At 38.6% G+C, this 144,179-nt stretch overlaps 1 pseudogene; it reads left to right on the top strand.

Annotated features, from left to right (window-relative positions):
- The first annotated feature begins 34,561 nt into the window (after positions 1-34,561).
- LOC122746936 lies at positions 34,562-135,989 on the top strand (annotated as a pseudogene).
- The last annotated feature ends 8,190 nt before the right edge of the window (positions 135,990-144,179 follow it).

Below are 144,179 nucleotides of genomic sequence, written 5' to 3'. Positions count from 1 at the left end.
ATACCTTCTTGCTCTAAATTAAATCTGAAGAGAGGGGGAAGTTGTAGCTAAGAGATTGCCTGGCTCACAGATTCTCCCTGGAGATACAAATATAGGAATTGGCAGAGTTTTTTCATGTGTCCAGAAGCCATAAGAAATATCTTATAATTAGAATGTGCAAAATGACCATTATAAAGGCAATTACAACTTATGTGCCAGAGTATGAAAAATTAGAGACATGCAAGAGAGACTCAAAAAGACATTCCAAATTAAATCAACATATGCTTTAATGATTGGTGATTTTAATACAAAGTAGGCAAAGGGATAGAAGCCAAAAATATTTTGGAAAACATGGTCCAGGAGTAAGAAATGAGATGGAGCAAAGGCTTGTAAACCATACAACAACTTAGCCACTATACTTCATGAATACTTTCTTCAGGAAGAGAGTCAAGAGGCACTATACATAGTGAGTACTGAATAACATGAAAAATGGACTTGACTACATCTTAAAAGATAAGAATCAATAGCTTCCTGAAGTGAGAGCTGTTTCTGAATCATCTACCTATCTACAATAAAACAACTGCCTTGTTAGAGCAGAGATAAAAATAATTATTGAATTAAAGGAAAAATAAAAGTCAAAAGATATGACATGCAACTCCAACTTGACCCATTTTATTCAAACTTTTGACAATGAAAAATAAGAAGTCAGAACAGACAGCAGCACAGACGATCACCTCTTGCTAAGAAAGTTTAACCAGTATAAATCAATTGCCACAAGAGGACACCAGAAAAACTTAAAAGTTGTCTCAGGCAGCAAACACTTGATCTCTTTCCCAAGTAGAGAGATGTGGCAATGAAGAGCAACACCAAACTGATTTGTTAAGTAAGAGCAGAGCATCGTAGAAGATGATGACTAATACCACCTCATAAAATAAAAAGAAATAACAGATGGAAAATGAGAAAAAGCTTATGGAAGATGAGAAGTATAGTTTACAGAAATCTTGAGACTGACTTAAGTCAAATCATTTGTTGTTGTTTATTTATTTTCAGTCATGTCCAACTTCTCATGACCCTATTTGGGGTTTTCTTGGCAAAGATACTGACATAACTTGCCATTTCCTTCTCCAGCTTATTTTACAGATAAGGAAATGGAGGTAAACAGGGTTAAGTGACTTGTCCAAGGTCATACAATAAGTGTCTGAGGCCAGATTTGAACTCACAAATATGAGTCCTTCTGACTCCAACCTCAGGAACTCTATCTATAGCATTATCTAGCTTCCCTAAGTCAAATCATACAGAGTGTATTTAAGAAAGAAAACCATGAACAGACAAAAAAATTGTGAACAATCAAAGATTTCAATAACAAACTATTTTCACGATAAGCAACAATGGAGTTACAACATATAAGCTCTAACATGACAGTCACCCAATGTGCTACCTGGAGTAGTGGGAATAGCATTAAGAGAAATAATGATGGGAGAAGTCAAGAGTGTGCTGGAATTAGCTCAAACTGGCTCATGAGAGCCAATTGTTAAATTTTCAGCGTGAGCATTCACACCTTGGAAACTGGCAAACAACATAAATCAGACCTTGATTCATTGTTTTGTTGATTTCTAGCCTTAAGTGATTCAGAAAGTGTTAATAATGCAGATTAAATTTTAAAGTGTGATGGGCTTCCCCTGGAGATCCAGTTGTTAGACATTTACCAGTACACCTTTGGAAGAGCAGCTGGACTAGACACAAGGGAAATCTTTGCTACAGATGACACAATTTTGAAGGTGTAGAGTGATTGATTCTCAAGACACCTGAAAGAGAGAAGACTTGTTGTTGTTGTTGTTGTTGTTATTAAAAAGACTAATGAGAAAATATCAATGACTACTAAATCATATATCTACTTTTTCATCCCCCCCTCCAAATCTTTATGACAATAAACCACACATGCAAACAATCCAGTCCAATAATTTATCAAGCATCTGAATGAAGATGTGAAAATGGGACAGACTTCTGCAAATAATGTTCTAGAGCAGACCACATCTTAACAGTTGTACAGTTTATTGAAAAGTATAAAAGAATGCAAGGTCCTATATCTACTGTTTATCATAAAAAATAATTTAATTCAATGGTGCCAAAAAAACCTTTCCTAAATGCTTTCTTCCAACAAGGTGGGAAAGAAATATACATGCATACACACATATAGATAGATAATTGAATATATGGAGGATAAATGATTGAATTGCCTTTTGGAAGTTTCTTAGATCTCACTATCACCCATAACTATGAATTTTCCATGAACCTGAATTCTGAAATTCCCCTCTCTCATCATAGTTTCCCATCCTTCCATTAGTTCCTTTGCCTCACTCCCCTTAAAGCTATTCATTGTCTCCACTATGATCTCCAGTCCATCTATCTCTGTCTGCTTTCCCTTGTCCATAAGCCTTGACCTTGTCTTACTTTCTTCTCATTGTTGATTTGACCTTATAATTAAGATGTTCTACTATATACTATCTCCACCTTTTGAATCTCTGCCCCTTTGTCTTATCACTACTAATACCTTGCCAAACTTTAATCCTGAATTACCCCACCTCCTATCTACTTAATACCTTTGCTTGTGAACACTGCTGAAGTAAGTCACACAACCATGTTGACTAGGATGTTTATTCTGGCAAAGACTCGAGGTATTATATCTCTTCCAATTATTTGAAAACCTGTGATATGGCAGAAGGATTAGATTTGTTCTGTTGGCCCCATAGGCAAAAACTAAAAGCCATGGGTAGAAATTGTAAGGAGGAAAATTTAGATTGACATAAAGGGAGAATACAAAGATGAGCACTACCCCAAAAGGAGCTGCCTCCAAAGGTAGTGGGTTCACTGCCATTGCAAACCTTCAAGCAAGAGTTGGATAGACACTTGTTATGTTGAAGTGGGATTTCACTATGGATTGGACTAGGTGGCTACTGAAGTCCCTTTTAGCTTAAAAATTCTGTGATTCTGCTTTTTTTTTCTCTTAGGGCAATGAGGGTTAAGTGACTTGCCCAGGGTCACACAGCTAATGTCAAGTGTCTGAGGCTGGATTTGAACTCAGATCCTCCTGAATCCAAGGCCAATGCTTTATCCACTGCACAACCTAGTTGCCCCCGATTCTGCTTTTAATAAACCCAACCTTACCCTGGAACAAACGATCTATCTTTAAAATAAAAATTCTTCACCCAATGTAATATGAGGAATAGTCATAAAATACCATAATCTCCAAATAATTAAAGTTGTGGGTTACCTAAAAGGCAACAAAGAGATACATAGGGCACCTGGGTAGGCTGCAAAATGTTACCAATGAATGAATTAATGAAACAGCATTTGTTAAGGTTTTACTGTGTGCAAAGCCCTGGAGATGCAAACAGAAGAGGAAAATAGTCCCTGTTCTCAAGGAACTCACATTCTAATAGAGGAAGTATATGAAGAATTGAGGAGGGCAGAAGGAAGAGTGGCTTGAGGCTATTATGAGAGAGAGAGAGAGAGAGAGAGAGAGAGAGAGAGAGAGAGAGAGAGAGAGAGAGAGAGAGAGAGAGAGCGCTGGAAAAGGAAATGAATGACGTAAGGAGACCAAGGGCTAACCAATGAAAAGCCACTTTTATCCATGCAATGTCAGGAGATCCAGAGGAAACCCCCAATATGTTGGATGGATCCCAAGTGGATAACTTAGACAAGACCACTACAAGAGGAGTTCCTCAGTTGCAATCTGTTTCACTTGCATTATCACAGATATCCTCAGAGTAAGTACATGTACACATAGTTAATCATCCTTAGGTCATAAAATGTTTCCATGGACTCCCTCATTTTATGGATGGGAAATTTGGTGACTAGTGAGACAATTTCACTAGGGTCATACTGTGAACCAGAATGTAGGCCTCCTGCTTCTTAGTTCAGGACTCTTTCCACAATAGCACATGGCCCTCATTTTCCCCAGTACAGCTACTTATTAGTGCTAGGAGACCATGAGAAGTTGAATAGTTTATTCCTCTGCCTTTAAGCCTTTTCTTTACTTGTTATGATCTACCTGCTGCCTCAGTTCCCTTGGGGCCTCTCTTTGACTATCTTTTATATCTTGACCTCATTCAAGCTAAACAGTGACGAGTCGAGGTACCTTGGTCATACCCCACCCCTATTTTCCCAAAACAATGATCTGAGGGCCTAGAAACCTCAATTAGTGACCTATACCTTGTGGCTACTCAGAGTTGTCATACTACTTATGTGACTTGAAGCTACAAATGGTTTTAAAAACCTAGAGCTGCAACCACATGGCCCAGGAAGTCAATTAGTGGCCTAATTTAACCCCAGAAAATAAAAAACTGACCTGCATTTAGATATAGTCAAAGGAGTTAGGCAAGTGTGGTGGGGGGAGGCGGGGGGGGGGGGAAAGGGGTTGCATAAATATGCCAGTCACCACACACTTGATCTATTGAGGCAGGTACTGACTGACAGAGCCCAAAGTTATATATTTCCTTTCTTCTGGACAATAATTCTAATTTTTATCACCAAGAAATTCAGATTGGGGCTCTGGATCACTGTTTTTAAGCCTATTTTTAAGACTCTCTTCTTGATTAACCAAAAAAAAATCTATGGATTCTATAAAAAAGGACAGAGTTAGGCAAGGTTTCCCAATTTTAAAAAGCTAAATTTCTAAACTTAACTACCTGAATAATCTATATCTTTCCTTTTACTTGTCTTAGATAATAGACAACTTATTAGATTAGACTGATTTGTCCCAAAATATGCATTTACTGCAGCCCTAGACCTATTTTTTGGTTTGTTTTCTGATCATTGACCCACATTTTAAACCATGTCAAAGAAAAGGAAACCAGAGGCCCACTTCTTCCCACATTTGGCCTGGAGTTTGGCTTCCACTTATTGTTACTTCTGTGATCCACTTACAAAAGGTCAATTTGCTGTTATCTGATCCCAGACTAGTTTTAGCTCCACAGAGGGCAGCCCCAAGGGACGTCCATGGGAGGAGGGAAGTAGCATGGAACCCTTTCCCCAGTCATGTTATATGCATGTAGCCATGTGCTGGCAAATGTTTCACTACGGGATTTCCAGTTAAAAAAAACAAATCTATATGCATTATATACTTTTAATTTAATTTGAATTATTCACATTTTCTCTGTTGCTTGCCTGATCAATCAACAAGACAATAAATCAAGCCCTGAATTACAGCATTTGCTGATTTCCAAGGTGAGTGCTCACAACTGAAAATTTAACAATCAACATAGCCAGTTCAAGGTGGTTCCTTTCTTCCCAGAAATCATCAATCTAGGGGCAACTAGGTGGCACAGCAGATAAAGCACCAGCTCTGGATTCAGGAGGACCTGAGTTCAAATCCAGCCTCAGATACTTGACACTTACTAGCTGTGTGACCTTGGGTAAGTCACTTAACCCTTGCTGCCCCACCAAAAAAAAAGTCATAGACCTTTCAGTAGGTAAGAAACTGAAGGGAAAAGTGACCAGCCACAAAATTGGGGAATAGAGCGTGATGAAAAGGTCTAAAGCGTAAATGATAAAGCCCTTCTGGGGAATGTACTGCACACAAGGATTTGTTTGGTAATTATGATGTGAGAGGTGCTGTGCCTCTAATTAGCTAGAGGTACAAAGGAAGGCAAAAATAGTCCCTGCTCTCAAGGAGATCACAGTCTTATGGTGGAGACTACATGCAGATGCCCATGTGTATACAAGACATATACAGTGTGAACTGGAGGTGGGCTCAGAGGGAAGGTGCTAGCCCTGGGGAGTGCCAAGAAGGGCCTCTTGGAACAAGTGAGGTTTGGACTGAGTATGGAAAGGAGTCCAGGGAAGCCAGAAGGAGTCAAGGAAGGAAGAGCATTCCAAACATAAACAACAGCCAGTGAAAAGGAGAATGTTACATCTGGGAGAAAAAGTCCTAGATTTGGAAACCAGAGACCTAGTTTTACAGCCTGTCTCTTGTAATTTATTTCCTGTGTGACCTTAGGCAAGTGGTTTGACTTCTCTGGGTCTCCCTGTCCTGATTGGTAACATGAGAACATTGGACAAGGTGTTCTCTAAGATGTCTTCCACCTAAATCCTATGATGGGAACCACTGAAATCTCCCTTAGGTGGGGAGGGTTTGCCCATATCTCTCACAAGATAATTGAGGAACAATTAAGAGGAAAAGACTCCACCTTCTTTTTCTAATACTCTTGCCAACTGAATTTTCATTTCTCCTATATTCCCTAGGCACACATCCTCCTCCTCCTCCTCATTATCTTCTCTCTCTCTCTCTCTCTCTCTCTCTCTCTCTCTCTCTCTCTCTCTCTCTCTCTATCTCTCTCTCTGTCTGGTTACCTGAACACTTGCTAAGTTTTCTAAGCATCTCACTTTTTAAAAATGCCAAATCTTTACCTAAAAACCCTAATGGTCGGGGGCAGCTAGATGGCGCAGTAGATGAAGCACCGGCCCTGGATTCAGGAGTACCTGAGTTCAAATCCAGCCTCATACACTTAACACTTACTAGCTGCATGACCCTGGGCAAGTCACTTAACCCCCATTGCCCCATGCAACCCCCCCAAAAAAAAAACAAAAACAAAACAAAACAAAACAAAAAACAACAAAAAAAAACCCTAACAGTCTATCCAGACAAGTTTGATTGAAGAGGAAGAAAGCATCCCCTCCAAGACTGAAGCCAAGAAGCTACAATTTCCTTTGAAAGCTAGGAGTCAATGTGCAAAGAGATTTTCATGTAGAACTATTTTACATAAGCAGCACTTGGAGCAGAGGAGGAGGGAAGTGAAGAGGTCAGTGAGTGATTACCCAGAGAATACGTCCAAGTGTTGGGAAAGTTACATTAATTCTAGTTTAGGCTTCTTGATTCTTCCCCATGTGTATTAAACACAGCAAGCCACAGAAACCCACGTTTAATCTTCGTACCTTCCTCAGAACGTGGTGGTTTGGGTTTTCCTGAGGCTGGCTTGGGGCCAGCAACATGCAGCCGGCATAAAAGGCTTGTGGGCAGGCTCTGAGAGCAGGCAGCTTGTGCTCCCAACAATGGGAGCACTGTTGGTGAAAGCTGGAGGCACTCTTGGAGTCAGCTGCAGAAGCCGCTTGGCAGCCAGTCATTGGCCCTGGCAGCAGGGTTGCTGGCAGGCCTTGCACGCCTCAGGTGATGATAAGGAGGAAACAGGGCAAGAGCACCCTGCTAATGAAGTGGAATTAAAATAGGGTATTCTTGGGCATTGTGCTGGGGGTTATGGCCAGTGCAGGAGGGGAAGGCCTGTGGCCAAAGTTCAAAAGCCCTTTAGAGGCTTACTTAGCTAAGTGGCAACAGCAAGACAGCCTAGGGAAACTAAGGAGCTGGTCCACTGTTTCTTCCACCTAGCACTTGGCTATATGAATCTTACTCCTGTTTTCTCCCCCTTTAAAGTAAAAGAATTACAGAATTGTACCATCTGTGGAGTTTCCTGTAAATGTTGGATTGCTCCATGACCAAGGTGACCCTGCCAATGGACCATATGCAATTATACTCCTCCACCTCCAACCCTTGACCTGGCCCTAGAGATCTCAGTGGACTTCCCCTGCATTAACCCCCACCCCTCACATCCCTCCTTAAGGCTTCATATGACAGCCATCATCTTTCTAGCTCAGGAGAAGTAGACAGGGCTTCTCTTTGGAGACAGTCACCACCCCCACCCCTCCCCTTATGTCTAAAAGGGCAGATGAATTCAATGCAGAGGTTCATGACACCAGGGAGGTCACTCTGGGAGATCCTGTCCATGGCCTTAGTCTTTGTATAGAATAGATTTGTAGATGCATTGTGTCCAGATCAGTCTCATTTAAAATGACTGACTGCTCCTTTGAGCAGGTGTAGAAGAAGTTTGTGAAGGCATTAAAAAATAAAACAGAAAATATTAAGATAAAGAGATTGGCATGCCAACTCAAGGTGGGGTATGGGGAATCACAAATATAGCAGCCAGAAGAACTCACAGAGCCCATTTGGTCTATAGTCCTCATTTTAGAGGAAGAAACTAAGACCCCAAGAGGATAAGTGATTTTCCCCACAATCAGATAAGTAGTCGATATCAGAGGCAGGATTTGAACCCAGGTCTTCTTACTCCAACACCAGAGCTCTCTCTACTTTATTAATTTGCCCCCAAGTCACTGGGGAATTGGGTATATGAAATAGGGCAAATTCTGGGCAATTCTGTTGGCACAGCAGGCAGAGTGCTGGATCAGGTCAGGAAGACATGAGTTCAAATCCAGCATCAGATACTTACTAGCTATATGACCCTGGGCAAGACACTTCACCCTGTTTGCATCAGTTTCCTCACCTGTAAAATGAACTGGAAAAGGAAACAGCAAACAGTATCTTTGCCAAGAAAATCCCAAATAGGGTCACAGAGGCAGACACGATTGAAAAATGACTGAACGGGGGCAGCTAGGCGGCGCAATGGATAAAGCACTGGCCTTGGATTCAGGAGGACCTGAATTCAAATCCGGCCTCAGACATTTGACACTTAAATAGCTATGTGACCCTGGGCAAGTCACTTAACCCTCATTGCCCTGCAAAACAAACAAACAAAAAGAAAGAAAAATGACTGAACAACAGGTCAAATAATAACTCAATATAAAGATTTGATAAAAGCAATATCTAGTAGAACCCGGGCTGGTAGGCTAAGTTAATTTTTCCCTAAAAAGCAATGAAACCCTCCTCAAGATTTAAGTGGTCAAAAAGAACAGGCCTTAAACTGTTAAAATAGCTTCCTGGTCACCTAAATACAAAAGTTCAGCATAGAAGGAGTCAGAAGTTTCTTAGACTCTACACAGACTCACACACACACACACACACACACACACACACACACAAAACATACACACCTGTAGATCAGAAAGAGGCTCAATTCCAGACTTTGGTGAGCTGTGCCCAACACAATCAATGCTGTATCCTTGCAGAATATCTTTTCCATGCTATTGTTTAATAATATTTCTTTTGTTAAATGTTACATTGTCGGGGGCGGCTAGGTGGCACAGTGGATAAAGCACCAGCCCTGAATTCAGGAGTACCTGAGTTCAAATCGGCCTCAGACACTTGACACTTACTAGCTGTGTGACCCTGGGCAAGTCACTTAACCCCCATTGCCCTAAAAACAAACAAACAAATAAATGTTACATTGTCTATCAGTATCTCATTTTGTTCTAATACCTGGCCTAAACCACCTGACCACCTTGAATCAAGCTGGGCCCAGAAGAAATTAAAGGATTTCCTATGAGTTAGAGATGTCCAAAAGTGAATTGAGCTGCCTCTGGAATTTTGTTATCGTTCAGTCATTTCAGTTGTGTCTGACTCTTCATGATCCCATTTTGGAGTTTTCTTGGCAAAGAACAGTTTGCTATTTCCTTCTCCAGCTCATTTTACAAATGAAAAAACGGAAGCAAACAAAGTGAATGGAGTGACTTGCCCAGGGTCACACAGCCAGTAAGTGTCTGAGATGAGATTTGAACTCAGTAACATGAGTTTTCCCGACTCTAGGTCTGGAGCTCTATGTACTACATCACCACCTAACTGCTCTCTATTATTGCCTCTGGATTATTAATTTCCTAGTTATTCAAAGTGCTTGAGGAGAAGCTGAATGACCAATTGTTAAAGATACTGTATAGAGTATTCATGTTTCAGGTAGGCTACTTAACCTCTCTGGTCCTCAATTTCCTCATCTTCAAGTTCTAGATCTATGTTCCTCTCTATAGCATTATGACCTATAACATCTGAAAGAGGTAGAGGCTGAACCAAATAAATGGCCTCTGAAGCATCTTCTAGCTTTGATATGCTATGAGTCAGTGATCCTCATAGCTAACTTTCTATATATCTAAGGAATATCAAAGGATCATAGATTTAGAACTGGAAGGAATCTTGGAAGCCTTTGAATCCAAACCTCTCATTTTATATTTGAGGAAATTGAAGCACAGGGAGGTTAAGTGACTTGACCAGAGTCACACCTCTAGTGTCTGAGGCAGGATTTTAATAGCTAACATTTATATAGTGTTTTAAGGTCTGTAAAGTGGTTTACAAATGGTATTTGATCTTCACAACAATTCTGAGACATAGGCACTACTATTATATACATTTTACAGATGAGAAGACTGAGGCAGACAGAGGTTAAGTAAATTGTCCAGAATCACACAGCTAATAAGTGTTTGAGGCCACATTTGACCTCAGGCTTTCTGAACTTCCAATCCAGCTTACTATCATGCCCTAGCAAGATGGCATAATGGAGCAAACACTGGATTTTGAGTCAGAGAACCTAGTTTCAAACCCTGACCTCTGTTGGGTCTGTTCAGGCTGCCATACCCTGACTCTGTTATTTACTGCCTGTGTATACCTAGAAATATTACTAAATCTCTCTGAGCCTCAATTTTTCTCAACTTCAAAATGAGGGATTTAGACTAGACCTCCGAGGTCCTTTTATACTCTAAATATATGGTCCTATCTATAGCATTTTAGGCTATACATCTAAAGATTTCTATATATTCAGTGTATTGAATTGATATATTATATATTGAAAGTTTTATTTTGATCCAAATTACTCCAATTACTACTGCCACTCAGCATATCCCTTGCCATTGTTGTTTAGTTGTTTTCAGAATTGTCTGACTGTTTGTGACCCCATTTGGGATTTCTTGGCAAAGATACTGGAGTGGTTTGCCATTTCCCTCTCCAGCTTATTTTACAGATGATAAAACTGAGGCAAAGACAATTAACTGACTTGTCTAGGGTCACACAGCTAGGAAGTGTCTGAACCTGCATTTGAACTCAGGAAGAAAGAGTCTTTTTGACTCCAGACCTAGTATTCTATCTACCACGTCACCTAGCTTCCCTATTGCTTATATAGGTAGAAACAAATTTTATTGAACCCAAAGGTCAGTATATACAAATATGACTGAATGTGGGCAGCAGTCATGCTTTTTTGTGGCAAAGGATGCAAAATATATAAACCAATTTGGTACCCACATGTGTGTGGCCACCTATGCTACCCAAGGAATCATGGGTACCAGGAAAGTTTCTCTTCAATCCTGCAATGATCCCTCCCTCACTAGCTTTATGATTACTGAAAATCAGCTTTTAGAAATCTATCCTATTATCAAAAGTATTTAGGAAGAGAAGTTGGAACACAAAGTTATAAAAAAAATTGATGTCAAAATTTGTTTTTACATGTATTTTGGAAAATACAATTCTAAACAGAAAAAAAATGTCAAAGAAAGAAAAAGTATTTCCCATTGGAATGCGACCTTTGCCTTTTCAATCAACAAGCATTTATTAAACACCCGCAAAGTGCCTGGCACTGAGCTAAACTCTGGGGTTACAAAGACCTAACAATCTTTGCCTTCAAAGAGCCCACACTCTATTTTGTGGGAATGACATGTACAAAAAAACTAAAAGTCAACTACGTACAAAATAATTCCTAGGAAGAGATCAGCACAACCTTTCTGGAGGAGGTAGCATTTGAGCTGAGTTTTGAAGGAAGCCAGGGATCCTGCAAGGCAGCAAGTAGCAAGGAAGGACAGCATCCTAGGCACGATGGGCCAAACCTGTGCAAAGGGAGAGAGATGGCAGATGGCATATCAAGGATAGATGCAAAGGAGCAAGTAAGCCAGTTTGGTGAAAATGCAGAGTATATCAAGGACAGGAATGTGAATAAGCCTAGAAAAGGTAGAATGAAATCAAATTGTGAAGGACTTTGAAAGCCAAACCTTGTTAGCCCTGGAGTTAGGAAAACCTGAGTTCAAATTTGACCTCAGGTACTTACTATTGGTGTGATATCGGGCAAGTCACAACCTCTGTCTTGTCTCAGCTTCCTTGTCTGTAAAATTGAGATGATGATATCATCTACCTTCCAGAGTTGCTGTAATCAACTCACATAATATTTGTAAAGTACTTTTCAAACATTAAAGCGCTATGTAAATGTTAGCTAATATTATTATTTATTTAAAGGCAAGAATCACTAAAGTTTCTTGAGCAGGAAAATGTTATGGTCAAATTTGTGCTTTAAGAATATCAATGTGGGGGGCAGCTAGATGGCGCAGTGGTTAAAGCACCAGCCCTGGATTCAGGAGTACCGGAGTTCAGGGCAGCTAGGTGGCGCAGGGGATAGAGCACCGGCCCTGGAGTCAGGAGTACCTGAGTTCAAATCCGGCCATAGACACTTAACACTTACTAGCTGTGTGACCCTGGGCAAGTCACTTAACCCCAATTGCCTCACTAAAAAAAAAAAAAAAAAGGAGTACCTGAGTTCAAATCCGGCCTCAGACACTTGACACTTACTAGCTGTGTGACCCTGGGCAAGTCACTTAACCCCCATTGCCTAAAAAAAAAAAGAAAAAAGAATATCAATATGGGGGCAGCTAGGTGGTGCAGTGGATAGAGCACCAGCCCTGGATTCAGGAAGACCTGAGTTCAAAGCCGGCCTCAGACGCTTAACACTTACTGACTGTGTGACCCTGGGCAAGTCACTTAACCCCTAATTGCCTCTCAAAAAAAACCCCAAAAAACAAAAAAACAAACAAGAATATCAATGTGGGGGAAGGGGAGAAGCAAAGATGGTAAAGTGAAGGTGAGGACTTGCCTATGCTATTCCAAATGCTCCTCCAAACAGCTTGAAAATAACTCCTGAAAATGAATTCTGAAACAGCAGAACCAATAAAAGGACAGTGAAATCATTTTCCAGTCCAAGATAACTTAGAAAATCAGCAGGAAAGGTTTGTCTCACTGGGGTGAGAGTGGAGCACAATCTAACATGGGCCATGCCAGTGTAGGCTGCAACTGGGAAGCCAGACATACGCATTGGGGGCAACTGAATCAGCAATGGCAATTTCCAGAGCTCTCAACCCACCGATGCTAAGGGAGTTGGATAATTGTTGGGAAGGAGATTACAGGGGACACTTTGCCTGCACTTGGGAGGAGGATTCTGTTGCATTGCCCCAATACTCAGTTCCTAGTAACAGTCCCAGGGTGAGAAGGAACACTAGCAAACTAGAGCACATGGCCACAGGGGAGTGCAGATCCTGGTCACAGTTTCAGTGTGGAAAAGATTGCCTGTGGTCACTCACAGATTACAGCACAGGCCCAGAGAGCAGTGACCTCACCTTTCCTTAGATCATATCACATTAGAAGAACTGAAAACTTTACAGACTACCAAAACTAGCTTTGAAAACAGCAGTATAGAAAACCTATATCTTGGGACAGTCAAGAAATAAGCTGGATAAATGAGCAAACAACAAAAAAAGAATCTGAACAAAGAAAGGAAAGATCAAAACACAAACTCCAAAGGAGATAACAAAATCAAAATGGTTACATGTGAAGCCCCATCTCCACCCTTCACTCCCCACCCTGGCCAATTTGAGTTGGTCTCAGGCCTAAAAAAATTCTCGCAAGACCTCAGAGAAAGGATTTTAAAGATCAAATAAGAGAAATATAGGAAAAATTAGAAAAAATGAGAGTGATTTAAGAAGAGTATATAAAAGAGTCAACAGCTTAGTAAAGGAGGCACAAAAATACTGAAGAAAATAAAACCTTATAAAGCAAATGGGTCAAATGGTTAAAGAGGCACAAAAAAGCCACTGAAGAGAACTCCTTAAAAAGCAGAAATAGCCAAATGGAAAAAGATGTACAAAAATTCACTGAAGAAAAGAACTTAAAAAGTAGAATTGGCCAAATAGAAAAGGAGGTACCAAAATTCACTGAAGAAAATAACTCCTTAAAAAGTAGAATTAGCTAAATGCAAAAGGAAATACAAAAGCTCACTGAAGAAAATAATCCCTTAAAAATTAGAATTGGGCAAGTGGAAGCTAATGACTCCATGAGACATCAAGGAACAATAAACAAAATCAAATGACTAAAAAATAGAAGGAAATGTGAAATATCTCATTGGGAAAACAACTGGCTTGGAAAACAAGTCCTCAAAAAATAACTTAAGAATTATTAGACTACCTGAAAGTCATGGTAAAAAAACAAACAAACCCCAAACCCTGGACAATATATTTCAAGAAATTATCAAAGAAAACTGCCCTGACATATTAGTGTCAGAGGGCAAAATAGAAATTGAAATAATCCATCATTCACCACCTGAAAGAGATCCCAAAATGAAAACTCCCAGGAACATCATAGCTAAATTCCAGAGCTCATGGATCAAGGAGAAAGTACTGCAAGCAGCCAAACAGAAACAATTCAAATATCATGGAGCTACAGTCAGGATTACACAGGATTTGGCAGTTTCCACTTTAAGAGCCAGAGGGCTTGAAATATAATATACCAAAAGGCAAGGGAGTTAGGATTTCAGCTAAGAATCACCTACCCAGCAAAATCGAATATAATCTTTTAGGGGGAAATATTGATATTTAATGAAATAGAGGACTTTCAAGCATTTCTAATCAAAAGACCAAAGCTGAATAAAAATTTTGATCTTTAAATACAGGACTCAAGGGAAATATAAAAAGGTAAAAAAGAAACAAGAAAGAGAAAACAATATACCTATGAAAAATTCTCTAAGTCACTATTGATTAGAGAAATGTAAATTAAAATTAAAATAACTCTGAAGTACCACCTCACACCTGTCAAATTGGCTAACATGACAGAAAAAGAAAATGATGAATGGTGGTGGTACATGGGAAAATTGGGACACTAAAGGATTTGGAACTATGCCTGAAGGGTTATCAAGCTGTGCATACCCTTTGACCCAGAAATATCACCACTAAGTCTGTATCCTAAAAAGATTTTTTTAAAAAAGGAATATGAACTATATGTACAAAAATATTTATAGCAGTTTGGGGGTTGGTTTTTTGGGGGGTCTTGGTGACAAAGAATTGGAAATTAGCAGAATACCCATCAATTGGGGAATGATTGAACAAGTTGTTGTATATTATTGTAATGGGATACTGTTGTGCTATAAGAAATGACAAGAAGAATGGGTTCAGAAAAACTTGGAAAGACTTACATGAATTGATGCAAAGTGAAGTGAACAGTACCGATAACATTGTACACACTAATAACAAAATTGTACATTGGTGACTACTATTCTCAGCAATACTATGATTCAAGACAATTTTGACAAAAAATGCTATCCATCTCCAGAAAAATAACTGATGGAATCCTAATGCAGATCGAATCATACTTTTTTAAACTTTATTTTTCTTGTTTTCTTTTTTTTGGGGGGGGGGTCTGTGTTTTCTTTCACATTACTAATATGAAAATGTTTTTCATGACTTCACATGTATAACATTAAATTGCTTGCTGTCTTGGAGGGATGGAGGGAGAGAATTTGGAACTAATTTTTAAAAAATGAATGTTAAATTGCTTTTACATATAATTGTACAAAGTATTTTTTTAAAAATTAAAAAGAATAAAGATTTGTCAAAGACAAAGGGAACATGTATCCAAAAATATGCATAGTAGGACTTTTTGTCATAGTTAAGAACTGGAACAAACTGGGCTCTTATCATTTGGAGAATGGCGAATAAAACTGAGCTATATGAATGTAATGTAATGTCATTTCCCTATAAGAAATGACAAGTGTGGATAATTTACAGAAACTTAAGAAGACTTATATGAACTGATAAAAAGTATAATGAGCAGAACGGAGAGAATACATGATGACTACTTTAATATAATGGAAAACAGCTTTGATGGACCAGAGGTGTACAGTGAGACATTTTTAGATGTAGTCAAAGTTTTGATTTGTTTTATTTGACCATATTTATTAGAAGGGGCAGCTTTTATTTGGTGGAAGGGTGAGTTAATGGGTAATAATATCAATATTTTTAAAAAGCATCAATAAAATTTTTTAAATACACAGGAAATAAAAAGTCATTGAGAAAGGGACACAAAGGAACGGGGCAATTTTGTCACAACCTTGTTAAATTTAATAAACAGCTAAATAAAAAACAAAGTATAGTTAACAGAAATTCAGTTTCATATACAATCCTCTATTCTGTTCTTTGTATAGTGAAATATTCGTGTTTGTTGATGATTGTTAAAGTTCACAATTTAAATGAACATTTAAAAAAAAGAGAAAACTTCTGGAGAAAGAACAATTTAATTAAGTAAAAGCCCATCAAAAGGCACATTAACAAACCAATAGGAATCTTTTCTATTATGTCCTATCTTATTGCACTTTGGCCACATGTTAGGAATTTCACCAGTGTCATATTCAGATTTAAGGTTTTATTTCCATGTAGTTCTCCAGGATAGGCAAATGAAGTACTTACCTGGCCTCTGTGGTATATATTTATTGTTCTTCTTCTGGGTATTCTCTTTTTGCTAGGTTCTCTTGCAAATGTTCTATCCTGCTTTCCCCTCTTTCATTTAGATTGATTCATCTTGATCTCCATTGCAGGTTGTTTATCATTGTTCAAACTCACTAATTATCATCCTATATCTTTCCTCCCATTTGTGACAAAACTCCTTGAGAACCCATCTACAACTGATGTCTCTACTTCTCTCCTCTTGCCCTCTTCTTAACTCTCTATAGTCTAGCTTCTGATCTTATGATTCAAACAAAATTACTCTCTTCAAAATTACTGTGGCAGCTAGGTGGTGGGGCAGCTAGGTGGCACAGTGGATAGAGCACCAGCCCTGGAGTCAGGGGGACCTGAGTTCAAATCCAGCCTCAGACACTTGACACTTAATAGCTGTGTGACCCTGGGCAAGTCACTTAACCCCTATTGCCTACTTTTCTAACCCTAACCTCTCTCTCAACCTTCAAACTTGCATTTCCAACTATCTTTCAGTCTTATCTATTGACCAGGATTTCCTGTAGACGACTCAAACTCAACATGTCCAAACTTTAACTCATTATCTTTTCCCCAAAACCCCCCCCTTTTTAAAATTTCCCTATTACTATTAAAGAGTATCAATATTCTCTCAGTGACCCATGCTCACAACTCAGGGGTCATCCTTTGCTTCTTGGTCTCTCATAAATCCCTATATCCAATCTGTTGCCAAGTTCTTTCAATTTTGCTTTTGTAACATCTCTCAACTTCTCTTCTTTGCCACCATCCTGTTGAAGGCCCTCATCACCTCTTGCCCAGACTATTGCAATAGTTTTCTGGTTTGTCTCCTTGATTCAAGTCTCTCCCTACCCCAGTCCATCTTCTGCTCAGCTATCAATTTGGTGTTCCTAAAAGTATAGATCTAACTTTGTCCTTGCCACTCTCATTCAATAAACTCCAGTGGTTTCTTATCACTTCCAAGATCAAATATTAAATAATCTGATTAATATTCAAAACCCTGCTCCATTCCTACCTTCCCAGTCTTCTTAGACCTTACTCCTCACTATAAATTATGTGATCTAATGATACCGACCTCCTAGCTATTTCTTAAAGAAAACACCCCTCCTAATTCTGGTCATTTTTACTGTTTCTCCCCATGCCTGGCATTTTCTCCCTCCATATTTCTACCTCCTGGCTTCTTCCAAGTCCCAGATAAAATCTCACCTGTCACAGGAAGCCTTTTCTAATTATTTTCCCCATTGATTTGTAACGATTGGAATGACACCACCTGCTGGAGACTTACTGTAGAAAAGCTCCGCCATGAGGTGAACATCTCTGAAGGCAAGACCATGTGTCTTTTCTTTGGCGTCAGGAAGTGACGTTTGCTGGTGGGAGGAAGAAGGGGGAGCCTGGTACTCTGTCTCGTGCTCTTTCCTGTGGACTCTGGTGGAAAGCGGAGCTAGAAATGCGCTCTCCCTTTAATAGGTAGATGAATGTAGGCCTTTCTCTCTCTCTTTACCAAATTCTTATTCTCCTTAATAAATGCTTAGAAGTCTAACTCTTGCTAAAGCTTATAATTTATTGGTGACCACTCATTAGATATTTTAGACAGACTAGCTACAATTTTAGCATTAACAGATTATCTCCAATTTATTCTATGTCTTGTACACAGTTTTAGTTTTGTTTTGTTTTTTAAATCTTGTTTCTCCCTTTAGACTGTGTGCTCCTTGAGAGTGGCACAAAGGTATGCTGGTAAATGTTTAACCAGCTTTCTGGAGAAAAAAAAAAGTACACATGACACTTTTATTATTATCATTTCTGCATTACTTTCTAGACAATAAAAAAGCCACAACAGATCACGCCCTGATAATGATCATTTGCTGGTTCTCAAGGTATAAATGCTTATACTGAAAGTTTAACAATTGACTCTCCATAGGTAGTATGAGCTAGTTCGGGCACATTCCTGGAACAAGGACTGTCTTTTGTTTTTCTTTGTATCCTCAGAGATAAGTACAGCATAAGGCACAGAGAAGGCCCTTAATAAATGTTTGTTGACTGAATATATGTGGCTATATATTAAGGGTCTGACCCGGACCTTTTCTCTTCTCTTTTCCCTCTATACTCTCAACTGGATCCCATCAAATCCTATGAATTAAATTATTGTTTCTATGAAGAAACCCCCCCCAAATACACATATGCAGCTTCAATATTTATCCTGATCTAGAATCCTGAATCTTAATCTGCCTGTCGAACATGTTCATATCAGTTTCCTATGGTCTTCTAAATTTCAGCTTGTTCAAAACAGAACTAGCTGGATAGAGGACCATCACTATTCTAGTCACCCAGGTTTATAACTTAGAAGTCATCCATGGTTCTGCAATCTCTCTCAACCTCATATACAATTGTTTGCCAAGATAAGGCAATTACAACCCCTCATCTCTTGCATTTGTCTCCCTTTCCCTTCTCATACCACAACCCCCTTATCCTAAAATCATCAACCATCTCCTTTCAATCAATCTTTCCCTTCTCTACTACCATGTTCCAACAGTTGTCAAAATTGGTATTTCTTTAGCACAGGCCTAGCTTGCTTCTTCTTGCTATTCAAGAAGCTCTAGGGCTTTCCATTTTCCTTAGCACAATACAACAAAGGGCATTTAAAGCCCTTTCCAAGCTAACTTCGGTCATCTTCCCAAGAATATAACATATTACTGCCCCGATCCCACTTTACACTATAGACAGACTGTCTTCCTCTTCCTTGTTTCCTAAACATAGTATAAGGGACGTTGGGAAAAGTGCTAGATTTGGAGTCAGTTCTGGGTTCAAATCTAGAGTCTGTCACTTATAATCTGTGTGACGTGGGGTACATTTAATCTCTCTGGGATTCAGTTTCCTCCAATACAATATGACGGAGTCACATTTAGATAACCCAAAGAGGTCCTTCTGCTCCAAGAAGATCCTATGATATGATTTCATCTCCCATCTCGGTGTCTTTGCACAAGCTGCTACTGCCAATAACAACAATAATATCATTTATATTGCATTTTAAGTTGTGCAAAGTGCCAAACATATATTATCTCATTTGATCCTCACAAAACCATATGATGTGTTATTATTATCCCCACTTCATGAATGAGGAAACCAAAGCTGCAAGAGGTTTAAAAGACTTATCCAGGAGAATAACATACACACTCAATTGGGTGGAGTAATCTATCTAACCCTGCGGGAAAATAGGAGGGGAAGGGGACAAAAAGAGAGGGGCAAAAGAAGCGAGGGCGGAGTGGGGGAGGGGATGGACAGAAGAAAATCCCTTTTGAAGAGGGATAGGGTGAAAGAAGATGGATGATAGAGTAAACATCATGGGGAAGGGAATAGGATGGAGGGAAACAATTAACAATAGTAATCATGGGGCAGCCAGGTGGCGAAGTGGATAGAGCACCGGCCCTGGATTCAGGAGGACCTGAGTTCAAATCCGGCCTCAGATACTTAACACTTAATTAGCTGTGTGACCCTGGGCAAGTCACTTAACCCCAATTGCCCCCAAAATAAAATAAAATAAAAAAACATTAAAAAAAATAGTAATCATGAAAAAGAGAAAAAGGGGGAAAATTGTACAAATATATTTATAGCAACTCTTGGTGGTGGCTAAGAATTGAGAATCAAGGGAATGTCCATCAATTAAGGAATGACTGAAGAAGCTGTGGTATATGATTATAGTGAAATAGTATTGTGCTATAGGAAGTGACAAACAGGATGATACCAGGAAAACCTAGAAAGACTTATATGGACTGATATGTAGTGAAGTGAGCAGAACTGGGAAGACATTGTGCATTGTGACAGCAGTATTGTTCAGTGAACAATTGTAAATTACTTAACTACTCTCAGCAATACAATGATCCAAGACAATCCCAAGGGACTAATGATGAAGCATACTATCCACCCCCATAGAAAGAACTGAAAAAAAGAGCCCTTATGGATTGTATATCAGATTGGTTGATGTCTTGTGGAGGGGAGAGGAAAGGGAGGGAGAGAGAAAAATTTGGAACTCTAAATCTTATGAAAATGAATGTTGAGGGACAGCTAGGTGGCACAATGGATAAAGCACCAGCTCTGGATTCAGGAGGACCTGAGTTCAAATTTGACCTCAGACACTTGACACTTACTAGCTGTGTGACCCTGGGCAAGTCACTTAACCCTCATTGTCCTGAAAAAAAAAAAAAAAGAAAATGAATGTTGAAAACTACCCTTACATGTAACTAGAAAAAATAAAATAAATGTTTGTTGCACTGGAAAAAAAAAAAAGACTTATCCAGGGTTACACGACCATTAAGTGCTGAAGCAGGATTTGAACTGGAATCTTCTCTGATTCCAAGTGAACCTTCTTACCCACTGAGAGATGTAGCTCCTTCCTTACCTTCTCCTCTTAGACACTAGCTCTCTTAAAATCTCAGCTTAAGTTTAATCTCCTTGAAATGACTTTTCTTGATCTTTCTAGAGATTTCAAAGGCAGTTCACCAATCCTGTTCTCTTTTCACCAGGAAAAATAGTGCTCCCCCTGAGAGCTGTTTTGCAAAGTTGTTAATTTTTTAAATGGGAAATATAGTTTATTCAAATTATGTTTAGGTCCATGATCTGGCCTGGAGATAGGTGCTAATTTCCACAGTAAACTCAAATCACCTGTGACTTAAAAGCCTATATTTGGGGCAGATAGGTGGCACAGTGGATAAAGCACCAGCCCTGGATTCAGAAGGACCTGAGTTCCAATCTGGCCTCAGACACTTGATACTTACTAGTTGTGTGACCCTGGGCAAGTCACTTAATCTTCATTGCCCCTCAAAATAGATAGATAGATAGATAGATAGATAGATAGATAGATAGATAGATAGATAGATAGATAGATAGATAGATGGATCGATGAATGAATAAATAAACAGATAGATAAATAGATGATAGATAGATAGATAGATAGATAGATAGATAGATAGATAGATAGATAGATAGATAGATAGATAGATAGATAGATAAGAAATTTGGGGGCAGCTAGGTGGCACCTCTGTCATGGGGGTTTGCCAAACCCTTTTCAGGGCTGCTTATCCACCTTTGGTGTCCACCTGGCATTCAATTCCACCTGTGCCTCCAAGAAGCTATAGCATGTGCAGTGGTCACACCCTGATATGGACTAAACAAGGTTGGGGGTAACCAATACGCCTCAAACTTGTTGGTGAGTTAGATGGATGTATACCTCAAACATGTGAAGACATCCCCCAGAAGAATGGGCAGATAAGAACAATTTGATCCAATGGTCATGAAGGCGGCTGAAGCAGGCGCAGTGAAGCACTTAGAGTTTGACCAGACATGTAAGATGCCAAGGTCATCTACTACATCCTGGTCCATCACCAATTGCCTTGACTTTTGTTCTGCCACTGGACTTTGATAGTTCTGGAAAAGAAAGTGAGACTGATATCTTTGTACAATTCCCCCTCACCCAAATCCCATTTAAACTCAAGGCAAGACATTGCCCTGTGATGTCATTTGTCCTTAAAATTTTAAGGATGAACAATGACTTACTCTTTCCGATGACCTCTTATCTACTCCGCATATCTTTTGTATACCTGCTTATTTAGAAGATGTTTCTCTTATTAGAATGCATGCTCCTTGAAGAAAGGAATTCTTTCTTGTCTTCATTTGTCTCCAGTATTTAGCACAGTGCCTGGTCACAAAGTAAGTCTTTAATCAATGTTTATCAACTGACTGACTGGGCAGATAGCTGAGTGGCTGGCTGGCCTGGACCTACCAAGCTGGGAATGTTATATCTATCGTCTAAAGACCAGCTCAGCGAAAGTAGAAGAAGGTCATTTCCAGAGACAACCTGATTCCATGGGAAATGAACTGGATTTGGAGTGAAAGGACCTGCATTTTATCCTTGCTCTATCATTATTATTTCATGACCTTGGGCAAGCCACAACCTCTCTAGGTCTCCATTTCCTCTTCTATAAGACAAAGATATTGGACTAGTTGAGTTCTACATTCTTTCTCTAGCTCTAAATCTGATTCTAAGAAAAGCTGGTTTCCAGGTGATGGAGTTGTTCTCCTTAAAAAAAAAAACAAAAAAACACCTCAGCAACTCATGAATCTTTCTATCAAGGCATGAAAGGATGAAATCTGTGTCAACAGAGGGTGTGCCAATATTGATGAAATCACCAGTCCTTAAAGTATCCAAGTAAGGATTCTCTCATGCATAGATTTCAAGCTCTTCTGTTAGTTAGGGAAAAAAAATCTGCTAAGATATATTTAAGTAGCTCTGGACTGGACCATCTGCCTTTCATTTAGGAGGAATAGAATTTCTGTTAGGAGGTAGCAAATTTGCCGGCATAAACAAAAAAACTGACCAGCAGCAAAGCCTTGAGATTATATAGGGGCCTGGTATGATTTGACCACTGATCTTTACAACAGGGTGAAAACCATCTGGGAGTTGGGTCTATCTTTGGCAATGACTGTCAGTTTCTTCCTTCTGTGGGAGTGGCAGGGCAAATCTTTCTTTAACAACAAAGCTTTCTCCACTTAACTTGGCCAGGAAAGAGAGAGCAATGTGTAGACAGCTGTTCAAAATCTCTTCAGAGCACTCTGGAATGATCTCACTTCTCTGCTGTAGTTTGGACCAATTTATGGTTGGTGATCTCTGCCAGCTTGGATTTCTTTACCTTTTCTATTGTCATTGTTGCAGCCTTTGTAAGCTGAGCCTCTGTTAAAGGGACTGATCCTTCTGTCAGTGGTGTAAATTAAAATGCATTTAGTTGCCTCTGGCCTCAAAGAAATACTAGTGACCCTACAGGAAACCAAGCCACAGTCCCAAGAGGTCAGAAAGCTAATTTAAATATAATCAATTAGGATTTTTCTTTATAAAGTTAGAAAGAATGGACATGACTTGATACCTACCTCCTGACAAAGAAATGATCAACTTAGAGTGCTGAATCCTCATTGGACAAGCATCCAATAAGAAAATTTGTTTTACTTGACTATGTATATTTGTTTAAAAGGGTTTGGTTTTTCTTTTTCTTTTTTTTTTTTCAGTGATGGGGAGGAATTATGAATAAGAGAACAGGGTCAGCTAAGTAGGACAATGGATAAAGCACTAGCCCTGGATTCAGGAGGGCCTGAGTTCAAATCTAGCTTCAGACACTTGACACTCACTAGCTGTGTGACCCTGGGCAAGTCACTTAATCCCCATTGCCCTGCAAAAAAATAATAAATAAGAAAACATTAATTTTTGTTAATTAAAAATAAAATTTAGATTTAAAAAGAAGGAAGGCTGATTTTTTAAAAAGAATGGAAATGTGTCAAATTTTTAAAAAAGAAAAAGAAATGGATTTGAACATTTGCCTAAACTTCAAAAATCTTTTAGTAACTAACCTTGGTAATAGATACCAGGGACCTGAATGCCTCACTAGTATACACTCAGTGTCATGAGATTAAGAAAATGACCCCTAGTAATGGGTGAACCCATTGTGGATGAGTTGTACAAGAATAGCACAAAATAAGTTGGCTTGAAATCTATACCATTAGGAGGCATACTGCTGGAGAGACAGCTTGGTATGAGTGGCATTTTATGTGTGGTTTTTGGTGGGGTAGCCTTTGAACCATCCTATTACCCTGTTCATAATGTGTTTTTGTTTAAAGTGATATTGTCCACCAAGATAGGAGGTCAGAAAAGAACTTTACTCTTAACAATATATTAGCACATTTGGAAACAATGACTCAAGATTGACCAAGGGTTTGCTGCTTCTCACAAATGTGCCCACTTCATAGGATCAGAAAGCCTATGAAGCAATCAATTCAGCTTTGGGTTGGGGGGCAGGGAGGTCTGGCAGGGCTCCCCCTGCCAGAAAAAGAATTTCTTTTGGCCTGAGGAAAGTGTGCAGTAGAGACCACAAGAGTGGTTGCATTCCTTTTGGTTTGCCTACCTTCCACCATTGCTTTCTACTCATTTCCACCCAACTCAAAGCAGCTTGGGCATCCTCCCTCCACCAAAGTTCCTTCTTGCAATGCAGGACACAGTTCTGCCTAGCTGGAAGGGGTAGAGGGAGTACCTACCAACACAAACCTGAAAATGGGGGTACTCTGAAATTAATTCCTAAGGTGAAAGGCACCTAATTTAAAACTGGAAATTTTGTAGCGTTTCCATAATTGGCTAGAAAAATCAACTCTAGTGAAGGAGCTTTTTTTGTTTAACAGTGCCTTATTTAGTGGAAAGACAATAATTCAAAACAATTTCATTAAAGCAATTATACTTAATAAATATGGGTGGTATTATAGATGACGCTTCATTCCATAGTAGAACCTGTGGCAATTAGCTGCAAAAAAAAATGAATGGATCAGAGGTGATTGCTGTGTTGGTATACAATGCATTTATTACAATGGTTAACAAACACTATATTAATCTTTCTCTAAGCATCCACCAACAGAGAAGTATTTCTTACCTCAAAGTCACTTCTATGAAACTACTCTAAGAAAACAAAATAAGATGCCAGAAGTTTGCATATCGTGCTATGTGATTTATAGCATGAATTAAACCCCATTTTGTGATTAAAAGTATAATTATATCCCCATCTCCATGGTACAATATTGAATTGCTTGGCTCATGGCTGATCTCTCAGAGCCCAATATCCGCTGCGTGGGCTTCACTGAGCCTGGGCTAGGTTTCCTGGCAGCTTTATTCACGGTTCACCTGCCTGACTACTCTGGACCTGAGAGTTTGCTTCTTCCCCTTTTGGGAAACAAACTGAAACAGTGACCAAAGGCCTGTAGCCCCCTGGTAGGAAACCACATTGCTAGAAAGAGCATGTCAAGAAAAGAAACTCTTAACTACGCTCTCCCTTGAAAAGGGGGGGGGGAATTAAATCAATTGATCTTTTCCAAATGGCAGACAAAACTGAATAATTTAAGTCTAATAGAGTAGTGAGAATCTAATCTAATTCATCTTTCTCCTCCCAACAAAAATTAAATATGATAATGGAATTTTACCAGCATCTGCAAAGGTTCTTACTAACTGTTTTAATGCTTTAGTCCAGGGGTCAGCAAACTATGGCCTGAGAGCCAAATCCTGCCCACTGCTTCTGTATGTCACCAAGCACCTACTATGGGTTCAGAGACCATGTTAATGAAGCACTGTGGGGGAATTAGTCCTGGTGTCAGCATTTTTTTTTGTTTTGTTTTGTTTTGTTTTTAATGAGGCAATTGGGGTTAAGTGACTTGCCCAGGGTCACACAGCTAGTAAGTGTGTGTTAAGTGTCTGAGGCCAGATTTGAACTCAGGTACTCCTGACTCCAGGGCCGGTGCTCTATCCACTGCACCACCTAGCTGCCCTGGTGTCAGCATTTTTTAAAAAGTTGATGGTGAGGCTTCTAAAAGAAAGCAATTACAAAACTTGTTTAAGTTTAAAACTATAGTTCAGGAGTAGGTCTGTCTGACCATAGTTCTGGAGTTGAAAGAAAATTTAGAGGTTATCTGGTCCATCCTTCTCATTTTACAGATGGGGAAACTGAGTTCCAGACAGGTGAATTGCTTTATTCAAGATTCCATGTGTTATGGGTATAGGGAACATTTGTACTCAGGTCTGGTGACTTCAAGTTCAGAGGTTTTCCTCTGTTACCAAGCTACCTCCTGAAGTTGGGTCAGAATAGCTCAGTTGAACTCCTTGGTGTGATGGTCTCAGAAACCAGATGTTATTCAAGTAGTTTTAGAACACCAGAGCACTTATAACTAGAAAGGGCATTAGATATAGACTTAGTTTACAAATAAGAAATTATAATTTGCTCAAGACTATGTAGGTAGTGGGGCAGATAGATGACAAAGTAGATAAAGCACCGACACTGGAATCATGAGGACCTGAGTTCAAATCGGGCCTCAGACAATTAATACTTACTAGCTGTGTGACCTTGGGCAAGTCACTTAACCCTCATTGTCCTGCAGGGTGGAAAAAAGACTATATAGGTAGTAAATTATGGCACTGGGATTAAAACTTTTTCTTTCTATTTGTCATCAGCTGCTCTGCTTGGTTTTGACTCCATCATCATCCTCATCCTCATGCTCATCATCCTTTTCACTTCCCTCCCCTCCCTGCTCCCCAGGATAAGTTATCATCAGTAAATTCATTATCATGGAGATTGTTTCAACTTTGGTTCTCACACCTCCTCAGTACCCTCAGTTGCAGTTGCTCATCTAACTTGCAGGCTAGAGATTGGAGTACAAAAAAATTCCTCCCATGGCCTCCCTTCGGAGAGGACCCCCAAATCCCAACCATCTATTCATTTGCTACCAGCTGCTCTGCTTGGTTTTTAGTCTATCATCACCATCCTCTCCACTTCCCTACTCTCCAGGATAAGTTCATCACCAGGAAACTCATTATAATGAAAATTGCTTCAACTTTGGTACTTACACACTATCAGTTGCTTCTGTCCTAATTTATAGACTAGAGATTGGAGCAAAAACAATCTTCTCCTTTAAGCTTCATTTCATAGAGGACCCCAAATCTCAACCATTTCTTCATTTTCCACCAGCTGCTCTGCTTAATTGAGAACCACCACCACCACCACTACCATCATCCTGTCCCCACCCCAGAATTACCTCTGGGCCACCCTCTTCTCAGCTTCCTTTGGTCTATAATTTTCCCCTATTTGATTGTGAACACCTTGAGGGCTAAGCAGGTCTTTTTGTTTCCCCAGCCCCAACCACACTGTGTGGCAGGTAGCAGGTACTTAATAAATATTGTATAGTATAAACACATATTGTATAAATCCAAAACCTAGTGTTCCTTTGACTTCACTGAACTGTCCCATTTGCCAGGCACTGATTTAGTATTACCAGTGTCTTCTCTTCTGTTTAGTGGAGTCTCCCATCTGTCAGATACACTGATTTCTCTAGGGGTCACAAGGCCCGAAATACAAAACTAAGGAAAGAGACTCCCTAGCTTTGTGCCCCTGGACAATTCACTTAAGTTTCCTGTTCCTCAATTTCCTAACACTTAAAATGTGATGGGTAGAAGGAGCCAAGATGGCGGAGGGAAGACATTAAATGCCCAGAGCTCCTGACACGATTACCCCCAAAAGAGCCATAAAACAACCCCTGGAGGAGCAAAACCCACAAAAAGAAGGGCTGAGATTATTTTCCAGCCAAAGACAGCTTAGAGGGGGCCATGCTGTGCTGTGATCAAAGTCCAACCTCATGATCACACCGACACAGTCCCCAGGCAGGCTGCACCAGAGAAACATACCCCCAAGCCTCCTAATCAGCTGCAGCACCAGCATCTTTTGGAACTAAGCTTATGGTTGGGTGAGAGGGCTGAACAGCTGGCCCATGGTGGGGGGAGGGGTGGAAAATGCAGGGGTGTCTGTGGGAATTTGGCTATCCGACCCCCCAGCAGGGAACCAGGAAGAAATCTTGAGCAGCAGGAGGCCCAGGTGGGGGAGGGGAGCAGGCTTGTAGGAGCTGAGAACCACAGCACACAAAGATTTGCTGCCTGGTTAATTAGCAAGTTGGCTTGAGGTTATCTTCTGACTAGAGAGCAGACCAGGTGAGAGGAAAACCTGCCCTTCTTCAAACCAAAACACCTGGAACCCTCTGAAGCTTGGGACAGTGCAGCTTGGAAGGAGGACCCCACTGTAAGAGGGAGTTAAAAGTCAAGTAAAAGATGGCAAGATGAGCAAGCAAAGAAAGTTGAGAATTATAGAAAGTTTCTTTAGTGACAAGGAAGATTGAGGGGCACCCTCACAAGAGGATAGCAACCTCAGGGCCCCTACATCCAAAGAGTCCAAGAAAAATACAAATTGGTCTCAGGCCATGGAAGTGCCCAAAAGGGACTTTGAAGAGAAAGTAGGAGAGATAGAAGGAAGATTTAGAGAGGTGGAGGAAAGAATGGAAAGAGAAATGAGAGCAATGCAGGAGAGTCATGAGAAAAACTCAACAGCTTGAAAAGCCAAATGGAAAAGGAGATACAAAAGCTCTCTGAAGAAAATAATTGCTTAAGAATTAGGATTGAACAAATGGAAGCTAGTAACTTTATGAGAAACCAAAACACACTAAAGCAAATCCAAATGATAAAAAATAGAGGGCAATATGAAATATCTCCTTGGAAAAACAGCTGACCTGGAAAATAGATCTAGGAGAGATAATGTGAAAATCATTGGACTACCTGAAAACCATTTCCAAGAAATTGTCAGGTAAAATTGCCCTGATATTCTAGAAGCAGAAAATAAAATAGAAATGAAAAGAACCTACCAATCACCTCCTGAAAGAAATCCCAAAAGAAAAACCTCCAGGAATATTATAGCCAAATTCCAGAGCTCTGAGGTCAAGGAGAAAATATTGCAAGCAGCTAGAAAAAAAGAATTCAAATATTGTGGAGCTAAAGTAAGTATAAAACAATATCTAGTAGCATCTACATTAAAGGACTGAAGGGCATGGAATATGATATTCCAGAGGGCAAAGGAACTGTGACTACAGCCAAAAATCACCTACCCAGCAAAACTGAGTATAATCTTTTGGGGAAAAATGGGACTTCAATGAAAAAGAGGACTTTCAGGCATTTGTGATGAAAAGACCTGAACTGAATAGAAAATTTGACTTTCAGATACAAGAACCTAGAGAAGCATAAAAAGGTAAACAGGAAAAATAAATCATGAGGGATAATAAAAGATTAAACTGTTTACATTCCTACATGGGAAGATAATACTTCAAACTCATAACAACTTTCTCAGTTAATACTGGGCAGCTGAAAGGAATACACTTAGACAGAGGACACAGGTCTAAACTGAATATGAAGGGATGATATCTCTAAAGCATTTATTTTTTGTCTATCCTTGTTTTTTGTGGGGCAGGCAGGGTGGGGTGGCTTATGTCTGGGGCTGGATTTGGGCTCGGCCTCCTGGGTCCAAGGCTGGTGCTTTGTCCACTGTGCCACCTAGCTAACCCATGTTCTGGAAGAAAGAGAAATGGAGAGGTAGACTGGGGAAAAGTAGCTCACATAAAAGAAACAAAAAAAAAACTTATGGAGGGGAAGGGAAGAGGGGGAAGGAGTGGGGGAGTGAGTGAACCTTATTATCATCAGAATTGGCTCATGGAAGGAATAGCATACATACTCAAGTGGGTATAGTAATCTATTGTGCCATGAGGGGAAGTAGGAGGGGAAGGAGATAAGGAAAGTCAGGGAAAGGGAAGGAAAGAAGGGCAGATTGGGGGAGGGAGCAGTAAAAAGCAAAAACATTTTTGAGGAAGGTGAAGATGTTCTGCATAAGTGCATATGTATCACTTACATTGAATTGCTTGATTTCATCAGGAGGGTTGAGGAGGGAGGGAGGAAGAAAAATTTAGAACACAGAATTAGCTCAAAGACTTTAATCTCATCAGAGTGGGCTCAAGGAGGGAATAACATATACACCCAATTGGGAAGAGTAATCTATTTAACCCTACAGGAAAGTAGGAGGGGAAGAGGATAAGGAGGGAAGGGTGAAAGAAGGGAGGGAAGAGCAGTGGAGGGGGTAGTCAGAAGCAAAACACTTTTGAGAAGGAATAGTTTAAAAGAAGATAGAAAATAGAGTAAATATCATGGGAAGGGAATATGATGGAGGGAAATCATTATGATGATTGACTATAATGGCAAAACATTTGGTACCTACTTTGCTGGGCTATTGTGAAGAAAATTCTTTGTCAAGTTTAAGGTACTATATAAAAGTTATGATGAACAGGATCAGAAAAACCTGGAAAGACCTACATGAACTGAAACAGAGTGAAATGTACTGTGTGCTAGAGCACCAGCCCTGGATTCAGGAGGACCTGGGTTCAAATCTGGCCTCAGACTCTTGACACTTACTAGCTGTGTGACCCTGGGCAAGTTACTTAACCCCAATTGTCTCAAAAGAAAAAAAAGAAAAGAAAAGAAATGTACTGTGTGCAAAATAAAAGCAATAGTGTAAGATGATCTGCTGGGAATCACGTGTTTATTTTCAGCAATGCAATGAACCAATATAACTCTGAAGGACTTATGAAAATTGCAATCCATCTGCAGAGAAAGAACTAATGGTATCTGAAAACAGATTGAAGCATATTTTTTACTTCCTTAATCTGAAGTTTTGTTTTTATCTGTTTTCTCTCACAACCTAGCTAATGTAGAGATGTTTTCCATGACTACTCATATATAACTTATATTGAATTGCTTGAGTTCTTGGGGGTTGGGGGTGGGAAGTGAGGGAGGAAGAGAAGTTAGAACACAAAGTTTTTAACAATTGATGTCAAAATGTGTTTTTATATGTAATTTGGAAAATAAAATTCTAACCAGAAAAAAAAATGTGATGCCCCTAGCATTTCATAAGTATCTCAGATAGTTGTGAGGAAAGTGTTTTGTAGATCTCAAAGCTCTATAGAAATGTGACTTACTAGCATTATAATTACTCTAGAAGGTGAGGGTTATTTAGACAGAGCCATCCCTAGGGACACAGGAAACTGGCTTAATCACATGTTTGCTTCCTCTGGGCTCTGACTCAGGGAGGTGGGAAATCAAGCAAAGAGTCACCTTCATCCTATCAAGTGGTGCTAAAATTGAATTAAGGTTCTTCTCAGAGAGGTAACCTAGCACAGCAGAAGGAGTACTCAACTTGGAGACAGAACACCTGGGTTCAAGTCACAAGCTCTCTCAGCCTCACTTTCCCCTTCCATCAAATGAAATAATACCTGTAGTAAATCCCTTGAAGGGGTGTTGTGAAATTCAAATAAAATACTATATGTAAATCATTTTTCTAATATTAAAGCACCACATAAATGCAACTGTCCAATATTAGATATGAGCATTCCTTGACACCATTTCCATCACCATTCTGAGAACAAAGCAGATGATAATAATTATTTTTATAATTTTAAAATAATAATGATTATTATTATCATTTATCTAGCCCCTTATACATATCAACTAATTGATCCTTACAACAATCCTATGAGGTAGGTATTATTGTTATCCCTACTTTATAGCTGAGAAAACTGAGGTTAAGGGATCACCCAGGTGATCAGGTAGTGTCTGAGGCAGTATTTGAACTCATGTCTTCTCTACTTCCAGTACAGAGCACACCACCTGGCTGCCCTAAGCAAAACTAGCCCCTTTCCCCCCTCATATTTCTTTATGATTTCAGTGACTTTCCCCAGAGAGGCTGCCTATGACCTAATTTTGCCTACATTCAAATGTTAGGAGGGTCATAACATTGACTGCCCACCTGGTAGGATTTGACCCAGGGCGCCTTTTCCCCAAACCTCTGAGGAATGGCCTTATAGCCAAGTAACACCAGACACAAATGCAAACAAATTCCTGGCCCTGGGTTTACACATTGGCCTCTTCCCTGCTCCTCTCTCTGGTGCCAGGTGAATCTCTCTTTGACCAAGGACTGCCAAGCAAGACCCTGGAATTATTCTCTCAGCCTAACCAAAGAGGGAAATGCTACCTGGCCTCATTGGCACTAGGTTTGGTGAAACAGAGTGAAGCCTCCCTTACAATGAGGAGGCCCCCACATCTGGATTATTAGCATCACAGACAAAGGGCAGTCTCTGGGGCTCTGTGGTCCAAAGGTCAGCAGGTCTCCCTAGGAGTGCTCCCTCTTCCCACTCCCTCTCTCATGGAGCATGAGCTAATAGCTTCCTTCTTAACCTCTGCATTTATCAGGCATTCAGCAAGTTGAAGGCATTACCACAATCCATCCCTCTGCTGATGATAATGATCGGTCTTGTCCAAAGTTCCCTGTCAAGTGGAAATCAACGAAAGAATTTCATTGGCAATCATGTATTTTATTTGCACTTTCCCATTTGGGAATCGGTCCCATTTGGTTTGGGGGGGTCTGAGATAGGGAAGCTAGATACATCAATCAGTCTCTCTTTTTCAAGAGTCTCCTTGAAATGTGAACTCTGAGGCCCCATTACCTAAAGATTCCATCTGTGGAGCCATTAGGACGATGGCTTGTCAGGGGTAGAGTCCTGTGATAAAGAGAGCCCCCTCTAAGCTCTCTGGATTGGCAACAGCCCTATGGCCCCTAGAAAGTTACAGTAAATAGTTTGAGAGCAGAGGAGTGAAGAGTAAAAGATTTCTTTTTAAAGAGAAAGGAATGGCTTTTTATTCCTCTTCTATAGCAATAACATGTAAGATAATAGAAACCCAGTTATTTTTATTTTTTTAAACCAGAATCTGGAGTTATGTGGTTTGTCCTGTTTTGTTGGTTTTTTTTTTTAAGTCACTGATTAATACTTGCTAGAAATATGCAGGTGGTTTGTATCTATTTCACTTAAAAAGGCAGAATAACAGGTTTTCCTCCCTTTCTTAATCAACACCCTTATTATCCTTAGCTTTTAAACTTGTATTTTCTTCTTTGTCATGCTTATAAAGACCCACTTTTCCTTTCCCAGGAGTTAAAGGCCATCCAGTGAGTAGTCTAAGCCTTTCATTTTACAGATGAAGAAACTGGGACCCATAGAGATGAATTGACTTGCCCAAGATCATATAGGGAGTATTTGGAAGAACTGGGTTTTAAACTCAGGTCCTAGGATTCCATAACTAGTGCTCATTGACTCACTCTGTATCTTCCTTCCCCATGGGATGACTGCTGGCACTGGAGATGAGGGACCTGGGTTTAAATTTCACCTCTGACACATTATCTGCGTCATGATCATGGATAAGTCGTTTAACCTTCCTGTGACTCAGTTTCCTCATCTATAAAATGAAAGGGGTTGGACTACATAGGCCACTAAGGTCCTTTCCTTCTTTAGATTTATGATCCTGTGGTCACTTTCTCTCCAGTTTGATGCCCAATGAATTCTTTGCAGCCTGACATTGTTCATGGCCCAAATCAGTACCACATATGTGTTAATCAAATACTTCTGAGTGATTTTGCTGATAAACATTTGATCTAAGATTCCAACACCCCTCCTCATCACTCTTTACATTTTTCAGCTTTCATTTCTATTTCTTATTTTGTTTGTTTGTTTGTTTGTTTTAGTGAGGCAATTGGGGTTAAGTGACTTGCCCAGGGTCACACAGCTAGTAAGTGTTAAGTGTCTGAGGCCAGATTTGAACTCAGGTACTCCTGACTCCAGGGCCGGTGCTCTATCCACTGCGCCACCTAGCTGCCCCATTTCTATTTCTTATTAACTTAACCTTTTTATCTAAGGGAAACTGAAAAAAAAAATGTTTTCTTCTGTTCAGAGTCTCACCTTTCTTGAATTTCTACATTGTTATTCTTTCATCTTCCAAATATAAAAGCATAACCTCATCTCCGACCTTTTTTCTTATTCTGTGACTCCCCTCCCACCCACCCCATGGGCACTAAGAGATACATAAAATGCAAGAATTAACAAAATATGCATATAATTCACATTTCAGGCCTCCTACCCAGGAAGCACTTGATAGATTCTTGTTGAATTGGATTGAGCAGTTTCAGTGTTCTCACAACTTTTCTCCCTTTCACTGTTTGGGGTGGGGGTGGGGGGTAGAGAGAGGTAGAGAATCAGAAGTACCATCTACTAACTGGATAATAATGGCCTACGACTCCCCATTAATAAACACCAAATTAACAGGTGGAACCACAAAATGATGGAGCTACAAAGGATGATGGAGGAGGTACAGTGGAAAGAACATTGGGTTTAGACTTGCAGGACCTTGGTTAAAATCCTGGTTGTGTTGTTGTTTGTCCTTGGCTCTCAAAGAGGACTACAGACATCAGAGAGGTGGTGTCATGACTTATAGTGAATTGGATTTAAGTGAGGCAAGGCTATGCAAAGTCACCAGCCGCACTCTCTCCTCCAGAGCCATCTGGGTCCAATGGCAAGATATACATCAGGACAACTGGAAGGGATGCAGTGGGAGACCTTGGCCTTTTAAGCTAAGGCCTTTCCCAGGTCTCAGTTTGCCTGGCTGTGTTACTGGATGACCTTGGGCAAGTGGCTCTTGGGCCTCAGAACTGCAGCTAATAAATGATGGTGTTTGACTAGATGACTTCTAAGGTCCCTCCCACTTCATACTGTTATGATCCTATGAGCCCAATTTCTCAGTTCCCAGGGCAAGAGAGAAGATCAGAAAAGAGTAAGGTCATACTGCTAGGAGATGGCAAACTAGAAACATGGACTCAAAGTCCAGTTAATTTTCTATCCTACCACAATGCCTCTCAGTTCCTTCCTTCCCCACCCCCCTTTTGAATCATCTTTTTTGAACCTGGCCCTAGTTTTGCCCAGCAAGTGTACTACATAAGTTTCAGCAGAAAGGAAAGGGTTAAGACCTGAAGGGACTCTGCCTTTAAGGGGAAACACAATGGAGGCCCTGGAGACTGGAGCTGTTTCCCTTGTGAATGATGCAGAACTCTCATTAAAGTCAAGTGTGCTTATTTTGGTCCAGTTTGGACACCCTCGCAGCCTGAGCACGCCTAAGGAGTGTATTTAAGGTCAAGTAAATGGCATACTTTAAATCTGAAGTAAACAGAGCAAAGAGTTTGATACTTTAAGCAACTCAAAATTGAGGGTTTGACATCCGTGGCTGGTCTTGATGCCTCTTTCTGTCTAATGGATGAAGCATTGCTCCTACTTTTTTTTTTTACTTGTAGTTCTGTTTGCAGTTCCTCTTACCCATCAAGGTCGTCATACTAAATGTGAGACATCCCAAAAGCCTACTAGCTGCCTGATGAGGAAAGTACAAGCTGTGAGTATTATCTAATGTATGAACCATGGCTGCCAAAAGGAAACTAAAAACCCACCGGAAACCGAATATAAACAAACAGCTTACAGAATGCCTGGAACACTCCCTAACTGGTGGTGCCCTGCCCAGAGGTACAAAGAATGAGTCCCAAAGGCAGGGGAAACTCTCTAGTGACGGCAAAAGCCCCGCTGTGCTAGTCTCAGAGTCTAACCACAGAATGCCCCAATTTAAAGAGCCCAGTAAATCTAAATACCTAGCATTAAAATAATTAATTGGATGAGTCAGACCACAATCTGTATAACTCATTCCAAGAAATTACCAGGAAATCTGAAAAATCTAAATTGGTTGTCTGCACTAATCAGATTCTTTGCCTCAAACAATATCCTGTGCATAGTAGGCATATAATATATAGTACATGAATGAATGAATGAACAAATGAATGAAATTTACTAGGTAGTTGCCTAAAGTTGCTTCACTATTTGTACACATAGATAAAATGCATAATAAAATGCCATAAGACAAGGACAGAGTTGGCATGAGGTAGGATCATTGTATCACTGGGTCATAGAATTACAGATGAAAAGAAACTTTGGTCCTCAACTCTAATCCCCTGTTTTTTTACAGGTGAGGAAGTGAAAGCCAAGAAATGGGAATTCTTGGCCAAGGTCACATAGGTAGTGTAAAAATTAATCCAACATCTTGGGTATCTTCTGGGGACTCACTATCCAGATAGGAGATAGAAAACACTCCTTAAGTCTTCCCCAGAAAGGAAAGGTTCTCCCCCAGCCAGAATCAGATCTAATGTCATGAGTTTCAAAGTCGAGATGTCAGTATTAGAAGTGAGAGAAAGAGTAGTATGTGCATGGATGTCAGACTCTTGAGTTGTTTTTCTTTGTTTTACCCTGAGATCTGCACTTCATTTTTACTACTCCATGACCTATTTCTAGCCGTTGTATTAGACACAACAAATATTTATTAAATATCTAATTTATTTCAGGCTATCCATACAAAGATGAAAATAAAATAACCTCTGCCCTTCAGGATTTTACATTTTCTCACTCTCATATACTAACCCATCATTTCTTTAAGGCCTACTTCAACACCCACTATTCTCCTGTGTAGCTTCCTACTAAATTCATCACACAATAGTTTTTCCATAATCCAGCTTTCTGTAGATTTCAGGATTTGAACTAAACAACCTATTGCTTGTTCATATGTTGCTGTGTATTTGTTAGCTGTTTCCTCATGTCTTCATAGTGTCTTCCAGTTGCATCATAAGAACCATACTGTCTGGGGCCCTGTCCCCTTCTTTAGTATCCCCAGATGTGCCAAGCACAGTACTGGAGACATCAATAAATATGATCGATTTGCTGTTTAGGAGAGTCTGGGATGTATGGTCCCTTATTACATCTACATGACACTTCTTCCACATTTTCACTCAGCATATGTACTTTGAGGTCAAGTTACCATATAGGGAGCTCCTGTTTATTATTCAATTTGCCCTGTTGTTTCTTGATGGGCTCAAAAGTTACTCTTCATTTAATCCATGTCATATAATCAGTTCCTAGACTGTGAGTAGTTGTACCTAAAGAATGCTACTGACAGAAAGGGGGGGGGGGGAAAGGCTGTAAAATGTTTCCTATTTAATTTATAGAAACTCATTTCCCCCTTGCCAAGGACATCTGAGACCTCAATATTGGGCATCATATGCATAAAAACTTGCTCTAAATCCCTCTTTCCAAGTGGTATGTACATTAGTACTGAGACCCCCAGGATTCCTATCATTCATCGTCTAATTAGCATTGAGAACTCCTCAATTATATGGCAAAATACAATTTGGGGAGCATTTGTATTGTAGGAGAAGCATAACCTAGTAATATTTTCTGCTTATGATGCCAATGACTCCATCCTAAGAAATATTTTGCAATAACAAAGCTCAATCTCCTTTAGTCACCCTATTTCAAAGAAAAAACATCATCTTCCACAATTAGCCTCAGATACTTTATTATGAGGAACAAAGACTATTAATTAATCTTACAGTGACCTACAATAGCTATATTTGCCAGTTATTCAATTCACTTTAAGTGGGTTTTTTACTGAAATAAATTAATTCATTCTTCTTGTCAACTCAACCCTTTTTACACTAGGCTGTATCAGAGCAGGTCCCTTGAATGCTAGAAGATATACTGTTATTGAGAAAGACAAGAGGAGCATAATCTTTGGAGGTTGGGTTTTTTAAAAGTTTTATTGATGCTTCTTTTTTTTTTACAACACAGCCCTTTTCCCAATATACCCCTTAAATTGAACCTTCCCTTATAACAAGGTAAAACAGCTAAGCAAAACCAATTGACACATTGTCTGACAGCATATATATAACATTCCACACACTTAGTTCCCCACCTCCCTAGGGAGAAGGAAGTTTGTTTCATTATCTATTCTTTTGGTCCAGGATTAGCTATTATAGCTAATGAAAGTTTGGTTACCTTTCAGAAATATAATTTTGTGTGTGTGTGCAGGGCAATGAGGATAAGGGACTTGCCCAGGGTCACACAACTAGTAGGTGTCAAGTGTCTGAGGCCAAATTTGAATTCAGGTCCTCCTGAATCCAGGGCTGGTGCTTTATCCACTGCACCACCTAGCTGCCCTCAGAAGATAGTATTTTCAAAGAATGAAAATGGAACTGCACATTTATAATAATTAGGTTGCTAGAGAAAAAAATAGGCACTTGCATATAATCTAGAGCTTGTAGTGATTTTTTGTGTAATACCAACATTAAGAGGATGGTATGGATGATGTATTTACGTATTTGGAATACAGGTTCTAAGTCATACTCCTAGAATGAGCAGAAAGGATTTCATTTCAAGAGAATTGTAAGTGATTGGAAACACTCTCGATTTTTAATGTTTTTATTTTCATTTCCGATCATCAAATTATCAAAGAATGCTCTGGATTATGAGCATGACTTGGAGAGAATATTGGACTCTGAATTAATAGGCCCTGAGTTCAAAATCTGATAATCACCACATGTGTGACCCTGGGCAAAGTCAACCTCACTGAGCCTTAGGCAAATCCTAGACCTTTTCTGCCAAGTTATAGACTCTGGAGCTTCTGGATTGGTGGAAGGAGTTCTTCCACTCTGACTTACCAATTCTTTGCTTACTTGCTTAGAATTTGAGATATATCTAGAAATGATTTACTTATTTTAGAATTGTCTTGGGGCAGCTAGGTGGCGCAGTGGATAGAGCACTGGCCCTGGAGTCAGGAGTACCTGAGTTCAAATCTGGCCTCAGACACTTAACACTTACTAGCTGTGTGACCCTGGGCAAGTCACTTAACCCCAATTGCCTCACTAAAAAAAAAAAAAAAAAAAAAAAAAAAGAATTGTCTTTGGTGGTATCCTAGAAAGTACACAGCCTAGCCTCCATTCAGAAGCATTCCCTAATCATGATTCTGTACATCAAAAACATTGTCAACTAGTTATAGATTTCAAATTGAAGAGAAAACAAAGAAAAAAATGGCGCCCCCCCCCCAAAAAAAAACACCCAACCATGACTCTGGAAGGAGATAGCTCACCGAAAACCAATCCTCTCCAAACCCACCTTGTGTGTCTCAAATTCACTGACGTATACTTAGATAACAAATACCCTCTTCTTTAAGAGAGAATTCTAAATTGGATTTATAGCTCACAATCCAAGTAAACATAAAAAGGCTGCCAAATCTGCTTTTAAAAATCCCAGCGATTTCATAAGTTTTCATTATATGCACCACTTACCACAACCATCACTACTTTCCTCCCAGCCCCCACACCGAGAAAAAGGAAGAAAAGGTCTACTCTGGGAAAGTATTATACAGGTAAAAAGAACTAGACTGTGAGAATATATCTTTCAAGGTGGCGGCTCAGAAAAAAAGAGTTATCACATCATAAGCAATACCTAGGATTAATTCAGCACATTGTGCAAAATTAAGAAAAAGAATCATGAGAGAAGTTAGAAACACAAAAAATACTTGAGGGGGAAATGTTAAAAAAAAAGATGAATTTGAAGATTACTTTGGTTGGGCTATAAACAAGAGAATAAAGGGATTTTGCTTATATGATGATGAGGATTGGGACATCAGAGTGTGTAAACTGGGGCTGTGAACACGAGGTTAGTATAGGAAGGAGGAAGAGACAACTCAAACAGATGGCCTCAATTTAAAAAGAGAGAGACAAATGATACATTTACAAGTTCTCTGAGTAGAAGAATAGCGATAGTATTACTTTTTAATAAATGTAGATGACATAGTAAATTATAAATGACACAATTTTGCTGAAAATTTAAACATCCTTCATGTAAGAAGACTTGAACATTAGAATGTTGGCGGTTGTTTCCTGATCTGATATTTGGGGTTTCAGAATTACACAGTTTTTCCAGCACCTTATTTCTGCAGAACAACTAAGGATCTTCCTGAGAGGTAAGGCAGCCCCTAAAAAATCTTAAGCATACTTTGAATGGCCTCTTTGTGTTAACAGTGAGAGGTAGCTTATATAGATCGCTCTTACTCTGGTTTCCAATTAGATCTCAGAACCCAACACTAAAGAAAATAGCTAAGCATCATCCCCCTGAAGAGAGGTGATAAAAGAATTTGACAGTTTACATTTACAAGGCAGCAGATAGATTACTGTCCTTGGAGTCAACAAAACCTTACTAGGTTGAAGTACAACCTGTGATACATACTGACTGTATGACACTGGACAAGTCTCAGTGCACCCCAGTCAACTAAGACCATAAATTGAAGAGCAGGCCTCAATCTTTTTCTTAATAGCAAAGTTGAACCCTTTCAAGTAGGGGCCTCCCTCCTTTTCGCAACTTCTTCACAATTCAATGGATATTTGAATGCTTACTATTTCTAATGCCAAATCAGTAATACAGAAATAAGTCCCTTTCCACCCTCTACAAAAAAAAAAGTTTTCTGGGTTCTAAAACGTAGCCTTAGGGTATCCTTTCAGAGGAGATAGGAGATTCTGCCTAAATAAGATCCTTAAGTGTTTCCACAATGCTCCTAATCATCAGTCACGCGGGGAGCAAAGCAACAGTAAGTGGCTGGAATGCCAAGCCTAGATATGAAATTATTTCTTTTCTTTTACTCTCTCCTCCCCTCTCCTCTCTCCTCTCCTCTCCCCCCTTTCCCCTCTCCTCTCTCCTCTCCCCTTTCCCGTCTCCCCTCTCCTTTCTCCTCTCTCCTTTCCCCTTCTCCTTTCCCCTTTTCTCTCTTTTCTCCTTTTCCTCTCTCCTCCCCCCTACTCCTTTCCCCTCTCTTCTCTCTCTTACATTCCCTTTAAATTAAGTCTCCCTGAGTACCAGATATCTGTGTCATGGGTCCCTATGGTAACACACTACATTGCTTCACATCCTGTTATATTCATGTATCTGCCAAATCCAAGTCTGATCATAGAATAGCATCATCATGGGAACCCCAAGTAATCCAAGGATTGCAAAAGTACCTTGGACTTCTTAGTCCCTGGGAGCAGGGTGCTAAAGATACTGAGTATTTGAGGAAGGAAACTTTCTGTGGGTTGGTGAGGGCGGGGATAGCAGAAACACAAGAAGCTAGCCTCTCATTGACTTTTGGAAGGTCAGGGCTATGCCTCACAGTAGCATACAGCAAACCAAGGGATCTGTATGGATTTCCAGTTTTCTTCTGCAGACCCTGTCACTGATCAAGGGACTATATATTGCTGCTTTACGCCTTAGAAGTAGGCTTACTTGAAAGACTGGAGAATTTTCTCTTACACTCATCCCTAGTTCCTGATTTAATCCTACTCTAAAACTGTACTTGGCTGCAGAGTTGCAGGGGAATGCATTTGACAACTTAGATTTCCATACAAAGTACATATTTGCAGTTGGAGGGAAATTTGGAGCATAGCTTTAAAGAAGGGCCAAGAGCAGCTAGGTGGTACAGCGGCTAAAGCACCAGCTCCGGATTCAGGAGGATCTGAGTTCAAATCCAGCCTCAGTCACTTGACACTTACTAGCTGTGTGAACCTGAGAAAGTCACTTAACTCTCATTGCCCTGCGAAGAAGGAGAAGGAGAAGGAGAGGGAGAGGGAGAGGGAGAGGGAGAGGGAGAGGGAGAGGGAGAGGGAGAGGGAGAGGGAGAGGGAGAGGGAGAGGGAGAGGGAGAAGAAGAAGGAGAAGGAAAAGAAGAAGAAGAAGAAGAAGAAGAAGAAGAAGAAGAAGAAGAAGAAGAAGAAGAGGAAGAAAGGAAAAGTATGTTATTGTGCATTGGGAGCCTGTAGTCCTGAGTGCTACTAACTTATGTGCTTTAAAAAAAAGGCAGTTAGAAGTTCGTAAGTACAATTTGAATTGTGGTTCCACCATTTATTACATGACCTTTAGGTTGTAAATTCATTGCATATAGTGTTATCTCATTCTTGATACTTATATCTGTGTACAAAGTATACATAGTAGGACTTAATAAATACTTTTTTTATTGACACCTTGGAAATGAAACTTTGGCTTTCTGGGCTTCAGTGTTCTCATCTATAAAATGAAGAGATTGGACTAGATGATTTCTATGTCCCAATTCTAAACCTATGATCCTATGATTTAATTTTCTTGGTCTCGGTTTCCTTCTCTGTAAAACTGGGAGAGGGAAGGAGTAAATAACTTCCTAATAATTCCTTCTAGAATTATGGTTCTGTATACTATATCTGCATTCCTGAATACCTATGCCTTCAGGCTTCTCTGGTAGTTAAGCCTAAGAAATGTTGCTTACATACTTCAATTTTCTCATTCTTGTGGTTGTTTGCAAACCAGCTGGACAGGCAGCCTTTCTCCATCATCCCCTTTATATCCCCTAGCTTCTCCTCCCCCATTGCAGATAGATTCCAGACATCTTCTAGGGCTATAAGAACCTAAGGTAGGTGAGATAACACAGCTGCTTTTCATGATTGGGACCAGGAGTTTTTCTCTGATTATGTCAAAGACTAAGAGTATTAGAAGGAACAACAACAAAAAAAAACCCCACAAAAAAACAACCAACAAACAAATTTTGAACTAATGAACACATACAAAGTAAAGTACCCGCCTACCATGTTTAATACATCTCAAATGAGTCACTGCCACAGCCACTGTGAGAAATTTGTGTAGGTGGGTTTTGTTTTGTTTTCCTCTCTATTTGCTGTGGTGTTGTCTCTATCTAATAATTGTCATTGTGTGTTAATAAGCTCAGGAAAGCAAACCTTCAAAAAATAGTGCAATGGTCTTTCTCTATTGGCTATGCAATGAACCAAAGTAGCCAGATACCAAAGGCAACTATTTGGGGACAAATGTATATTTAGCAGCATGGTATAATGGAACGAGCATTGTGGGAGTCAGGAGTCTTGGCACTAATATTTGTTGTGTGACACTGGGCACATCAATTAACCACTCTAAGCCTCAGTTTTTTGATCTCTAAAATGGAAATAACAACATTCACACTTCCTGCCCTAGAGGGGGTTGGTGTGAAAGTCTTATGGTATTAAATAATCATGAGTCATTATTATTATTAGATATGTACATAGATGATAGCTAGGTAGATGATAGATAGACATACAGATCAGGGTGGAGTTGTATATTTCTACATATATACTATATGTAGGTACACCTCTTTTACTCTCTAGAGAGTATGCATGAGAGAGAGGGGGGGGCGCACTTTCCCTTCCTGTGACTATGGAGGTGTGGGGTGAGGGGAAGGGGGTAGTGAAGAACAGTGAGAACTTGATCATAGAGTACTGAGAAAGCAGTATAAATAAGAAGATTGGAAAGGTAGGCAGTGAAGGGTTTTAAAAGCCAAAGGAGTTTGTATTTGATTCTTGAAGTAATTATGAGCTACTGAAATTGATTGAATATAGGGGAAGGGAGGTTGCATGGTCAGATCTGTATATGAGGAAGATCATTTTGGAAACTGAGTGGAGGATGAACTGGAGTGGGAGATGCTTATAGAATGTCATTTCAGTTCAGTTTTAAGTTCTAATACCTTAAATAACTTTAAGCTATTTTCATAGTTTTAAACTATATAGCTTTTAAAGTCTAAAAAGCTATTAAACATTAAAACTGCATTTAGACCTTTGGGAAACCCTGTATATAGTATATGTCATAAGTTGTGTATGTTGGGAAAAGTTTTCATTGTTCAGCTCTTACTGATTGTGGAACCTCTCTGGTTTTATTCTGATATGATATGAAGGGCAGATAGGTGGAGCAGTGGATAAAGCACTGGCCTTGAATTCAGGAGGACCTGAGTTCAAATCCAGCCTCAGACACTTGACCCAGGGCAAGTCACTTAGCCCCAGTTGCCTCACAATAATAATAATAATAATAAATTTTTAAAAGATATAACATGAATTCTATTCTCTCCCATGACAACGCAACAATCTTTTTTATACCATGTAATGCTATAGAAACATAAAATTTGAGGAAATTCTATAATAATATACAAAAAAGCATAGATAAAATATCAAAAAGCACTAACCTAGGCCTACTTTCCCATCTCTATAAAGTGTTCATAGAATAGGCAACACAGGTATTTAATGTCTTATTGGGGGGGGGGGGGGAGGGCAGTGAGAGTTAAGTGACTTGCCCAGGGTCACACAGCTAGTAAGTGTCAAGTGTCTGAGGCTGGCTTTGAACTCAGGTCCTCTTGAATCCAGGGTAGGTGTTTTATCCACTGTGCCACATAGCTGCCCCCAATGTCTTCTTGACAAAAGTAGGAAAATGGAGCAGGAAGGCTTTTACAGTTTTCAGGAACCAATCATATCTTTATACTCATACCGTCAACCTAAAGGTATGGAGAATATAAGATACCTCTGTGATTATTGCTTGTAAATATTTTTTAAAGAATTTGCATTTGGAAAAGTATTTGGTTTGTGAAGGAAAAATATTAATTTCAAAATTCTCTTTTAATGAAGTGTCTTCTATGTTTATGTTATAGGACTTCTTTAAAGACATGTAAACCAAGATAACTTTGATCCTTAGATCATTAATATTGAATGAACCATGAAATAGAGAGAATTATGCTTGCCAAAAGGATTAAACATTGTCATAGAGAATGTCCAGCCCAGAATTCAAATGAAAGAGTACTTATAAATCAAGGGTTCCATGGGTCCATGAACATTTCAAAAATATATTTTAATAACTTTATTTCAATTCAATTGGTTTTCTTTCTGAGCTTATGTATTTTATTTGTTTTTAAAATTATTTTGAAAAGGGGTTCATAGGCTACACCAGACTTCCAAAGGAGTCCATGACTAAAACAAAACAAACCAATACAAAACAAGACAAAAAACCCTCTGCTATAGATGGTTATATCCTCCATATTCTCCTGTTGACACCTGAAACTGAGCCAATTTCACATAGTTTTGGAACATTGCAAATCCTCTTAAGTGATGCCTATAGTTATCCCTTCCACATTGCAATTTTCCCCATCATGATCTTGATATATCACAGGTTGGCATAAAAAATTAAATAGGACTTTTTGGGGGGAGTTTTGCAGAAGCCAAAGATGACATGCAAAGGCCAGCAGACAAAACAGAGCCTATGACCAAATACTTAACCCAAATTTTGCAAAAAGGTACTATAAACACCCCATAAAAGAAAAAAATTATTCTGACTTCTCTAGTATGAAGGGAGGGCCAAAAACTTTTATGCAGGTTTTCCAGATTACAGGGGCACCTTATCAGTGTGTAAGGGATAATTCTATAATCATTCAGAAGAGATTGGTGTAACTATCCACATAGGAAAAACCAAGTGGATAAACACTGCCTATTGTGCAGATTATGATATGCAGTCAGATAGACAACTAATCGTTGGTCCATCGTCTTGGACAGACTCTGTAGAAGGATAATGAACTGAGTTCAGAATAGAATAGAACAGTGAAGATAATAGTTTCTATAATGACCTCCATGGCTCAAAGATCCCACAAAGGGGATTGAACTCTAAGATCATATAAACCAGATTTAGTGCCAGGGAAACCTGGTCCCATGAAGAGGAGTCAGGGTCTTGTATACTGTGGATCATTATCCTTCCCCACCCCACCCCAGAGCCTTGGGAAAAATCTTTTAAAGCTTAGATTAGGTTCATGTCTACAGTCTTCCTGAAAGGAATTAACAGCATCCCTTCTGGAAAAGTATTTGATATGCAAAATAAATAAGGTATAGGACAGCTATTTATTTCCTCCACTCCACCTCCCTCACCACCAAAAAAATATTTGAAACAGAAAAGACTCATTAGCTTATGTTGACAAACACTTAAAATATGAAACAGTAGTTCATTTTTTCCTATCGTATACTCTTAGGAGGTTGATAACTTATAATGTGAAACACTTTGTGTTGCTTGCAGAACAAGCAATTCACAAGTGAAAAAGCCTTCACTTCTGTTCATGAAGCTCAATCAAGGTCCATATATTCCTGTAAGTCTGTACATAGCTTGGGCTTACATTCCTGGAGTGGTCGTCTCTTTCAAAAAGTTTATGTTGGAGCAGCTAGGTGGCGCAGTGGATAGAGCACCGGCCCTGGAGTCAGGAGTACCTGAGTTCAAATCCAGCCTCAGACACTTAACACCTACTAGCTGTGTGACCCTGGGCAAGTCACTTAACCCCAATTGCCTCACTGAAAAAAAAAAAGTTTATGTGGATAAGGAAAAGAACCTATATATACAAAAACATTTAGAGCATCTCTTTTTTTTGTGGTGATGAAGAATTTGAAAATTGAGGAGATGCCCATCAATTGGTAAATTGCTGCACAAGTTGTAGTATATGATTGTGATGAAATACTATTGTGCTATAAGAAATGGCAAGCAGGATGCTTTCAGAAAAATCTGGAAAAACTTGTATGAACCGATGTGCAGAACCAGGAGAGCATTGTACACAGTAACAACAATATTGTATGATGATTAACTGTGAATGACTTATCTATATTCAGGAATACAATGATCTAAGACAATTCTGAAGAAATTCTAATGAAAAATGCTATCCATTTCTAGAAGAAGACTTGATGGAGTCTGAATGCAGATGGAAGCACACTTTTGTTAAACTTTATTTTTCTTGGTTATTTTTTTTTGTGGTCTATGTTTTCTTTCACAACATGACTAACATGGAAATATGTTTTGCATGACTTCATATGTATAATATATCAAATTGCTTGCCATCTCAGGGAGGGTACAGGGAAGGGAGAGAGAGAATTTGGAACTCAAATTTTTTTAAATGAATGTAAAAATCATTTTTACATGTAATTGGGAAAATATTTTTAAAAAGAAGTTGTTATAGACATTTAGTCCTACTGGACAACCAGAACCTGGATCTCAGTTCAGAATCTCCTGATCTTGAACTCACAAGGTTGTCCCCAAGAATAAAAATGCCCATCTTGGGATTGCTGTTTGTTCAACTATGCTCAGAGAAAGGAGCACGAGGCATAAGAGGCAGCCAAGGACTTGGTTTCCAAATTCAGGCAAGCACATGTCTTTGCTTCCCTGTGTTCATAGGCACCGCAGCTACTAGTAGGGAAGGAAGAGAGAACCCATCTTTCATTTCTAGTTAGAAGTCTGAGAGAGCTCAAAGATTCCCTATGCACTCAACATTGGAAGAGAGAATGTAAAAGAGCAGAATCACTCCTTTTGAATTGTAGTTCATTTTAAGTAGTGACCAGTCTTCTTTGGCACAGCTTCTCCATCACTGGGACCTAGGGACCAAAGAGCCTCTATTCAGGGATGCCTTTCAACAGGAGGCTTATGTGCCATTGGAAGTTGCCTGACCATGGAGCTGCTGGAAGGCACTAGTGTGCTTTTCACCTTTCACCTTTGTTACACATGCAAAATTATACACTGCTTTAAATGATCCTAAGCTTTTCCTTAAAGCAAAGGCCCATCTTTTTAACATTCAATATCCTTTGGGTGAAGAATATTTTTTCCATTAGCTCCTCTATTTGTTTTTGAACTACAGGTACATCATTTCACCCTCTGGAGAAGCTTTTCATCTGAAATCTCATACTTGTGAAGACTAATCCAGCCTTGACACTCATTACCTACTTTGTGCCCTTAGCTGCCCATCCCTTCTGATTGGAGACCTGGAAAGTAGAGTAGCAAACTCTGCTTAAACTCTCCTTTATAGAGGGCTCAGAACTTTCTAACCAACCATTTCATTTTCTACCAGCTATTCTGCTTGGTTTTGACTCCACAAACATCATGCCCCCCTCCTTTTCAGATTCCTTTTGTGTATTGACTTCTCCCATTAGAGTGTGTAAACTCCTTGAGATTGGGGATTACCTTTCTTTCTATCATTTGTATACCCAGAACTTAGCACAAATCCTGGCACATAATAGGGGCTTAATAAATGTTTGTTGGTTATTGAGGTAATGCCATGGAGCAATACTGTTCTCAAAGAATTAAAGTTACTAGTCACCTAATGAGTAAAAGATAAGGATATGATGAGTGTAAGTATGCTACACAATACAACACAGTATTGAACAGAAAAAAAACATGTAAAGTATATCACCAGAAATGTATGACCAGAAAAGGACATGGGCCAGTCATTATTGAGAGTAGTGGATATCCAGTGGATAGTGGCCATGGTTCATTGACATTCGCAGTATCAAAAAATCTAGAAAAGACCCCATAGAGATAGGTAAACTACCTGGGGATGAGTTATGGGATCCCACTAAGACCAATTACCAATGAGACACAGGCATCTGGAGAGTGAATTTCTGGAGATTAGAGACAAAGTGTGACTATTAATTTGGACTCTACATTCCGGTTAACTCTTCTGGGAATAAGGCTAGTGTCAGGAAAGCAAATGTTAGGACAGTTAGGTGGTGTGGTGGATAGAGCACTGGCCTTGGATTCAGGATTCAGAAAGATTCATCTTCCTGGGTTCAAATCTGGCCTCAGACACTTACTATCTGTGTGACTCTGAGCAAGTCACTTAACCCTGTTTGTCTCAGTTTCCTTGTTTATAAAATGAGCTGAAGAAGAAAATGGCAAACCACTTCAGTGTCTTTACCAAGAAAACCCAAACGAGGTCATGAAGAGTCAGGCACTACCGTAACAATTGAACAGCAAAGTCAATCTCAGTTACACTCAGTGGTACTAGTAGAGAGCTAGAGTCAGAAGAGGAACTAGGGGGTGAGAGTGGAGCAGTGTTGTGTTATGTTGGCAGTGCAGGGCTATGAATCATCCCTCTCTTTATCCAACCCCCAGCATTGCTCCAGCTCTGACTATGATATCCCTGGATACCAGAAGCTAGACTGTGACTGCATATGTTGTTAAGGTCCCCAAGAGCACCCTTAAGAAGTATAATATCATGCTTTCAACACAGCTGACAAAGTCAACTTCACCAGCTGGCTCCAAGCCAAGATGGAATGGGACCTGAACAACAAGAAACCCTATCTGGAAGAGGGATTGATGAAGGGGTCTCATGCTGGGAGGGAGTCTGATCAGAAGTTTTGAAATGAGTTGAGAAGGACTAAGTATGACATCATCCTCATAGCACTCAAGGCTAATCATGAACCCTGGCTATTCCAAATCATTGGCAAAACAGTCAGGAGGTTCAAGGCTTTACAAAAAGTAGTGTGACACAAAAGACTTCCTCATAGGTGGACACAGTGGATAGAGTACTGGATCTGGAGTGTGTGAGACAAGAATTCAAATCTAGCCTCAGACACTTACTAGCTGTATGACCCTGGTCAAGTCACTTAATCTGTTTGCCTTAGTTTCCTCTACTGTAAAATGGGGATCATAAAAGTATCTACCTCCCTTAGTTGTTGTGAGGATCAAATCAGATAAGATTTGCAAAGTGCTTAGCATGGTGCCTGGTATACAGTAGGCACTTAATAAATGTTTATTTCTTCCTTTCTGCTATTTTTTTTTAACTAGGGCCAGATGAGCCCTTTGAAGCCTACCCTGGACATAACTAGTACAATATAACTCTTTTGACCTGGCAGGAATATTCATATTAGAGGAGACAGAGGAAAAATGGAAAAGGAAGAACAGAGTACTGAACCACTTCAATATCATGTAATAATGGCAGCTGAAGGACCAGGATCAGAACCATACCCAGGATAAAGAGAAAGAGAAGGAAAAGCCAATGGGTTTAGATCCAAAACTTGGAGGATGGCTTAGAGATGAGTTCAGATGATAGTAGTGGGAAGGAAGAGGAGGTGGCTTCCAAGATCTAGAATAAAGCAGCCCCTCTGAGGTGTAGGTGGGGTAGAGGAAATAAGTTAAAGGAAGAACAAAGAAGAAGGAGGAAAGAAAGAAGAAAGCAAAGAAGGAATATGAGGGAATATGAGGGAATGACACCAAGAGCATTGGTAAAGAAGGCAGGAACAGCAAGAAGAATGAGGAGAAAAAGTCTTCAGAGAAGGAAAAAGGAGTAACAGAAGATGAGAGATGTGAAGGAAAGAAGACAGCATTGGTGAGTCAGAAACCTGTAGGAAGATTATTGACAGAGAAGCATCCTCAGACCTCTTGTTTCTATTTGTCCTTCATACTTGAAGAGGACCATGACATTAAAGTGATGTCAAGACTTTCAGTGACTTGGATTTAAATAAGGGAGGACTGTACAAGGTCACCAACCTTACTCTCTCCTCCAGAGAGATCTAAGTCCAGTGGCAAGATATACATCAGGATGACTGGAGATGGCTCCAAATGTTTAAGGCAATTGGGGTTAATTGACTTGCCCAGGGTCACACAGCTAGTAAGTGTCTGAGGTGAGATTTGAGCGCAGATTCTCTTGACTCCAGGGCCAGCACTCTATCCACTTAATAATGAGGAAGATCCCCTATCCAAGATGAAGCAGTCTCAGAAAACAGCTCCAGGGGAAAAAGCTACCCAGGTACACTCAGTGTGGACAAAGGCAACTCCTCCTCCTTGCTTCAGGCTGCTGCAAACTGGAGCAAAAGAAGTGTCAGACAGGAGCTAGAGATGGCAAACACCTTTTATTAGATACTGGTTCCCAGAGCATCTCAGAGAGATCTACTCTCCAGTCCAAGGCCAGCAAATCCATGCCTAGCCATGATAATAAACAAATGATGAGGATTCAGTGAGATGCTACCTGATCCAAAAAGCCATGATCACCATGGATCTGCTAAGAAGTTGCAGATGAAGAAGATAGAGCTGAGCAATTATCAGATAAGCACATCAGCCCTAAGCAAAATATAATCACTGACTAGATGTATTTCTCCCTCGAGAAGTGAGTGCCCCAAACCCTAGTGCCAAGTTGTCAGAGTCTTAGCTCCACCAAGGAAGAGAGAGGCACATAAATGAAGCTGGGACTGGAGACAGGAGTTCATCTACCATGTCCTATCCTAGTCCTACTCCCTTCCAACCTGATATTGAAGAAAAGCTGGGGGTTTTTTAACCAAGTAGTAAGCTTCTAACAGACTTTTGACTGAAAATTCCTCAATCCCTTATAGTTCCATTTGGTTTTCTAACAGTCATTGCTCAGATACACCCTTAGGGACCCAGACCTCCACTCTCTAGGCCTCTGATCACTTCTAACTATGAAACAGACGGGAAAAAATTTGTATTCAAGGAAGTGCCAAATTGCTAGCAATAGTGGGACCATCTGTGGTAATCAGTAAATTGGGAGTACAATGAACTCAACAAATACTCTGGAGAATTTGCCTACAACCTCCATACTCTTAATCCAATATATGCTTTTCAACTATGACATATGAACAAGCTCTTCCCCTTAAGGCCAGGGGAGGGTCCATAGTCAGTGTCATGCTATAGAAACTGTGGAATTACAACATATGTGGGGCAATTCTAAAAATACAGATGAGCTCAAAAAGTAAATGAGTATGAGTTCAGCCCTCAGTCTATATAGATCCCAGTGAGCAAACCATTACTGCACACTGACCACAGAAAGCTCCCCTTACATCTTATTTCTCCTTGTTTCTGATTCCTTCCTCCCCTAAATCCCAGCACAAGTTTCCCTGGTAATGAGCCTTAGACCTCCCTTATCCATAACTGTACCCAACTTGTTCCTGGTTTTACCTAGATGGAACTCCAAGTTAATGATCCACTTCTCAACTTGGCCTAACATAGCCACTTTGTTTTATGCTCCCAGCTGGAACACTGCCACCTCACTCCCATCACAAGAAACAATAGAAGCACTGATGGAGGCAAGTTCTGTGAACATCTTATGGCTGCCCAGATTCAAAGGGGAGTTTGTTATATCATTTTCAGGCTAGGGATAAGCATGCTTTCAACATGATAATCCCATTATTGCTATGGGCAAACCACCTAAGGAATCATGGCCAATTACAGTTTTGCAAAGGCAAAACACAAACAACAGAAGCTTAAAGGCAATAAAAACCACTATCATTTTATCTAATTCCCCCCCAACACCCATCCATAACATTTCTTCCTCCATCAGGTGTGAATGAATGAGTGGATAAAAAAGCATGTATTAAGAGCTTGCTACATACAAAGCAGCAGAGTTTCAAAATGAAAAACAAGACAGCCATGGCTCCCAGGGAATTGAAATTCTAAAAGAGGAGGACTACACATATAGAAGGTGTTAGTAACAAGCCAGAAGGGAAAGCCCTATGGAGCCTGCTTAAGGACACAGGGCAAGAAATGGACTCAGTGCATCTTAGGAGAAAGCCTCATCTTTCCCCTTTCCTTACCTCATCTGCACTTGAAGTGGGTCCTATGGAGCCTTTGGTAATCATAGCTCCCCCATACCACATATTTTTCCTTGCTAGGAGCTAAATAAATGTTCATAGATAAACAAAACATTCCCCAAACAAACAAAAAAAAAGTGGTCTTTAGTGTTTAGGAACAAAGCAGATGGCAATGCATTTTCTTTAATGTTATTCCTATGTTTTGCATGGCTGTACATGTACAACCTATATCAAATTGCTTGCCTTCTCAAGGGGAGGAGGGGAAGAAGGGAGAAAATTTGGAATTCAATTTTTTAAAAAATGTCTTAAAACTGTTATGTGTAATCGAGAAAAATAAACATCAAATATCTTAAAGACACTATAGGAATTCTGGGAAGATAACAGAATAAGACAGGAAATTGCCTGCCTGTCCTAAATCTCCCCCCACAAATAATTTTAAATAATGCCTTAAAGTGAACTTTAGAGTGGCAGTAATAATTAAAAATTGCAATAAAGTGTTTGTCCAGCCTAAGATAACTTGGGGGGACATTAGGAAAGACCTGACTTTCAGGAGTGGTGGTCAGGCCTGATTGAAGTCCAGATACCTCCAGGCAGCAGAATCAACAAACAACAAGCTCTTGGGGGCAGGTGTGTAGGCAGTATCCTCAACTACAGGGACAGTTTGGGAGGGTTGAGCTGCTGTATAGGGAAAGATTGCAGGGCTTTCTGCTAGCTGGTGCTATACTTGGGTCACAGCTATGCTGACCAGATAGTCATAGGCTATTTCTTTGGGTGAGGAGGAGCTAGCACACACCAGTGAGTGGGATAACAGTTGGATTGGAGCCTTTCTGACTGTAGCTATTTGCAGGAAAGCAGAGTCCCAGGTTTTTGTTCCAGGGAAGAAGGATGGGTTGAAGCCTGGATCTGCTGGAAGGACCACAGGGAGTAAGAATGCTTGTGATGACAGCATTGCTGGGATCCCTGGCTATGGGTCAGGGCCAGAGAGGAGTACCTGAGGTAAAGCCCCCAGATAGAGCTCAGAAAACAATAGCACAAAAATCCTGAAGCTTAAGAAATCTCCCAAACCTTGGTACTAAACCTGACTCCTAACATAAATAACCAAGAAATAGGCCACTGAAAAATGAGTAAGCAAAAGAGAAAGAACCCAACCATAGATAGCTACTATGGTGATAGAGAAAACCAGGGTTCAAACTCAGAAAAAGACAATGAAGACGAAACAGCTACTGCTAAGCCTTGAAAGAAGTATAAAATAGTCACAAGCCCCAAAAAAGTTCTTAGAAGAGATTAAAAAGGACTTTGAAAATAAAATGAGAAGTTGAGACAAAGGGAGAAAAATTAAAATAATGCAAGAAAACTTAGAAAATTATGAAAAGAAAGTCAACCAAATGGAAAAAGAGATCCAAAAACTTACAGAAGAAAATAACTCCTTAAAAGTTAGAATTGGACAAAAGGAAGCTAATGACTCTGTAAGACAACAAGAAGTCATAAAACAAAATTTAAAAAAAAATAGAAGAGGCCATGATGCATCTCATTAGAAAAACAACTGATATGGAAAAGAGATCAAGGAGAGATAATATAAGAATTGTTGGATTACCTGAAAGTTGTGATAAAAAAGTGTCTAGATGCTATATTTAAGAAATTATTAAGGAAAATTATCCTGAAGTTTTAGAAATAGGTGGTAAAATAGAAATAGAAAAAAATCCACAAATAACTACCTGAAAGAGAGCCCAAGATAAAAAGTCACAGGAACATTATAGCTAAGTTTTCAAGCTCTCACATCAAGGAGAAAATACTATATGCAACTAGAAAAAAACTACTTATTCTGATTGTGGAGCTACAATCAGAAAAACACAAGACTTAGCAGCTTCTACATTAAAGACTAAAAGACATTGAATATAATATTCTGAAGAGAAAAGGAACTGGGTACATAACCAAGAGTAACTTTCCCAGAAAAGCTGAGTATAATCCTGTGAGGAAAAAAATGGATATTTAATGAATCAAAGGATTTTCAGGTATTCTAGAGGAAAAGACCAAAAATGAATAGAAAAATATGACCTACAAGAATCAGGAAAAACATAAGAAGGTAAACTTGAAAGACCAATTATAAGGGATTTAATAAGGTCAAACTCTTTACTTGTTATGTGGGAAAATATTATCTGTAACTCTTACGAATGTTTGAAAGAGCATACATAGATAGAAGGCTTGAGGTTGAGTTGAATATGTTGGGATGATCAATTATATAAAATATAATTGGGTAGGGAGAGATAAAATAGAGCAATTATCTCATACAAATGAACCATTAATGGAAGAACTGTTACCATGGAGGGCAGGAGGTGGTGGGGGCTGGTGGTAGTAATAGGACCTCATTCTCATCAGAACTGGGTTAAAGAGGGAATAACATATACATCTAGAAGGGTATATAAGTCTCCTTACAGAGAAATAGGAGAGTAAGAGGATAGGATAAGGGAGGGACTCAGCCTGAAAGAAGGCAACATAATCTTTTAATTAATAAGGGTATACCCTTTACAAGGTTATTTTTTGTAGTAGATATTGGAAGACCAGGAGATTCTTCTTTAAGAGCTATGATGGGTGAAGGATTGTTGTTTCTTTTAGTTGATGTCTCCATTTTATTCTCATCTGTTCTTAAGTTGGGTGCAGATTAAGAAATAGGAGGTCAAGGGTAGAAGACAAAAGAGGGACTCTTAGAGGGGGTGCATATTAGAGAAGCATTGGTTAGAAGTTAATTAGATGCCTGAGGAGGGATAGGATAAAAAGAGAAAGAGAAGGATAAACAGTGAGGAAAAATAGGATGGAAGGAAATACACAGGCAGTAATTATAACTTTGAATGTGAATGGGATAAACTTACCCATAAAACAAAAGCAAACGACAGATCGAAAATCAGAACTTGACAATATGTTGCCTACAAGAAACACATATAAAAATGAGAGATACATATAGAATCAAAATAAAGAACTGGACTAGAATTCATCATGCTTCAGCTGATACAAAAAAAAAAGGAAGAGTAGAAATCATGATCTCAGACAAAGTTAAAGCTAAAATAGATTAAATCAAAAGAGATAAACAGGGAAACTTAAATCAAAAGAGATAAACAGGAAAACCACATTGTGTTAAAAGGTACCATATGTAATAAAGTAATATCAATACTAAATGTATATGCACCAAATACTATAGCATCCAAATTTTAAAAGGAAAAGCTAAATGAACTACATGTAGAAATAAATAGTAAAACTATAATAGTGAAAGACTTCAACCTTCCCCCTCAAAACTAGGTAAATCTAATGAAAAAATAAATAAATAAGAAAGAAGTCAATGAGATGAATAGAATCTTAAATAAGCTAGAGGGGGCAGGTAGGTGGTGCAGTGGATAAAGTACCAGCCCTGGATTCAGGAGGACCTAAGTTCAAATCCAGCTTCAAACACTTGACACTTACTAGCTGTGTGACCCTGGGAAAGTCACTTAACCCTCACTGCCCTGAAAAAAAAAATAAGCTAGATCAATATCTAGAGAGAGCTGAATGGTAATACAAATTAATATACTTTTTTCAGCAGTATATGGTATCTTTACAAAAATTGACTATATAGAAAGGGCGAAAACCCTTTATAATTAAATGCATGAAAACAAAAATGAGCTTGTAAGATAAGAATCCACCATATGGTAAAAAAAAATTGTTGGGAAAACTGGAATGCATTCTGGCAGAAATTGTGTATAGACCAATTACTTACACCATTTCACAAGATGAGGACAAAATGAATATATGACTTAAATATAAAAATAGATAGCATAAGTAAATTAGAAGAACATGAAACATATTATATTTGAGGTTTATGGATAGGAGAAAATTTATGAATAAACAAATGATAGAGAGCTTTATGAGATCTAAAATGTATAATTTGATTACATTAAACTTAAAAGGTTTTGTACAAATAAAAGCAATATAGCCAAGATTAGAAGAAAAGATGAAGGGGGTAGCTAGGTGGCACAGTGGATAAAGCACTGGCTCTGGAATCAGGAGGACTTGAGTTCAAATCCAGCCTCATACACTTGACACTTACTAGCTGTGTGATCTTAGGCAAGTGACTTAACCCTCATTTCTACCCCCCCCCCAAACAAAACAAAAACAAAAACAAAGAAGAAAAGATGAAAATGGGGGAGGGAAGAATTTTATCAACAGTTTGTCAGATAAAGGTCTCATATCTCAAATAACTTTGTCAAATAAGAATATGAGTCATTCCCCATTTCATCAAGGGTAAAAGAATATGAATAGGTAGTTGTTCAACGAAGAAATCAAAGCTATATATAGACATGAAAAATGTTCTAAATCATTGTTTATTAGAGAAAGGCAAATTAAAACAACTTTAAGATATCACATATCTATCAATTTGACTAAAATGATAGAAGGGGAAATTACAAATTTTGGTGGTCATATGGAAAAATTGGGACACAAATACATTATTGGTGGAACTGAGAACTGACCTATAACCATTTTGGAGACTAACATGGAATTATGACCAAAGAGTTATAAAACTAGAACTGTGAATTCCCTTTGACCCAAAAATACCCTTATTAGGTCTGTTTCCTAAGGTGATCAGGGAAAAACAAAAAGAATTTCTATGTTCCAAAATATTTATGGAAGTTCTTGTTGTGGTTGCAAGAACTGAAAATTGAAGTGATGCACTTCAATTGGGGAATGGCTAAAGTTGTGGTATATGATTGTGATGGAATACTACTGTGCTGTAAGAAATGATGAGCTTAATGATCTTAGAAAAACATGGAAAGAACTTGCAAGAAATAATGAGCAAAATGAGTAGAATCAAGAGAACATCGTATACTGTAACAGTACTACTGTTCAAAGAATAACTGTGAATGGCTAAGCTATTCTTAGTATTATAAATATTCAAATCAACTACAAATGGCCTATGAAGGAAGATACTATCCACCTCCAGAGAAAGAACTGTTCATTAGGAAAATGGGTAGTATGTTTTTGTATGTATGTGTGTAATTTAAGATTCTAAATGTGGATTCTAATCTGTTCCCCCAGTTTTGGGGGAAACTGACTAAAATCACTGATAAAACAAGTTTAGGTTTTTAAGGGTTTATTAGAAAATAGAAAGAAAAAGATTGAGAACAGAATTCCAACAGCCTGGCATTCCTATCTTTCCTCAAATTTCCTGTGAAGTCCTCTGCCGCCACCACCATCCAGTCAGGAACCCAAAAAGCCCCAGAGCTCTCCGCGCAGGCTCCCTTTCCTCCTTCCTGTCTCCTCCCAGACCATAGGAGGCTCCTCAAGTTGATTGGCTGGTAGCCTTGATAGATAGCACCCATGAGCAAACATCATTTCTTGACGCCAAGGAAAAGCCACAATGCCTCTGAGGCATTTTCCTCATGGTGGAGCTTTCCCACAGCAAGTTTCCAGTAGGTGGCATCATTCCAATCATTACATATGTATGCATGTGTGTATACATGTATAGACATATACAAACACACATGTGTGTGAAATGGTGACCTTCTCTAGTGTGGGGTGGGAGGGAGATATATAATATAACAAAATATAATAAATATAACGAGATATAACAAAATAACCTATATAACAGAATATAACAAATATAAATTGATTAACAAGAGAAACTATGGTCGATCAATTTATTGATTATTACCGTGTCTAATTAATATATAACAAAAAAACTAAATTTAAAAAATACTACAAAATATTATTCCTACTGATCAAAACCGTATCTCTCTTATGATGAACAACTCGACAATGCCAAGGACTTTATTGGCAAGAACTTACACACACACACACACACACACACACACACACACACATACATACTGTGTCTTAAGTAGTTGAAGCTGCTGAGGATGTAACACCTGCAGAGAAAGTCACGAGGTCATATCTCTATAGAAGTTGAACTTTGGATGACAGTTACAAGATCCAGGCTGGAAGGAGGCCGAAGGTGCTTGGGGCCCCCTTTCACCAGGGTTTTGGGGCTCGGTGTCCTGAGCTGTCTATCCAGATCTGAGGGTAAGTGCTGGTTGACATGGTAGTGGTAGTTTGACTTCCCTGGCAAACATTCTACCTCTTTCTCAGTGTGCCTCACTGCTTCAGCTATGCTGAATTGCCCACTCCATTAATCATGCTTCGTCAGCAGTTGTTGTTGTTGGTGGTGGTGGTGGTGAAGATAGTGGGGCCATTCTCCACAGGAGCTAGTACATTTAAATGATAGCTTTAGAGACCAGGCTATAAAGCAAGGCAAGTGGATTTGTGTTGGATTTTTTTTGGAAGGGGGAGGGGAGTTGTATAGTCATTTCTTGTACTCTTGAGTTCAGTGTCCTAGGCTCTCTCCATCCAAGGCTAATATGAGGTGGTGGTTCAGGTGCTAGTTGTGGTTTGCTTTGCCTGGTAAATGCTGCCTCCTTTCTCTTCATTATGGTAACCTACTGAATCAATTAAACTATCTTGCCTGCCCTGGGGGTGGTAAATAGTAGGCAGTGTCTATTGATATTCATTTTCCACAGGCATGGCTTCCCTAGATGATGGCTCTAAAGGCTGGGTTAGAAGCAGAGTTGGGAGTCTGGGAGATGAGGGAGAGTTGGGAGAGAGCTGCTATTCTTACAGCTCTTGGGTTTGCCTATGGCAGTTGGTCAGTGGCTGGTATTAATGTTGGTAAGGTTGACAGATCCATTCTCCATCCAATCAATCAATTATATCAATCAGTAAATAAGCATTTATAAGGGATTTAATATGTACCAGGTACTGCACTAATTGCTGGGGATATTTTTAAAAAAGAGTAAAAACAGTTCTTTACCTCAAGGAACCTACATTCTTAATGGGGATACAACATGTAAATTACCAGATACAAACACAATAGATATGCAACAGAAGGTAATCTGAAAATAGAAGCCACTGAGACAAAAAACCCAAGAGACAGAGTTTCTGGGTAACTAATAATCAGTTTATTAATTAAACTAGCTAATAATCAATAAATTGATCAGCAGTAGTTTCTCTTGGTAACCAAAGACCCCTAATAGAGAAACTGAGTACCTTAAATATTTTTTTTTAAGGGAATGCCCCTGACAGAAGAAATCAACCCTGATTGGTGAACAATTAATGAGTGGGGATTTAAATGAGGAGATGGGGTAAAAGTCTTCAGCTCCTCCTTCTGTGACATAGTTTGATCAAGACACTCAGCTGCCTCCAGCAATCTGAGCAGGGGAATCCATCTCCACCCAGACCACTCTGATTGGTTTTCACCTTGATGAGCTGGGTTACCTTAAACTCCAATGAGAAGGTACAAGGGCACAAATTCATTGCTTTGGGACTGAAATTCACCTGGATTAGATTCTGATTATACTCTAAACAGAAGATCAAGGAGCATGTTGGGAAATCTCATCTATCAGCCTTGTGTTTTAAAGACTGATTGGCAACCAGGGCTGGGCCCTAAATGAGGAAATAGAAAAAGAAAAACCTGGGTCCCAATTTAATAATCTGTTATTAATGTTATAGAAAATGATAATTCCTCTTAGTGCAAATAAATGAGAGCACAAGGAAAGGCCTCCTACAGAAGGTGGGAGTTAAATTGAGTCTTGAAATAAGTCTTGTAATCTAGGAGGGAGAGATAAAGAGGACAGAGCATTTCAAGTTTTCTCCATCAAAGCCTGAAAGAAGGCAACATAATCTTTTAATTAATAAGGATATACCCTTTACAAGGTTATTTTTTGTAGTAGATATTGGAAGACCAGGAGATTCTTCATTAAGAGCTATGATGGGTGAAGGATTGTTGTTTCTTTTAGTTGATGTCTCCATTTTATTCTCATCTGTTCTTAAGTTGGAATCTTGTGTTTCTTTGCCTAAGACAAAAGTATACAACTCAAGATTCATAAAAACAAAACAAACAAAATAAAACAAAACCCCCCAGTCTTTCAAAAGTTTTCTAAAGCCCTATAAACCAACTTCTCCTGATGGTAAATGTAGACCAATGGAATTTCACAATAGGGTCCCCCCTATTCTTCAGGGAATGTAGTCAAAAAGATATTCTATCATGAAACCTCACCTCAGAATGGAGCATATAAGAAAATCTCCTTTGCCCCTATCAAATATTAGTGGGAAGGGAATAAGCATTTATTAAGCACCTACTATGTGCCAGGCACTATGCTAAGGGTTTTACAAATATGAATTCATTTGATTCTGAGAACAACCCTGGGAGATAAGTGCTATTAATTACTATCCCCATTTTAGAGATGAGGAAACTGAGACAGACTTGTGCAGTCACTTAGCTGTCTGAGATCAGATTTGAACTCAAGTCTTCCTAACTTCAGACTCGGCCCTCTATCCACCTAGTTTATCTTTTTTATGTCTTTTCATCTCTATTGTCTAATGTAATAGTTTTCATCTTGGCAGGTATTTAATGAAAGCTTTAAAAGTTTAATTTTATCTAATTGAAGAAGGAGCAGATTACTCCAGTTGCAGGGGTGATTTTCTTTGGATTCTATGAGTCTTTCAAAGACTTATACTGAAAATGCAGAGCAGACTAAGTACCCATATATTGGATAACCTCAATAAAATATGGCAACCAGAGATATGTGTGGATGAGAACCAGCCATAGTGATGACTCACTGACCCATCTGTGGGGTGTTCAGGGAGTATTAGCACCTCTGGTATGAGGGCTGCTGAGCCCTTTTCAGGGCTGCTTTCCTACCTTTGATGTCCAACTATCACCCAACTCTTACCTGTGGCTCCAAGAAGCTGCAGCATGCCCAGCAGCCACACCCAGGTAATCATATTTGGTAGTCAGTGTCACCTTTCCAACATGACCATTTTCTTGATGATGGTTGGTGAAGATGAGTGGCATAAGATTCCAATTTATAAATTCTTTCAACAGTGAGACAAATAAAGACACTGTCAGATATGAGTGTCAGGCAATCTGTGTTTTGCAAATAACAGTTTAAAAAGATATGATTATTGTGGCAGAAATTTTGAGATACCACTAAGACCTTCTCAAGTCATTTAAAGAAATTTGTCATTGTGAACTCTGTATGTAGCAATCCTGCAATGTTATCTAAGGAATCCCCAAATTGAAAAGTTAAAACATATGGAACAGGTCTTTAATCTGTGTCTTTACACCATTGGTGATTCTGTCTCCTGGGGCAGCTAGGTGATGCAATGTATAGAGCACTGGTCCTGAAGTTGGGAGGACTTGAGTTCGAATTTCACCTTGGACATTTGTTAGCTGTGTGAAAAGTCATTTAACCCCAATTGCCTTAAACATCAGGGCCATCTCCAGTCATCCTGATGTATATCTTGCCACTGGACCCAGTTAGCTCTGGAGGAGGGAGTGAGGTTGCACATTTACTATGTGCAAAGCGCTGTGCTAAATACTAGGTCTACAGATAGAAAAGTAAGACAATCCTTGCCCTCGAGGATCTCACATTCTAATGGGGGAGGTTTCAGTTTCCAGTCATATGTAAAAATTCCATGGTCCTTAGTCACAATTATGAAGCAGACAGTAATGCTACTTCTTTTATATCATTTCTACTGACAAAATAAGTGTTCCGCTTTAAGAATGAAGGACAAGGGGTGGGTGGGTAGGTGGTGTAGTGGATAAAACACTGGCCCTAGATTCAGGAGGACCTGAGTTCAAACCCAGCCTAAGACACCTGACACTACCTGTGTGACCCTGGGCAAGTCACTTAACCTTCATTGCCCCGCCAAAAAAAAAAAAAAAAAAAAAGAATAAAGGACCAGCATAAGATTCTATCTCCTAAATTTAAATCTCTAAGCAAAAACTAGTGATACAAGTGTGATATGTTCTTTTGATAATCCCTTAAATCCATCAAATGTCTCAGCCTTAGGGAAAGCACAGAGACTGAAGAATCTTGTTATGGAAATAATTGGAGCCCAATTGGAGCCCACAGATAATCAGTAGCATAAAATGCTTCTGTTCAGGGTTCTCTATTTTGTTTGCTTTAAGACAGAAATTGTCTTCCTCTATAATAATACCAGGACATTGGATGGCTAACAGTATTTTTTTTACTTACCCAAAGCAGTAATTTTAAGTAAAGGGTCTGTTCAGATTGCAGGGTGGGGACTATAAGCTGATATGTACTAGTAGCATTTGAGAATGAAGTTACACCATCTACAGCTGTCCATCTAAACAGAATCCCCTCCCCCTTGCCAGAAAGTGGATTGTTCAGTTAAGAATGAAGTAGGCAAGGGACAAATAGGCCTTCTATATTGTAGCCTTTTCTTTCAGCAAAAATGTATGCTTGGTAAACTCCACGTACAGGATCCTTGTAGCAACCAACCATAGGAATTATTCAAAAGGAATAAAGAAAGAGGAAGAACAAAGAGAATTGAAAATGTTCTTATTGTACTTTCTTTTTCCTTCTCCCCAAATTCTCACATATACTGGAGCGTATGCTTTGGAAGTCTCTGCTCCAAACACACACTATGATGACCACCCTGCTCAGGCATCTGTTCTTACAGTTCATAAGAACTCTTAATTTCACAGACTAGGACAAGTGAGGAAGAAAGTTGCCATTAAATGAACAAATAAATAAATTATTAATCATTTACTATGTGCAAAGCACTGTGCTTTTTTTTTTTTGTGTACAGATAGAAAAGTAAGACAATTCTTGCTCTCAGGGAGCTCACATCCTAATGGGTGAGAAAATACATTTAAAAGGTTTCAGTTTCCAGTCATATGGAAAAATGCCATGGTCCTTAGTCACAATGATAAAGCAGACAGTAATACCTCTTCTTTTATATCATTTCTTTCTTTCTTTTTTTTTTTTTTTTGCAGGGCAATGGGGGTTAAGTGACTTGCCCAGGGTCACACGGCTAGTGTCTGAGGCCGGATTTGAACTCAGGTCCTCCTGAATCCAGGGCTGGTGCTTTATCCACTGCGCCACCTAGCCGCCCCCTATTTCATTTCTACTGACAAAATGATATCAGATTCTGATGTTGAATCATTTGATAGTGCCAAGGACTTTGATGTTAAGAACTTTCTTTTCTGAGTCTTTAATAAATAAGGCTGGAGTACCTGCAGGACCATTTAAAGCTGTATCTCCAAAGGGGCTGCTTCCCAGGATAGTGGCTAAGGACACTCAGCTGGAACTAGAAACAGTTGGGTTCAGGGTCCTGAGCTATCTTCATTAAGACCTGAGGGGAGATGGTGGTCAGGGCTGTGATGTTAATTTGATATGCCTTGCACATGCTGCCATCTCTCTCCCTCAGAGTGCCTTGCTGCTTCAGCTAGGTTGGTGTGCCTTGCCTGTGTGTGGCAGTTGGTGAGGATGACTGGACCCTTCTCAACAGTTGCTTCCCTAAATGATGTCTGTGGTGGCTGTGTTAGAAGGACTGGTGGTTTGAGAAGTGTTACCACTCCCAAGGCTCCTATTTCTATCTGACTATTGGCAGCAGTTGTCCATCCAATGTTGCTGATTGTGATGAGGAAGGTAGACTCCCTCTCCACAATGATTTCTCCCCTAAATGATGGCTTCAGGTGCTGGGCTGGTTATCTGGTGCAGTGCCAGTTATCTGGAAGGAGCTGTCACTTCCAGGGCAACTGTACCTATATAGCTGTCCCACTGAAACTAGACAAAGGGAATAAAGGACCTCAGTTACTTCAATGAATCAGATTCCAAGTAATACATGGAACTAGAGGTCATCTATTCTAACCCTTACTTAAAATATGCATTTCCAACATGAATGTTCAAGGAATTATCTTTTCTACTCAGTAAGTATTCTGTGAAGTTGGTCCATGATGTCACTTCCATTTTACTGAAATAAAAAAAAATTGAGTAAATTATTCTGTGTGCTTTGATGGGCACTTGGAAGATGCCACTGAAGCTGGCAGCTGGGGGTGAGGGGGAGAACCAGAGACTGACTGGTTACATTGGCAAGAATTAGTACATATTTTTCAAGCTCTAGCCAGAGATGTTTGACATTCCTCCTTCCAGATTAGTGTAGGTGTGCCCCTTGAAAAGACCAAGGCCAAGAATATATTAGTATCTTTCATTCTCATCTATTCCTTGAACAATGTGACCCAACTGATAAATCTAACATATATGTATGGGCCTTGATTTGAGATAGACTTTGGTATCAGAAACAGCTGACTAGGTGGCATAGTGGGTAGAATGCCTTTAGACACTAATTACTTGTGTGACTGTGGGCAAACCCCTTAATTTCTCTCTCAGTCTCCTTGTCAGTAAAATGGGAATAAAACCTCAAAAGGTTGTTGTGAGAATGAAATGAGATAACACAAGTTAGGGGCAGCTAGGTGGCGCAGTGGATAGAGCACTGGCCCTGGATTCGGGAGTACCTCAGACACTTAACACTTACTAGCTGTGTGACCCTGGGCAAGTCACTTAACCCCAATTGCCTTACACACACAGAGAGAGAGAGAGAGAGAGAGAGAGAGAGAGAGAGAAGAGCTAACACAAATAAAGGGCTTTGAAAACATTAAAGCACAACATAAATGCTGACTACTATTATTATTACATCAAGGGTTGCAGGGTACCTATATGGTAAATGATATTGTTTATGTTGTCAGCAAACAAAAATTCAGTCCACCTGCCCTTTAGACTTTGAACATGGAAATCTCAACTATTTCATTCAAATATATAATTGAACCTCAGACAACAGGGAGCTTGTATATGCATGCTATACAAATAGTGACTGGCACCAGGGATAGTGGCAAATAAACATTGTATGGTATTAAAAATAGGTTTGAAAAGTATAATATGCAAAATCAAGGAAAATCATTTTTATTATTATTACCACTAGCAACAGTCAGTATCTGTTCTATTGACTTGAGGAATTTTTTTTTACTTTACTCCCATTCCATTTGATTAATCTGTGGGGAAGGTGCAGTAGCATGTTTCTGTAGACAAGAGTTACTTTCAGCTGTAATCTGGATACTTTTAGAGAGAATTGTGGGAAGCTGGAGAAGAGGAAGTAGGTTAGAAGTCTCAGTCATCTGTTTCACTTGTCTTTTTCCTTCTTATCTCTATTGTTTTTGGGGAGAAAAGATAGGGAAGATCTATAAAGCCAAATATATTGGTCAGTAATACTTTGGAAATATTCCAACGATAAGGTAAGTAAATTTTTCTTCTCTAAAAGGAACAAAAGGATTCACTTTGATTTATTCAGCAATAGAAATACTTTGGCTTCCTTTAGCTTCCACAATCCTATATTTTAATGGTTCTCATCCTACATATTTGTCAACTCCATAAATAACATTTTCTGAGGATCAGTCCTAGCTGCTCCTTTTCTCCCTGTATACATCACCTTCCTTGGCACATTAATCTTAAGCTATATACTGATTAGCTGTCTGCTAATTTTTTTTTTTTTAGTGAGGCAGTTGGGGTTAAGTGACTTGCCCAGGGTCACACAGCTAGTAAGTGTTAAGTGTCTGAGGCCAGATTTGAACTCAGGTACTCCTGACTCCAGGGCCGGTGTTCTATCCACTGCGCCACCTAGCTGCCCCTGTCTGCTAATTCTTTTCCAGGACGCACTCAGGACACCTTCTCCCTTGCCCAGCTCTTCATTATGAAGTCTGAGTCCAATCCTGGAATTTCCACATTGGAAGTACTCTGTGTCCCTGCAGCCTCTCTCTCTGATTGGATAGATCCTTCCAAAACCTCCATTTAAGGAGGATGCCCAGGATAGTCATGCCTGATTCATTTCCAGCCTGTACTCTGGGCTTCATCTACCACGCTCCCCATGTACCTTTGCCTCCTCCAATCTTCCCCCTTTTAGCTTTCTTTTAAGTATGATCTTCCTTTTATTAGAATGTAAGCTCCTTGAGGACAGAGGCTATTTTTCCACTTGTATTTGTTTTCCTAGTATTTGGTACATTGTCTGGCACATAGAAAATGCTTGAATGACCAGCCCTCACCTCTCTCCTAAGCTCCAGTTTCATATTTCCAAATGCTAACTAAAGATTTATAAATGGATGTCTTGTTATCGCCTAAAACTCAAACTGTCCAAAACTGAACTTGTCATTTTCCTCTAAAACCCACCCCCTCTCCCTAATTTCCCTATTTCTGTTGAGTTTCACTATTCTCCCAATCATGAGGCACCAAAAATATTCTATTATCATATTTTGTTATCATCTTCCTTTTCTTACTCCTCATATCTCATCAATTGTCAAGTATTGTTGATTTTACTTCCAATATAGCTCTTCCATCTGTCTCTCCCTCTTCATTCCTAAGACATGAACACTTTTTCAAGTTCTTATCAATTTTCACTCAGATTATTGTAATAGCCTTCTAACTGGTCATCCATTTTCCAGCTTCTTCCCTCTTCAATCCATCTTTCACATCATTTCACGTCATCAAAGGAATATTCCTACTGTAAGGGTTTCATGAGGCCCAAGATATTCAGTGCATTCCCTCTCTACAAGATACACTAGAGGCCTTAGCCTGGCATTCAAGTCCCTTGACAGTATGATTCCAAGCTACATCTTGCTTTTATCTCACATGATTCCACTTCAAGTATTCTGTACTCCAATAAAACTGGACTATTCGCCATACTCTGTTCCTGTCCTACCTGTTTCCATTTCCATGACTTTACTCACAGTGTCCTACATGCCTTGAATAGATTTCTAAACCATTTCCACCTGTTGAAATTCCCCACTTTTTTCAAAGTTTAGCTCAATTACCATCTTCCCAAAGAAATACAGAAAAATAGAATCTTAAAGTTGAAAAGACCCTCAAGGATCATCTATCCCAACCAGCACTCCCCCACCTAAAATTTTTTGTTGTACTTTGTCTAAAATTCTCTGGGGCATTTATATATATATTTCAGGGCAATGAGGGTTAAGTGACTTGCCCAGGGTCACACAGCTAGTGTCAAGTGTCTGAGGCTGGATCTGAACTCAGGTCCTCCTGAATCCAGGGCCAGTGCTTTATCCACTGTGCCACCTAGCTGCCCTTCATTTTATATAATTTGCCTTTTATTATGGTTACCTAAATATCCCCCATATACACATGCATTAGATTATAAAGCTTTTTGAAAACAAGGACTTTTTTCATTTTTGTATTCATAGTACATAGTACATAGGTTATAGTACAGAGCACTGCAATCAGTAGGCACTTAACAAATATTCATTAATTTTGGTTAACTCTTGAGTAGCTGTAGGGAAGCAAAGAACCTGTGGCAACTTTTCTCCCTTGCCAAGCAATGCCAAGTCATTGTCTATTATTTCTCTTACTATTGAGCTTTTGTGCTAAGGTTAGAAATGAATTACAGTTATTCATTTTGTTTGTTCCTTTGAGTAACTATTCACCTATGGGAATAAGAAACCTGTCCCAAAATATATTTATTGACTGGAATGGATGTTTGAAGTAGAAGGTGCCAACATATAAGACAATAAAGTGGATAACATGAAAATAGAATATCTAAAGATTAATTTTCTCCCTCATAGTTCTCAACCCAAGAAGAAATCTGTTACACCATTAAAATAGGTACTCTGTGGAAGCACTTGCTATTTGACAAGAATTTCTGGGAATACTAAAAAAGAGTCCAGTAGAAATTAGGTTTAGACAAACATCTTGCAACTTATGCCATAACATATGAATATTAAACATATGAATATTAAAGGTCACATCATTTTAAAAAATGGTAAGAGAAACAAGCCAGGGACCTATTGCAGTTATGACTAAAGGATGAATTTATTTTGATATTTTGCTTTATCATTTATTTATTTATTTCCAGCATTCTTTTCTTTTTAAATTTTGAGTTCCAAATTCCCTCCCTTTCTCCTAACACCTCCCACACCTACTGAGAAGGCAAGCGATATGATATCAATTATACATGTAAAATTGTGCAAAACATATTTCCATATTAGCTATATTTCAAAAAAAGCAAGAAAAATAAAGAAAGTGAGAAAATTATCCTTCAATTTGCACTCAGATTTAATCAGTTTTCTCTCTGGAGGTAAAAAACATTTTTTTCATTATGAGTCCTTTGGAAATGTCTTGGATCATTGTATTGATCAAAGTAGCCTAGTCTTTCACAGTTGATCATTACAAGATTGCTGTCTCCTGGTTCTTCACACTTCACTATGCATCAATTTATAGAGTTTTGCCGCATTTTTCTGAAACCACCCCCCTCATTATTTCATATAACTCTATTATAGTCATATGCCACAACATATTCAGCCATTCCTTAATTAATCCCCTCAATTTCCAATTGTTTGCCACCATTAAAAAAAGCTGCTATAAATATTTTTGTACACATAGGTCCTTTTCCTTTTTTCTTTGATTTCTTTGGGATATATACCTAGTACAGCAAGGGTATTACTGGGCCAAAGTTATGCACGGTTTTATAGCCATTTGGATATAGTTCCAAATTGTTCTCCAGAATGGTTCAACCAGTTCACTACTCTACCAGCAATTCATTAATGTACCTCTTTTCCCCTCATCCCCTCCAGCATTTGTCATTTCTGATACATATGAGGTAGTACTTCATAATTATTTTAATTTGCATTTCTCTAATCAATATTGATTTAGAGCATTTTCTTAATGTGACTATAAATAGCTTTGATGCATTCTTCTCAAAACTGCCTGTTTATATCTTTTGACCATTTATCAATTGGGGAATGGCTCTTACTTTTTATAAATTTTACTCAGTTCTATATTCAGCATATATTTGAGAAATGAGGTCTTTGTTAGAAAAACTAACTCTAAGATTTGTTTTATATTACTTCATCATCTAGAGTACCTTTTATCTCTTTTAATTAGGTCTATTTTTGCTTTTGCTTTGTCTGAGATCATGATTGTTAACCTTGGCTTTTTTACTTCAGCTGAAGCATATTAGATTCTGCTTGACCCTTTTATTTTTAACTCTGTGTATGTCTTTCTGTTTCAAGTGTGTCTCTTGTGAACAACATATTGATAGATTCTGGTTTCTAATCCATTCTGCTATCTGCTTCCATTTTATGGGTGGTCATACCATTCACATTCACAGTTATGATTACTAACTCTCTATTTCCCTAAAGAATGAAATCTTAAAAGAAGGGATAAAAAGATAAATATATAATTTCATTTGTATGAAATTAAAAGCTTTAATATGAGCAAAATTAAGGTAACTACGGGTAGAAGGGAAGTGGTTGACATGGAAAAAATCTTTATAGGTGGTATGGTGAATAAAGCGTTGGACCTGGAGGCAAGAAGACCTGAGTTCAAATTTGACCTCAGACACTTTCTGGCTGTGTGATTCTGGGCAAGTCACCTCTGTTTGCCTCAATTTTTTCATCTGTAAAATGAGATCATAATGGCACCTACCTCTTAGGGTGGTTGTGAGGGTCAAATGAGGTTATAATTTTGAAGTCTTCAGCATAGTTCCTGGCATATAGTAAGTGCTACTTAAATGTTAGCTATTATCATTATTATTGGCATTAAATAAATATCTTGGATAGAGATATAATATCTGGGATATGTAAGCAACTAACAGAATATTACCAGAAACCATTCCCTAATAGATAAATGGTCAAAAATTATTATAGAGAGCCACTCAAGGTTTTTAATCAGATGACTAATGTCATCAGACCTGTACCTTAGGGAGATTAATTTGAAGATTATGTGACAGCTAGTTTGTAGAGAGGAGAGACTGAAATGAGAGAGGCTATTAAAATAATCCAAACAAGAAGAAACGGAGCCTTAAACTTATATAGTGGCAATGGGAGTAGAGAAGAGGAGCTAGATATAGGAAATATTTTTAGGGAAAAAAACAGGACAGGACAACAGTGAATTAGGGGAGTTGGGGATAAGGAAAAGTAAAAGATATTTCTTAAGGGTTTGTACCTGTGTATAAAATGAAGGTATTGTACCAGATAATTTTTGAAGGTATTAGCTAGCTCTATAAGTGTATTAATTTATTATCTAAGCACTTAAGGTTTGGGGGGACTCTTTGTTCTTAAAGATTTTTCATAACAGGTGATAAATAGAAACACCCCAAAAAATCCAGGTGACATTTCCAAACCTTGAATTGAAACTTTTTTCTTGTTCCTTCTTATCAGTTAGAGAAATAGTAACAATACCAATAAAAACTCCCAAAATGGGTGGAATGAATAAACAAGGTGAAATATATGATTTTGTTTTGTTTTGGTTTTTTGGTTGTTTGTGTGTGTGTGTGGCAATGGGGGTTAAGTGACTTGCCCAGGGTCACACAGCTAGTAAGTGTTAAGTGTCTGAGGCTGGATTTGAACTCAGGTACTCCTGAATCCAGGGCCAGTGCTTTATCCACTACGCCACCTAGCTGCCCCCAAAATATGTGATTTTGATGAAAAGCTACAGTGTTTTAAGAAATGATGAGCGGGCTGATTTTAGGAAAACAAGGAAAAACGTGTAGGAAATAATGAAGAGTAAAATAAAGAGAACCAAGAGAACATTGTATACAGTAAGAGCAATTTTGTTCTAAGAAAAACTTTGAATAACTAAGTCATTTTGAGTATTATAATAAACACTCAAATCAACTTCAAAGGACATATGAAGATGTTATCCACCCCCAGAGAAAGAATTGATAAAAAGAAATATGTATAGTATACATATGCATTCACACATATTTGTGTCTAATGATAGCCTTCTCTAGAGTGGGGTGTGGAGGAAGGGAAAAATATTAAAAGTGCACATCAGAGAACAAAAGAAAACAGAAGGAAGCACAGAAAAGCAGGGTAGCTTTTAAAATGATGTTTATAATTTATTATATGGCTTTTCAAAAAAAAGTCAGTGTGAAATGGAAATTTGTGGTTTCATATTGGATCCTCTTTTATGTTGTTCTGTGTACATGGAAATGTTCTCTTTTTGTCTTTTTGTATTTAAGTTCAAAATTAATAACTATTTTAATTTATTTGTTTGTTTGTTTTATTTTGTGGGGCAATGAGGGTTAAGTGACTTGCCGAGAGTCACACAGCTAGTAAGTGCCAAGTGTCTGAGGCCACATTTGAATTCAGGTCCTCCTGAATCCAGGGCACCACCTCACTGTCCTCCCCATCTCTGAAAAACTATTTTTAAAAAATAAAAGTTGAGAAAGAAAGAAATAAAGGCAAAAAAAAGGATATGGCAGAGGATGAGATGGATAAATAGTATCATAGAAACAAGGAACATGAACTTAGACAGACTTTGGGAGATAGTGAAGGATAGAATGGCCTGGTGTGCTATGGGCCATGGGTTCATGAAGAGTCAGAAATGACTGAACAATTGAACAACAACAAAAGAAAGGGACCAGGTAAAAGGCCTTAAGTTCATGCCCTAGGGAAAGAGGTTGAAAGATCAAGGGATGTTTATCACAGAGAAAAGATGACTTAGGGAAGGAAAAGTGAATGTGAGCTATTTTGAAGTATCTGAAGTATTGTCACATAGAAAAGAAATTAGGCTTATTCAGCTTGGTTATAGAAGGACAACTGGGAGCAATGGATGGAATTTGCCAAGAGGCAAACAGTTGTTACATAAGGAAAAATACCATAACATTTAAAGCTATTGAAAAATGAAATAGATTGTCTCGGGAATAAGTGGTCATCCAGTCTTTTCCTGGAGACTTCCAGTGAAGGCAAAATCCACTTATTCCTGCCCCTAGATAGCATTTTTTATCTTGAGTCCTTTGAAATTGTCATGGATCTTCATATTGACCAGAATAGCCAAGTCTTTCAGAGTTGATTATTGTGCTGTAATAATTGATGAAGGAGATGGTTGCTTTCCCTTCTAAGGATGAAACTTGCCTACAAGTCAAACATAGAAGTCACTTGACCATGGCACCAATCAAAACATTCAACAGGGAAGATAGAAGTTCCCCCTTAACTGGGAGTTCTTATTACCATGAAATTCTAGGTCTATTCCCTATCTCTATCCCTATCCCTACACGGTTCCCCATACTTGCTACAAATGAGCTCTTCAATACTTGCCATTCTTGCAAGTAGCTCATCTGGAGAACTGAGAGCCCCACTTCCTCTGGGGACCTTCAGGTCAAAAGTTGTTATTCTCCTCATCTCTTTAGCACCTTGACAGCCACACTCAACTTCCTCTCCCTTCTCTTACTTCATCTTATCAACTTGTCATACTTACCTTCCAGGTGTATTGGTGATATGCCAAGACTAGTCATAGAACCTACATTCACCACAGCTTTGCCATTTATTATCTGCCATGACCTTGGAAAAAAATGTTTTGCTATGGAAAGATCATGTCATTTGAAAATCAGAAGACCCACAGTGTGACCATGGGAAAATCACTAAAAATCTCTGGACTTCAGTTTCCTCATCTTTAAAATCAAATAATGCTATTTATGCTGAGAAACACCCTGACCTAGTTGAGAGTTGGCAGGCTTTGGAGTCAGAAAAACCTGAGCTTACTCCATCTCTGATATGTAAACTAAGTGACCATAAGCAATTCACTTAGACTTTCAGTATACTGGGCAATTCTCTTAGACTACGTTATAGACTTAGTTTACAGACTAAGTTAGACTTATTGATCTGCTTTGGCGAAGAGGTTTTTTTTTTCTTTTTTTCTTTCCTTTTTAATTTATGGAACAAAACAAGCATTTCCATAACATAGTACAATAAAAAACGATTGTACATGAAACTGCAAACCTACCATGAACAACTTGCTATTCCTTTCAAATATACAACAAAATTATCATGTAAATTTATTTTTTTTCTTCCCTCCCTCACACCCTAAAGATGTCTACCATTAGACACAAACAGGTATGTTTACTTGTGTGTATACACACACATATATGTGCATATATAACTAATTATTCTATATAAACTTCTATTTATCAGTTCTTTCTTTGGATGCAGATAGTGTCTTTCTTCATATGCCCTTTATAGTTAATTTGAGTATTTATAATAGAAAAATAACTTATTCACTCAAAGTTTTTCTTAAAATAATATTGCTGTTACTGTATATAATGTTCTCTTGGATCTGCTCAGTTCACTCTTCATTTTTTCCTGCAAGTCTTTCCAAGTTTTTCTAAAAATATGGTGCTCATCATTTCTTATAGCATAGTAATATTCCATCACAATCATATACCACAACTTGTTCAGCCATTCCCCAATTGATGGGCATCCCTGCAATGTCCAGTTCTTTACCACCACAAAGAGAGATGCTATAAACATTCTAGAACATATAGGTGTGTTGTTTTTTTTGGTTTTTTGTTTTTTGTTTTGTTTTGTGGGGCAATGGGGGTTAAGTGACTTGCCCAAGGTCACACAGCTAGTAAGTGTTAAGTGTCTGAGGCCAGATTTGAACTCAGGTACTCCTGAATCCAGGGCTGGTGCTTTATCCGCTGCGCCACCTAGCTGCCCCCGTGTTGTTTTTTTTGAACCAGGAGTTCCATCCACTGATAAAGTAACAAATCTAGACCAATATGGGGAGAAGAGAAGGTACTCCCCTCACCTACAAACCTACCTCATAATGTTATTTTAAAGAAAGTACAAATTTTAAAATGTGAGGTAAATATGAATTTTTTTTAATCTCTATTCAAGTGGCATTACTTAAAATGTTTAAAACTGAACTTACCACACAGGTTCCACTTCCCAATTCAACTCATTGTGTCCATGGTGCCACCATTTTTCTGTTCTTCTATGTTTCCAAAAAAAAATTTTTTTTAATTTGACTCCAATCCCTATGGCCAACTATTTTTCTAAATCTTCCATAATGTCTCTCACATTTGGCCATTTTTCTACAATTGTACATTGATCAAAGTTTAGACCCACAAATATACCTAACCTATATTACTTCAAAAAGTATTTAGCTCCTGGCTAATTTTGTCCCATTTTGATCTATTCTGCACATGACTACCAAGAAAAGCCTTTATAAAGTATCATTTTAATCATGTCAGCTCAGGGTTGATGTATCCCTATTGCTTGTTGGATAACTTCTAAAGTATTATCTTTATTTTCTTGACCTAGGCCTCACACTGTGATCAAGCATCTTTCCAGTAACCCAAGAATACCCTGATCATTTCTGTTTACTTGCCTTCACTAATGCTGTGCCTTCCCAATTAAGATATTTTTCTCCTTCCTCTATACCAAGTCAAATTCCACACTTCCATCAATGCCCTACTCAAAACACCTACTCCATGAAGCCTTCCCATGATAACTACATTCCATAGTCATCTTTTTTTTATTTTGAATTTCTCAGCAGGTTTTACAACATGATCTCACACTACCTTCCTTATACTCCATATTTCCTTGTAATTACTGTCTCATTGCTCCTTGTATTCAGTTCTTGTGTTCCCTGCAAGATTATAAGCGCCTTAAAACTGAAGACTTCTTGGGGGCAGCTAGATGGCGCAGTGGATAGAGCACTGGCCCTGGAGTCAGGAGTACCTGAGTTCAAATCCAGCCTCAGACACTTAACACTTACTGGCTGTGTGACCCTGGGCAAGTCACTTAACCCCAATTGCCTCACCAAAAAAAAAAAAAAACCAACCCCAAAAAACTGAAGACTTTTTCTTCCCTAGTATTTAATGGAAAATGTGGGTTAGAGACCTCAGTTCTTATCCAAGTTCTACTACTAACCAGCCAGGAGAACCTGGATCAGTCACTTTGAGCTTCAATTTCTTCATTTATAAAATGGGGCAGGGAGGCCAATCAGGTAATTCTACTCAGCTGAATTCCCCTAATTCACCTGATCCAATTTCTGGACTTTCAGACTTTTGATTGATTAGGTTTGCAAGATGTCAGGAGCAGGTAACACAGATTTCAGACTGAGAGTGGCCATGTTTGCAGTTTATTAGGGTGTTAGCAGAAAGCCCTTTCAGATGTTGTGCTGCCACATTTGCATATGAAAAGGTCAGAAAAGTGGCTGAGCATTTGGCAGAGATTTAAAAAATGAACTTGCCCCTTGAGCATGGATTGCCTTTCCTCTACCCACTCAATTATGTGGGTGAACAAAACAGACTGAGAGTTTAAAAATGAAGAAAGTGACCCTGGTTGAGGCATGGGGGGCGGCGGGGGGGGGGGTAAGGGGGACAGAGAGGAGGGAGTAGTTATGGAATCAGCAGTCAACAAGAGAAACCAGAGTCTGGTACCTGAAACTGGAATCCTATTTGTCAGGTGGCAGGCCCCAGGACTGAGGCTCCTGCTTGCTGGTCCTAGGGTATGGGCTCTGGTTCTTTCCCAAAAGCCTAGCAGTATCAGAGGCTAGGATTTCACTTGAGTCAGAAGCTGGTGGAGATTAAAATCAAGTATCTGCTGGTCCTAGGGTAGGAGTTTCAGTTCCAATTCTTTCCAAAAGTGCATCATTATACACCAGGAATTCATCTAAGTTGGAGCCTCCCTGAGACCATGGCCAAATATCAGAGCTAGAGTGCCGTGACCAGCAAAGGCTCAAGGAGCATCAAGAAGACATCCGGGAGGCCTGGCAGCACAGGAGGTGTAAGTTGCCTTGTCCACATGTGTTCCCTAAATGTGTGCCTCTCTAGTTGTGAACTCTGTAAGTCTACTCATCCCATTGTTGATGTATGTATCTGTAGGACACTCTGTCCCAGGCTTCTGAAATGGATGTTTCATTGCTACTATTTTTCTTACCATTCCATTTTATTCTTTTTTAGTGAGGCAAGTGGGGTTAAGTGACTTGCCCAAAGTCACACAGCTAGTAAGTGACAAGTGTCTGAGGCCAGATTTGAACTCAGGCCCTCCTGACTCCAGGGCCAGTGCTCTATCCACTGGGCCAACTAGCTGCCCTCTTACAATTCCATTTCAACAAATGTCTTTGCTTTGAGTTAATTGTATTCTCTTCACCTGGCCCTTCTTCCATGCCACCAGTGCTGCTGTATCCTCCAAACCAAAACTCCTTCCCTGAGGCCAGGCTTTTCACCTAAGTGAGAGCCTTCTATCTCAAGCTCTCTTCAGACCAAATCCATACTTCTTACCATCTTCTACTGTGCACTCTCCTTCCCCATCCTTGTTCTGGGAATTGCAATCTAATCAGTACTTCCAGTGATTCGGGAAAGGGTGTAACATTTGACCACCCTACAGTTTTTGTAAGGCTCCCTATGATTTCTCACACCCAATCATCACCCTCTGGCCATCAGCCCTGTATGTGCATTAGTATGGTGACCAGAATGCTGTCTTTGGAATCAGATGCCCTCGGTTCAAATTTCAGCCCTGATACAACCTGTGTAACCTTGAACAATTCACTTAATATTTCTATTAATAATACCATAGCTTCCTTATGCATAAAATGAAAGAATAATGTCCTTTCAGGTCCTTCCAATTCTTGATCTGTGATCATATAAATCATATAAAAATTCCTTGAGGACAGGGATTTTCTTGATTTTATATTTATATTCCTAGCACTTAGAACAGCACTTGGCACATAGCAAACACTTAATAATGAATCAATGCTTTAATAAGATCAATAATAGATGCTTTTTTCATTCCTTAATTCATTCATTGGTTCATTCATTCCTCTGGGTGACTATTCAAGAGTAAACACATTGGTGGCAGAATGTGAGCTATAATAGGTTTATGAATACCCACCCATTTAATTTCTTGAACCTGGGTAATAAAACCATTGAAGAATGTAACCTGAAAATAGCGATATTGCCCCAAAGGATGAGACATTAACCATTGACCAACTGAGGGTTCTAGAAGCAGCCCAGCCTCAAAAAGTGTGAAGTCTAGGAGGCACCATGTACCCAACTTGTTTCGTTTTACCTTTCAAACATCTCAAACTAGAATTCCAGTAGACATTTTAATCTCAATATGTCAAATACAGAACTTACTCCCCCCCACAAAAAGCCTTCCCACATCCTACCTGCCCTATTACTATAGAGTACAACATCACCCTCCTAGTCTCTCAGGCTCACAACCTATGAGTGAGTCATCCTGATTCCTCCCTATCTCTCACTCTCACCCCTATCCAAGATGTTGCCAAGGTCACTTGATATCAACTTTGAAACATCTCTCAAATACACCCACTTCTCTCCTCTGATGCTTAGGACACCTCTCTAGTGCTTGCTCTTATCACCTCATGCTTTGATTGTTGCAATAGTCTACTGGTGGGTCTGCCTGCCTCAAGCCTCTCTCCACTCCAATCCATCCTTCATTCAGCCACTAAAATGATTTTCCTAAAGCATAAGTCTAATCATATCATCCTCCTACTCAATAACTGGTGGCTTCCTGTTGCCTTCAGGATCAAATACAAAATGCTCTATTTGACATTAAAAGCAATTGTAGTCCCTTCCTAACTTTCTAGGCTCCTTACACCTTATTCCCCAACATGAGCTCTTCAATCCAGTGACAGTGGCATCCTGGCTGCCCCATGAACAAGATACCTCATCTCTTGATTCTGGGAATTTTCTCTGACTGTCCCCCATACCTGGAAACTCTTCCTCCTCAACTGTGACTACTCACCTCCCTGACTTCCTTTAAGTTCCAATTAAAATCCTACCTTCTGCTAGGAAGCCTTCTCTAACCCCTCTTAATTCCAGTGCTTTTCCTCTTTTAATTACTTCCTATTTATCCTGCATATAGCTATATATTTGTATGTATTTGTTTGCATACTGTCTCTGGCATTAGAATATAGATTCCTTCAAAGCAGAAACTATCATTTGCCTCTTTTTGTATCATTACTGCTTAGTACAGTGCCTGGCATATAGTTTATTGATTGATTCTGATTAAATAAATGAGCATTTATTACATAGAAAGCAAAGATAATTTCTACTTCAAGGAGGTTAATAGAGAAGGGAACAAACATGGTCTAATAATTTCCAAAGAAGACCATTTTGGTTGGGAAAGTTATAGAGATGATGAGTGATTAGTTCTGACGGGAGCAAACCCTTCCAGTTTGGGGATTCTGTGGCATTCATTATTATATTACAAGTACCTAATGATGAACTTGCAGTGGGTGATAATGATGCAGAGAAGAGCATGTTTATGCACAACAAACATTTGCTCCAGAGGTTCAAGAGTATCAGAGCCAGAAAAGATGGGAAAGTGGAATATTATGGCACCATGGTCTCAAGGAAACAAATGAAGTCAAGCTCCCCCTCCTTTTCCCATAAAATATAAGCTCTTTGAAAGGAAGGTACTGTTTTGTTTTTGTCTTGTATCTTCAGCATATAGTAATAATTTCCACACGGTCATCTAACAAGTGCTTTTTTTTTTTAAGGGCAATGAGGGTTAAGTGACTTGCCCAGGGTCACATACCTAGTAAGTGTCAAGTGTCTGAGGCCGGATTTGAACTCAGGTCTTCCTGAATCCAGGGCTAGTGCTTTATCCACTGTGCCACCTAGCTACCCCTTAATATGTGCTTTTTGAATTAAAGTGAGTTGAATAGGCTACATGCCCTTTCTATCATATTACCAGGTAATTAGTTATATGACTAGCCTACTGAGTTCTCCAGGGGATCAAATTAGGTGGTATTTCCATTATTGACCCTTCCCTTTTGATTCAGATAAGGAAGTCTGGGTAGAAAAAATAATGGAAAACATATACAATTTCAATATAAGATAAGATGGGAAAAGTAGCTGCTACTTGGTTATTTAAAAAAAGAAAAAAAGGAAAGGAAAGGGCACTAATGAGCAGCAGAGGTACACATTGCATTTTGGCTCCTTTTCTTTTTTTCTTCAGGGAGGCACTAATAACAATTCAAAGATACCTTCTCATGGCTAACCCCTTCTTAAAGAGCCCCATTGGCTTCTTAATTGGATGGAATGTTTGGCTCCCTTGCCACAAAGTAACCATACTTCCTCCTGGGTAGAATCTGAATCAAGTCAAAGATACTTCCTGGAAATTTTGACAACTCATAATTTAGACTTCTATTACACTTCATTCATTGAGTCTGGGCAAATTAGCCATCACTCAGTTTAGACTGGGACTTCTTTTGGTGGGGATTAATGGACCTTTATGAAAGGTACCTTTACACTTTGGCTTCAGGTATTTTACCCCTTCTGCCAAAATCTTAACAGGTCTAGTGACTATTGTTAAAGAAAAATGGGGTGTATGGAGAGAGAGGCAAAGCAAGGCAAGGCTGAAGAGAGGAATAACTACTTTAAAAAGTGTCAGGAAAGCTTATACCATTTATGGAACTCTTTTGGGCTACAGCAGCCTTCCATCTAGAAGGTGCAAAAATCACACTTATTATATAATGTTTGGGATCTTTAGGGATTTAAGTGAAATAGAAATCTGGAGGCCATGATCAATATTCTTTGAGCCATTTTGGAGATTTTCTTTTTTGTCCAAGGAATTATGAAACCAATTGAGTAGCTTATTTCATTGATTGATTGATGATAGTAAACTTTCCTCATCATGTCACTGTGCTTTCCAGGTGATTATACCATGGTATTTATTACAGGTTTTTTTTTTTCCTGTAAACTCCTAAGGGTTTGGGGAGTTCATAAAAAGTATAAAAATAACACTATACTATATATAAGTAGGTTTTCTAAGATTTATTTGGTTCTGTTTTGAATCTCCTTTAAAGTTTTATTCCAATGCTACATCATAGTGCAAAAATGACCCTGAGTTCTCAAAGGCTTTGGCAGCTTAGCACAAGTTCTGGAAGATTTTAGAAAAGCTAGAAACACTTCTAATGTTGGCCAAATAATAGACTAAATATATCATCCAAAGATCAACTTAAGTGGAAAGACTTATTACAAGATGTTAGGGGGCAGCTAGGTGGTGCAGTGGATAGAGCACCAGCCCTGGAGTCAGGAGGACCTGAGCTCAAATCTGGCCTCAGACACTTAACACTTACTAGCTGTGTGACACTGGGCAAGTCACTTAACCCCAGTTGCCTCACCAAAAAAATAAATAAATAAATAAAAATGAATGTTAGTGCTGAGCATGCTCAGTTTGCCTAGAATGGAGCCCTATCCACCTCACATGGGTGAGGTAGCCTCCTTTGATTGGCTACCTTTGTCTTTTAAAATCATGAGTTCTAGAGATCACTCACTCTTTCTGCCATCTTTTAGGTTTAACTCTTTCTGCTACTCCTGTCTTCTGTGCCCAGTAGATGGAGGCTAAGAGCTGAGCCAGTGAGAGTAGAGGGACTTGCCTTCTCCTACTTACCTCTCATTACTGCAGCTCCAAGAAATGGGTCTGGTATTATTTCTTTATGTTCTGTGTTGTTTGTCCTCTTTTCATGTTCCAGATGTGATCCTTATGGGACCAGGAATTTGAGCTATAGTGACCAAGGGACCAGGATTTCAGGCTAGATGGTACAGCTAGTCCAGCATAAATGCCCTGAGAAGTCAGGATGCCCGGGACTCCTTGTATGGTAAGCAACATGATGAAGTCCCATGTATTATAGGTCTATTATTTCAAAGACATAAAGTTAGGATGCCATAAGAACTCAGTAAACACTTTTATAGGATTTAGAATTGGAAGATGCTTTCAAGATTATTTCTTGAAATAATAATTATGCAGTTAATCTAGCTAGCCTTATCCTCAGACAACAAATTCAGTCAGTTACCAAGGTCCTACCTGAAACCTTTTCAGCATGATAGGACCTGTCCAAGTCTGTGTTCTACTTACCATTGTCTTCAAGGGTCAAGGGTCACCTTTATCTCATAGTAAGATATCATAGGAATACTTTTGTGGAGAAAGAGACATTATTGTTGGAAGAGTTAGAAATGTACATGGCCAAATTGATACTGAAATAAACTAAATCTTGAATTATGAGTAAAGATAAATCATACCATATGTCATGTTAAAAGCCATCCCTAACATGAAGGGACAAATGGAAGTACAGACAAAAGCTATAACTAATATACTCCAACAATTACTAAATCATGGAATTCTTAGGGGGAAAAAAGATGTACAGTAGACCACAGCAGGATAGATTATTACCACTCTAATCATGGTTTTCCTTTTGATAAACATGAATTTACAGAATCTTAAAATTTTCCATAATCTTCCTTATTAAAGTAAAGCAAGTATGACATTATAATTTAAATTTATTCATTATTTTATTGATGCTTTTGAAAAACATAGATGTCATTTCCCAGCCTCATTTAATCATGCCTTCTAATGAAGAGATTGCCAGGAGACCTAGGTAGCAGAATTCAGTGCTACTGGGACCAATCTAGAGCAAGGACCATCAACTACTGAAAATCTAGTTGGTTGATAAGATGGACAAGAAGACATCCTTCTAGGGGCAGCTAGATGGCTTAGTGGATAAAGCACCAGCCCTGGATTCAGGAGGACCTGAGTTCAAATCTGGCCTCAGACACTTGTCACTTACTAGCTGTGTGGCCCTGGGCAAGTCACTTAACCCCAAATGCCTCACTAAAAAATTAAAAATAAAAATAAAAAAATAAAAGAAGACATCCTTCTCAGACCATGACTTCCTTGCTTTTCCTTTGTGTAGTCCCTGATTTTGAAAGGAGTCCCAGACATGTAACCTCTCCCTTAATACTTTTCACAACTTTCAGGAGTAAGTGGTTGGGGATTATTCCCCAGGTACTAAAATCTGAGAGAATAAGTAGGAGGAGTTTCAGAAGCTGATTGAAGGAGGGCCCTGTGGAAAAATTTCTTTCATTTTTTCTATGTTCAATAAGTGAAATACCCACAACATGTTGAGTAGCTGTGTCTTGGGAATGTGCTGAAAAAGAACCATAGATTTTCTTTTTTTAATATTTTGAACAATATTCCATAACTCCCTTTTTCCTACCCAATATCCAACATGGCCAGCATTGGTTTTAAACTACTCAGTATTACTGGTTGAAGTTATATGTTTCTGTATTGAGAGGAGCAACATATTCATTCACAGACTAAGCATATGGTGGAGGCCAATGGGCACACTACAGCTATTAGGGAGGCTTTAGCACAATCACATCAAAGAAAAATGGAGATGTCTACTGGGCTCTTGGTTTAAGGAGAGAGCCACCCAGTGGACACCTCAAACATTGACATAATAATTAATACAGTAACACATTGCTTTTCTGTATGCTTAAGGAAGGTACCAAATTAGCTAGTTTGGGCTGCTGCTATTACTACAATGCTGCAAGTGTCTCAAATCGTACACATAAAATGTCACTGGCAGCCCACGAGTGTCACAACAGTATACCACAGTCTCTTCTTACTAAGTGGCCAATAGTCTAGACTTTATTCTGACCAACAAAGAGGTTCCCAAAATATAAATTATGGGAATCTTTTATTGAACCTTCTATCTTAAATTTCATGTTAAAGATAGTTAGGAAGTTTGGGTCTAACAGTCAGCATAGATTTTAGGGGGATAGGTTTCAAAGTGTTAAGAGAAAGAACTGTAGTGATCTCATGTCCTAAAAAGTCTTTTGGAGAAGTTATCCTGGGTGGAATAGGAAATTACCAAGAATTAAATTTTAAAGAAACAAGCAGTTGTGATGAGAAGAAAAAAAAGGTTTGTCAATAGAGAAATGTGGATGCACAGGTAGTTCTTTGACCTAGATATTTTAAGCAAATATATGGAGAAGATTCCACAGAGTCCTACTCTGATGCCCCATCAGAGCATGAAACTTACTCTAATTTCTTAAATGTTATGTCAGTAAAACAAAAGCTCTTTAAAGTTCTACCACACTGGAAAGGCTTAACCTTTCATTCTATCAGGTCAAAAACAGGGACATAGGAAAACATATATTCCTAGTAGTTTCTAGGAGGAGGGCAAAGATCTTTCATTAAGGGTAGTTTGTTATTAATGTAATAAAGAATTAATAGAAAACAATGGAAGAGTAGGGCAGAGTGGGAGAACTGAGGGATAGGGGTAACGTGGGTGGATATAAGCATATATAAGTATAAAAGTAAATATGTAAGAATATAAGTAAATGTTTAACAACCAAGCTCTTCCCTTCCCCCCCAAAAAAATGTATGCACTCACGCTTCAAATTTAATCAGCATTATTACTTCAGTCTATCTTTATAATCCACAAAATAATATGTAGAACCCTGCTTCTTAGTTATACCAATTTCTAAGGTGTAAATATTCACACTTAAAGTTTAACAATCTGCTCTAGCAAGAGGTTTAGTATTGGCTCCATGGTATTAGAAAGAAGCAGACAAGGTCGGGGAAGGGAGCTTGAAAGAGAATGCAAGGGGGGCGGCTAGGTGGCGCAGTGGATAGAGCACCGGCCCTGGATTCAGGAGTTCCTGAGTTCAAATCCGGCCTTAGACACTTGAAACTTACTGGCTGTGTGACACTGGGCAAGTCACTTAACCTCCCATTGCCCCGCAAAAAAAAAAAAAAGAGAGAGAGAGAATGCAAGTGGATCAATAAGGCACACTAAGGTAATATTATCAATCCTTGATCAAGATGACGAAAGCAGAGAGGGCAATGGGAGAGGTACTGGGGATTTTTAAAAAGTGAAATGTGTGATTCACCCTCCAATCCTCAGTAAAAACAGTTCTACCCCAAGGCTTAGACTAATGTTGAGCCCTCCAGGGCTGGGAGCAGAACAAGAAAGCTCTAGAGAACTTTGGTCCACAACAAGTGGCTAAGAATCACACAGTTCTTTGTGTACCTATAAACATCAGTTTAACTGTTGTTATTCTAAATATGAAAGCCTTATTGGGTAACCAAGTGAACATCCCGTTAGAAGAACTGAGTCATGTTCATTTTGACAGTATCGCAGTAATGAAAGTGAAAGAGAAAGAGAAATTGCAGCTAATTAAAAGATTACGCACAATTCTCCTTGGACACAAAGAAAATGGCTGAGTTGCTTTTTCTCAGGCATCCAAAGGCAAAAAGAAAATCATTTTCTGGGACACTTGGTCATATTGCAATCAATCAATCAGCAAACATTCATTAAGCACTTAATAGGCACTGTTCTAGGCATTGGGGATATAAAAATAGGCGAAAGACAATCCTTACCCTCAAGGAGCTTACAATCTAATGGGGAGAAAACATGTAAACAAATATATGAAAAATGAACTATATAAAGGAAAAATAGGAAATAATTAACAGAGGGAAAGCACTGGAATTAAGAGGAGTTGGGGAAATGTTCCTGTAGAAGGTAGAATTTTAACTGAGACTTAAAGAAAGCCAGGGAGGTTAGTATTCAGAGCAGAAGAGGGGGAGCATTTCAAGCATGGGGGATAGCCAGAGAGAATTTCTAGAGCTGAGAGATCACAATGTTCATTATAAGTATTTACAAAAGATCACCATGAAATTAATTGTCATCATCTGTTTTAGAGGATTAGGAAGCAGAAAAATTCTATGAAGTCAGTACATTCTTCCAAATTAAATCAACATATACTTTAATACTCAGTAACTTCAATGAAAAGATTCAGAAATTCATAGAATCATACATCTAGAGCTGAAAGGGACCTCAGAGACTATCTACTCCAATATCCTCATTTTACAGATGAGACAACTGAATTTCATACAGTTCAAATTTAGGTTACATGGGTAGTAAGAATCAGAGGTAGGATTTGAACCCAAGTCCTCCAACTCCAGAGATATGACTGTTTCTACTGTCTCCAAAGGTAGCATGGCAAGATGCAATGACAAAAATAGCTACTGAATAAGAAATGGAAGAATCCAAAGGTTTATAGACTATGCAGAAACCATGTAACTATATATCATAAGCACTCCTAGAAGTCAGGAGGGCCAAATACTATCACAAAAGATAAAGCTAATTATATTCTAAAAGAGAAGAAATGACTGGCTACAGACATGAAACTAATTTTTGTGTCCATAATCTGTACGGTGAAAACACTGACTTGAGAAAGCCATGGTAAAAATCAATTGTAGTGCAATGGAAAGCAAGATGGATTAGGAGTCAGAGGTCTTGAGTACAAATCCTGACACTGCCACTTATAAGCTGTGACTTTGGGAAAGTCACTAAACTTCTCTGGCCATCAGTTCTTTCATATGTAAGATGAGTGGGTTGGACTTAATAGCTTCAAAGGTCTCTTCTGCCTCAAGATCCTATGGTCTCAGGTATATGGCAAACCCAACACTTAAACACACATCAGTTTTAATACACTTTGGCAGTTTACATTGTTAAAAATTGGAGATGGATAAAAGAACAGACGTCATCCTAGACCAACACCATTTCCTAAGTAAATTTAAGTGAAATAAATCAATTGCCATACCAAAAAAAAACAAAAACAAAAACAAAAAAACCTAGAACAATGTTTCAATTCCTGCCTCTGTCACTGAATCTTGACCAAATCACTTAAATTTCTGGGCTTGGTTTCCTTGTCTGTAAAAAGAAGGGGTGGAATATATAGCTTCTGAGGTCCCTTGCAGTTCTAGAAACTATTGTGCTATTTATCCTAAGATCTCCTTGCAAAGGATGTCCATTTTTTAATCTATAAACCTTTAATAAGTACAAATCTTTTGAAAGTTGAAATTTTGATTTGATCTTGTCCCTAAAAATCTAAATTAATTTTTTATAATGTGTTATAGCTATTTTTCTATACTGTATAATAAAACATATTGCATGCACAACAAAAATCTTTAAATGATATATATTCTAAATGAGTCTTCAAATAATTAGGAATGAGAAGAAAATATTAATATTTTACAACACAATTATAAGTGTGAAACAGAAAGAAACATAATACAACTAAAACTGTTAAATGAATATCTCTTCTTATTTTCTTTCCTCTACATAGCCAGTGCCTGTAAATTTGATCAACTTTGGCTAAGTCTTTTAACTATAATTTTTCCATATTAGTTGATGCCACCCATTATAATAATTAAATTGACAATAACTCCTTCATATAAGCTTCTACAGCTCTGAACTTCACCCACCTTATCAAGCTTAAAAAAATGCTTATGTATATATGATCAAAAACTTCTGTACACTGAGCTCTGGGCTATAATATCTATCAGTGGCTTCCCATTGCACAGTAAAGAAGAAAATAGTTCCAAAGAAGTCAAATATCACCATGATTAACCTGCCAATTAAGTAAATTATAGCTGATATAGGAAAATGCCACTGCCATAAAATGGACTGCACCAATTTAAAGATTGCAAAAGTAGGTACCCTATCCCCTGAATAAAGAAAACCCAAAATGTTACTTAGCTGAGTACTAGAGCAGCTGTCTCTGAGACCCACTAAAAAGCTGAAAAATATGGCAATCTCTGCTAGAATTGACACAAGCATCTATCAGTTATTTCAATAGGGTTAATTTGCAAAATTTTGCAAAGAAGGATGGTGGATGATTTTAAGCTGTATGGCCTTATAAAATATCAGAAACAGTAGAAGGAAAATCTAGTTTACAGAAAGTTTGGCTAGACATCCAACTAGCTAAATCAACCTGGGGGTATTTAAGAATGGAATTGGAAGGAGTTCAATGAACAGATAAAATGGAAAAAATCTGTAAAATTTCTATAACAAATTCTTCTCTCCATCAATAATAGCAGAGCCAACATATTTGGACTCTAACATCACAATTTCTAATGTACTGCATGAGGAAACAGAAATGGCCCCAAAGAAAGCAAAGATACAAAAAGCAAATGGACTGCTTTTTTTAATTGCAGAGGAAATCCATGTTGAAGGTAACACAATTTGGGGAGTATTGGGGGATTGGTTTTCAATATATACAAAAAAGGGAAGGATAGCAAATGCTTAGAAAAAAATCATAGCCTTGTTATTATTACTTGCTGCAGAAGGCTATTGAGGTAATATTAATAATTTTTGATCACTAGTGCCTACTTTCCAATCTCTTTAAGATATTTAATATAATCCTGATACCTAAAACTAGGAAGGGCAAAAACAGAGAAAGAAACACGTAGACCAATTTCCCTCATGAATATTGATGCAAAGATTTTTAAATCTAGCAAAGAGATTACAGCATTATATCACAAAGATCATATACAATGACAAGGTGGGATTTGTGAATGCAGGGCTGGCTCAGTATTAGGAAACTATCAGTATAATTGATCATATCAATAACAAAAGCAACAAAAATCATATGATTGTCTCAGATGCAGAAAAACCTTTTGACAAAATACAAAACTCATTAAAAACACTAGGAAGCATAGGCATAAATGTAGCTATCCTTAAAATGATATGTATTATCTATCTAAAACCATCATCAAGCATTGTCTATAATGGGGATAAGCTAAAACCCTTCCCAGTAAGATCAGGGGTGAAGCAAGAATGCCCATTATCAACACTATTACTTTGTAATAGAAACATTGGTTATAGCAATAAGGGAAGAAAAAGAAATCGAAGGAAATTGAATAGGCAATGAGGAAACAAAATCATCACTCTTTGCAGACAATGTGATAATATACTTAAAGAATCCTAGAGAATTAACTTAAAAATTGATTGAAATAATTAACAACTTCAGGAAAATTGCAGGATATAAAATAAACCCACATAAACCATGAGTATGTCTATATATTACCAACAAATTCCAACAGGGAGAGATAGAAAGAAGAGTTCCATTTAAAATAACTGCAGACAATATAAAATATTTGGGATTCTACCTGCCAAGAAAAAGTGAGGGACTATATGAACTCAATTATCTAAAACTTTTCACACAAATAAAGTTAGATTTAAACTATTGGAGAAATAGTCATTCATTGCTCATGGGTAGGCCAAGTCAATATAATAAAAATGACAATTCTACCTAAATTAATTTATTCTTTCAGTGCCATACCAAATTATTTATATTTATAGAGCTAGAAAAATAATAACAAAATTTGTGTAAACAAACAAGGTCAAAAATATCAAGGGAATTGATGAAAAAAATAATGTTAAGGAAGGTGGCTTAGTAGTACTAGATTCAAACTGTATTACAAAGTGGTAATCATCAAAACAAATCTAGTATTGGCTAAGAAATAGAGTGGTGGATAAGTAGAATAGATTAGGAATAGAGTAGGTACACAACACACGGTAGAAAAATGGCCATAATAATCTCATGTTTGACAAACCCAAGGAACTATGATTTTGGGACAGGAAACCAGTATTTCACAAAAATGGCTGGGAAAACAGGAAAGCTCTTTTGTCAGAAACTAGGCATAAACCAATACCTCACACTATATTCCTAGATAAAGTCAAAATGGGCACATGATTTAGACAGGTGATATCATAAGCAAATTAAGAGAGCATGGAATATTTTACCTCTCAGATATATAGATTAAAGGAAGAATTATGACCAAAAAATATAAAAAAATGCATAATTTTTATTACATTAAATTTAAAAAGGGTTTACACAAACAAAACCAATGCAGACAAGATTAGAAGGAAAACAGAAAAATGGGGGAGGGGAGAAATTTATAGCAAGTTTCTCTGATAAAGGCCTCATCTTTCAAATCTATAGAAAACTGAGTCAAATTTATAATACTACAAGTCATTCCCCAGTTGATAAATGGTCAAAGGCAAATGTTGGATGGAATGTGGGACAATTGGGACAGCTAGGTGCTACAGTGGATAGAGCACCAGCCCTGGAGTCAGGAGGACCTTATTTCAAGTTCAGTCCCAGATACTTGATACTAGCTGTGTTCCCCTGGACAAGTCACTTAACCCTGATTGCATTATTTTAAAAAAAAACACCCCATAGAGGTATGTGTTATTATTATTCCTATTTTGCATATGAAGAAACTGAGGCAAACAGAAGTTAAGTGATTTGTCCAGCATTTTACAGCTAGTGTTTAAGCTTAAATTTTAATTCAGGTCTCCTTATGGTCAGGACAGGAGCTCTATCCCCAGTAACACCTACCTGTCCCAATGCTTTTCATAAGCAAAGAAGACATTTCAAGTCACCTATAATGAATTCCTGCACAATCTGTTGTTCTTTGATCAACATTCTTGGTTTGTGTCACTCTTTTTTCATAAAGCTTTCTCTGCCCATAATGACCTTCCATCAGAACTTCATATAATAAATTAATAGGAATTAGGGTTGGAAATGACCTTAGAGATCATTTAATCTGGCCTCAACCTTTTGCAGATCAGGAAACTGAGGCCCACGGAGTTTATGCATTGTCCACTGATCCAAAAAGTTGAGACTTGAACCCAAGTCTTCTGACACCAAATCCAGTGCTCCCTCCACTATACTGATTTGTTTCATACCTTTACACATAGTACTTATTGTATGTATTATAGTTAGGATATCTATAATTATCAATGCTAAGTATCTGTGTTATCCCTACTAAACTATAAGCTGTATGAGGGCAAGGACAGTATTAATATAAACCAAGTATTTTAATAGCTCCTTATTTTATTTGTTATTAAATTCAATTTCTTTTCTGCCTCTATTTTAATTAACAAATCCCATTCATTTTTTTCTTTAAAAAGTGTAGTAATATGTATAAAGACCACATTGTAGATCGAGCTTGTTCAAAATGCCATTGGGAGCAAATATAAATGCATTCTAGATTCCAGGAAGATGGTCTTTCTGATTTAAGACCCAATACCCTTTCATCTCTCATTTCAGGGATACTATAATAAACTTCCTCCATCTAGCATGCTTTAGGCTGCCTATTAAGCTTATTGATGAAAATCCCTAAAGCTCTTTTTGCTTTGCTTGGTTTAGGTAACAAAGTTCAGTGCCAGGTTTCACGTGCTAATTGCTAGTTGATGTTCTCCTTGGGTATATAATAAAACATGAGGCAAATAGAATTTGTTCAGTTTGCTCAGGAGCCAGGGTCCTGGGTACTTGCATGTACCTCACTTAACTGGTAAATGGAGCCATTTAAGTGAGTGATGGTAGAATGTTTCTGAAATATTATGCCAAATAAAATATTTTGAATTACCAATACAGAGACCATAAAAGGGATTTTTCCCTGTGTGTGCTATTGCATAACCCGCCAGGTGTTCTGGGGTGGGGGTGGATGGGATAACTTTTAAAATATCAAGAACAAGCTAAGGTTGGGGCCCAAGCCTGAAGACAGGGTACTAAAGAACTAGGCAATAAGTTACTATAATAAAATGAAAGGCTCTAAGTATGTGAACCAGTGATTCATGAGAGGAACTCATGGTGGTTTTTTCATATTTGGTAGAAAATGCTTGTGGTAGGACTGAACACATTGTCCTTTAGGGGTCCCAGAGACCCCTAAAGTCAACACAAGAAGAGATAAACTTAAAGTGTAAAAGAAGTGCATTGTTAAAGCACAGATGTCCACATGAACACACACCTACATATACATATACATACATGTGAATTGGACCTGGAATTTCTATAATATAGGAAGTTCTAGGTGAAGAAATTATCTCCACCAATGTATGTTGGCAATCATTTCATAACGTAGAGTCTCAGAGAATTGTCTGAACATCAAAGGGTTAAGTGATGCTCACAAAACCAAAATGTGTCAGGTCTTTGTGAATGAGGCTAACCTTTTATCAACTCTAAATCAATGTGTATTTCTACCCATATAGTTCAAGACAAATATGGTATCAAACATAGCATCAGGACAATTTTTGAATTGACTACAGACAATAATATATGGAGAACTATCCTAGTGCTGGAAGGAACGCGAGAATATTTGTTTCAACACCAATTTATGAAGCACCTACTATATTAAAGGGGCTGTGCTAGATTGTCTTACCTAATTGAGTCTCCCAACCCCCAGTCAGATGCTCAATCTATTGCATTATGCTATCTCCTTTTTTAACTAAGACTCAAAGTCCTCCTGTGTCCTTTCAATTCAACAATTTCATTTACTTCAATTCAGTTCATTAAGTACGTATTATGTGCAATCCAATCTTAAACCCAAGCCCTCTTCCAAAATGCTGCAGAAGCTCCCAAGTAGAGTATTCAGGCACTCCTCTGGAGCTAAGATCAGGCTTAGGAAATCAATCAATCAAGTATTTATTAAAGGTCTACTATGTGCCAGGCACTGTGCTAGGCTTTGAGGAAACAAAGAAAACTTAAATAGTCCCTGCCCTCAGGGAGCTTACATGCTACTTAGGGAAGACAAGTTGAAATGGCTAGCTAGCTGTATAGATATGAGTGTATAACAACTGTATATGTGTGTATATAGATGGATATATATGAAATATGTGTGTGTTGTTCAATTGTTTTTTAAGTCTTGTCTGATTATTTGTGACCCCATTGGGGGTTTTCTTGACAGAGATACTACAGTAGTTTGGCATTTCCTTCTCCAGTTCATTTTACAAATGAGGGAAATGAGGCAAACAGGGTTAAATCACTTGACCATTATCAAATAGCTGATAAGTGTCTGAGGCCAAATTAGAACTCAAGTCTTCCTAAATTCCAGGCTCAGTACTTTATCCACTGAGCCACCTAAATAGATATATAGATCGATTATTATTATAGATTATTATAGATTAAGCTTTCATAAATAAATAAATAAATAAATGGATTAAAAAAGAAAGAAAGAAAGCTTGAGCTACAATGTGATCTTTATACACATTACTACACTTTTTAAAGAAAAAGATGAATGGAATTTGTTAAATAAAATAGAGGTAGTAAATAAATTAATTTTTATAACAAATTATTATAGATTATTATTATAGATCTATTTTAGATAGGTAGGTAGATATGTGTATATGTATGTACATGTATATATGTATTTAAAACACATATTTATGTGTATGTGTATACATATATATCCAACAACATATATAATAGACAACATTTACATAGTGCTTACTATATGCCAGAACTATGCTAACTACTTTATAATTCTCTCATTTGATCTCTACAACTTTGGGAGGTAGGTGCTATTATTATGCCCATTTTACAGATTAAGAAACTGAAGCAAATAGAGGTTAAGTGACTTGGCAAGGATCACCCAGATAGTAAGTGTCTGAGGCTATATTTGAACTCAGATCTTCCTCACTCCAGACCAGGCACTCTATTCACTATACCATCTAGTTACCTCTATTTCCACATATATAGTAAGGATTCTAGAGGGTGATGCCCTCACATGTAGCCTAGGTGGGGGTGATCACCTAGCTTATTACCAGCTGCCAACTCATTTTTCTTATTTCTTCTCATTCTATGCTATAAGGCAAGCAAGGAACATGTTTTGATACTTTCCTATTAATTGCTAAAATTACATAATCTCACTCATTTAATTAACCAATTGGCTCTGAGCCCTTGCCCCAGTTTATGTTTTCCCATAAGCTCACCCTTCTCTAAATCAAACCCTCTAATCTTGTAGGTTTAAGTATGCATCAAGGTTACTAATTACGTTATTAACAGTTGATTCTCTCCAATATATCCTGTATATAGCTTGTTTGTAGATAGTTGTTTGCATATTGTCTCCCCCATTAGTCTGTGAACTCTTTGAGAACAGAGACTGTCTTTTGCCTTTCTTTGTATCTCCAGGGCTCAACAATACCCAATACATGGTAGGAGCTTAATAAATGTTTGTTGACTGACTGTGTAATCACCAATAAAACAAAGAAATAAATATTTCTTTACACTGTATCAACTATAAGAAAGAGTGTAGCCAAGTTCACCTTTAAGTATCACTAGAACTGCTAATTTCTCAACTCTATAAACACAACCTCACTATTCAGTTCTCTTAGAATACTAAAGTCTTTTCTCAAGAATTCTCTTAATGTTTCTACCCATGATAAAGATTAAACCTGGGGCAGCTAGGTGGCACAGTGGATAAAGCACCAGCCCTGGATTCAGGAGGACCTGAGTTCAAATCCAGCCTCAGACACTTGACGCTTGTTAGCTGTGTGGCCCTGGGCAAGTCACTTAACCCTCATTGCCCTGCCCCCCCCCAAAAAAAGATTAAACCTAGCTCTCTCAGGAAATAAGTTAGTTTAATCTCTTTTCTCTGTCCCTCCAAAACAACAGTTAAATTCTCAGCCTCCTCACAGATTCCTCAAAGAAATATAGTTAAATGGTAAGTCAAAGACTAAATTGCTTCTTAAAGTTATAGTAACAGTATCTATAATCTAGGTGGTGGGGGAGGTTATTGATGCTGGTGTTATATGTAAAAAAAAAATAAATGCAAAGGTGACTTTGGCAGAGAGAAGGGATTGGGAGTGGGGGGGGATGGGGGGGAGGAGTGGGTCAGAAAGCCTTCATGTAGACGATAGGACTTGGATTGAGTTTTGAAGAAAATTAGGGATTCTAAGAATTAGAAGTGAGGAAGAAGTGTATTTCATGCATGCAGAACAGCCAGTGCCAAAGTATGGAGATGGGAGATGGAATTTTGAACATAAGGAGCACTAAAAAGGCATATGTGGCTAATGTTGGTAAAGAGGAATCCACTGTAGACTTTATGGCTTTGTCTGTCCTCTCTCCAGAACAGGCAATCTCTTCTCACTTTATCACTCTACCAAAGCACACAGAGAGAAGAACCAACCAACTAAATGCAAGAAGGGAGAAGGGAGAAAGAGGGAGTTAATCATATAATGTTACACATAAATTTATCTTTTTTCTTAACTAGCCTCCTAAATAAATTTAAGGAAAAGGATTGTTTTCATTTTTTTTTTAGGATTTCCAATACCTTACACACAATGTGTGCTTAAATGTTTTTTTAATTATATTATCATTATAGTCTTTTAGTTTTTTTTAATCTTTTTTTTTTTGGTGAGGCAATTGGGGTTAAGTGACTTGCCCAGGGTCACACAAGCTAGTAAGTGTCTGAGGCCGGATTTTAACTCAGGTACTCCTGAATCCAGGGCCGGTGCTTATCTACTGCGCCATCTAGCTGCCCCAATACTCTTTTGGTTTTAATAAAAATGAAACTCAAACGATTCTAGGGCAGTAGATCCTTTATTTCATACTAATGGAGATCCAGAAATAGTTATAGGATACGTAAAAATGAAAGTAAGAAGAGGGATCTTCCAGATGCTCTCCAGGCATCTCCAAATGTTCCAGTTTCATTATACTCTGGGCTATGACCCCTTATTGTGGGACGTGAAAGAGATGAGAAAGGGAAAGGAAGGTTGTTATAGCACTTGACTTCACATGACGTTGGCTGTTTAATTTCTCAATCAAATTTAATGAGCAACCACCATCAGCCAAGCCTGGTACTAAGCCCAGTTTATGGTGAATTGAAGACCATAGAGATTCAATGCTTCTAGTTTGGGCTTAGGCAAATCTTTATAGGTGGGGATTTACACACCCAAAAATAGTAGAATAATTGAGCCCTGGTGCTAATATATAAACCTAGGGAATCATGGGTGCACCTGCTACCCAAATTAATCACAGTAGTATGTAGGGACCTATCAAAGATATCCCCCTAAATCCCCCCCTCCCTAAACAGCCTTTAAAAAAAATAAATTGGGTGTTATAGAACTTTTGCCAAGTTTTGTTTAGAAACCAAAGGATTAAATTTATCTTTTTTTTCCTGAGAACTCAAAGCGATAGGAAAGAACACTACTCATAGATCCCATTTATGCCATCAAAAAAATCCAATTATTTAACGCTAAATTATTGTCATTTTCTAAATTACTCTCTTGACATCGTTCTTCTATATTGCATGATTCTTCATATGTGTGTTACCTGCTAGGTGGAAAACAAAATAACATGATACCAAAAGAAGAAACCAATACTAATGCATTGTTGGTGGAGCTGTGAACTGATTCAACAATTCTGGAAAGCAATTTGGAGCTATGCCCAAAGGGCTGTGGGACTATACATGCCCTTTGACCCAGTAATACCACTATTAGGTCTGTATTCCAGAGAGATCATGGAAGAGGGAAAAGGGCCCACATGTACAAAAATATTTATAGCATCTCTCTTTGTGGTGATAAAGAATTGGAAACTGAGCAAATGCCCATCAATTGGGTAATGGATAAACAAGTTGTAGTATATGAATGTAATGGAATACTATTGTGCTGTAAGAAACAATGAGCAGGTGGATTTCAGAGATACCTGGAAGGACTTGCGTGAACTGATGCTGAGCGAGATGAGCAGAACCAGGAGAACACTGTACATAGTAACAGCAACATTATGTCATGATCCACTGTGATAGACTTGGCTCTTCTCAGCAGTGCAATGATCCAAAACAATTTTAAAGAACTCATGATAGAAAATGTTCTCCACATCCAGAAACAAGCATGGTGGATTCTGAATGCAGATTGAACCATACTGTTTCTACTTTTTGCCTGTTTTTTTTTCTTTTTGAGGTTCTTCCCTTGTGTTCTGCTTCTTTCACAACATGACTAATGCAGAAATATGTTTAATATGATTGTACATATATAACCTATATCAGATTGCTTCCATCTTGGGGGAGGGGGGTGGGAAGGGGGGGAGAAAAATTTGGAACTAAAAATACTATGAAAACAAACTTAGACCTCACATCCCTGCCAAATTTTTACCTTTCACTATACCTTATGACCCCAATCCTGTTCTTTGCTTTCTTCATGACCACCATTCCCTCCATCCCTCAGTTCTTTCATAAGACTAGGGGTCATGACATAGACAAAGAAGCTGCAGAGGAGATTCAGAAAAAAATGGTTAGATAGGAGGAGATGCAAGGAGAGAAGTGTAATGAAAATCTAGAGAGGAGAGAGATCCCAGGAAGAGAAGGTGAGCAGCAGTGTCAAATGCTGCAGAGAGGGCCAAGAAGATTAGCATTGAGAAGGAGGGAGAGAATAAGCATTGATATAGGTACCTGTTATGTCCTAGGGAGTCTATGGAGTCTTCAGGGAAGACTAGGACCTCTGGGGTGAAGCCTTGCTGAGTCCTTTTCAGGGCTGCTCATCCACCTTTGGTGTCCACCTATTGCCCAACTCTCACTTATGGCTCCAAGAAGATATAGAATGCACATCAGCCATACCTGGGTAAAACCATGTCAGCAGATGGGGTAAACCAGGTTGAGGGTAATCAACAGGCCTCAAACTCATTGGTGAGTCAGAAAGATCTCTACCCCCTATAGCATGTAAGACTTCACTGTTGGACTGGACAGATGAGAACAATTTATTTCAATGGCCTTGGAGATGGCTATAGCAGATGCTATGGAGCACTTAGACATTGAAAACACCAAGGTCATCCATTGCATCCCACTGGACTTCAATGACTCTGGGAGAGAGTGTGAGGTTTCAGACTTTGCTCAGCTCTGCCTCACTGAAATCCAATTCATGCATAAATCAATACATCATCCTGTAATGTCATTGGTCCTCTTCAAAAACAAAGGATGAACAGCTACTATGTGCCAGGCACAGTGCTAAGCATTTTACAAATATTATCTCATTTGATAAAAAGAACATTTGATTAGTCAATTTAAAGATGATTGGTGACTTTGGGGAGAACAGTTGCAGTTGAATAATGAGGTCAAAGGTCAGATTGCAGAGGGATTAGAAAGGAGAAGAGAAGAATTGGACACAATTATAGTTGGCTTTCTCAAGGAGTTTATCCAAAAAGGAAAAAAATATCTAGTATGAGAGATAGCAGGGATCGGCAGATCAAATTAAGGGGTTTTTTTTAGTTTGTTTGGCAAAGATGGGGGAAGACATAGGCATGTAGCAGGGAAGGAGCCAATAGATAAGGAGAGATTAATGATAAAAGAAAGAAAGAGTAAGGATGATAGTGGGGGCAATTTGCTGGATACGTTGGTAGGGAAGGCGATCAAAGGTGCACATAGAAAGGTTTGTCCCAGTAAAGAGAAAGGCGACTTCTTGATCCAAAATGGGAGTAAATGAAGAGAGAGTGAAGGAAGAAGTCTGGGTGATAGATCTGGATTTGAGAGATTAGAGGGAACTCTTGCAAAATAATCTCAATTTTTTGGATGCAATATAAGATGAGGTCCTCAGATGAGAAAGGTGTGGGAAGGTGCTAGTGCCATGGGAAACTTGAAGAGAGACAAGAATGTTTAGAACAGTCCTTGTTGAGAGCGGAATTATGAATCAATTAGGGATATGTAGAATATTTGCCTCAATGTAGTGAGGGACTAGGTGAGATTTGATCACACATTTGTGGCAGACCTATATAGGATGGCTTCTGAATAAGAACTCAGGAAGTGGATAGTGGGAGTAATCCAAGGTTGGGACTTGACAAGGTTTGACTGGTGATATGACAAGGAGAAAGGAATTGAGAGTGGAGGTGAGTATTTATTTGAGTTAGTTCACAAAGGGATTAAAATTAGAAGGGAATGAAAGTAGAGCCAGTAGAGGCTTACACTTTACTTTTCTCCATGGACTCTATGATCCAGAGACACTGGCCTCCTTACTGTTCCTCAAACAAGACACTGCATTTCCCAGTTCCATGCCTTATCACTGTCTGTCCCCCATGTTTAGAATTCTCTCCCTCTTCACCTCTATCTCCTGGTGTCTTCCTTATATTTTTTCAAGTCCCTACTAAAATTCCACCTTCTAAAAGAAGACTTTTTCAATATTTCTTCATTCTAGTGCTTCTACTAATTATCTCCAATTTATAGCTTGCTTATACGTAGTTATTTGTATATCATCTCAACCATTAGACTGTGAACCCCTTGAGACTATGAATTCTTTTTCTTTTTATCTTTACCACTTAGTATAGTGCTTAATACATGCTTGTTGATTCACTAATTATAGGATCAGTTATCATCTCTACTATAGTGATTCCTATATCCAAATATTCATTCCTAGTCTCTCTGCTGAGCTGCAGTTGTGCCTCTCAGTTTGAGATGTCCTCTAGACACTATAAACACATGTCCAAAACAAAACTCGTTTACTCCTATACCCCAACCCCAAATCCTTTCACTCTTCTGAATTTCCCTATTACTGTCAAGAATTCCACCATTCTTCTAATCATTCAAGCCTATAACCTCAGTGTCACCCAGGCCATAACTTTAATGGCATCTCTGACTCCTCATTTTCACTCACCCCATATCCATAGCCACATCTTGTTTCTTTAAATCTTGTTTCTACCTTTTCAAAATCTATCTCTCTCTCTCCCTTTATAATCTATCCATCTATCTATCTATCTATCTATCTATCTATCTATCTATCTATCTATCTATCTATCTATTCCCTTCTCTCCATTTCCACAGCCACAACACTGATTCAGATACTATAACCTGTCACGTGTACTCTTGAAATAGAATTCTGATTGGTCTCCTTGTCTCATGTATGTCCTTTCTCCAATATATCTGCCACTGAGCTGTCAAGGTATTATCTCCCCTGCTCAATGAACTCCAGTGATTCCCTTTTACCTCCAAGATCAAAGATAAAGCCCTCTGGTATTTAAAGCCCTTTATAACCAGGCCCCTTCTTATCTCTCCAGCCTTCTTATATCTTACTCTCCTCACTCTCACTACAATCCAGATACATTGACCTACTAGTAGTTCCTCAAATACTATATCTCATTATATATATATATATATATATATATATATATATATATATATATATATATATATATATATATATATATATATATGCCTTTGCTCTCTTGTTCCTCTATCTGGAATTCTCTGCCCTCTCACCTCTGCCCCTTAGTTTCCCTGGCTTTCTTCAAAACTCAGTTCAAATTCCATCTTCTGCAGAAGGCTTTCCTGGCCCTCCCCTCCCCCCAGCTGCTAATGACTTCCTCTTTCATATTACCTTCAGCAACTCTGTAAATATCCTATGAAATGGGAGCCTGATGAGAGGGCACAGGCACCAGTGTGCATGGCTGATGCAATCCCTCCTATGCAAGAGTCTGGGAAGCCTGTTTCCCAAAAGGCATGATGACATGTAATGGAATTGCCTTGGAGAGAATAGGAACATGGGCAGACATTCTGTAACTAGTTCCAATCTGTTAGCCATAACAGAGGAAGCCCCTTTAATTGACTATAGAGCTGGCTTTTAAAAAGACACTAAGCATTTAGGGAGGATTTTTTCCCCAAAACTTGCTGGCCTTGGGGAAGGAGAATGATCTGTTTTAAGGGAAGAGGGAAGTATGAGAGGGAGGTCCTTTGGCCCTCTCTTACCTGAACTAAGCATAAAACTGATAATGCATGGCCTCGCGGTTGTTTCTGTTGTCTGTTCAGTTCATCCCCACCCCCCATGCTACTCTTTCCTCCAGAGTCATTGAAGTCCAGTGGCAAGCTAAAGTCAAATTGTCTGATGGTCCAGAATTCTTCTAGGAGAGATATTGGACATCATATGACCTTTTAAACTTTGATAGTTCAGACAAGTGAGCCACTCTCTGGGAGTGGAGACCATACCTGGTTTTCCAGTCACCCAGTCAGTCAAATATTGAGGAAAAATCTTTGCAACCCAGCCAAGTATTAGCTGAGACTCAAGTCAAGTCAAGAAGCATTTGTTAATCTTGCTGTGTGCCAGAAACTGAATTAAATATTAGGGATATAAAAAAGAAGAGGATGGGGGGAAAGTCCCTGCTCTCAAGTTCACTCTCCCAGGGGCTGTGTGTCCCCAGTTGTTGTGATAAATGTTCAGTTCTTGCTATATCATAAAAATAACTATTCCTTTGTAAAAACAAATTAATGTTAATTGATTGAATGGACCTATAAAGTTCATGACTTCCAGTCAACCATACTGGAATGGAAGCTCAAACCAATCATATTAGAGAAAGAGACCCCCAACCCCTAAAGGATACCCCTAGAATCCTAATTATAGCCAACTAAATTCATTATATGGAATTATAGCCAACCAGAGTCATTCACTATATTTTTATGTACCTACTTACATGTTGTCTTTCTCATTAGAAGGTATGTTTCTTGAGAGCAGAGATTCTTTTTTTGCCTTCCTTTGTGTCTCCAACACTTAACATAGTGCCTGCTCCATAGTGAACACTTATTTAATCGATGCTCCTTAGCAGATTGACTATTCATGTGTTCTGTCAAAATAGACCAGGCTTAGGGGCAGCTAGGTGGCACAGTGGATAAAGCACTGGCCTTGAATTCATGAGTACCTGAGTTCAAATCTGACCTCAGACACTTAACACTTATTAGCTGTGTGACCCTGGGCAAGTCACTTAACCCCCATTGCCCCGCAAAAAAAAAAAAAGAAAAAAAAAAAAAGAAAAAAATAGGCCAGACTTTAGTCCATCTTCTTGTTCTTGTCTGTCTATGGTTATCTTTTCCACAAGGAATGAAATAGTTTCCAGAAACACCTCCTCCAGTCAGCTTCAGCAGGAAAGAATTAGGACCTCATAAACTCATGAAGTCACCTCCAAGCTTGACCACATACATCTCATGGTTAAGGGAAAGGGACAGAGGAGATAGGGCAAGGTATCCCTCCTCCACCTCTCATGGGAAGGGATTAAAATTATCCTGGTTGGATGGTTGTTGTGGTTCAATCATGTCTGACTCTTCATGACCCTGTGGTCAAGCATGGCAGGCCCTTCTATCCTCCACTATTTCCTGAAGTCTGTACAAACTCATGTTTGTTGCTTCCATTACACTATCTAGCCATCTCATTCTTTTCCATTCTCTTTTCCTTCTGCCTTCAAACTTTCCCAACATCAGGGCCTCTTCCAATGAATCCTGTCTTCTCATTATGTGGCCAAAATATTTAAGCTTCAGCTTCAATATTTGACCAACCAGTGAATCGTCTGAATTAATTTCTTTAAGTATTGACTGATTTGACCTCCTAGCTATCCAAGGGACTCTCAAAAGTCTTCTCTCCAGAACCATAATTCAAAAGTTTCAATTCTGCAGTGCTCAGCTCTCCTTATAGTACAACTCTCACAGCCATACATTGCTCCTGAAAAAACCATAGCTTTGACTATACAGACCTTTCTCAGAAAGATGATGTCTCTGCTTTTTAGTATGCTGTCCAAATTTGTCATAACTTTCCTTCCTTGGGTGAATTGATACAAATCTTTAAAGGAAGAGAGCCCTGAGGGTTGGGAAGAGAAGGAAGAGAGCCCTTTTACATATGTACTGAGTTCTCAAGTCTTCCTACTCATCAACCAATAATCTCAAAGTCAAGCCTTTCTTTATGGGGTGACAGAAAAAAAGGTGTCCTGAAGTTCCCCCTTGGTCCAGAAGTACAGTCAATTCTGCTATGATATTCATTCTTCAAAAGCTACTATGATATGCAAAATTATACAATGAGAGCCACAGAATTTATAAGGAAAATTAACTTAGGGATCAAAAACTTCATCAGGTAGGTAGATAGATAGATAGATAGATAGGTAGGTAGACAGACAGGTAGATAGATAGATAGATAGACAGACAGGTAGGTAGATAGATAGATAGATAGATAGATAGATAGATAGATAGATAGATAGATAGATAGATAGATAGATAGATAACCTAATTAAAACTGTAGCACAGCTTTTATACATGTTAAATGGTTAAGAAATATATAAATGCTACAATAAATAGTAGCCAAATCTGAGGGCTCAGATTGCTACGGCTTGGTCTGTGCTCAGCTGCAAGAGAAAATTGGGCAGACCAGCAACCCCTGACCTCAGGCTTCTATGGTACAGGCTAGCCTTTCTCTTTTCTTCTCTACTGTACAATTCTCTAAGATCAGTTTTACCAAACAGTATCTTCAAGAACATATACATGAAATATGACACTTTACTTGATAAAGACCTGAAGTTATTTGTGGAAGTGGGCATTAGAAAGGTTGCAGCTTCTGAATTATTGTGAAGTGGTGTCATTTTCTACAATCTTGATTTTTTCTTGGGGAAGGAATCTCAAAGAAGCAAACTCAAAGTTCTAGTTATTTTTTAAAATGTTCTCTAATATATTAATCACATTGGAACAAATACACATTTTTGAAATGCTTTATCATACAACTGGCTGTAGAGAAACTCTGCACATGTTCTGTGAGATGTTTCCTACAGATCAATTCTACCCCCACCAACTTGTATTGAGCAGAAATTCCCTGGCCCCTTTATCATTTCTAGTAATTGCTGCTAGTTTGGTTCTCTGTGGCCACACATTTATTTTATCTTAACAAACTACAGTTCTGTCTTATCTGTTGGGTTGTTAAATATCCTCAGTCAGCACAAAGGATGAGGTGACTTCATTCTCTTCCATTCAGTCCCATAATGACTTCTGGGGGCAAACTATGGGACTAAAGACCCCAAGTTTTGTTTGGTAAAACTAATCTTGGGAAATGACCTTCTTTGGCACAAGGAAAACCTTTCCCGGGGTTTTTATTTTCATCAGAGCTCAGCCACTCAAAAGGGAGCTTTTGACAAGTTTATCTGCTCATCAAGACCGTCTTCTATTATGTTGCTACATTACCCCTGTTTTACTTTGAAGTATGCATCCAGCAGGGTGTTTATTGCTGACACTTATCTTGGGTCCATAGATTGTCCTACCTCTATCCTGTAATTTTATTGTTTTTCTGTCTGGCAAAGCCTGTCCTTTGTTGTCAAGGAAATGGGTCACTGACCAGATCTGCAAAAAGTGCCATTAAAAAAAATAACTGGCTGCCTGGTCCTCAAAAAGTAAGGAGGGGAAGGGTAGGGAAAGGGAGAGAATGAACAAGTCAAGGCTTGTGTTTTATGCAAAAAAAAAGAGACTGTTTTTTGCAATAATTTAAACATCTCTGTGTTGTCCTGCTTGTAAACTGGACTCCAGCTACCGTAAATGATCTCTTATCTGTTGGCACTAAGTAAAACCCTGCTAAAGTGCGAGCAGGGCCCCTAGTGGTCATCTGATGGAAATAAAGTGGTCACAGAATTTAATTTTACAGAAGGTTCAGCTAATACTAAGCCTAGATCTTAGAATTGCAAAGATGAAAAAAAAAATCTCATCCAGACCCTTGCCTTCAGGAAGCAACTAAAATGCTTATTTACTTCTGGACCTGTTTTTTAAAATGTTTCTGATGTTAAACACGTCAACATTTCTGTATTAGGTGACCTAAACTTACTTTCAAAGGATGTTACCATGAAAAAAGTATTACATACCAAGTTAGAAGACTGAGATTCAATACTTGGCCCTGACACTTAGGACTTGCATGAACTTGGACAAGACAATAAATCTAGGAACCTCAATTTCCATAAGTAAAATGGGGGAAGGGAAGGCTGATAACCTCTAATGACTCCTTTTAGCTCTAAATCTATAAATCTAAGACTTTAATTTACAATATTACAACTGCTTTTAGGGTGATTTTTTTTCAGAGTTATTCTTGACATTGAAGAAACATAACTAAAGGATAAAACAGGAATCTATAATTTCTCTTTTGTTTCTCTTTTAACAGACATCTTAAGCTGTGCATTCTTTATTTGGGGGGGGCAGGGCAATGAGGGTTAAGTGACTTGCCCAGGGTCACACAGCTAGCAAGTGTCAAGTGTCTGAGTCTGGATTTGAACTCAGGTCCTCCTGAATCCAGGGCCAGTGCTTTATCCATTGTACCACCTAGGTACCCTGAGCTGTGCATTCTTAAGGAGAATGTTCACACAGTTACATAAATATAGAATGAGTTGGTAACCTATTTTATCTATTATGCTGGCTGCCAGGTAGCACAGCGGATAGAATAATGGGACTGCTTTCAGGAAGACTCCTTTTCCTGAGTTCGAATCTGTCCTCCGACACTTACTAGCTGTGTGACCCTAGACAAGACAGTTAATCCTGGATTCAGGAGGACCTGAGTTCAAATCTTGTCTCAGATATTTGACATTTACCAGCTGTGTGACCCTGGAAAAGTCACTTAACCCTCATTGCTCCACCCAAAAAAATGAGCTGGAGAAGGAAATGACAAACCACTCCAATATCTTTGCCAAGAAAACCCCAAATGGGGTCATGAACAGTCTGAAATGACACAATAACAACAAAAACATCAAAATAGATGAATAATAGAAAGATGACTGGAAAGTCAGCTATATTAGAATTCCAACTACAACACTTATTAGGGACTACATGGCATTGAACAAGGCATTTACCCTCTCTGATCTTCAGTTTCCTCAGATTATAATCCTCAGATCCTGTAGAAGGAGGATTTGGGGAAAAAAAACAAAAACTTCTGGAGTCCTTACTGCTTTAGGTTGTTGGGAGCATAAAATGAGACAGTGTGCCCAGAGCACCATGTCAATCTTAAAGTGCTATATACATACAAGTTTATGTTTGTTTTATGGTGCCTGGCACACAATAGGTGCTTAATAAATACTGATTATTGGAGGCAGCTAGGTAGCACAATGGATAAAGCACTGGCCCTGGATTCAGGAAGACCTGAGTTCAAATCTGATCTCAGATATGTGACACTTAGTAGCCGTGTGACCCTGGGCAAGTCACTTAACCCTCATTGCCCTGCCTCCCCCCCGCCAAAAAAGAAAAAGTACTGATTATTACACAATTATTAAGTAGAAAAGGAGTTTCACAATTTAACATTTTTATAAACATACAGATAAATTTAAAAGTTTTACTGAGATCTATGTGTGTTCTCTCTAGCTGATCAATATCCAAATGGAGAAGTCTTGAACCAAAGTTAAAAATATCTCCTTCTGAATAAAATTTTCACTAGCCCTTTTCACTTTTTGTGCAACCTCACAGAGACATAGAAGCAGATGTGGCTGGTGCTTTTGTCATGGAAGGAGTGAATAAGAGAAAACGGTCTTTCAGGGCAGCAAGAGGAAAGAAAAATCGAAGGAAGAACATCCTGACAAGGATGATTATATCCTGTAATGAGTGAGCAAGGGCAGCTTGGTCTACAGTTATAGATATGTCACCATTTTTGGTGCCTTTGGGCTTAAAGAGAATCTGGAAATTATTTATTCCAAGCCTCTCATTTTTCGGACAAAGAACTTGAAAGCCCTCTCCCAAAATTAAGCAATTTGCTGAAGGTCACAAAGCTAGTAAGTGAAGTAACTGAAACTTGAATCCAGATCTTTTTTGCTCCAGGTCTAGTATTCTTTCCACTATATCACACTGTGTTCCCACCCTTATAGGACAGTGTTGCCTAGTGTTTCATGACCCTGAATAAAGTCACGAGAGGGTTCTGAAAGGTCACAGGAAAGACCAGGGCTGGGTGTGGTTCTTAACACAACACCCTCCCTGCTCCCTACAGTGTCTATACTTATCAGTACAGTCCCCTTTCCTTCCTTCTCTATGCCCAACCCTGTTATCATTCCATCCTACCTAGTCATATGGTCCCCTCCTAATACAGTAGGATTTCCCATGATTCCCTCTCTGACCTCCTCCCCAGCTACTTATTCTTTCCTGCTTCAAACTAGATCTGAAAAAAAAATCTAAAAGAAGAAATATCAAACAAAAACAAACTATCCAAGCAGAAACAGAAAAGCACCAAGGATAAAACCCTGAAAATTTTACTTATTTGAGTTGTCTACAACCAAATTGTATATGGGAACTATCTTTTCAAGTGAATTTTATACTCTGTACAATAAGAGCTCAATTTTCAAAAGTGGAGATAAAATTTGCTGTGTTAATGAAAGCTTGATTCCTTCCAGCACCCTGCCCTCACAATTCCTTGATCTCTAATGACCTTCATCTGCACTCTATTTCAGTTACCCACAAGGATGACCACACCCTAGACCTCTCATTGTTCAGAATTATTTTATACACAAGACTTAGAACTTTGAAATTCCCTTCTCTGACCACAACTTCCACCTCTTCCTCAGACTCCTGCTAAACCAGAAATCTACTTCAGGTTTGGTAGGAGAAGGGTGGGTTGAAGAAAGCAAGAGAAGGATTCAAACTGAAGAAGAAAGAATTGTGCAGGAGGTTGGGGATTATGAAGGCCAGAGGCTGCATTTGGGGAAGAGAAATTTGAAAGGAGTTGAAAGAATTTGGGGAGAAGAACCTAAGCAGAAGGACCAGAGTAGAACTCAAGCTGGAGACAAAGAAAGGAGGAAGAGGACTCAAGCTGAAGGAGGAAGAAAAAGCAGAAGAAAAGGAGAAGGAAGTCAAGACTCCAAAGAGAAGGAAGTTGGTCATACAAACTAAGGCAAGATATAAAGTTAGTGAAGCAAAGGAAGATGAGTAAGACTATCAAGATTGGGGCAGCTAGACGGCACAGTGGATAGCACATCAGCCCTGAATTCAGGAGGACCTAAGTTCAAATTCAGCCTCAGACACTTGACACTTACTAGCTGTGTGACCCTGGGAAAGTCACTTAACCCTCATTGACCCACAAAACAGAACAAAAAAGACTGTCAAGATCAGAAAGGAAAGTGACAAAATCTGAAGTTGAGAATTCAAGACCCTCATTTGGCAGTGTTTGTCTTAGAAATTCTTCAGAATTACAATGGAAGCACATTTTACATTAGAGGTTAGGATCTAGATTCAATTCCTATGGCAAAAAAAAAAAATCCCACATAGTCATAATTATCTTTGAAAATCCCTTAGGTTGTCTATAAAGTACAATGTTTTATTTTTGAAGAGTTATAGTTATAAAAGGGCTAGAATCTCTTTAAAGCAAGACCTTTTGTATTAGAAACCATATGGATCTAAGATGTTTGTTATGAAAATAATTGAATATAAATTTTATTCTTCATTAAACACAAGTAAATTATTTATCAGAAGACAGACAGAAGAGATACTTGTACTCAAATGGAAGAAAACAAAGGGAGGTCAAATTGGCAGGGAAAAAATGACAATTATGGGGAAAATATTCTTGAAGTAAATAAATGAGTGAATGAATGAATTAATCACAAACAAATATTATTATATTAGAGAATGATACCACCTCATAATTCTTTCTTAGTCATCTTTCACCATGATAAAAGGGAAGCACGGACCTTTTAGCTGACTAGAAATGTTGGGAAAGCCAACTGTCTATCCCTCTCATCATCTCTATCAACCTAAGCAGAAAGACTAGACTGTTTGTGAGTACAAAGAAGATGAGAGTCTAGAACTATATTTAGTATGGCAAGGAAGGAAGGAAGGAAGAGGCAATGTGAAAACAAAGCAAAAACATCTTTAGAGGCAGACCTGTGACAGAAGGATGGATAGTAGGAAAGATCACACAGAGGAGAAAAGGAAAAGAGGCCATTGGGCACTTGGAGATAGGTATCAATTATGAGTCTCTTACCAATGCAGAATAAGCTACACCCTCTGGGAAGGAAGCAGCTATTTGCCTTCCAAGCAATGAAGATGAGGATTTGCAGGTAATGTCAGATGAAAGACCATCCAATAAGGATTGAAGGAAGAAGAGATTAGTAGTGGTCACTAATTCTTGGTGAGGGGAACTGAGTCAGTTCTCTGTCAAACTGATAATATTAGAATGTTCTATTATTTTCCCAGAGCATATATACAGGACAGAACAGGGAATGTCCCAAGACATCAGACTGTTTGACTACTTACTACCTATTTCTGGTGTTTTATGTAGCAAAATTTTCTATAAAGTAACCTAGAAAGTAGAGTTGAAAACTATGAAGTTGAGTTTTACCTCACACTCATCAAATTGGCAAAGTTGATAAAAGGCAGAAATGGCCAGGAGTAGACTTGGAGGCAGCTTATACTGGCTCCCTAGAGTCAGTGTGAGCATTTACACCTCAGAAATTGGCAAATATACAAATAAGAGCTTGATTTGTTGTTTTGTCTAGACTTAAGAAAGTAATAGGGGGCAGCTAGGTGGCACAGTGGATAAAGCACTGTCCCTGGATTCAGGAGGACCTGAGTTCAAATCAGCCTCAGACACTTGACACTGACTAGCTGTGTGACCCTGGGCAAGTCACTTAACCCTCATTGCCCCACCAAAAAAAAAGTAAGTAATAGAATAAATGTCAATAATACAGATTAAATTTAAAAGTGTACCATGGGAATATTTTTTTGTGGATAGCTGGTTGTTAAACATTTACCATGATTCCACTGGAAAGAACCAATTTTGAAAGGACTATGGGAAATCAGAGACAATAATATGTTATTAGTGTGACTGTGAATCTGTACATTCTGGAAACGTTTAGAATTATGTGAGAAAAGTGAACAGTAAATTGTTCATATTCTGACCTGATAATACCAGTACTTGGCCACTGACCAAGGAGGTAAATGACAGGAAGTTGCCAAAATATTGAGTATTACTACTTTTATTAGCCAAAAAAAAAAAACCCCAACTGGAAACAAAGTGGGAGTCCATCAACTGTTGAACAAATTGTAATGTGTGAATATAATGGGATATTATTGTGCCATAAGAAATAAAAACCAAGGAATGTAGACAAACATGGAAAGATTTTTATGAACTGATCTATTTAATGAACAGCACCAGGAGAACAATATACACAATGACTACAATAAGGCAAACTAAGACAACACTTAAACACAACTGAATTCAAATTGTATACAATGTCTACTCCTGGTTCTAGAGAAATGATGAAACACATTTGCTTCACAGTAAAGAGGTGGTGAATTATGAGTGAGGATTGTTGCATATATTGTTTGTTATAATATCTATATATATACAGTCTTATTTAATGATTTTTGTTATAAAGGAGTGTTTGATGGGGAGTAGTTGTTGAGAAGTATGTGTAGAGTAACAAAAAATTATAGCAAAAAGCAATCTTTTTTGAAGAAGACCATGAACTCTTCAGGAAAAACTTAGGGGTATGAATGGTATTGTCATCATTGCAGAACCTTAAAGACAAGAACTTCAGAAGAGAAAGGCAAATTTGAAAATGGTATTTGAGTCTGGGTACTGCAGCTTAATATATAGGAATGACAGAATCATGTCTGGCAGCTCAATGCACAGTGGATAGACAGCTGCACTTGGAGTCCAGAAGGCCTGAATTCAAATCTGGCCTCAGACACCTACTAGCTGTATGACCCTATTCAAGTCACTTAACCACTGTTTGCCTCAGTTTCATCATCTGTAAAATGGGGATAATAATAGCACCTACCTCCTAGGGTTGTTGTGAGGATCATATCAGGTAATATTTGTAAAGTGCTTAGAACAGTTCCTGGCACATTATTATTATGAATAGAATATAACTTATGAGAATTAAAAATCTTTCAGGAGTCTTACAAATCTAATGAAGAGTTTTAAACTCAAACAGAAAGGAGAGGGAAGAAATTCCCAGTGTAGAGAGTAGCTTTAGTGTAGGGAGAAGAAAATGAGTAGAGATGCCCAGGAATTCACAAAATTCAAGAAAGAAGCTAGCAATAAAATGTGCAACCTCAGTGTAGAGAAAGAGGAGGTCTACTAATACAGAGTCCTGGAGTACACCCACACTACAGGGGCAGAAGATAGACAATGATCCAGAAAAGGAACTTGAAAGGGAGTGAAGAAACAAGATTGAGGAGAATTAGGAGAGAGACAATGTCATAAACGATGTGGGAAGAGAGAGATCCAGGGGGGGGAAAGTGATCAATGATATCAAAAGCTGCAGAGAAGTTAAGGAGAACAAGGACTGAGAAGAAACCATCAGATTTACCCATTAGACAAAAAAGAAGTTTCAGTTGAGTGATAGCGTCAGAAGTCTGATTACAAGCTACACTTGTGAGGAAAACCAGGAATGAGAGAGGAAAGTATGATCAGGAGTGTTTGAGTGAAGATTAATAGAGGAAGAAACAAAAGTGATATTATCACCAGAGTATGGTGTAGATGACCCAGGCAGAAAGAGGAAATAGAAGGAGAATTCAGAAAATAGATTCGCAAAACCTAGCATAAAGGTGATATAGTAGTGATGGATGACTTCAATTATCTGAACATCTGCTGGAGCTGTCTCTCTGCCCCAAACAGAGAAAATAATAATTTGTTGAATTGCATTAATTATTATTCTTTTTTTTTCAGGGCAGTGAGGGTTAAGTGACTTGCCCAGGGTCGCACAGCTAGAGTCAAGTGTCTGAGGCTGGATTTGAACTCAGGTCCTCCTGAATCCAAGGCCAGTACTGCGCCACCTAGCTGCCCCATTATTATTCTTTTCTAAATGCAGAGGAACTAACAAAGAAAATGACTATACTTGATCTGATTCTCACTAACAAGGAGAAACAAGTTTCTGGGGGAGAAATGACAATTTTTTCTTAAAATTTGTGATAATAAAGGACAGACCATATTCTGACATAAACCTTACATTTTTTGGAGAGCAGATTTCAATGGGTTCTCAAGTATAAAAACATGTGTTGATTTAAGAAATCATGTCATTCATTAGAGCAAAATACCATCTAAAGGCTCTCCTATAAAATTTGTCATCCATTCACGTTAAAATCTTATGAGATTCCTTGAAATATATAGCAAACCCTCAAGCGAAGAATAAAACAGAGAGGTATCTGCACAGCAAAAGTGTCTTTCCTTGTGATGGAGAATGTTCAGGACAGAGTCAAATGAAAAAGAGATTTCCCAGAAATGGCGAAGTCCACCTCCTCTTCCATTGGAAGATGATATTGAGATGAGTTCATTAAGCCCTAGAACGCTCAACTGCCTTCTAAAGAAATTCCATAGTCCCTCAAAAGAATTCAATTTCAGGGTTCCTAACAACAAAGGAAAAAAGAAGTGGATGAAGAATACCTATCGTCCAAAAGCATTCCATTGGATGAAAAACCTATATAACTAGTCCATTAGTGCACATGTCTTCCATTGACACTGTGACTGGAAAATGAACTGGGCCCCGGATTGAAATGGAAGAGAACAGTAGGCTGGATTGCATTTTGCAAATTGCACAGTATTTTTCATGGCCTAGATCTTCTTCCCGAATCAAAGGCCCACATTTTAAACATCAGTACTCTTTAAGTGATGCCGTATGGCTGTGAACCATTAAGTAGAGCTTATGAAATATTAGAGTAGCAATTCACCCAAAGGTCAATGGAAAGGCATATGGCAGACATGAGAAGACTTTAAAATATTACCAATGAAGCATTACTCAGGAGAATCCCTATAAAATATGTCATCAGAGATGTGGAGGGGGGGCTAAGTGATATAGCAAGAGCAAGAGATAACTGATGGAGAGTCTACATGAAACATTGCTAGCAGTTCAATATCAAATGATTGAAAAGAAGACACTTTCCCTCCCTGCCCCCTAACCCTCACAAGCATGCTGAGCAGGCTGTCTGTGAAGGATTTACAAAATGACATGGACAAGAAACACAAAGGATGAGTTGGCATGGAAACATTGCAATACACATTGTTGGAGGGTGTGGCCACACCAATAAGATTATATGTCCATCAAAGTATCAGAGAAATTTCCACTTTCATTGCTACCATCTTGCTTCAAGTTGCAAGAGCTTCCTAACAGACTCCCCCACTCAGTTTCTACACACTGCTGCCAGATTAGTTTTCTGATCTTCAATCTTATGACTACTCAAGAGCCTCTGATGCATCCTCATTGACTACAGAAGGAAGGCAAAACCACTGAGCCTGGCACTTAAGACCTTTGTGATTAAAAAAAAAGGGGGAGCAGCTAGGTGGTGCAGTGAATAAAGCACCAACCCTGGATTCAGGAGGACCTGAGTTCAAATCCGACCTCAGACACTTGACACTTACTAGTTGTGTGACCCTGGGCAAGTCACTTAACCCTCATTGCCCCGCCAAAAAAAAAAATTAAAAATTTTTTTAAAAAGACCTTTGTGATATAGCTTTAACCTATCTTCAGAATCTTATCCCATTATTCCACTACCCTCTATCCAAACTAGAAAATATCCAGCCTATTTCCTGCCTCTGTTTCCTTTATTCATTAATGCCACCCCCAACCTACCCGTTCTTTAAATCTCCATTCCAATGCTAACTTTTTCATTAAACTTTCCATAATTCTTTGGGGGGAAAAAACTGTTTCCTGTTCCCAAATTCCTATAGAACTTGCTTTTCCTCTTATGGTACAACATATTCTACTTGTATTATAATCATTTGTGTTCCTATCTTAACTCCTCACTTCTAGACTGTAAGTTCTTTGAAGACAGAGATGTTCTTATATTCATTTTTAAGTCAGTACCTCCCACCACCCCACTAGTACTTACTACCATTGCAACTTCTTACACAAAAGGTGTTCCATAAATATTTGTTGAATGAATGAATGAATTTTTCAAACAGGTCAAAAGGAGGAAAGATGTTACTTTTGAAACCGCTTCTTCAACCTAAGGAAATCCTAGTATGTGCTTATTTTTGTCTCTGGGGTACAAGGGTAGTTTAGGAGGAAATGTGAATTGAGAACCCACAAGGGACTTATTATAAAATAAAAATGTATGAAATTCCATGTGAAGCAACGAAGCCAAAAAGAAGGTAGGGCTCAAAACTGAGCAAATGAACATCTAGACCACATGTATCTGATGGCTCACTTAAGGTTATTTATTGAGGCAAAGGATATAAACAGGATATTAACAACTTGTCACACCATCCTAAGGTCCTAGAATTTCTCAACTCCTGGTGGGATATATGGCAGCCCAGATGTCTAGAGGCTTTATTAACTGAGAGATGTCTAGGAGTTGGATGAGATTTTTTTGGTGTGATTCATTCACTTTACAAGAATAGAGATAGAAGAAGAGAAAAAGGTTGGCCTTGGAATCAGAGTCCAAGATGCCTCTTACATATGAGTTGCTTGACCATGGACAAGTCAAAAACTCTTGTTTGCTCTTCTTTTTGAAAGAGGACCAGTGACACTATAGGTGATGACTTGTGTGTGAATTGGATTTAAGTGAGATAGAGTTGCACAAAGTTATCAGCTTCACTCTTTCTTCCAGAGTCATTGGTGCCCAGTGGCAAGATAAAATTCAAGATGACCATGATGGCTTCAGATGCAGTGATGACCTTGGGGTCTTCTATGTCTAACCAAGCTCTAAACACTTCACAGAGCCTGCTTCAGCCGCCTTCATGGCCATTGGAATAAATTGTTCTCACCCACGCATTCCACTGGGGGAAGTCTTCACATACTTGGGGTAGACATGCCCCTGACTCACAGACAGGTCTGAGGCTGGTTGGTTGCCAAGAGAGGACGTGGATGCCATACATGCTACAGCTTCTTGGAGCCATAAGTGAGAGTTGGGTGATAGCCGCACACTAAATGTGCGTGAGCAGCCATGAAAAGGCTCAGCAAGCTCTTGTACCAGAAGTACTAGTCCTCCTGAATACCTTCTACACCTCCCAAAAAACCCTTATGTCACAGATGAAGATCAATCTGCATCAATGGTATGTGTTTCCAAATGGGAAGTTTTCTACAATGTAAGCTAACACTAATGCAGCATCTTAAGCTTTACATAGCACTTTACAGCTCCCTGTTCCTCATAGTAACCTTGTGAGGTAGGTGCTGACATAATTATTTTATAGGAGATGGAGGTAAATGGCTTGCCCAGGATCACAGTACTAGGAAATGGCTGAGGCAGATTTTGAACTCAAGTCTTCCTAACTCTGAGTACAGGGCCTTGTTTTCTATAGCATCTCGCAGATCCAGACCTCACTCCATCCCATCACCACCCCCCCCAAAAAACAGTTATAAGAACCAAAAACTTGCTCAATGCATATTAAGTGGGTAAATATCCAAGCTTGACTATCCATGGCAAGGGAATAAGTCAGTCAGCAAATGTTTATTAAGAACTTACTATGTGCCTGGAACTGTTAAGCACTAGAGTAACAAAGAAATGGAAAAACAATCCCTGCTTCAAAGGAGCATGTATTTTAATTCAGGAAGATATCATATAAATAACTAAGCATATATAATAACATATGCAGAGTAAATGGAAGATAATATGATTAGTGAAGGCATTAGTAACTGATGGACTAATAAAGACCTCTTACTGAAGATATTGTTTGAGCCAAATCTTAAAGAAAGGCAGGGAATCTAAAAGGCAGGAGTGAAGGGTCAGAGCATTCCAAGAACAGAGGACAACCAGAGCAAAGACACAGAGATGAAAGATGGAATATAGTGTCTGAGAAACTGGCAGTAGGCCAATTTAGTTGGATCTTGGTATTAGGTGGGGATGGGGGGAAGTTACATGTAAGAAGGCTGGAAAAGTAGAAATGGGCTGGGTTATAAAGAAATGTAAAGGCTAGACAGAGGACTTTATATTTTGGTCTGAAGGCAATAGGGATCTCAAGATCATCGAGCAAGGAAGCGACATGATAACACCTATGCTTTAGAAAAATCATCTTGGCAGCTGAGTGGAAGATGATTGGAATGGGGCAAGGAGACTAATCCTAAGGCTATTGTAAAAGTTCAGGTGAGAGGTTTAAAAGCTGTTTAAAAGGTTTAAAATGGAGAAAAAAGGTCCATATAAGAAAGATACTGTGAAGGTAGAAATGACAAGATTTGTCTATGGATTGAATATATGGGGAGAGTGAGAGTGAGGAGGTTGGAAGCCTGATTGACTAGGAGGATGGTGGTACCCTCACCAATCTTGGAGGAAAGATGAGTTCTTTTACAGATACATTGAGATTGAGGTGCCCAGAGGACATCCAATTTGAGAAGTCCAAGAGGCACTTAGTGATGTTGGACTGGAGCTCAAAAAAGAGACTGAATATTTATGTGTGTGTGTCTATTCATACATACATATTGTGGTAAAAAAATATGAAAGTTTTTTAACAGTCAGTTAGGATAACTGAAAGATGCCAGTTGTTTTTTTTTTTAAGGACCACCCTTTTGGGGAGGAGACCAATGGCATGAGCTACGCACGCCAGTCCGCCTGCTGCACACGTCAGACTGCCTGCTACGCACTCGACTTCCGGGGTGTGAGCTTAAAAGGCAAGGAGAGAACGGAAGTGGAGTTTTTTTCCTGCTCTGCTGGTCTCCTGACTGCGCTGCACAGACGGTCTCTCTTTCCCCAAAGGTGGCCTTCTCTTTTGGTGAGTTTTATACAGAATATAGACTAAGCCTAGACTTAAGATGATTTGTATTGTGTTTCTACTTTCCTAGCCTTCTAATCAATATCACCTTGTGACTACCATACAATAAAAGCTCTATCTAGAAAACCAGAAGCTTCTTCCATTTACTAGTCTGGGAGATAAATTAAGGGAAAGGTTAAGTAGGGTAGATTTATGATCTAATATCCAATTTTAAATCTCACAATATATCCACACATACACATCCACACAAATACACACATACATATATGTATATACCTGAGAGTCATCTACAAGGACACAATTGGACTCCCATGGGAGCTAATGAAATCACTAAGTGAAGTAATAAAAATCAAAAAGAGAGGAGGACCCAGAATAAAGCCTTAGAGCATACCCATAGTTAAATGGGCATGAGGGATTAAAAAAAAAACAGCAAAGGAGGGATCAGACAGGTAGGAGGAGAGAGTAGTCTCACAAAAACCTAGAAAGGAGAGCCTCTCCAGAAGTTAATCATTAGAGTCAAGTGCTGCAGAAAGTTTAGGGAGGATCAAAACAAAGGGAGATGGGGGGAGGGAATCACTTTGGCAATTAAGAGAGCACTGTTCACTCAGAGAAGTCAGTGTGAACTGAATAATGAGATAGAGAGGAGGGTGAATAGTAAAGTGCTGGGGAGGGAATAAGCATTTATATAGCATCTACTAAGTGCAAGGCACTATGCTAAGCACTTTACAAATACTATCTCACAGGGGCAGCTAGGTGGTGCAGTGGATAAAGCACTGGCCCTGAATTCAGGAGGACCTGAGTTCAAATCCAACTTCAAACACTTGATCCTAGCTGTGTGACCCTGGGCAAGTCACTTAACCCTCATTGCCCTGCCCCCCCACCAAAAAAAGTATATTTACAAACACTATCTCATTTGATCCTCACAACAACCCAGTCAGGTAGGTGTCAATATCCCCATTTTACTAGAGAAACAGCAGTTCGATGACTTGCCTGGGATCATCCAACTAGTAAGTATCTAAGGCTGGATCTGAACTCAGATATTCCTGACTCCAGACTCAGCATTCTATCTACTACACCATGTAGAGAAGTAAAAGCATAGGGGTCTCTCAAGGAAGTCAGCCACCAAGGGAAGAAAAGATGTAGAATGATAGCCGGCAGAGATGGGAGAACCAAGTAAGGTTTTTTTGTTTTGTTTTATTTTTGAGGCTCATGTATTATAACATCTCGATTACATAATTATAAAGAAGCCGTGAGGTTAGATAAGACATGCAAATTCATAGCTACAAAACAACCAGACTTGAAAACCAGATCTTCCAGTTTTCTGGGGCCTAGACTATGTTCTCTAGATCACCACACCATGACTTAGGTGCATGCTGTGCTGTCTGAAAATGACAGCATGAAGTCATCATATGACTCCTGAAGACGCCTTTGATTCCATGGAATTGTCTCATCCTGCCAACCTGCCGCCTTAAAGAAAGGGTCAAATGATGCCGTTTTGAGAAGGCTATTCTCTGTTGGGATGATAATTGTAAAGGACTTTGCATCAAAAAGTAAGGAGTGTGGTGGGGGAAGGCCAGTGATTAGCACTCTGCCCCCATTACCATCAGTAATGGAGAGGAAGCTGGCTGCCTGACACGCATTTTGTATCGGTTGTACCTAATGTGGAAAATCTAATTTAGATCAATATTGCAAAGTATGATGGGCATCAGCATTGGCCAAATAACTGCTGTCAAGATGTTTTTTTGATGGTATAGCAACTGACAGGACCTGTTTGGATGATGAGCATACTTATTTTTAAAAATATGTCAGGGCTGTGCTCTAACCCTAGGAAATACGTTAGGTTAAATTGTGCAGATGCCGTCATATTTAGCAGTGGTGCGTAAGGCAAAAAAAAAAAAAAAAGAGTTTGCTTTTTAATAAACTTGTCTGGGCATAATAAAAAAATAATAACCCCCACGTATAAGGCTTCAATTTCTCAGTGCAATGCTAACCCGACAAATACCGGCAGATACAAAACTAATTACAGGCCAGAAAAATTATGAACAAATGCTAACTGTAATCACTATTTAACCTTAATTTTATTACAAAGAGGCACTTGAATTTAAGAAAAGATCATGTCCAAAAATCCAACCTCGTGCAAGACTTGAATTAGAAGCTTAATTGTATTTCGCAGGACCTTTGCCCTTACAAGGAAATTCTCCACAGGGCTACTTTTTTGCCAGAAAGTTCCTCCAGGGCTCAAAAAAACAGGATTCATTTTACAAAAATTCAATTTACATTCAATTTCCACCCCTTCCCCCAGAAACAAATCCATTGTGTAGAGAAGAACACAATCATTTTAAGCAAAATTAAAGTACAACTCTCTCTTTTAAGCCTTTCTTTCTATTATTTCCTCCTTTTATTATTAAAAGTAGGAAAACACAAAATCTCTCACTATTGCAATATCAAAGAAGTACACCAAAAGACAGCCAATGGTATTGAAGAGTAGCATTCTTGTTTGTTTGGTTTTTTTTTTTTTTTTAGTGAGGCAATTGGGGTTAAGTGACTTGCCCAGGGTCACACAGCTAGTAAGTGCTAAGTGTCTGAGGCCGGATTTGAACTCAGGTACTCCTGAATCCAGAGCTGGTGCTCTATCCACTGCGCCACCTAGCTGCCCCAAGAGTAGCATTCTTAAGGGAATGTTTAATTATTTTTATACATGTTTTCCAAGCCCAAGTCAGATTTCCAAGTCAGATTCTAAAGTGTCATTAAGAAGTATGAATATGCTATCTGTTATGCTAAGCTTTAGCAATAGTTAGCTGGATTTTCCCATTTCTTCTTTTCTTTTTCTTTATGACCATTTTGCACAGATAGAAAACCGTACTTTGTAGTGGAATGGATCAGTCTCTATTTTATATTATATTTTCTTATTTTGTTTTAAGAAGCAACCATTAAATATACCTTATTTAAGATCATTTTGCAAAGTTTGTGATTTGGCAAACTCAGAAAAAAGAATCCAGGGAACAATCATTTGATGATAATGGTTGACAGTTTGGGGTGGAACAGAGACAAGAGGATAAAATAAAGGAGAGAAATAAACATGAAAAACAAAAGGAAGAACAATATTTTGGAGGGAAGGATAAAGTCAGGAAGACCCAGAGAAATGATATTGTCACATCTTCAGTCATGAAAAATGAAAGGGAATACAATAGAAATGACCTGGACTGCTGTATACTATATACAGGTTCCAGCTGACCTTGATCCATAAAACCGAAAAGATGTCCATGTGGAGTATTTGTGAGGAAATCTGCCTTACTGCTGCCTTTGGACTTTGTTTGCCTGCCTACAGTTTGGTGCTATTGTTGTAAGGAACCTAGGGAGCTATTTGAGAACATGTAAATAAAAGTCAACAAAATGCAAGTTTTGTTCTTATTGCTTTTGTAGCCAAGAGAACATTAAAGCATTAATCTTTGGTTCTCTCCTACCCCTGATTATATTTATATATATATATATATATATATATATATATATAATATGTGTGTATGTATGTGTGTATATATATATATATGTATATATGTGTGTATGTATGTGTATGTGTGTGTGTGTGTGTGTATATACACATTTAACTGAGGTAGTAAAGAGCAAGGGGGAAGGAAAAAAACATCCCCACATTGGGGGAAAAACACTTGTCTCTTTTTATTTCCCAAAAGTCCTGAGCACTTTACCTGCATCTACCATGGGAGAGTTGGAAATGCAATTCAATTCAATATGCATTTATTCAATGTGTCTATGTGTAAGGTACAGTATAGCTAGGTCATTGGGATATAGTGATGAAAGATAGTGCTGTCCTCAAAGATCTTAATAATCTAATGGAGTGATAATGCTATGGGGTAGGACTATCCAAGTTTAACCTGGCCAGCTGACATGGTTCTTCTCCTTGAGAGGACACACCATGAAGCAGGAGAGATAGGCCTATTGGGTATGGTTGCTGCCTTTGTGGCACTAGGGAGACAATGGAGATAGGAGCTACCTCTTGTCTGGCTTCTCCCAGCCCACCACTAGTGGGGGGATGAACCTCTCTCAGGTGATCACCCTCAATAAGGGAACTTTCCATAGTCAGATGATCACTCCATTGGTTCTTCCACCATCAGTTCTCTATATAAGTATTTGCCTTTCTCCTGCTCGAAGAGAAAGGTATCTCAGAGAACCAAGTCTCTGTGCCATGCCTTCTCCCCATGAAAAGAAGTCCAAGGATTTCTCTCTTGGTTTCCTTTCTCTAGAGCCCAAATAAAATATTGTTTTATTCTCATTGGATTTGTGTGCGAGAGAGTATAATTCTTCTTTTCTTTTTTTTAGTGAGGCAATTGGGGTTAAGTGACTTGCCCAAGGTCACACAGCTAGTAAGTGTTAAGTGTCTGAGGCCGGATTTGAACTCAGGTACTCCTAACTCCAGGGCCAGTGCTCTATCCACTGTGCCACCTAGCTGCCCCTGAGAGAGTATAATTCTTTAAAGAGGAATACCTAAGAACCTCTATCCCAAACCCTCCACCCATTTCCCTGGTAACAATATGAATGAACCCAAATAATTGTGCATGAAAGTAGAATGTGAAAGAGGAAAAATTCAAAGTGGTCTGAGAAAAGATAAAGAAAGATCATTTTCTGCTATGAAGAGCAGGGAGTAAGAATCAAGGTATGCTTCATGGAGGAGATGGCAACTGAATTGGGCCTTCAAGGAAGAGGAATTTCATTAAGAAGGAGTGTTTTTCAGACACAGAACCATGAGATAATACATATATGGCTAGAGGGACCTTAAAGGTCATCCAGTCCAATGATATTATTTTACAGCTGAGGAAATCGAGGCCAAGAAAGGTTAAGTGACTTGCTCAGGATCATAAACAGAGTAACGTCAGAAGAAGGATTTGAAGCTAAGTCTGCTGACTCTAGAACCAGCATTCTTTCCACTATTGCAGTGGGAGGAGAATATGAGACAAAGTCAGGAAATAGTATATTGGTTCATATTGGCTGGACTTTAGGGTGAATAATGGCTAGCAATAATAGGTAGCATTCATATAGTGCTTTTGGGGGGGGTTGATTCTCATAATAGCTAATATTTTTTTAGTTTTATTTTCCATTCCAAATTCTCTCCCTCCCTCTACTTTTCCCCCCACACATTGAGAAAGCAAGAGAAACAATACCCATTATACACATGAAGTCATGCAAAACATATTTCTGCATTAGCCATGTTTGGGGGAGGGGGAGAAGGAACAAGAAAAAGAAAGAGAAAAAAAGTGCTTCAGTCTGCACTCTGAGTACATCGGTTCTCTACCTAGAGGTGGGTAGCATTTTTAAAAATCATGAGTCCTTTGGAATTGTTGTGGATCATTGTATTAATCAGGGTTACAAAGGTTTTCACAGTTGATTATTTTTACAATATTGCTGTTACTGTGTAAATTGTTCCCCAGTTCTGCTCACTCAACATAAATATCAGATTTTTCTGAAACCATTCCCTTCATCCTTTCTTACAGCATAATAGTATTCCATCATATTCAAATACCATATTTTGTTACTCATTCCTCAAGTGATCCTCTTAATTTCCAATTCTTTACCATCACAAAAAAGAACTGCCATAAATATTTTGTACAATGGATCCTTTTCCCCCTTGATTTTTTTCATGTATGCACTTAGTAGTGGTATTGCAGGGTCAAAGGATATGCACAATTTTATAGCTTTTGGGGGACTAGTTCCAAATTTCTCTCCACAATGGTTGGACTAGTTTCACAGCTGTACTGCCAGTGCATTTTAGTGTCCCTATTTTCCCACATCCCTTCTAACATTTGTCATTTTTACATAGTGCTTTAAGATTTGCAAATAGCTTTATAAATATCATCTTTTTATCCTGGGAGGTAGATGTCATTATTGTCCTCATTTTAGAGATGAGGAAAGCAAGGAAGAGAGCAGTTAAGTGATATGCCTGGTATGACACGGCCAGTAAGTGTTTGAGCCCAGATTTGAACTAGAGTCTTCCTGATTCCAGGTCCAAAGCTCTATTCAATGTACCACCTAGCTGCTGAGATATGTGTGAAAGGAAGTAGAGTGACATGAAACACGAAGGGTACATTGGAATCAGATTTCATAGTCCTTTAAATGTCAGGGGAAGAAGTTTGTATTTTATTCTAAAAGTAATGGAAAATCATTGATGGGTTTTTTAGTTAGGGAAGAAAAGTTCAGATTAGGAAGATTATTTTGGCAGCTATGTGAAGTATGAATTATAGAGTAAAAGAGACTGAAGGAAGGCCCATTGGGACACTATTACAAGAGTCCAGGTGAAAGGTGGTATGGGTATGAATTAGGATAATGGCAGTGTGAGTGGATAAAGGGGACAATGGTCATATCTAATCTGGTCAAGCCTGAAAACTCCCAATTAAAGCATATGTCAAGAAGAAGGGAACTTTCAGAGCATCTCTTGGCAGGAAATGTGATCCCAATTAACACTATCAACTTCTTTATTCCATAGGCACAAAAAAATGACTGGGAAATATCCTGCCACTTACCAGGCAGGATTCCCCTACCCTAACCTGCACCAGTATACTTTCCATTACTGCCTGGCATGCTCAATTCCTAATTCCCAGCACCAAGCTGGGGTCAATTACACAATTCATTTACTGTACATGAGTCACACAGATGCTTGAACATTTGGCCATTGCTAGTGCCCAGAAGAACACAATGAATTATTACTGGACTTAAGCATTCATTGGCTTTAGCCTCCTTTTTTTCCACCAGTCTGTTCCAGAGCAGATTTTCAATGATTGTTCCTCATGTCCAGTTGATTTGATATAGATATTCATCATCAACCTTAGTAATCAGGTTTTCCCTTGACTGTTTTATGAGATAAACTGGTGTTGTCTCCTTGTTGGTTATGTCCAATCTTTATCTTTAGCACATTTAACTTTCTCATTCATACCCATTAAGCCTTTGGATCTTTTTTTTTTTTTTTGGTTTAGACCTGTGATTTCATCCATGAAGGGAAGGTCTGATAGAACCACAGATTAGCACATTATATACAATGCAGAGTATTAGAGAATTGCCTGGAGTACTGAGATTAAGGGACTTACTGTGATTCAGTCATATAGATAATAAATGCCAAAGTCAAGATCTGAACCCAGGTCTACCTGACTAGCCCTCTATCCAGTACTCCATGCTGCCTCTTTACCTTCTATGTGTGTTATATATAGGATTTATTTCGTTTGTTTTTTGTGGGGCAATGAGGGTTAAATGACTTGCCCAGTGTCACACAGCTAGTTAAGTGTCAAGTGTCTGAGGCTAGATTTTAACTCAGGTCCTCCTGAATCCAGGGCTGGTGCTTTATCCACTGTGCCATCTAGCTGCCCCCCAGAATGATAAAATTTAGAGACTAAAAACTACCCCAGAAATAATATCTCATTTCATCAATGATGAAACTGAGGGCCAGAGGATTGAAATGACTTGCTCAAAGTGATGCAGTCTCAAAAATATCAGACTTTCAAAAAATACCACCATAGAAATTATGATTTGGGAATGTAAGAGCATATTAAATAAGAAATAACAAGAAGAAAACAATAAAATATGTGAAAATGATATGACGTGTTGTAGACTGAGAAAAGTGGAACGAAGCAGTAATATATATGTTTACAACCATTATAAATAATAAACAGAAACCATAAAATGAATGAAGAAAAAAAGTATAAAAGGAAAAGAATTGCTCGCAAAATAACTATAAAATGCATAGAATATGTGTAATTTATTCTACTAAATAATATTCAGGACTTAAATAATAACTATAAAACACTGCAGAAATGAAAGAAGACAAATAAAGAGAAATGAAGTGTTCAATGTTGAGTCATGACAATATAATTTAAAATGATAACACTTAATGAATTAACAGATTAAGAACTATACCAATCAAGCTATGAAGTTTATATTTTCTAACGCTAGATACAATAATAACAAAATTCATATGGAAGAACAAAAGGTCTAAAATCTCAAAAGAAATAATAGAAAATAATCACTTAAGGGGGCATAGCATTTCCAGATTTCAAACTGTATTGCAAAGCAGTAACTATTTGGTAGTAGTTAAAAAAAGAGAAAATCATTTGGTAATGGTTAAAAAGGAGAAAAGTAGCTCATGGGACAGACTAGATAAGTAAGAACCAGAAACAAAATTATAAATGGGAAGACATCTTGTTTGATAAGAACTGCTAGGAAAACTAGAAAGCAGTTTTTAGTAGAAATTAGATTCAGACTAGTATCTTCTACTATATACTACAAAAAATTTCAAATGTATTTTTAACCTGAGTATGTAAAGTTTCATTGGGAAGAAAATTAGAGAACAGAAGGAGGTAGCTTTCTTTCAGAATTATAGCTGAGAAAGAATCCTTAACCAAATAATAGATCAAGACAATCACAAAAGATATAAAAATTAATTTTAAGTAGGAAAATTAAAATACTTTCACAGGAACAAAATCAATACAGATAGAAAAAGAAGAGAAACCATTAAATGGAGGGGAAAATCTTCATGTCAAATATCTCTTTAAAAAAATACCTCTGTATCAATACATACATGCTTGGGGAATTGAAACAATTATATAAGATCAAGGGATATAAACAACTTTCAAAAGAATTACAAACCATCAAGAAGCAGGGCTTCTTAAACTTTTTCCACTCATGACCCCTTTTCACCCAAAATTTTTATGTGACCTTTTACTGTTGCCAAATTTTTCATAACCACTACATTCAGTGACATGATCCCATATGGGCTTTAGACCCACACTTTAAGAAGCTTTGTTCTACAGGAAATCTTTCCCAATTCCTCTCAGTTCTAGTGCCTTCCACTTTTTATTTCCTATTTACTCTGTTTATATTTGGGGTTTTTTGTTGTCTCCCCCATTAGACTGTGAACTCCTTGAGGGTAGGCACTGTTTTTTGCCTCTTTTTATGTTTCCAGTGCTTTACATCGTGCCTGGCACCTACTTGACACATAAAAAATGTTTATTGACATCTGAAAACATGCCCCATACTGCTATTTATTGAGAGAAGTGCAAACCAAAACAATCCTGAGGTTTCATCTCATAATCAGAAAATTGAGCAAAAATTATAAAAGGCAGCAATTGTGTTGGAAGAATTATGGGAAGACAGGCACACACAAAGACTCTACTGGTGGAGTTGTGAATTGGCACAGTTTGGTTAAGCGTATGAAGTTTCAAAAGAAAGTGACCAAACTGTTCATACTCTGATGCAGAGATCTCCTTCTAGCCATAATTCCCAAGAAGGTAAAAGAAAGAAAGAAGGGACCTATCTACTCTATGCTATATAATAACATTCTAATACGTATGAATTCATGTACAATCTATTTTTTTTATTCTTGCTTATATATTTGAATGTTAGGTTTTGCTAATGGTTTATAAGTTTAGTATAAATTTAAAAATATAACTTATCATGATCATTATTTTGAATTTTGTTTTTTATCTATTTAAACCCATAACAATTATATTTATTAAGCTAAAAAATTAGAAGGGTATCCATTTTTATTCTTTAGTTCCCTAAGTTGATCATGAGCTGGGGTCAGACGGACATTTCTCTCCCATAGTGTACTATTGCACAATTGGCTAGCTATCTCACTGAGGTTTAATGCCTGCCTCTGAAGCATCTGGAATTGGTCAGTGTCAGAGGCAGAAGGATATTGGAATAGATGGACCATTGGGATATTCTGGCATGGTGCTTTCTGTGGTCCTTGGAGTATCCTAAAGATAAAACACTTCTTTTTGATTTAATAGGCCCCGTGCTAAACAATGGGCGTGTTTAGGAGTCCAGTTGGACCAGAGATCTGTGTTTTTAAAATCATTTTTATACATACCATGTATTTTAGCTATACCTCAGGAGGCTGCAGGTTGTAAGGCTCCCAAGATAAATTGGCATTAAGTCATCTAAAGGACATAACAAACAATATTTAATATTTCCAAAGTTGGTATGCAATAATCCATCAATCCTGAACAGCTGTGGATACCTAATCCTTTTTCTTCTTGTCAATTCAATAACCAGTGAAGCATCTGCAATGATTTTGGTTGGTTCATTCCATCCACAAGTTAACTAGCAGAGTTATCACAAAGGGAAATTGTGCAAGCCTGCATAGGGGATAGCTCTTGCAGTTTCAACTCATCAAATTTAACTTTTTAAAAACATATTCATTTTCTTCTAGTCCTTCCTTGGGACCAGCAACATCTAGAGAGTTAGGGTGAAGTAAATTAATGTGTATCTTTCAGAAATGTATATTCAAAACAATTTAATTATGAAAGCACTTCTCAGTCTGAAGATGATATCATCATCGTATTATTGTTCCTTGGTCTTTATGGTATCCAAAAGATACCTCTCATTTTAATTGTAGGGGACAATTTGATGCATCATATGAAAATCCATAACAAGTTCCCATGTCTACTAAGAGTAGAAAGGGGGAGGGGGTAGAGTGGATACCCTTTTCTAGAGTCTATAAATAATAGAAAGACTTTCAATAAATTCCATCCAAACTGGACCTGTACCTCTTATTTGTGGCAAATAATGTTAAAATACTCCCTCTAATAACCTTTATGTGCCCAGAATATATACAACCCTCTGGATGGGGATCTTGGGGTCACCTGTAGACCCTAGAACAATAGTGGCCAAGAATTTCTGTCTCAAATCCAGAGCTCCATAGGGTCTCTTAGGAATGTGATCTGTGGCCCCTCTGGATCTCAGGGGCATCCTGTTAATAAATTTAAGAGCCAGAGCAACTCCATGGTAACCTATGGAGTTTATTAATAATAATGCTATTACTCTCTTGGATTTATGTCCAACCTTTCTTCCAAAGAATTCAAAATGCATTCATATATATTATCTCATGGATCCTCATGGATTTTTTTAAAAATAAAAAGTTCCACAGCAGCTTCATGAAAAATCATAAATAATATATGCATATGTATGCATATATATTTATGCAATTTCAACATTATATTTCCTAACTTTAACATTCATTGTATACTCATTCATTCTTTTTTTTTTCTTTTTTTTTTTTTTTTTTTTAGGCAATGGGGGTTAAGTGACTTGCCCAGAGTCACACAGCTAGTAAGTGTCAAGTGTCTGAGGCCGGATTTGAACTCAGGTACTCCTGAATCCAGGGCCGGTGCTTTAACCACTGCGCCATCTAGCTGTCCCCTCATTCATTCTTTAAAACTTTCCTACTTCCCATATTCAATCAATAGCTTTTATCAATTGCCCACTGTGTGTCAACTATTCTTCTAAATACTAAAGACCAAAAAAAAAAAGTTTAAAACAAAACCCACCATTATCAGGAAAAAAAGTTTAATTTTTTCCAACAAATTTATTCCTATACAGTATGAATTACAGAGAAATGAGAATTAAGTGACTTGCCCAGGGTCACACAGCTAGTGGCAAATGTCAGAGGTCAAATTTGAATTCAGGTCCTCCTGAATCCAGGGTCGGTGCTTTATCCACTGCACCATCTAGTTGCCCCCCAGTCACCTTATTTTGAAGAGGAGGAACATAAAACACAGATTAGGGAAGTGGTTTGCCTAACAAATTAAGTTGTGTCAGAGCCAGAATAGGCAATTTTGAGCTAGCCTTTGTAGCAGAATATTCTTCCTCATTGATCCAGGACTTATAGCTACCATTTTTCACCACCACAACTTCCAGAACCAAAATTAAATTCAACAGATCCAATCTCTGTTCACCAACAGTTTACAGTCTCAAGCTACAGTCAACATAAATGACAAAAACAGTTCCCTGATGGGTTGAAATGTAGACACATTAGATTTACACTGAAATTGCTCTTTCCTTACTAATGCCCACTGCATTAGAACTATCTCATTTTTTTTGGACAATGTTATCCTGGTAGTAGGACTGCCTCTTTTTCTTTCTTATCCTCTCTTCTTTACTCTTCTCAATTAGCCAAATCAACAAGCTGTTATTAAGCATCTAATAAGTGCCAGGCACTGTGCTAGGAACCTGGGGAATACAGATACAAAAAATATTAAACAATCTCTACTCTCAATGAGCTTTTGAAACACGGTCTGGCTCGCAGTTTTCTCCTCTGTAAAATGAGGTTAAGACTACATCTCTAAGGTCCTTTCTTCCTTTAAATCCCTCCCCAAGGGACCATGTCTCATTTTTATATGTCCCTCTGAGAGGAACACATGTATTTCTAGGGAATTAGTACAGGTACTATCATTGCATATGGCCAAAATGCCAGGAAATGATTCCTATGTTTCTTGGCAGGAACAGATCACACTAGCTGACTTTAACAAGGAATAAAGGAACATCTGAATAATTGAAAGCCATATTGTCAAAAAATGTTAGATTCCTTTGGACCACTTAAATTGTCCATTTTGAGACTTAATACTGAGCTGGGGTCACCTGTAGAGCCAAATAAATGAAATCTAAGTTAAGGATGAGGTCTGAGTGTTCCTTACATTATTGTTATACCAAAGAGAGCTGGTAGCTCTTTAAAGTAACAGTTAAGAGCAGAATCCTAAGTAGAATTTCTTGTGCTGGGGGAAAATTCAGCTAGTACTGAGGATTTGGGCATGATGATCATATACAGGAAAGACTAACAGCAGGTGCAATTGTGAAAGAAGAGAGGGTAGGCCCATCCTTCAAGAGAATACAGCACATACTACCACCAGAGGTTGGGCAATAAGGGAGGGAAACATAGCCCAGAGGGAAATGCCATAGAGATAGGATAGTTGGGCCTTTGGGTAGAGCAATCCAACAGAGGATAGTAATGCAAAAAAAGTGATTGTTTAGGGGAGGAAAGGCTCCCTCCCCTCCCCCACCTGAGATGTTAATATGTTAGTTCTTTGGGGACGAGTTCCATTCACCACATACTTATATCAACTGATCAGATGCCTCAGAGGTGAGGAAGGTATACCAACTAATTGGCTCAATATACCTTGTTCACTGACTCCAGGGACTATCATGTATCAGTGCTAGTTGCCAATGATTCTGAAAATTTCAGCATCTAAAATACATATACAATATCATCCAGCTTCCTTTTGTAAAGATCAGTCATCCATCCCTAAGATTTCAAGTGAGTAATGTATGTAATTTGTGTCAGGTAAAAATATGAAGTAGGCAAGATTTATCTTTATACCTGAACATTCTACCAGTGGGTATTCATCATTGTATGTCTAGGATATGAGGGCCCTGACTAGAGTACTCTCCGTGGTTCTGTTCTCCTTTGTAAGAAGTAGCTAGTCTCAACTCCTGCTACACAGGAGAAAGCTTTAGAGTATTTTTTAGAGAAATATGTTCATTTTAGCCTCAGACATCTGTTAGCTGTATGATCCTGGGAAAGTCACTTAACCTCAGTTTCCTCATCTATAAGATGGAGATAATAATAATACTACCTCCCAGAGTTGTTGTTAGAACCAAATGAAATATTTGTAAAGTGCTTAGCAAAGTACTTGGCACATAGTAGATGTTATATAAATGGGGCAGCTAGTTGGCACAGTGGATAGAATGCCAGGCCTGGAATCAGGAAGACACATCTTCATGAGTTCAAATCCAGCCTCAGACACTTACTAGTTATGTAACCTTGGGCAAGTTACTTAACCTTATTTGCCTCAGTTCCCTCTTCTATAAAATGAGCTAGAGAAGGAAATGGCAAAGCACTCCAGTTTCATGGCCAAGAAAAATCCAAATGGGGCCATGAAGAGTCTTATATGACTGAAAACCAACAAAACCATATAAATGTTAAGCTATCATTATTGTTGTTGTTGAACTGAGACTTTCTTGATACAGAGCTTCAATTCAAATAAATAACTATAGTGAAAATTTCAAACATTGTCTTAGATGAGTGGGAGATGAGTTTTTTTGGCTCTGCTCAAATCTTCCTTCAGAGAGTATTGGCACTATATTTAGAAATGGAAAGAAAAGAGGAGAGGAGAGGAGAGGAGAGGAGAGGAGAGGAAGAAAAAAGAAAAGAAACCTTTCCCCTTTAATTTTTTTAAAGCAAAAAAGTTATTCATGAGTCTGATAAGACAAACTGCAAACTATCTGCAGTGTCTTCAATACACTGAAGCCATCTTCTCAGAGAATCTTCTACAGAAAAGATTTCCACTGAACCTAATTTTATGGAGTATCCATCAGAAATTCCATTCAGACTTTGAGTAATGATGAGCCAGAGGGTGAGCAAATACACATAACCTGAATCCAGTGGAAAGAAGAGCCTTCTTGGCCCCCTCCCAGATTCTGCCCTAAAGCAGGTCTAATGTCTGTCTCCACGGCAGAATTGCTGAACTGTATCTGGCCAAGGATCAGAGAATCTTTGAGACCATCCATTTTTCTCTTTTATTTTAAAGATGGGGACATTAGGGTCCACAGAGGTGAAGTGCTTTGCCCTAATGCACCCACATGACTGTCCAGGGGGTATGTTTCAATCCTTTCTGTGAACCATGGGTTGCAACAAGATTAGCTACAGTGAAAATACCCCTTAGTATATCATAAACCTACATTCTGATAAAATTTTATCTCAGACATGGGTGCCAGCATGGCACCATAAATAGAGATCTACCTTCAAAGCCAGAAAGACCTGCTCATCCAAGTCTCTCCTCTGCTATGGACTTGCTGGGCAAGTCCTTTAGCCTCAGTAGTCTAAACAACTCTCTGAAACTGTAAATTCCAGAGTACCAATCTGCATAGAGGGAAGGAGTTCATCATGTGGGATTCCTATACCAATTAAATCACTAGTCTAGGCTGGTTCCCAGAAACAGCACAGTGGATAAAGCACTGGGCCTGGATCAAGGAGACCTGAGTTGAAATCCAGCCTCATATAACTAGCTGTGTTACCTTAAGTAAGTCATTTAACTTATGTTTGCCTCAGTTTCCTAATCTGTAATTGGGAAAATAATAACACCTACCTCCCAGGGTTGTTATGACAAATATAAATATCCTATGATAAGTATTAATATCCTATGGCTGTGTGATCCTGGGCAAGTCACTCAGCCTCTGCCTCAATTTCTTCAACTATAAAATGAGGATAAAAACAGTACCTCACAGGGTTGTTGTGAGGATAAAATGAGATAATATTTGTAGAAAGAACTCAACACAGTGTCTGGCAAAAAGGAGGCACTGTATAAATGTTTATTCCCTTCCTTTTCCCTTCCATATATAAAGTTGAGCTAATACCTGGCCCAAATTCGGGTCTGTTATTTTGTAAACTCCAGCATAAAGTCAAGTAAACTGGTTTGTTGTACAACCATCTTTATAGCTACAGAAAGTAGAAATCCCAAGGTTGAATCTAACTTTCTGGGAGGCCCATTAAAAATTCCACCATGAAGCAATCAGCTAAGAACATTGTAAAGTAACTTGGTCAAGTAGCTTAGGACAAGCTCTGGTGCATTTAAGTTTTATAAGCATATGTATGGAAATGCCATCCAGGTACAAACATTTCCATTCTCATTCTTTAAAATCCAGCACAGCGTAACCAAGAAGAAAATGTTAAAAAGCCTTGCTGAAGGGGGCAGCTAGATGGCGCAGTGGTTAAAGCACCGGCCCTGGACTCAGGAGTACCTGAGTTCAAATCCGGCCTCAGACACTTGACATTTACTAGCTGTGTGACCGTGGGCAAGTCACTTAACCCCCGTTGCCTAAAAAAAAAAAAAAAAAAAAAAAAAAAAAGCCTTGCTGATGACACAGAATTCAGGCTTGTCTTTGCTTACCTGTCACAGAACTAGCCAGCCAAAGGAGCTGGATGTCTATTTAGTGTCTCACTCTATTTGAGTTCATTCCAGCTTCCATTGACCCATTTTCTGGCAGCTTTGTCACTATGCTCAGTGAGCCATCAGACTTCACATTTTCACATTTGCTGAAGTCCTCGTTAGCCTTGGCAGTTTCGATGATGGGATATCTATGCCTTCCCTAATATTCCACCCATGTGCTTAAATAAGGACAGGCAAAGGCAGCTAGGTGGCGCAGTGGATAAAGCACTGGCCTTGGATTCAGGAGGACCTGAGTTCAAATCCAGCCTCAGACACTTGACACTTAACTAGCTGTGTGACCCTGGGCAAGTCACTTAACCCTCATTGCCCTACAAAAACAAAGGAAAAAAAACAAACAAACAAAAAAATAAGTACAGCAGATCCAGGAGCTAAGTCTATGTGACAAATGTAGTCAGAGTTTTGAAGGTTTCAGAAATGGATGCAAAGATTGACTTATTCTGGTCCTTGAGTTGCTCAACTGGAAACATCTTTAAATGTTCCTAACCCAGCTGCTGGGGTGCGGGCTAAGTGCTGGGGATAGTACCATGAGAGCTCAGGATTATGGTCCTGATCAGTGGCTGTCAATAAGTAGAGAGCTGAAAACTCCACTGGCCATGGCCACCTCTCTCCTTCACAAGACATTTTGATACAAATGTTCATTTATCAGAGGAATTCTGGAAATGTTTCCCACTCTACATTCCATAATAATAGACATCTAACTAGGGTTGGTGTCTAATGAGGCCAGACTTAGATTTGATTCATCACTTCCTCTCAAAGCCTAATTCGATGAGACAAATAATTTCTCTCTTATGTTAATAATCAATTATTTATTGAGATTAAGATTTTTTTCTATTTTCTCATCCAGAAATAACCCCTTGTAGGTTTATACACCCAGTCTTTGAAGGACATTACTGACTTTGCCCAAAAATTTACCCCACCCACACTAGGTAGAATTGTTATCCCATCCAACCAATAAAACCTTACAAAAAGAATCTAATCTAGATGAATTCTGGCCTATTGAGTTCTACTCAGGCTTGGTTGGTGGAGTAGATCCTTTGTCTAGATTGCCTGAAGCTGAGGGTGGTCTGGGAGTAAGTAACATAATAAAAGTCTCATTCCCCAGCCCCTCATTAAAATAGGTCCATCTCTTATTATAATAATTATATTCTCATTAATTATCAATCAATCAGAGTTGATTGCCACCTCTAAGGAACACCCACTCTTCCAAGGGCATATAAGTATTGAGAGACCTCCATGATAGGTTTTTATTTAATAGAGACAGTGAAATGACCATCCTTTTATTAATTATTAAATACTCATAATTAATAAAATTATTAACTACCTCAAAACTAAGTCAAACTTTTTGTTCTTAATATTGCCTTTGGGCAAAGAGAACATGAGGGGTGGATTGAGCAGTAGCAATAAACTAAGAAGCAATGAAATCAGTCAAGTCATTTGCCTCTGTCAGTGAACCAATTCTATCCTTCCAGAGGTTAAGGCTTTACTGGTAATTTTGGCATCACAATAAGTAGTACATCAATGTACTCAAGGAAAGCAACCCCAAAATTACCCTCAGGTCAGATTTTTCAAAACAAATTAAGTCATAGTATATAGTCAAATCCTTGGGAAATGACTATATGAATGGATAGACTATGAGACATTTCTCAAAAGCACAAGGGGCAGTAACAGATTCCTTGGGCTTCCTTGAGCAGAGATCCAAGAACACCAAGGCTACTATCATCAGGAGAGAGAGAGAGAGAGAGAGAGAGAGAGAGAGCAGGCTATGACCAAGTAAAGGAAAAAAAATACCTATTATGTGGCTGCAGTTCATTGTTCTTACTAAATACTAAGCTCAATTATTTGTCCCTACCAGAAGAGTTAAAAAGCTGTTAGCACCCCCTCTAAATTTCAACACCTTGAGTCAAAGTTCCAATTTCCCCACCTTAGTTACAGCTTTGTTTGGAAGTGCCAAATCATAATAGTGGTCTAACCACTGGATAATCAGTTGAAGCAGTTTACTTACAATGTAAAATAATCCCCTCTGCAATCTCAAAGCCTTTCCCTGAGTTTCAAGTAAGAGAATAAGATCTTCTTACTGATATTCTAGTCAATTTAATTTCTACTTCTTTGCTAAGGATTCTTAGCCTTTTTCATATCCCAGATTCCTCTGACAAGCTGGTGAAGCCTATGGACCCTTCTTAGAATAATGTATTTAAATGCACTAATTGAAATACATAAGATTACAAAGCAAAAAAAAATATTAAAATATAGTTATCAAAAAAAATTAAGTTCACAATTTAAGTTGCCCCTTGCTTTAAGCTGTAACAAGGTTATGATACTGGTGTCCCTTTTTTTTTAATACCATCATAGTTCCACTAAGTTGTCCCAACTTGTGGCATTCTTTTGGTGCTAGATTACTTCACTCAAAGATAAGCAGAGATTTCAATGAAGAAGAAAAGGGGGGAATTTCTAAAAGTGACCAATGTGGCTGTACAGGAAGCTCAAGTAATTTATTCATTGCCAAAAGTGAAACACATATGTATGAGAAATTATTAACCAGAAATGTTAAACAACTTTAAAGACCAAATAAACTTCAGATTTAACATATGCTCCCTTGGTGGGAGAAAATAGAGTGGAGGCAGCCAACTGTCACCATCTGGAATCAGGTTTCTCAAATGAAAAAGTTCAGCAATGACTAGATGCTAGAAGCAGTGAGATGCTGCAATGGCTACAGTGCTGGACCTGGGGTCAGGGAATCCTGAACTCAAATCTGGACTCAGATATTTACTAGCTATATAACCCTGAGCAAGTCATAATCTCTCTTTGTTTCAGTTTCCTTAACTGAAAAATGGGGATGATAATAATAGAACCTACCCTGCAGGGTTGTTGTGAGCATCATGAGATTCTTGGGTTTTTGGTTTGGGGGGGTGGGGTTGGCTTTTTTAAGTACTTAACACAGTGCCTGGTACATAGTAGTCACTATATAAATGCTTATTCCCTCTGTCTCTCTTGCCTTTGCCTGAGATGGCTCCATTGGTTGCTATAAGTGGAATAATTTACACAGCCACCCACAGACATTGAGTTTAGTGACCCACTTCATTCATCAGTGGGTACCCAGCAGGAAACACTGGGCATATATGTCAGTAACATAGTGTGGGAATAACTAAAGTTCAGAACAAGCTTAGGTCTGTGATAATGCTAATGACAATAACCACCGCAACAAAAACTTTTTTTTTTAAGTCCTAGATCAGGGGCAAGAGGAAGTGCAAAATATAAGGCCACCGCTTCTGGGGGAATAGGACTCTGCTGGTGAACAAAGGCCAGAAGGAAGAACTTCAGAATTCCTATTTTGTTTGTTTTCTCTACTCAAATCAATTTGATTCCATTCAGCAAGCATTTATTAGAGGTCTGCTGCCTACTATGTGTAAAGCTCTGTGCTTGCCCCTGCAAGAGATATAAAACTTAAATGAGATATGAGATCCTTATCCTCATGGGGCCTACAGTCTATCAGGAGAAAATGACAGACACAAATAGCCATAATCCAAAATACTAATATCAAGTACATAAGATATTATACATTGGCACTTAGAAGGACAGGATAATGTATTTTTTTCACAAAGAAAAATAATTTCGTTAATGCATAGAGTATATACGGTACTGCTTCTCTCATAGATGAACAGTTTGGTGACTGAAAAGAATGGAAAAGGACCTTGGTTTAATCAAAACTACTATAAATCCATATGGAAATAAGCAGTTTCAGATGGGATAGGAACAATTTGGGGCAGAAAATGATCTGTAGCATAAGTGCTTAAATCATCTTGTAAGGGACATAGGTGAGACCTCTTTTGTATGTGAACAGATTTATGGCTTGAAGAGGAAGAGAAAACTTTATTTTAAAAAAACTGATAAAATATGTGCATAAAGAAACACAGTTGTCAGAAATACAGACCAAGAGTAGTGCCTTGAAGGCTTTGGAATGACTGGAGTGGCAGGAAGGCATTATTACCCTCAGTTTTGTGCATATTGACTGTTTTAAGACTGAAAAAGGAAAAATTCACAAAATGAAGTATCATCTAACTCGAGACCAAAGGATGATTAATTAAATAAGGACTGTTGACTCCTTAGGAGAGTCTGATTTACACCACTGAAAATAGTTGAGTTAACAGAGGCTGAAGAAGACTGGCTGGTCTGGAACAGGAAAAAGAAAATATAACAGAAGGTAGAAAACCCAGCTCTCTCAGAGCTGACTGAAGAAACTGCAAGCTGGAAGAATCAGGGGATAAGAAGGTTTTTAGAGTACCAGATACCAGCTCCCTCTTCACATGGTTACCACTCACATTTTTTTAGTTGTTTAGACATTTTTACAGTTATAGAAAGTAGAAATACCATGGTTAGATCTAACTTTCTGGTGGGCCCATTAGAAATTCCACCAAAAAGTAAGCACATTGCAAAGTAACTTGGTCAAATAGATTAGGACAATCTCTGGTACATTTAAGTTTTATAAGGATATGGAAGGGGGCAGCTAGGTGGCACAGTGGATAAAGTACTGGCCCTGGATTCAGATACTTGACACTTACTAGCTGTGTGACCCTGGGCAAGTCATTTAACCTTCATTGCCGTGGGGGAAAAAAAGGATATGGATGGAAATGCTTCCCAGGTACAACAGTTAATGAAATTAGGTCCCAAATGAAGGAATGGGATCAGTATTTCAGGTAGAGGGAATTTAGGGTATCACATTTTTTTTTAAATTTCTTGTGGGGCAATGAGGGTTAAGTGACTTGCCCATGGTCACATAGCTAGCAAGTCTTAAGTGTCTGAGGTCGAATTTGAACTCAGGTCCTTCTGCATCCAATGCCAGTGCTTTACCCACTGCACTACCTAGCTGCCCCCTAGGGTGTCACATTTTAGGAAGGACATTGATGAGCTGAAGCACATTCAAAGAAGAGTAACTAGGTGGAGACAGTGACATCTCTGTGGCTCACCATAGGCAGGAAGATCACAGTAGCCACCAAGGTCATTCAGGTAGTCAAGCTGCATATTCTACCAGTAAGGTTCCCAGACAGAATAGGCAACTCCATACTGAATATACCAGAATCTTCACAATCATCACGATTTCCACCTCACTCTTCTGCAATGTCACAGCATTCTCTGTGAGGCAAATCAACAGGTTTGCCAATGAATCGTGGTCCACCAGACTGCTGAAATAGTAAAAACATTACATCAGAAATACAGGAAGAAACTCGTGTTTTCAAAAGAGACTGAATTTATTCAATGTGGAGGTCCAGAGCAATCACTGACAAGCTTATTAATTTTGGTTCTCAAAAAAAAAAAAAAAGGTTTTCTTCACAATAAAGACCTTCAAAAATGACTTTTAAATTGTATGTGAAACCACTTTAATATAAATCTCTATATAAAATGAAAGGCAGAACATTTACATAGGTTTATTTCTTAATTAGTTTCTAAGTCAGTTTATCTCTAAGCTAATCTAAGGGTTTTTGTAATTGTTTCTTAAAGTATAACAGTTTAGTTGTTTGGGGAGGTTTTTGTCATTTAGTTTATGGATTTATTTTTTATTCTTCAAATATCTAATATTTAATTGTTAAAAGCTCAGGTTTAGGGAGCTGGCGGGAGTGGGCCGGAGGGATGTGGAGGTGCTGTCGGTGCTGCTGCTGCTGCTGGCGGCCTGGGTCGAAGCTGGGGGAAAGCTCGGACCGGGCCGGTGACCTGCGGGTCGGTGCTGAAGCTGCTCAACACGCGCGCACGGCTTCCGGCTGCACTCGCAGGACGTCAAATACGGCTCCGGGAGCTGGCAGCAGTCTGTGACCGAGGTCGAGGGCTCGGAAGATGCCAACAGCTACTGGAGGGTTCGAGGCGGGGCGGAGGGCGAGTGCCCTCGAGGGGTGCCAGTGCTCTGTGGGCAGGCGGTGCGGCTCGCCCACGTGAACACGGGCAAGAACCACCCACCACTTCCCCTCCCCTCTCTCCAACAACCAGGAGGTGAGTGCCTCCGGAGATGGTGGTGAGGGAGACCAGCTGGACATGTGACTGGTGCAGTGCAATGGGGCCTACTAGCATCGGGAGGAAGCCGTGCGCTTCCAGCACTCAGGCACGTCTATCCGTCGGTCACGGGGGAGCAGTACGGGCACCCCATCCGAGGGCAGAGGGAGGTCCACGGCATGCCCAGTTCCAATCAACACAATTCCTGGAAAGCAATGGAGGGATTCTTCATCAAGCCCAGCACCACGTAGCCTTCCAGACAGGACGAGTTATGAGTGTTTCCGGATGCCTCTGGTCGGCTGCTGCCCCTCCCCAGGCGGACTTGTCAGTGATGGATGATAAATAAAAGGCTTGTTTGACGGTGAAAACAACAACAAAAAAAGCTCAGGTTTAATTTCTAGTAACATCTGATTTTCCATATTTTTTCGTTGTTTCTATTTTTGTTTTATAATGGAAAGTACTAACCAGGTAGAATCATTATCTTAGGGAGAGAAGATAGCAACACTTTTGAGATTAGATAAGAATCAGTATTATCCTATTCCAAAGGATAAAATTGACATAGGTGGAGCAGATCACTGTGTTACTAAGAGAGAGAGGGACAATGTCTTGAAAAGAAGTGTTCTGATACAGTTATAAACTCCTACTCAGAGAAATCCATGTCAGAAACCACAAAATGCAAACAATAAAAAAAGAAAAGAAAGAAGTAATGATACATGTTTTTAAAAGGTATTCTGTCTATGTCTTAAGGGAAGAAAAAGTTCCTGTCCTTTGAGTTTGTGTTTTGATCACATATTATCTTGTAAGCACAAATCTAATTAACTTCTCTCTGTCACATATTAGTTAAGAAACTAACAAAATTTCATAATTGGCCAATAATAAGGATATGTTTTCCTTTAAATTGTAAGACAAAAAATTAAAATTTAAAATGCAAAAATAAATTATAACAAATACCTCATTGTTGGGAATCTAGACCAATACAATAAATTCCATTTTAATATTCCAAAAGAAAAAAAAAGAATTGGAGCTAGCTTGCAGAAAAGGCATAGGGAGATAGATGTTCACTGTCTTAAGATTTTTTCAGAGTTGTTATTCAGAAGAAGAATCATCAGAACTTTTGGGAGTTAAGGGTATACTAAGGCCAAAGAGCATAAGTTATAGAGAGGCATATTTCAGTTTAATTCAAACTATTTGAAAGGCAAATAGCCGAGAGGGAATGAATACTGCATCAATGGAAGACTTCAAGTGAAATCTAAAAGACCAGTTGTCAAGGATATTGTACATATTTCAAGTGGGTCTAAGTGATGTCCCTTTCAGCTCTAAGATTCTATCATTCATATAAAATTGGGTTGGTATATATCATAAATTATAGCATCAGTGTCTTGTCTTATTACTAAGAAGCAGTACCTATACTGGGAAGGGAATAAAGAAAAGCAAGAAAGCATACTTTATAAGAAGGTCTACCTCGTATAGTTAAGACTTGCTAATCTGTCAGTAGTTATTCCTTTCTCACTTAAATTTCATTCAGTTAGCATTCATTAAGTGCCTCCTATATGCAAGGCAATGGACCAGGTGCTGAGGATACAACACGCAAATTGTATAGTTCCTGCCCCACTAGGAGCTTACCTTCTTCAAAGAATACATTCTTCTTAAGTAGAACTGCAAATTCATTCTTAAGGTAATCGATTTTAAGTAGTGATGGTACTTTCCCACTGTCTTCTACAGATTAGAGCTATCAAATCCTGGGGTAAGGTTGTCAGTAGCAAATTAATATTTAAAGGATTTGGAAAACTAATTCAGTGGTTTGCCATTGACAACCAGTCTTAAAAATCTTAATTGATGATCATGTGAAGTCACATTTGTAAAGTGCTTTTAAACCTTAAAATATTAAATCAGAGTAAATTCTTACTGTTATCTCATTCTCATTTTTAATGGGGTTCAGACATTCTAGGAGTTGCTATCCTATTATTCTTTTATGTCTAATATTCTATGGAATGTTGCACAAGTGAATAAAATAATTGTTTTTTGTAATTGAATAAAAATATTAGAGGACAGGTAGGTGATACAAATCAGATGGATATCAGAATTGCTTAGTTAAGGAAGCACTGAGCCAGGAGTCAGGAGGACCTGAGTTCAAATGTAGCCTCAGACACTAGCTGTGTGACCCTGGGCACTTAACCTTATTTGCCTCAGTTTGCTCATCTCTAAAATGAGTTGAAAAAAGAAATGGCAAACCACTGTAGCATCTTTGCCAAGAAAACCCCAAATAGGGTCACAAAAAGACAGACACAACTGAAATGACTCAACAACAACAAAATATTCGAATGTGAGCATGCCCTCTGTACCTCACTGACAGCATCCTTAGTATAACTTCAGGAACAGAAAGGAGAATCATGAAGATATGTTCTCCATCTTGTTTCCATGTGATTTTGATCTCCTTTACTAGATCCCTGTATTTTAAAAACTTTTCCCCCTATAATTTATTTGGCTTTGGTTTTGATTTTGGGGTTTTTTTTTTGCAGGGTAATGAGGGTTAAGTGACTTGCCCAGGGTCACACAGCTAGTAAGTGTCAAGTGTCTGAGGTCAGATTTGAACTCAGGTCCTTCTGAATCCAGGGTTGGTGCTTTATCCACTGTACCACCTAGCTGCCCCCCCTATAATTTAGAGATTACTCCTCCCACCCCCATCATCTCTTCACCAGCTGCCTTGCCCTGTCCCTCTACTTAGAGGATTTAACCCCCGCATCTCTGAAACTCCCACCCTGGTGCTTTCAATGTCTTCATTGGTTAAGATCCTCATAGGTAGCCCATTATTTCAGATTGACTTCTCCAGCTATGCTTCCCTTTACTCCCTTGCCATCTTCTCAATAGCTCCCTTGCCATTTCATAGGCACCATCTCCCTATACCCCACTCTGCCTTACAGAGTTAGAATTTGTCATGATCCATCATAAAGTTCTAAAATTTTACATTAAAAATGGTACTGCAAGGTTGTTCATTTATCTAGATGTTTTCTTTCCATTAAATGAAAATACTCAAACTCTCCTGAGGAACTGGCAAACATCATCTTTTTATTAATATTGACTACATCACATTAAACATCTGAATGTTTTAAAACATCTGAATGGTTGGAATTATTGATGACAGTATGCCAAAATAATCTCAACATATTCAGCCATAGCCTTCTCCTTGGTGTGTTTTTGTTCAATAATAAGCTAGAGCTTAGCACAATATCTGGCACATAGTAGGCAGTTAATGAATGTTTGTGGGCTGATTAGCTGACCTAGAGGGCAGCCAAGTTATTTGTAGCTATCATTTTCCACCGGTTGTACTTCTTGGATTTGGCCTACACCATCACCATACTCCCAGTAAACCTCTTCACTAATAAATTCATTATCCTTTGGGGTTGTATCAGCTCTGATACTCTCACCTTCTCAGTTTCCTCAGTATCCTCTGCCTTTCTGATTTGAGCACTGACTAGAGGGTAGAGGAAAGAACCCCTTCCCAAGCCTTCATTTAAAGAGGGCTCACAGACCAGCAACTCTTCAATTCCACCCAGTTTCACCACTGGGACTAGAATCCACAATGCCCTAGCTTTGAGTACTTTCTTACCCAGTCTCACTTCCCACCACTTTTCAGTTTTCTTTTGTGTGCTGTCATTCTCCATCATATTATAAAGTCCTTCAAGGCAAATAATGTCTTTCTTTTTTTATTTGTATCCCTAGCACTTAGCATAGTCCTTGGCAAATAGTAGGTGCTTGATAAATGTTCATAGACTCATTATATATAGGTTGCATCACCTTCATCCATGGGTCAATGCAAGCTGAAAGCCTTCAGTCTTTATCTTTCCTTCATATGTATTAAGAATTTTACATTTGCTAACTGTAACACATTACATTCTCTTATTTTTGACAAAGTTCAGAGAGAAGTTATTCTCATTATTATGTGTTTACTGATATTCTTGTAAGAAAAAAAACTAGGACTTTAAAAAAATGTTTCAAACTTAGGAGGGACTTTCCTACTCTGACTGTACAACATATATCACCATCATGTTTCATCAACATAAAACTATTTCTGGGGAAAAGGAGAAACAATAAGCTTTACCCTAACTGAAAATAACCATGATTGATCCAGACTTCCCCTTTTGAAAAAAAATTCGGAAGTTTCTCCTTCCCATATTCTTATGGAAATGTTTCCATGTGCAGAATACATGAGGTCCAAATGTCTCTGAATGGACACCTCACTCTTGAACCACTCAGCAGTGACCTATCCTTCCTGTTTACTCATCAAGACTGAACTCTTGCTAATAATTAATTTTCCAGAATGCTTTTTGTGCCACTTACATATTTATATAGTGCAAAGGTCCTGAGTGCTTATGGCTGATATGTGAGCATTGAAAAATAAATGCCTGTACATGTCTAAGAGGTTGAAATAAATTGAGGAAAGAATCAAAAGCTTGAAAAATAAATATTTCCTTAATAGAAAAATATGTTCATGAAGGTTACTATTTTGAAAATGAGAAAAATATTGAACATATCATCAAATCCATAAATTTAAAGAAAGAATGTGCACATCATGAAGAATGCTTTTTTTGGTCTTGGTTAATGGTTTCCATCTCTATTTTCTGTTCCTCTGATGAAAACCACAGAGGCAGGAAGTGTCATCTAATAATTATAACAATGAGACTGACAACATGACACTTGGATTTTCTTTGGAACAGAGTGTGCTGAAACAGATTCGGTATGTGACACTGGCCAACATATAAATTATCTCTTTCTTTTTATCTCTAAGTTGAGGACATAACACTTCAGGGGCATTATGGTCTTTTGAGTCTGCCTTGAATGTCCCACATGGATGACACTATGCAGCTACACAACCCCAAAACACAACAATGAATGGTGAAAAACTCAGCCATCAGAACATTTCAACTATGCAATTCCAAACATCTAAATATTTCTAAATATCCAGATGTTTAATGTGATGTAGTCAATATTAATAAAATGATGGTGTTTGTGAGTTCCTTAGGAGAGTTTGAGTATTTTCATTAAGGACCCCCAAAATCTAGGTGGACTTCTGAGAAACATATGAAACAATAGGGAGGGATCTGCCGCTTAAACTGTCTCCCATGATTACAATACACTCTTCCCCTCTTCCCTTCCATCACAGAGAGTCCCTAAATTCATTCAAGACTTGGTTACAAGACTACCTTCTACCTGAAGGCATTGACCTTAATAAATAGTAGTTTTTTGGCTGAAGCTTTTCCCAAGGGAGTGCCCTCCCTTGATCCCTCACTACCTTGTATATGTTTTGTATTTATTCTGTATGTGTAAATGTTATTATACAGGTAGATGTTTTCTACAATAGAAAGTAAACTCTGACAACAGAGATTATTTCACTTTTTTGACTTTTTATCCCAGAGCTTAGCCCAATGTCTGGTACATTGTAAGCAAGCTTTTCATAAAAGTTTGTTGATTGATCAACAAATGCTGACCAAAGGCTGATTACTCTAATGATGTCATGCAATCAGCAGGGAGCAGCATCTTCATCATCCTGTCTTAAACTGATCCCTTAAAATAACACAACAAGCTATAACTAGGTCTGCCCACTCTAATCCACTGCAATTCAACCCAATGAAAATTGATTAAATGTTTATTATATGCAAGGCTCTATACTAGGTCCTGGGGATATGAAGACAACAAAAAAAATTGTGTCTTCCCCCAAGGAACTTGAGCTCACATCCCACTGGGGAGGGTCATCAAGGATTGGTCCCTATATGGATTCTTCACTTTTCAGTCAATATCTTCCCATGACTGCTCTCAGCAAGAAGTCACCCTGTTTGTTCTCTTTTGTCATTGGATCTTCCACTGGATAACTGTTCCTACAGAGACCACCTTAGGGCTGATTTCTATCTGCATTCATAGTACAGGTGACCACAAATCAAATGGATATCAGAATTGCTTAGTTAAGAAAATGACTCTGATGGTGCTATTAGTGTGCTATAAGAAATGACAAGGGGGCAGCTAGATGGCGCAGTGGTTAAAGCACCGGCCCTGGATTCAGGAGTACCTGAGTTCAAATCCGGCCTCAGACACTTAACACTTACTAGCTGTGTGACCCTGGGCAAGTCACTTAACCCCCATTGCCTGCCAAAAACAAAAACAACAACAACAACAAAAAAAAGAAATGACAAGCAGGATGACCATAGAAAGGCCTGGAAAGACATGTATGAAATGATGTATCGTGAAGTGAGCAGAACCAGGAGATCATTGTACACAAAGACAGCAGTATTGTTTGATGAAGAAATATCAATGATTTGACTATTCTCAACAATATAATGATCCAAGACAATCCCAAAGAACTATTGATGAAACATACTCTCCACTTCCAAAGAACTGATGTTGATGGAACAGACTGAAGCATGCTATTTTTTACTTTCTTTCATTTTTTTCTTTTAATCAAGGTTTCTTGTACAAAATATGGTTTTACATTGTTTTACATAATCATACATGTATAAAAATAAAGAAAACCAATAAAGTACCATTAATTTTTTAAAAAAGAAAATGACTCTGCAAGTTCTCAGTTTGTTCTTCTTCCTGATGCTAACTCTATCCAGAGGCAGTGATGTCCTGTCTTTACTTTATTATCTCTGTATGGAGGAACCTACTTTAAATGGTTTGCCTCAGAGGTTTGGTAATAATATACTACATTTCAATTTCAGTTAATTGTCTGCATGATCTTATTTACTTACAATCAAAAGGATATTTTACTTCACAATAGTGCATGTTGTTTTGTATTTCTTTAATCCCTGACCAGAAATTTAAAGAAATTTGAATCATGCCAGATGCCTCGTGGCCATCATCCTAACCCTTTTTGATTGGACCTATTTTAGAAGATGGAGAAAAGAATGTTTAGACCATAAAATCTCCTCTGCAATATCCAAACTGAATGGGAAATCTCCAATGAGGTTGCTGATAAGCAATATGTCCATTTTTAATTAAGGCAGGATGGGGAGAAGTGGGAAGAATAATCCTGGTTTAGCAATACCTGACATAATACCAGAAGAGATGCAGTTCCATGGATGTTTATTAGGTTCCTACTGTATGGAGCATATTGGATTAGGCTCTAGGGGAGAGTCAAAATTGAGGTGCCATAGTTCCTACTCTGAAAGGACTTAGGTAATATCTTTTGATTTTTTGCATCAATTGGATTTACATAAGGCAGGGTTATGCAAAGTCATTGACCTCACTCTCCCTTCCAGTCATTGGTGTCCAGTGACAAAACAGAAGTCAAGACAACTGGTGATATCCCAGGATCACTAGATGACCTTGGCATCTTCTATGTCTAGCCAAGATCTAAGCATTCCATAGTTCAGCCACCTTTATGGCCATTGGAACAAATTGTTATCTTCCCATTCCCCAGGGGAAGTCTTCACCCCCACAACTCACTGACTGGTTTGAGACCTTTTGGTTACATGGTTCAGGCAGTCTGCTGGGATGGTTTACTGGGGTGTAGCCACTGTATATACTACAGCTTATTGGAGCCACAGGTTAAGAGTTGGATGAATCAGGTGGACACCAGAGGTGGCAAGCAGCCCTGAAAAGGGCTCAGCAACCCTTATACCAGAGGAACTAGTATTCCCTTAACATCTTAAACCACACAAAGGACTTAGAGTCTACTAAGGGATGTGATACATGACAACCTCCTAAAATAATTCATGACAAGCATAGATAAGAGCCTGAAAACACCAATTTGCAATTAAATAATGAGACATAAGATATTATGTAGTAATCAGTCTAGCTTTGTGAATCACAAATCTTCCAGGCTGGCATAGTACAGGCACTTAATTCTGAATCTGACATCAGACTCATATTCAAACTCTGGTTTGCCAGATTCTTATCTGTGGGATCAGGAGCAAGTCCCTCTGGGCCTGTTTCCTCATCTGTAAAATGGGCATAATAATGCCTGAACAAAGAAAATACATGCAAAGAAAATATTTTGTAAGCAGCAAAAGATTATAAAATTGGTCTGTTTTTTCATTATGTTAGAGAAGCAGGTCACTTGTAGAAGGCTGAAGCACAGATGTCATTGACCTTAATTTCAGAAAGCCTCTTGATTTCATTCTGCTCAATATTTCATTAACAAGAGGAACGTGGTTTTTTGGATGGAATGAAGACCTAAGTTGAAGGCCTTGGACCTGAGCAGTCTCCTACAGAGTCTTCTTCCTGTGTGGGTATTTTCCTTTCCCCTCTCCTCAGGCAACTTTCTCCACCTGGTTCACTCTACTCTCAGTTTTCTCAGTTTGACAACACCCCCCACCTCATATGCAAAGTAGCAAGGTCCCCTCCAAGAGATCATTTACCCTGACCTCTCAGTCCCTCTTACTCTGGGATGGGAAGGAGTAGAGAACTTGAGAAGGGATTTGTTTCTTCCCCTTCCTTATAGAATCACAGGGCCCTAGAGGTTAGGCCGC

Source organism: Dromiciops gliroides, chromosome 1 (assembly GCF_019393635.1).
Source record: "Dromiciops gliroides isolate mDroGli1 chromosome 1, mDroGli1.pri, whole genome shotgun sequence".
In the NCBI taxonomy this organism is placed as follows: Eukaryota; Metazoa; Chordata; class Mammalia; order Microbiotheria; family Microbiotheriidae; genus Dromiciops; species Dromiciops gliroides.
This window is presented reverse-complemented; position numbering and strand designations above follow the sequence as displayed.